Raw genomic sequence first — 139856 nt, forward strand, 5'->3', positions numbered from 1 at the left:
AGGCATGCTGGGATGTGTAGATCAACAACAGCTGGAGTGTCAAGATTAGCCATTACTGCTCTAGACAATTCACACCAGGAGCGATATCTTTTAACGATATCATTGGCGCTCCTGAGTCAACGATATAGCACATACACAACGATATTGTTAATGAAAGTGCAACAATAAATACTGGTCTTCTGCCCCATACACACTAGCCGTTATGCTCGATCAGTGTACACAATGAACAGTGGGGTAGATTTATTAAGCTCAGGAAGTGATAAAGTGTCTGGTTTTTATCACCGGCCAATCAGCTCCTACCTGTAATTTTTCAAACCAAGCCTGTAACTTCACAGTTAGCAGCTGATTGGACGGTGATAAAAAACAGACACTTTATCACTTCACTGAGCTTAATAAATGTGCCCCAGTATCGGTAAATGATATTGTCAGTGATGTCATGGGGACCTGCTGTACATGCATTGTAGCCAAACTGATCTGCATGTTCAGCAGATGAGGGGGTTGTTAATGATACGGAGTGTACACATTAGATGAGAATATATAAGATATGCAGTTAACAGGGATGGCAGCAGAGGACTGGGGCAGTGGCATAGATGTGGGCAATGTCTGCATGGATGTCTGAAGCTGGATTTGCCATCACTTTCCATGCGACTCAGAATACAGCCAGATGTTTTATAAGGATCTCTGATTTCTGGATGCATCCAGGATTTGCTTGAAGCGTGTCGCAGAATCAGGCCCTTTATATTTAATTTTGCACCTCAGTTATTCTAAATTCCTTTACTGTATTAAAGTCAAATTTGGGAGCCTGTCCCCATGGGGATATTATGGGCACAACATAGGTGTCAAGTCAAGCGAGGTAGACTACAAATGATAAATTGAGATATGTTTTTGGTGTTGGTGACCCCAGGTGACCTTTGCAGGTACATTTAAATGAAAAAGAAAATGCAGAGCATCAGTTCCCCCACCCACTCAGCTCGCAGCTCCGGAACCTGCTGAGCCAGCGTGTTACTGTGTTACCACGGAGACGCGCTTAATGCAGCGTTAAAAATATAAAGTACTTATTCCCCCCTCCCCAGCCACACACACCCGCACGCACACCCTCCTTCCTCCCCTGGACCGTGAAATGAGATTGGTCAAGATAAATAAAAAAGAGCAGTTATATTTTAACTGTGTGTGCAAGAGATGGATTTGTTCCCAACACCCAGTGATCTGCATGTCCGTACAAGCGCAGAGAGGACAAATCATCTCCTTATCCCCAAATAACACATCCTGTGCCCTTTTACTCCGAGTTACATCGCTTATTATAAATAATGTCAGAAACTATGCAATTGCTCTGTATTTTAGGTATAGCTTCGTCCCAGATAATGTATGTGTTGTTTGTGTGTTAATATTTGTATCAGATACCGGTATGTAGCTTTGGGGTCCTTGTGACAATAAGGGGGCTAGGAAAGGCAGGATAATCTCTGACAATATCCAGGCGATCATGCCAAGACACCACACATATGTTGTTAATGCTTATATTTCACATTAAGGGGGTTATTTATCAAAGTTTGGATAGAGAAAACATTGGGGCAGATATATTAAGAACTGTGAAGAGATAAAGTGGAGATAAACTAGAAGGAGATAATGCACTAGCCAATCAGCTGTGTTTGAAAAATTACAGTTGGGAGTTGATTGGCTGCTGCATTTTCACCTTCTACTTTATCTCTTCGCCAGGCTTAATACATCTGCCCATTGTGAGATAAAAAGTACTAACCAATACGCTCTTAATTTATATGTTAAAGGCTGTTGGAAAAATGACAGTTGATTGGTTAGTACTTACAGTTTTATCTCTTACCAAGCTTTGATTAATACGCCCTAAATATAAACATGCTGTTATTTTATAAATCATTACATAACCTGTAATACTGAGGCTTGCAGCGGTCAGCAAATGCCTGTATCATATATTACCTTTTATTAATCGTCAGTTTCAAATAATAACGTTTTATTGCAAATTTTCTTTTGTATTGGGATTGGACAATTAGCATAGATTGCTTATTAACAATTTAAATTTAAGATGTAATTGAAGCAATAAAATGCAGAGCAGTGCTAATGCCAGACACTATCCCCCTGAAACTGAGCCAGAACATCTTGTGGACAAAAGATTTCTCACATTCCGATCCACACAGAACCCTTGTTTGGTCTGTTACGTATAACGGGTAGCATTTCACATAGTCATTCACTCAGCATCCCCTACATCAGGGATGGGGAACCTTCGGCCCTCAAGCTGTTGTAGAACTACACATCCCAACATGCCCTGCAACAGTTTTGCCAAATAGCAAAACTGTAGCAAGGCATGCTGATATGTGTAGTTCAAAAACAGCTGGAGGACCAAAGGTTCCCCATCCCTGCCCTAAATACTGCACTTTATTAAACTAACCCCATAAACTAGGATGGGACAGACTCCTTGGTTAAGCAGCCATTTAATGAAATGATGGTAAGGTTATGGATCCATAGCAGGTCTGGAATCCATCTGATAATAGCTAGTATAGGTATAGCCGGACTGTAAATAAACTAGATAGAGGAACGTATATAAGCTGCCAGATCTGCGTAGCTGTAAGGTCACCGTTTACTCTGTGTAATAATTCCCAGCACACCGGCAGAGGGTCTGCACCAGCATGGCTGTATCTGTGCAGGCGGGTAAGGCGCTATGAGTGAGATATTAGCAGTGCAGATTCATAGCTCTGGTTAAGGTGAGATGTTCCCCCCCGCTGTGTCATTTGACCTGACAGTTCTTGTTTTCTCAGCAGGAAGCGATTACACTGGTAATGCATACAGCCACGGGGCCTACGCAGCGTACGGAGACAGTTGGCGGTTCCCCGGCTCCAGCCTTCTTAGTAAGTACATGAGAAAATGGGTTTTGCAGAGCATTCATTCACAAAAAAAAAATAATAATAATAAAAAAAAAAAAAATAATATATATATATATATATATATATATATATATATATATATATATATATATATATTCAAATTTTTCCCTGTACACCTCCCTTTCCCGGGGACATCCAAAGCACCTGGCCTGCTTCATGGAGCATCACTGGTTACATCTAGAGGCAGTAACTGATGAAGCAAAATTACAGATATGTCTCCTCTCAGCTTTGTTTGGGAGCAATGGCTTGATTGCTATATGCGCCCATATATTATCAGATTTTGTTTCCACCAGATAGATTGAGCAGATAAATCTTTAGGTGTGTACCCAGCATGTCATGTGTAATCAGGAATGATTTGAGAAGGGCTGAGTTCGCATTAGATGAGCTCATTTAGGATAACCAAGTCTCTATATGCAACTATAATTCCTTCAGTCCACTTTATTTACCCGTACACAATTCCATAACACATAGCTATAATTTATGCAGTGATATGCCATACCAATGACTCTCAACCCTGTTCCTAAAAGGTCAGACTCTGCCACTAAATATGTGCAAGAAAATGATTGCGTTGCCTTCAAATTCAGTGCCTGAGATAGTACACAAACCTTGTTACGTGTACAAAAAAAAGATATGTGTGTATTTCATGTGTTCACACATGGGTCCCATCCTCAAAATATCTCATTAAGGACCGGATGCACTAAGCTTGAAAAGTGATAAAATGGAGAGTGATAAACTACCAGCCAATCAGCTCCCATCTTTCATGTCACAGGCTGTGTTAGAAAAGTAATAGTCAGGAGTTGATTGGTTGGTGGTTTATCACTCTCCATTTTATCACTTTTCAAGGTTAAGTACATCTTGCCCTTAAATATAAAAATATTCAGAAATATGGAATAATTTATTTATTAACAGTTTCTTATATAGCGCACACATATTCCGCAGCGCTTTTCAGAGAATATTTGAACATTCACATCAGTCCCTGCCCCAGTGGAGCTTACAATCTATATTCCCTACCACATGTACACGCACACACAGACATTCGAAGGTTTATTTTGTTGGAAGCCAATTAACCTGCCTGTATATTTTTGGATTGTGGGAGGAAACCAGAGTACCCGGAGTAAACCCACGCAAGCACTGGGAGAATATACAAACTCTGCACAGTTAGGGCCATGGAGGGGATCGAACCCATGACCTCAGCGCTGTGAGGCAGTAATGCCAACCACTACACCATCTGTGAATAATCCGTTTTTTAAAATGCTTCTGGTTCTGAGGATTTTGGATAAAGGATATGTAACCTGTATTATCAGTGCACAAGCAGGGATTTCCCGAATACCTGGACTGTTGGGGGCCTTGAGGTCCGCATTTGGAAACCACTGTTCTATGCTTTATAAAGGCAAGGCAAGAAGTGTGGGCAACCTGTGGCTTTACATGTGCTGCATGCTGGGATTTGTAGTTCTGCAACTCCAGGTGAACCACAGGTTGCAGTCTGCTTTAAAGGCAACACACTGGCTCAAGACACAATAGTCAGCAAGTCCTTTCCCACACTGTTCAGAAAAAGTTGATGTGTGCTATTGTTGTGATATTAAATTGCTTTGTTATCAGTTGACTTATTAATGACATAATAGTTAACAGGTATCTCCCTCCTCTTCATTTCCCAGCTTCTCCCTACTACTACAGCTCCACTGCAAGGACTGCTCCCCCTCCAACAACTGCCGGGACATATGACCTTCTGTAGTTTCCATGGACACTGCCCTCCCAGCACCTTCCACAACACAGCCTAGCCCTGGAAAGGCAGCCGGACAGCTATATTTCTATGGAAACAGTCAATATGTCAGGGTGGAGTCATCAACTTTAATAACGTGGACTGTATATTAGCCATACATGAAAACTAGACCAAAACAAAAGGAGGGAACAGAAATTGATGTATGCTGTATTTTCCCTTTACTTCATAGATTGATGATGCTTAAATTATCATAAACATACTGTTATGGATGTTGAATACCCAGCAATACAACAGTATCAAGCAAGTTTTGGCATTGGATTTAGCCTTCCAAACCGCCGGAGTGAATACAGCACCAATGCACATATTACACATAGCATAAGGTGTTCCCCGATATAAAAGTTAATGAGGGTTTGCATTGCAAGTTCTTTTATGCAGGTTGCATAAACATGAGATAAATGGGTGTAGTTACTAAGTCTTGGTAGAGATAAAATGGACGGAGGTGAAATACCAACCAGATCCTGTCAATGTCCAAACACAGCCTGTAGCAGTTCAGTAAAGAGCTGATTGGCTGGGACCGTATCTCTGTCTACTTCATTATCTATGGTGCATACACACTTCACTAGCAGTCAACCACCGTGGAAAGTGGTTCACTCCGCTAGTAAAACAGGCCAATGGCGATGATGCGGGTGTGCACATACGTGCACTCCACATGGCCATACACAGATTTTGAGCTCAAAACGTGAAAAATTACTTTGAGCTCAAAATAAAGTGGAGAGAGATAAAATATCAACCAATCAGCTTCTGTCATTTTACAGGCTACATTTGAAAAATTGGAGCCATTGCTTAATAACTCTCCCCCACGGTGAGATTACTTGTGTATCTCTATAGACAAAATTTATACACTCATCTGCATTATATAAAAATTATCCCACTTACCAACAAATACGGTGTAATACCATGTGTACTCTGTGTATATGGATTACACACACACTGTTACTTACCTCACTAGGGTTGGACATAGTCTGTGCTTCACTCTACAATAAACATTGGATCCCAGAGTGGAGTTTAGTACTGAAGCGCTGTTGTGTCACCAACCTGACAGGATGCATGGACACGCCTGCAGGAGCACGGATATAGGCACAGCTGGACTTTTTCAACTGAAACCGTTGATGTAAATACCTGAGCTATAAACACAATGTACATAAATTATTTGTAAATTAAAGTATTTTAAATAAATAACCGTGACCCAATATGATTCTTGGACTTAGTGCATAAAGCGGCACACATGAGTCTTCAGGAGTACAGACCAATGGGATGCTTGCTTGTGTTACAGGGTTGTTTGGCCACAACAAGAAGTCTGGATGTAAGTGATAGGGATTATATGGTGTCCCAAGAAGGACAATGTGGTGTATTGCAACATGTTCCTGTTTCCTCCAGTGAACCCAGTTACTAACATCCTGTGCACGAGTACAGAGTATTCCCTGTAAGACAGGCAGCGGTATAGGTCCACATGCATTGGGTCCACCACTGAAGGATAACATGGCTTGGGTGGACATGGCTAAGGTGGCCAGGGTTGGAAGGTCGACATTGGCTAGGTCAACATGAGTTTTCCAAATATTTTTGAGCCGACAGGCGGTATTTCATGCCCTACCATCTACTAAGGCAGGTACGGGAAACCTTTGGCCCTCCAGCTGTTGTGGAACTACACCTCCCAGCATGCCTTGTTACAGTTTTGCTATGTGGCCATGCTACAGCTGTTGCAGGGCATGCTGGGAGGTGTAGATCAACAACAGCTGGAGGGCCGAAGGTTCCCCATCCCTGCACTAGGGCATGGAGGGAGAATAGCACAGTGTGCCTGAAGCATGGCGAGAGGACGCGGTACACTTTGACAGCGTCTATGTTGACATTCGGGACAAAAAAAAGTGTGAAAAAATCATGTCGACCTTTTGACTGTCGACCTAGCCATTGTTGCCCTAATACTTGTGTTGACCTTCCAACCCTGTCCATTTTAGCCATGTTGACCTTCTCTGGTCGACCCAATGACCCATACCCCATGCAGCAGCCATAGGAGGTTGTGCTGTCCATTGCTGGCAGTGTCTCGGACTAGGGTGTTACAGCACTTCTAGACACTGCAGGGTTTATTACTAAGATGGGAGTTCTATTGCAGATGGGATGTTGGTATGGGCAGCCAATCAGATTCTATCATCTTCTAGAAGGCGCTAAATAGAAAAGAATATGATTGGTTGCTATGAGCAACATCCCATCTTCATAAATAATCCCCTGCTTGTTATAGTCATTTATTGGCCAGCACCTTCACCAGCAGGGCGATGGCCTTTAGCTGGCCATACACTAGGGTGACTCCTCCCCTTGGAGAAGTCCCCTGCGATCCTGCTTAATCCACCCAGGAAGGATTGCATGCGACATATCGGATACGGTCCATTTGCATGCGATCCCAGCCAAGCCAATGCTGCAGATTGCTTCTGTAGCCGCCCCAACTCACAGGCTCCATGACGATGCGCACGGAACATGCATCGCACCAGACCTGCTGTGGAATACATGAAATTTGGATGCTTTTTATGTGTTTGTTCGCATAAAAAGTGTCCAAATTGCATGTATATCATCTGAGTCTATGGGCACCTCTATATATGAACTCCTTCCCTCAGCACATCCTGTGTCATCACCTGGAGAGCACTGGCCTTTAACCTCTTTTGCATTGGCAGCTTTCCTAACATCAGAGCAGACCATTAGCTGCTAATAATGAATAGGCTCTGGGTAATATACAAAACTAGTTAAAAGCCCATCAAAATGACGGCTCCTACCTCCAATCTCTGTCTTCACAGCTCCCTCTGTCCATATCCAGCAAGTGTGAAACAGATCATTTTGCTTTCACTTTCTGTTAAGGAGTAATTTGGTCTGTTGAGTGGCCCCTAGTGGTATTTCACCTCAGAGGTTAGTATTTAACACACACACACACACACACACACACACACACACACACACACACACACACACACACACACACACACACACACACACACACACATAAAATCTAGATAGATATACACACACACACAGAAATCTATATACACAGTAATATACTGTATAGAGTGGCTATGCTACCACCTCTCCTACAGCTTATGGGGCCCATTTATACAAACAATATTTTCGGGTATTTCCAGGATTTAGCCACCAATGATAAGTATTCAGTATCTTGCTTATTTTGAATTTCAAAGACTGAACATCAGCTACTGAGGATGGCAGTGGCCTATTGTAGTCTATGGGCAAGCTGCTACACATTGCGGATGTAGGACCAGAACCCTCTGCCAGAAATGGTCATTATGCGTGTGCGGTCTGCGGGACAGCACACACTCCCAGCAGCACACTGAACACATTATAGGGGATAGGCTTCAGGGGAAGCCAGTGTCCCTGCAGGTACACCATGATACATTGGCCCAGTAAAATTGCAAATTACACTGAAATCCTGGTTATTGTGCACAGATTGCATTACATATGTGATTTACAATAAAGGACCACACAAATGTTTTCTTTATTTAAGATAACAGGAAGTCCGGTGTGCACAGAAAAAAAAATGACCATAAGATAACGTACTGATGCAGGGGCCATGCTGCATTGAGCAGCATGGTCCCCGTTCCGAGATAGGAGAAATGGACCGTGCGGCACAATTTATTTCTACTTTTGATTCCGATGCCGCGCATAGGGATCGAATTGCAATCGGATTCAGAGTGTGAATGTAACTATTTGCTACGTGTCTACACAGCATTATAGTTGGGATGTACTAAAGAAAAAAATGCATCCACTGGCTGTCTCTGCATTTCCCATATATACTAAACATGGCAATACCAGGCTTCATTGCAGAGGGTTACTGTAATTAAGCTTATGGGCTTCTTTCTGCTTGCGCCCTCTAATCTGATCCCTCCCAGCACCCCTTGCGTCTCTTTCTGCATGCACAGGTAGTCTCCAAGGTCATCAACCCGGAAGTCCAGTGATCGTTCCTGATCGCAAAGGGCAGCGTTAATTGCGAGAACTATCATCTGTGCTAGTAGCAGAAGTGTATGCAGTGGTTGTACACATACACCAGACACAACATGTATAGGTCTTACACAAGCAGGAGACAGGAGTTTATTTTGGTGTTTGTTGCAGTGTGTATTTGTAGTACACTAGCAGTAGTATACAGTGTAATTGTGTGTTACCCAAACAGTAGGAGAATGTTATATATGATTTTGGTATGTGTGGTACACGAGCAGTAGGGTACATTGTGCATAGTTTTGGTGTTCATAGCAGTATGTGGTACACTAGCAGTAGAATACAGTGTATATAGTTTTGGTGTATGTTGCAGTGTGTGTATGTAGTACAGTAGCAGTAGGCCCAGTATACGCTGTATTGTGTGTCTGTGGCACACTAGGATACAGTGTGTACATTGTATAGTTTTGGTGTATGTTGCAGTGTGTGCATATGGTCCACTAGTAGTAGGGTACAGGGAGTATAGTCTTGGTGTATGGCAGGGCGTGTATGTAGTACACTAGCAGTAGGGCACAGTGTGTACGTTGCAGTGTGTACGTGCAGTGTGTGTATGTGGTACACTAGCAGTAGGGTACAGTGTGTACATGCAGTGTGTGTATGTGGTACTCTAGCAGTAGGGTACAGTGTGTACGTGCAGTGTGTGTATGTGGTACACTAGTAGTAGGTTACAGTGTGTACGTTGCAGTGTGTGTATGTGGTACTCTAGCAGTAGGGTACAGTGTGTGGTAAACTAGCAGTAGGGTACAGTGTGTACGTGCAGTGTGTGTATGTGGTACACTAGCAGTAGGTTACAGTGTGTACGTTGCAGTGTGTGTATGTGGTACTCTAGCAGTAGGGTACAGTGTGTGGTAAACTAGCAGTAGGGTACAGTGTGTACGTGCAGTGTGTGTGTGTGGTACACTAGCAGTAGGTTACAGTGTGTACGTTGCAGTGTGTGTATATGTATATTAGCAGTAGGGTACAGTGTGTACATTGCAGTGTATGTTGTACACTAGCAGTACAGTGTGTACGTTGCAGTGTGTGTATGTTTTACACTATGTACACTGCAGTGTGTGTATGTGGTACACTAGCATGCTAGCAGTAGGGTACAGTGTGTACACTGCAGTATGTGTGTATATTGTACACTAGCAGTACAGTGTGTACATTGCAGTGTGTGTATGTGGTATACTATGTACACTGCAGTGTGTGTATGTGGTACACTAGCAGGCTAGCAGAAGGGTACAGTGTGTACGTTGCAGTCAGGGCCGGATTATAATGGGGGCACAAGGGGTCAGTACCCCTTGGACCCCGTCTAGCTAGGGGCCCCCTGTGGTTGGCATGTACTGTATGTATTGTTTTTTTTTTTCTTAGCTAAAGATTTTGTGCATGGGAGTGGGGTAGTGCTGCAGCTTCACCTATCTGCCAATGATTAATGGTGCTGAGCATCGGGGGCCAAGGCACACTGATTGCACAAGTGTGCAGTGCATTACTGGGAGTTGACTAAGTCCCATGACACTTTGCACCAGAGGGCAGAGGTTGAGAATGTTGTGCTGAGCTCTGATTGGTGGAGCTCATTCATTACATGCTTTTCAAGCCCATGGCGAACAGCAGCAGCCTAGTCATGGGATGGTTTTTAATCAGAGGCAGCTCTGGGACTGTGAGGTCTCCTACAGAGTAAGGTGCAGAAGGACAAACATAGACTTTTCATGTGGTATGTATATCCCCTGCAGTTACCCATTGACCAAGTTTATACTGCCTTTACTCTGTGTTTTGACAGTGTTATATTCTCCCATGCAGTTTGCGGCCAGTAATGACAAGTGCAAGGGGGCCGCCCTGTCTAAAGTGCCCCGGGCCCCCCGAAGGCTTAATCTGGCACTGGTTGCAGTGTGTGTATGTGGTACACAAGCAGGCAAGCAGTAGGGTACAGTGTGTATGTTGCAGTGTGTGTATGTGGTACACTAGCAGTAGGGTACACGGTGTACATTGCAGTGTGTGTATGTGGTACACTAGCAGTAGGTTACAGTGTGTACACTGCAGTGTGAATGTGGTACACTAGCAGTAGGTTACAGTGTGTACGTGCAGTGTGTGTATATGGTACATTAGCAGTAGGGTACAGTGTGTACGTTGCAGTGTGTGTGTATATGGTACATTAGCAGTAAGGCACAGTGTCTACACTGCAGTGTGTGTATGTGGTGCACTAGCAGTAGGGTACAGTGTGTACGTTGCAGTGTGTGTATGTGGTGCACTAGCAGTAGGGTACAGTGTGTACGTTGCAGTGTATGTGGTGCACTAGCAGTAGGGTACAGTGTGTACGTTGCAGTGTGTGTATGTGGTGCACTAGCAGTAGGGTACAGTGTGTACGTTGCAGTGTGTGTATGTGGTGCACTAGCAGTAGGGTACAGTGTGTACGTTGCAGTGTGTGTATGTGGTGCACTAGCAGTAGGGTACAGTGTGTACGTTGCAGTGTGTGTATGTGGTGCACTAGCAGTAGGGTACAGTGTGTACGTTGCAGTGTGTGTATATGGTACATTAGCAGTAGGGTACAGTGTGTACGTTGCAGTGTATGTGGTGCACTAGCAGTAGGGTACAGTGTGTACGTTGCAGTGTGTGTATGTGGTGCACTAGCAGTAGGGTACAGTGTGTAAGTTGCAGTGTGTGTATGTGGTGCACTAGCAGTAGGGTACAGTGTGTGTATGTGGTGCACTAGCAGTAGGGTACAGTGTGTATGTTGCAGTGTGTGTATATGGTACATTAGCAGTAGGGTACAGTGTGTGTATATGGTACATTAGCAGTAGGGTACAGTGTGTACGTTGCAGTGTGTGTATATGGTACATTAGCAGTAGGGTACAGTGTGTACGTTGCAGTGTGTGTATGTGGTGCACTAGCAGTAGGGTACAGTGTGTACGTTGCAGTGTGTGTATGTGGTGCACTAGCAGTAGGGTACAGTGTGTACGTTGCAGTGTATGTGGTGCACTAGCAGTAGGGTACAGTGTGTACGTTGCAGTGTGTGTATATGGTACATTAGCAGTAGGGTACAGTGTGTACGTTGCAGTGTGTGTATATGGTACATTAGCAGTAGGGTACAGTGTGTACGTTGCAGTGTGTGTATGTGGTGCACTAGCAGTAGGGTACAGTGTGTACGTTGCAGTGTGTGTATGTGGTGCACTAGCAGTAGGGTACAGTGTGTACGTTGCAGTGTATGTGGTGCACTAGCAGTAGGGTACAGTGTGTACGTTGCAGTGTGTGTATGTGGTGCACTAGCAGTAGGGTACAGTGTGTACGTTGCAGTGTATGTGGTACACTAGCAGTAGGTTACAGTGTGTACGTGCAGTGTGTGTATATGGTACATTAGCAGTAGGGTACAGTGTGTGCGTTGCAGTGTGTGTGTATATGGTACATTAGCAGTAAGGCACAGTGTCTACACTGCAGTGTGTGTATGTGGTGCACTAGCAGTAGGGTACAGTGTGTACATTGCAGTGTGTGTATGTGGTGCACTAGCAGTAGGGTACAGTGTGTACGTTGCAGTGTATGTGGTGCACTAGCAGTAGGGTACAGTGTGTACGTTGCAGTGTGTGTATGTGGTACACTAGCAGTAAGACCTGTATACAGTGGAGCCAGCTCAGGGAGGTGTCTGTGAGCCTGAGGATGCTGCATTACTGGGCAGGCTCCTCGGAGAGCTGTGATCATTCATGTGCTGAGAACTCATTAGGGATAAATCAAACCAGTAACAGCAGGAAGCAGAAACATTACACCCACCATTCAGTAAAGTTCCCCCTCCCATACTTCTGTGCCCCCCACTTCTTATAAGACTCTGAATATTCTACCTCCTCCCAGATCATGATGGGAGGATGGATGCACACAAGCCAGATCGCTCCTTCTCATTGCCCCTCATTTGGAAAGAGACTGGTTAGGAAAAGAAGTGTCTATCTTTTAACACTGTAGATCCCAGGAGTTTCTGCTACATATTGGTGGCAGCCTTGCCAATTATAGAATTAGCACTAACCTGACACGCACAGCCCACATTACAGATCATCTCAGAGCCATCGGACGACTAGTCAGTGGCTGGGCACAAAGTCTCAGGAGGGAGAGATAATGGTAAAGGGGGGGGGGGGGGGGGGGGGCTGTACAAATGCCTCAGGAGGGCAAGATAATGGCAAGGGGGGAGGGGTGTCAAGGATTTGCAAATAAAAGTTCACGAAGCAGAAAATAAAAAAGCAAATCATACAGATGTGCCAATTTTCAGGATCATTGCTCTGCCTGCCCTCTCTCCGTGGTAAAGGGTGGGTCCCTTGGGACCCCTGGTACAAAAATAGGGAATATCCTGTCCCTCTGGTAGCTGTCAGACCTCCACAATACTGCAGCACTACAATCACTAACCACAGTCCTTTCTGTGCCATATGGTGATCATTACAGGACAATTGCCATGGACCAAACTCAGTGACCTCTCTGTGCCATGTGATCATTACAGGACAGGCCCCTGGTGCAGCCATTTAAACTAACAGGGTGAGGAAGGAACAACAATAGTTTGTGCTACAGCTAATTATTGTAGAGGTAGCCCCCTTACAGGGCACCATGTGACGCGGGCAGGTAAAGGGGGGCACTGGTGGGTATAATATATACAATGCCTTGGTTCAGGAGCCCCTACCTCATTTACACCACAACATCTCCCAGCAGCTCATTACAAATGCTTTCACCTACTGAAGCTGTGTAACCCGCTTCGCTGCTCAAAAACAAAGACGTCTTTTGTCTCCCAGACTTCTCCTCAGTCACTGTGCACAGAGCAATGATGGGACAGTGCCCTCTTATCAAGGCACTCGCATGGCATGGACTGCAAGTGTTCATTAATGAACAGATATTTATTAAACACGCTCATATTCTGCAGTGCTTTAAGGAGAATATATTCCCGTCCCTGCCCCAGAGTTTACAATCTATATTGCCTATCACATAGACATGCACAGTGTGTTACAGAGTATTAGAGTTAATTCTTTTTGGGGGGCAGAGATCACTGTAATAAGCTACCAGTATTATTTATTATTTATAAACAGTTTCTTATATAGCACATACATATTACGCAGCGCTTTACAGAGAATATTTTAATATTCACATCAGTCCCTGCCCTGGAGCTTACAATCTATATTCCCTACCACATGTACACGCACACAGACATTCTAGGGTTCATTTTGTTGGAAGCCAATTAACCTACCTTTATAGTTTTGGATTGTGGGAGGAAACCGGAGTACCCGGAGGAAACCCACGCAAGCACGGGGAGAATATACAAACTCCGCACAGTTAGAGCCATGGTGGGAATCGAACCCATGACCTCAGCGCTGTGAGGCAGTAATGCTAACCATTACACCATCCGTGCTGTCCCAAACATACCAGTATGTTTTTGGAGTCTGTGCAGAATCTGGTGTATCCTGGATAAATCCAAGCAATATAAGGGAGCACATACTGACTCTACACAGATAGTACCTTGGCAAGGAATTTAAATAATGTTGTCCAACCCCAATTTTATCTAGTTGACCTCGGGGCTGTGAGGCATTAATGCTAACTACTAGGCCAAATGATACCGTCCAAGAAGCAAATGAACGGAAATAAAAGCCGAGCCACCTGTGGTTTATATACATTTATTGAATTCTAAAGCTGGTGTACATTAGACGATCTGTGTACCCATATTATGATGTTCAGTCTGAATTGGCAAAGTCATACAAAATGTTGTTTAGTGTGAGAGATTTAGAGGCATATTTACGGATTATCAGATTTTAGACCCAATATAATACAGGTTGAGGTACCCTTATCCAAAATGCTTGAGACCAGAAGTATTTTGGAAAAAAAAGATTATTGTGTATCTTGGAATAATTTTGTATTTGAATGAAATCTTGCATTTATGTTGTATAAACACATCAAACACACAAATACATTTTATTTGCGCATGAAACAAAGTATGTGTACTATCTCAGACACTGATTTTTGAATGCCAAGCAATCATTTTCTTAAGGTGCCCATACACGGTGTGAAGATCGCACCTGTTATGGGCTGGATCGCATCGTATCGCATGCAATGCAATACGAGGGCAGTACAAAAAATATGTGCAGCACATACTTTTTGTACTGTGCGATGAAATGCCTGCGGGAGCGCGAATCGCATCACATGGTGAAAATACAGTGTATGGGCACCTTTACACATATTTAGTGCCAGTTACATATAATGTCCCCAGTAGTGCCAGTTACATATAATGTCCCCAGTAGTGCCAGTTACATATAATGTCCCAATAGTGCCAGTTACATATAATGTCCCAATAGTGCCAGTTACATATAATGTCCCCAGTAGTGCCAGTTACATATAATGTCCCCAGTAGTGCCAGTTACATATAATGTCCCCAGTAGTGCCAGTTACATATAATGTCCCCAGTAGTGCCAGTTACATATAATGTCCCCAGTAGTGCCAGTTACATATAATGTCCCCAGTAGTGCCAGTTACGGATGCCCCCAGTAGGTTTTTAAAACAAAACAAACAAAGTACATTTTGGAGACTGGTTTTCGGAATAATTTGGATAACGGATATTTGGATAATGGATACTCAACCTGTAATTCTTTTTATCACAGTTATTTGTAACAATAAGAAATGATAGATCCCCCACATGTATGACACTGCAGGGACAGGGGCTCTGTAAGCAGCCTGTCCCTAGGATGTGTACGAAGTGAATTAATCACAAACGTGATCATTCTTCTTCTCCTTTAGGAGCTGGGGCCAGTCTGTGGAATGCGGTCCATAGGCAGCTATCACCATCTTCAGACGGGTGACGGACTTGTCCTAAAGGGGCACATGGGGAGATTTTTGGCTATTTTCTAAGCGATGTGTCTAGATCAGTTAGAAATTAAGCACAAGTTACTTTGTGTATACACCCCATAGTGATGGCGAGGCGCGGCCCCGCGCATAGCCATAAGCGGCTCTGATCCTAAGTGCATGCAGTGAAAATCTAGTTAGATTGCCTAGCAAGTGCATACAAAGCACTGGTTAGCACAGATCGCTAAGTACATATCACAACATGTGTATGGGCGATCAAGACATTGGGAAGGTCATGGGAAATAGATTTCCCTAAATGACAGTGCACATCTCAAAGTGTGTATGCCCCTTAAGTTTGGTATGACTGCAAGGACAGTTACAAGATATGTATCCTGTAGCAGCACATAGCAGTATATCTTGGCTAAGGTTTCAACAATGTAGCACAGTAACATGGCTCAGTAAGTCATAGAAGAGAATGCTACAAGGGAGTATATTGTATCATAGCTCAATATGTAATGACACACAATGCTACAAGGCAGTAGATAGAACACACACACACACACACGTACTCTGGTTTCCTCCCACAATCCAAAAATATACTGGTAGGTTAATTGGCTCCTAACAAAATTAACCCTAGAATGTCTGTGTGTGCATGTATATGTGGAACTATAGATTGTAAATTCCACTGGGGCAGGGACTGATGTTAGAATATTCTCTGTAAAGTGCTGCGGAATATGTGTGTGCTATATAAGAAACTGTTAATAAAATAAATAAATAAAGGCAACTTATAGTATCAAATGACAGTAATATCAGTGTCAAGTTTTAATGATAAAATGCCCCATGAACTGTGTGTAATCTGCAATCTCTTACAAGGCTAATTAATGACTTGAAATATAAATAGAAGACTTGTTTTATAGAACTTGATAACATTAACATTCTTAGGAAAAAGATTGAATTACCACGATCATGGTACCATCACATTCGTATCAGAAGGAAAATATTCACAGATTTTGCTTCTCTATTGTACATCATCCTAGCCATATTACAGAGAGCTACTAGATCAAAAATTTATTGGGTTAAGTACCGCTCTGCACCAGTAGGTGGAGCCCTATGATTTAGTTTCTGGATTTTTTTTTCTATATTTAAAATTTTTACCTAAACAGAATAATACAGTTGCAATAAAACGTGGCTGCTTTACACTGCATGCATGTGTCAGTAAGCAGAGGTTTACATGTCAGCCCTCTCAGTGGTATCTGTAGGTTTACCAAAGTAGATGCACATAACCCAACTAAACATTTGTGCGCCACGGTCATTGTTATACTGGCACACACGGAATGTCCATAGCTATCACAATGCATCCATCATTAATGTGCATGCCAACTTATTATTAAGGGCTTTATGCAAGTGATTTACAGACAATATTCATCTTTTATGGTCGGGTTATCTGTTCATCACATGTGCTTACTCATACCATATGAGGAGACTGCACACTGCATTATTTTTGCTCCTGATGGGCAGAGCTAGGCAGATAGGGCGGTCCTTATTGAATGCAATGAATGGACAGCAATGGGCTTAATTCTGCGCTGCAATGCAAAAAGGATGTTTGGCTATATGCAAGGAGATATTCTAGAGTGCTCCAGTGGATTAAAACTGTGCATTATGGAAAACATTTCTTTTTTTTTTTTAACTACCAAATCTTAAGATACAGGCCAGAAATTGCACTTTTTGGTACAATTTTTTTTAAAATACAATTTGCCTGAATGATTATGTGGACACCACAGTTTTCATCCGGCATTTGTTTTCAAAGTAATCATTAAAAAATGCATAACAACCAAACTGGCTATCTCACAGCTAATTGGGTGATTATAAGTATTAGCCAAGAGCTTCTCTCAAATTCTAAAGAAAAGCACAGCAAATCAGTTGTATAACTGTTCAGTGGTCTGGGAACATAGAAAATGTTATTCATGATATATTTCGACGGTGTGGGAAAGTAAAATATTCATTTCCCTTCCTTTGTGGAGGCAATATTATCCTGTGTGTACAATTGTGCTCTATTGGCATGTCCCAGGTGTAGAATATATGCCTGACCTGCAATATGATAGAGGAGACAATAACTCCATATTCCATTTACTTTTCTATGGAAACCAAAATGTAGGTTCACAGAGAGAAACCAGTAAAAACTAATTGATGAGGAAGTCCGCAAGACATAAGAGAGGGTCCAAACCTGACCCGTCCTACACTGAACTATGCAATACCATTTACTCAATCGCCTCCTTTCAAATGTATTCAGTCATGTAAATTAAAATACCTATGCATTTCACAACAGACATCTTATAATGTTCTCTTCACAGTTCACATTAACATGCTGGATACATTCAGAACTGAAATATTAATCATTAAACTAATACATACAAATATCAGAATTGTGGGTCAGTATAATGGTTATTTGATAAGAACTAAGTTGTTCCTGGGTACAGCAATGGGCACCTCACTCTGCCCACACATGGATCACTAACCTACTGGATGTATCGCAGCTGGATGGGTGCAGCACCACCCACATGTTTCTGGAGCATAGCGAAGACCGCATTGAATATTTTGACATTATACTTTGGAAAATGTCAATTAAAGTTTGCCGTGTGCACTGGACAAAAAACAATGGTCTATTGGTTGTGTAGGCACTTGAGTTACCCATAAAGCCAGAGATTTAGACAATAAAATGGCAGTGGGTGGTGACATTCATTGGAATACAGGTAATATGGTGATAAATTATACTTAATCCTATTATTTTAGCACGCTATACATTAAGAATTATTTTACGTACTTCTGATGAGGGCTAGCAAAGAATCAGGGGGTTCATTTTAAAAATAAAAATATCTAGGGCTCGATCATGCCACAGCCAAGTGTTAAGAAATGTGAGATCAGGTTGCACTTACAGAAGCCAAGTGCTTCACATGACTCAGCCACTTCACCCAGTGGCACTTCTCTGTGCTTTTCAACTGCTTAAGAGCTTTACAAGGGCTCAGGTACGTCAAACAGTATATGTCGGAACAGTGAAGGATTGTGCAAAGATTATAATCTACTTGTATTATTCAGGACGCACTATCCTTCTAAATTCTAATTCAGCCTTTCCCAACAACCGCAGTGCAAATAAAAGCATCACTACTATAGTAATGCCATTTTGTCCCACTGTTTTTATGACCAACCCATTTGGTACAACTATAGCGATTAAGTTAAAATCCCTTTTTAATCTTGAAATGCTGGAAGGTCCTGTAAGCAGCCCGATAGTATAAAAACGTGCATACAGTACCTGGCTGATCAGACAAAAGAGAGCACTCACTTAAGGTCCATACGCACTGGGTGATTTTGCCCAGCATATATGGACAGTAATGATGGGGAAAATCACTGGGCTGAAAACCGTTTAAGTATTTTTCCCTGGGGTGGACGATTTTCCATAGCAGGACGCTATGGAAAGCTGTCCATCCTGTCGCTCATCTCATGAGCGCCTGCTGCCGGCGATGATGCAGGAGCGCTTACCGCTGGCCCGTACACACCGGGTGGCTTTTGAGTTGAAAGCAGCTCAAAACAACAAAACTGAGCTGCTTTCAGCTCAAAATCACCCAGTGTATATGAGCCTTCAAGGTGCGATGATGATTTGCGAGGTCATTGACGTTCCCGCGCATCGCAAAGAACAAAAAGTGCTGCAGGTAGTTTTTGAACTAGAGTGCATCCCATCTAGTTGAAAAAACACGCTGCTTTAGCACATCACATGCGTTATGAACTAGATACGATCTAGTTAAAAACGCATGGTGCGCATTGCACCGTATATGGGCACCTTTGCTGTAAAAGCAACATTGGTTCTGCAGCAGAGATTCCGAAGAACTGTCCAGTAGTGGAAAATTGTGCTGAGAAGGTCAATTGTATTTCTCATAATTTCCCATTCCTAATGATCACTCAACGCAGCACATCCAGTATTAACAGAACTCTTTTCTAAAGGTGCCCCTACACTGTGCGTTATGGGCTGGATCGCATCGCATGTGTTTTGCGTGCGATGCGATCCGCGGGCAGTACAAAAAGTATGTGCAGCACATACTTTTTGTACTGTGCGATGAGATACCCGCGGGAGCGCGCATCGCATTGCACGGTGCTATCGCAACGTGTATGGGCACCTTTAGCTATAAACAAAATCCGCTAACATCAAGGTAGTTACAGTTTTCCAATTTCCAAGAGGTATCAGCAGGGGACTCAGCATATCTTGAAGAGATTTCACATTTCCCTTTTCCTGGTGGGCTTATAGAAACACAGAGGTTACTAGCAAGCAACGCTTCATGTGAAATCAGTTGAAGTAAAATAGGATAGTAAGCAGAAAGTAACATTGTAACGTATTCAGCCCATCTAGCCCTAGAAATGATGTATTGTATACTCTATATAACACTTGCTGACAGATCACGCTGATTCATTAGAATTTTGTGGTGTGAAAGTGATAATGGGGCATATGCAGGGCCAGATTGACAATGGGGCGGATGGAGATCCAGGCCGCCACATAAAAATAGGCCCACTATCATGACAACATAATGATCACCTGACAGACCCCAGCTGGCCCCATGGTCTGCCATAAGTATTAAAATGTACACATTTATGCTAAGTGTTGTACTTTGTTTAGGGAGACACTGTGAGTATAGTGTATGGAATCTACCTGCCTACATGGCATTGGCCTCACCTCCTCCACTTCTCATAATAGGCCCTTGAGGAACACCGACTGGCTGTGGGGTAGAAGGAGAGGAGGAGCTCGGAGTGGAGACGGAGCGATCGGAGAGGTATGAAGTGAACCAGCCGAAGACCGTGCCAGTGATGCCAAAGGAGCGGAGGGTGTTGAGCAGGAGAGGGTGGTCAAGTGTCAAAGGCAGCCGACAGATCAAGCTGGATGAGGATAGAGAAGAGGCCTTTGGATCGTAGATCGTTAGTGACTTTGGTCAGGGCAGTTTCAGTGGAATGTAAAGGGCGGAACCCTGATTGGAGGGGATCTAGAATGGTCTTCTAGGCCAGACGTTCTAGGAGCTTGGAGGCAAAAGGGAGGAGGGAGTTGGATGAGAGTTGGGGTCCAGATTTGATTTGAGAGTTGGGGAGACAAGAGCGTGTTTGAAGGAGGAGGGGAAGATCCCAGAGGATAGGGAAATATTAAAGAGGTGAGCCAAGTGAGGGCAGACCGACTGACAGACGACGGATAATATTGGAAGGGATAGGATCGAGCGGGCAGGTGGAAGGAGAAGCAGATTGAAGGAAAGAATGGACTTCAGCGGCAGTGGTGGGGTAAAATGAGGACAGGGGTGGGAAGGAGGGGAGTGGAGATGTAGGAGGGGAGGATGGAGAGAGTGAGGTCATGGCAGCAGTGATGGCAGTCCTGAGAGAGGAGATTTTGGTTGAAAAGTAGGTAGCAAAATCAGCGGCTATGATGGAGGATGGAAGAGCAAGGAGTTGAAGGTGGCGAAGAGCCTGCGGGGGTTGGATGATTGGGAAAGGATGAGGGACTTAAAGTAGGATTCCTTGGCCAGGGCAAGGGCAGAGCTGAAGGAGGAAAGAATGAATTTGAAATTGAGATAATCCGCGAGGGAGCGTGATTTCTTCCAGAAGCACTCAGCAGTGCGAGAGTCCTCCTCCCTGTTCTCACTTGCATATGCCAGTGGTTCCCAAACTGGGTGCAGCAAGGCGCTAGCTGGGGTGCCCCAGGTTGGTGGTTTAGAATCAAATCAAATTATTTATGGTCAAAGTGATTGGCAAAACCAGTGCTCGTGCCTGTGGATCATAACACATGGACATTCATGGTCTTAAGACCCACTTCTTCACCAAACCCTCCTTCTAACCTTCTGTACCTCGCCCTGTCTACCCCTCCGGTGTCACCCCTGTCTGTCTGCCCGCCCCTCTTTAGAATGTAAGCTCTCACGAGCAGGGACCTCTTACCTCATGTGCTTATCCTTTATTACTTCAGCAGTCTTCCACTGCACCAAAGCACGCCGTTTGCTGCCACCTTGATACTTATGTTGCAGCAATCGGTTGATGTTCCTATAATCCTTTACCCTGTATTGTCTTCAACTGTAAGTTAATGTTTTCCAGATTTATTATGTGTACTCTGTAACTGGGCGCAGCGGTACCCTTATTGCGCCATATAAATAAAAGGATAATAATAATAATTCAGGAGACAGATTGGCATAATTTAATATTTTCTCCAAATTGACCAATAAAATACTTTAAGCCTAGGGGTGCAATGAAAATGCTGATCCTTTAGCTCAGTGATTCAAAATAGTTTGGGAACCATTGGTGTATGCTCATATATGTCCCTTGAGAAGTCTCAAAATGTGCACCCCCGAAGGTCAAGATTCTCACTACACTGACACAGGACCTATATAGGTGTTTGAGGTTGCTCAGGCTAATTCTGTGCACTCTCTTACTGTAGACACCATCCCGTTGGATATCTGCATCAGTGAACAGTTTCCAATGCCTCCATTTTGAATTTCCTTACTGGAATGGATTTGCACAGCTTTATTACATCCAGAACAGTCTGAGACAACTTGATAGTTTTTCAATAGAAAGATTGATTAGTAGAATGCTTGAAATGTTTCTGTTTTACCAGAACGGTCGCCTGTTGTTGCAGAAAATTGCCTACGTATTGAAGCCGGATTATTTTCTTCTCTCTGGAAGAGTTAGCAGACGTGTGCCAAGTTGTTCTTTTCTCTGCTTAGGATACTTATTTCTTGCACAAGCAGACAAAACGGCTTGTAAACATAAATGTGTCACAGATACAGCCCATCTTATAGGTACTGGAGTGTCGATGCAGACAGTCTATTGAGATCATGACCATAATCAGCATCACTACTTGCTCTTTGATCTCTACAACCGTTGGTGCTTGATTCATTAGCATCACGGCTATATTCTACTATATTCGGCTAGAAGTCACAAATAGCTGTTTGCATGATCTATTTCATTTAGATTGCAAAACTGCAAAATAGGAGGATTTCAAAATGTGTCAGACGACATTTGTATTTAATGAAATTTTAAATAATAAATATGACAACACATATACATATATATATATATATATATATATATATATATATATATATATATATATATATATATATATATATATATATATATATGTTAACACTTATCAGTTGTGTGTATGACACTTATTTACATCATTAGATTGCATACAAAAAGGGTAATGTGACTAGCACATACTACTAGCAATGTCATGCCGCATCTCTGCCATCGTTGGAGATAAACCCCCCTCCCCTGCCCCTTTCACACACACACACACACACACACACACACCTTCCTACAGCCTGAATATGTATACATGCAAGGCTTTTTGTGTACATTTTTTTCTCCATACATTCACGGAGCAGAATCTTCCAACAGTACAAGAGGAACCTATGAGTTATGTCGATACGCAGTACACTTTATTACTGCATATGTGTGTAAGGACAATGAGGTATGATGGATGAGATAAGGCTGCGGGAATTCACATAAAGACTTCTCTATACTTAGCACACGGTTTTATTAACATATTTGTAAGTTACTCACCAAGTATTTGGTCACATTTGGACAACCTGATTGAGGGAAAAACAGATTTATTCAAAAGTTGCTAAGGGAGAGAAAGAGAACATTACTCACCGTTCTGGCAATAAATAACTGGGAATTATTTGTCTGGTGTCTGTAGTACACATCGCCTCCTTGACAATAAAAACAAAACAAACATGTAAACATCATGGCTCCATCTCGTTAATCATGGACATCTGTCCACTTCATAACAGATTCTGTGCCATCATCTTATTGACCCTCCTATAGGTAGGAATAGTCTCCAGTGATCAACCAAACTTTCACCATTATCTATGACTCTCCTATTGCTCACTGAGCGCCCTGCAAAGCAGCCATTAGAGAAGTCCTATGGTCTGGCCTCAGGACAGAAAAAATGGAATGGGTACCTTGACCTCTAGAACCAACTGTCTGAGTCTGGAGCAGGTATCATACCTGCTTCAAACTCAGAGACAGCTGGTTCTAGCCCATTATTTTATTTCATATACCTTCTTGAGCACTAAGCGGCACTATATATACACATTTGTCATCATCCTAGAATGCGGCCACTTATAAACATCTCTCTTCTTCTTGTGAAAAATGATTGAAGAATGCGTTGACAGGTGCAAGTTCACATCTAAGAACTTTTTAATAAAACTCTTTGGATAAGACTTTTTGCTTGATGTCTCAAATCCTGAGAAAACTACATCTCTGCTAAAAGCTGAAATACCCAATTTATGGGCCCCAACAATAGCGCCGATTCACTATTGTTGTGTGTGTGTATACATACACACACACACACACACACACACACACACACACACACTGGCGACAGGACAGGTCTAGACAGTGGAATATAGTAACATTTTGGGGTCATGACTCATTAGTAAAAGGACATACATCCCTACTGTGGGGGAGCAAAAAAATGTGTTAAAGTGGGTCCCTCTTGCTCTCCATAGATCACCAATCCCCCTTCTCCCTGCTGGTGGATATAACCGTACTGACTGTGCACGTTCACTAGTACCTAGAATTGCATCGCCTTCATTCACAAACATTTGCCATATGACTGATGCCCTGGATTCACCACACAATGACACATTGTAACACTTTAAAAAGGTTTTATTGTTTTTTCCAGTGCAAAATACAAGTAGCAATAAGGCCATGACCCACTGCAGATATTACAACCTCCATATAGTACCAGACGGCTGTAGACCATCATTCCGGAGCAGGGTCAGACATTAATTGACTTCTTCTCCAGCACAAGAAGAATCCCCCAATATACATCCTTGGATTGCTTGTCTGCGAGAGCTGGAACGAGTCAGACATGGCTGCTTGTTGCCACATTACAAGTAGTGAGGCCAAAGAGACCTCGCTGTACACAGATTCAGGACAGTAACCAGCCCAAGCTAACTGTGCGGACATGGAAGCTGGAGATAATAACCATGTATATGGAATGAAACAAATCCAGGATAAAAACTCTTGCAACACAAAATACAGCATATGGTACTTTAACATAATATTTAGGCCTAGCGGTGCATCGACCCCCAGCTTGGTAATGCTCTACAGACCGTGCACGGTTTCTCACAGTATAGGCCAAAAAAATTTAAAATACAAAATACTAAGTTCTCAATGACTGACAAAAACATAAACGTGAGATGTTCAGCTCCTAAAGAGTCAGTTTATACTATGAATGCCCCAATAAGAATATCATTGGGCATGACTTGGATCAGGCTTAAGCAAGCTGTAATTCACCAGTTGCTGTGGAACTAGAAGTCTCAGCATGACTGCTAAGCATGTCAGCCTTCTGTGACCGCAAACGAGAAACAGCTTGCCAAACCATAAGCAAGTAAACACACTGGTCTTTAGCAGCATCTGACACGTTATACTGAAGACATAAGAAGGAAGCAAGTTTGTAAACATAAATTACATATAAAAAATAGTTATCGTTCCATAGAAATAGTACCAAATATACATCTTAGCCAGCATGTTCACTTTACCCATTCACATAGGGGGGGCAAGGTACATTGCCTCACCCATCCAGCCTCAGCAATGTTTATGAACTAACCTGGGTTATAAGTGACTGGCACTGCCCCAACCCCCACACACAAGACTGGGCTCTCATTACACAGCGTCCCTTCGGAGTGTCACTGCACCCGGTGTCTATGCCCGTCTTCACTTCTTGCCATCACTCCTGTACACATTATCCTATAAATGTCCCTGTCATTCTGGAGGGTGAGCAGTAGAACATTACTAACATTCATACCATGGTCAACAGTCTGTAGTCTACAAACTTATAAATGGACATCAGAGGTCCTGGATAATAATCTATGTAGTCTGTGCTCTAGTACTTTACTTTCTCTTTGGGAAAGGACTGAGACATAAACCTGAAAACATAGCTTGGTCCTTGACATTCTTCATTTGCAGGTGAAAATTCCACAGCAAAATTACCAAAACTCTACGCCAGCTCTTATGCTTGATGGTACACCAGTGCCAGCTAGTGGAAAAAATGAAAACTGCAGCCTGAGAATAAGAAGTAACCGGGTTCTAGGAACCAATAAAGGAGTTTTTAAATAAACAATCTTACATACCTAAAAGGTAATAGTAAGAATAAAGTTATAATACTCATCTAAGAAGATCTATTCTCTAATTTACTAGGGAACATTGTTCCTTGCTCAATGATTTAGAATCCCATAGGGTTCTAATTAGGTCTGAAAGGAATTTAGAATTCCTTTTATATATGGACGGACACTTGCAGAACATCCTTTGAAAGGGTTCCACAAACTTCCTCGCAGAAAAAAGGCACATGGTGAAGTACCGTAAAAAGTGCTCAACTTGTGCTGGGTAATAAGGTGGTCTGGTCACACCAGGTTTTTATTGCGTTTGGGGATAATCCTGCGGTAAGTGCGGCGTTCAGAGATGTTGCGTTTGACCTTCACTGCTACAGGAAAAATGTCAGGGTTGAGCGAAGGGCTTGAGTATGACCTCTTTAATCCACCACCATCTTCCAGCCCACCATCAGATTCTGTTAGATGACACTCAAAGGTTTGAAGGTCCTCACAGCCGCTCTCCATCCGTAAGGCGAGAATTTTCACATAGGTTTCGTACCTCAATTTCTGGGGAGTAAAAAAAAAAAAGAAAAAAAAAAAAACTTAGACAACCTGAACTCTGCATTAGGACAAACTGTCTGGTGCCAACAAATGTTACTTCTCAGCTGACCCCGAAGAAAGGCCACTGGACATATACAAAGGCCGCTCCTCACCTCATAGCGTAAATACTCCTCCCGCATGTGATACTCCTCCCAATCTCGTGTTTTGCTTTTTGAGTCTGGAAGGTTTCGCTGATGCTCCGTCAGGTCATCTGTAAAACTGTCCATCAAACACTCGTGGGACTGAAGCTGCTCCTCCTAAGTGGACACCAGGTAACATTATAATAACAGTACAAGGCAAATCTATTGTGCTCAATATCCATTTGCCACGTGGAAAATAGGGCAAAACACACGCAGTAAAAAAATAAATGGCTCTTGTGGCTGCAGCAAAGCAGGTAGTTCATTTTTAGATATGTACATGTGACAAGAGTAGAATCAGCAGGATTCGTCTCCTGTCACATGTCTGTTTTCTCCAGTACCAAAGTGATAAAGCTTTTGCTTAGCCAAGAAAAAAAAAAAAGTACATTTATGATGAAAAATAAAAAAATTTGAGTGCCGACGTTGCTGTAAGAGATTCTCAAAATAGCCGTTAAAAATTCCAGCGCCACTCACAGCGACTGTTCTTTCTTTGGGTGCAATATGTAACTAAGCTTCAATTAATTAACTTGGCTGTATTTGTATTTATTTATACTAAAAGAATAGTTGCCAGGAGCGATGGTGGCATTTTTAGCAGATATTTTGAGTAACGCTCACAGCAGCGTTGGCACTTAAAGGGTTAAAAAGTATGTGAGTATACTGTATGTTGGTAGCCATTCAAACATATTGACGAACCAACATAGTTCAATCGCCCAGGTAATTAAGACTAAACGGGGACCCTGTATATAGAGTGGGGGCAGCCATTTTTTTGGCATATTAAAACACTCACTGAAGCACTTTTTGGGGGGGATGTGATGACTACTAATGACCAGGATGCTGTATAAGGAATTTTAGGTCTCCAAGGTTTCTGAACACCATTATTTACCTGGAATTAGCGAGAGTTTTTCCTCAGCACCACTACTTAGATTCTGTGAAAGAAGTGGGCTGTACACAAAGAAAGCCGTAAAGTAGAACAATTGTTTTTATACAGAACACATACCAGGTCCAGCTTGCACTGAGCAGTGGGGAGGATCGGCCTGTAAAACCGCTTCTGAGAGCCCACAGCAGCGGGGAATGGTGGTGACGAAAACATGGCAGTTACCAAGTTAATTCGGGAAATCCATGAGTTCATTTCCTCAGATGTCCTAAGGAAAATAAAAAGGACAGGGATATTTTAGTTTTTACACCCTGTACCATGTATCGCACCCTGTCCTTTTTCATTGTACACATTTCTTATATACCCTAGAGTGACCACCAAGATGAGAATGGCAGGCATTAATCTGGCATACTTTATATTATGGTAATATCCCGAGAGATAGAATGGATAATGGTTATGGTGATGTTCTATTTCTTAGAACATTAGCAAAACCCTCCTACATGCTCTCCATCAGAACATTACCAAAACCCTTACCGATTTTGTCCTACATTAACTACTGCAACATCTTTCTATCTAGCCTTCCCCATCAACAATCCATCTAAAGTTCCATGGCCAGACTGTTCATCTTCTGTTGCTGCACCACTCCGCAAATTCCTACACTCCTCATTTGCTTCATAATTCAATTAAAACCTATTTACCTCACACACAAGCCCTCACCAACTCCTCCCTTCGGAAAGCTCTGGTCACAAGATTAAGTCTATCACACTTTGACACTGGAGAGCGAGAGAATTTAATCCGCACAGTCTTATATATGTTTCAATCAGTCACCCTATTAATTCTATGACCCAGACGGACAGCTCTATTTTAATATTTTTGATCACCTTAATACACTTTTTTTCACTTTATTTTAATATTTCGCAGTTTTTAACAATAGAATAAATAAAAGTTAAGTTTTAAAATTTTCTTGGGACACTGGAAACACAAAATATGGAACATATGTTGAATAAATTCACATATGTCAGTCCAGAGTGCCCCTTGTAGGAATTCTTGTTTCTTTCGCTGTTTGTACACTTTGACACTGACCCACAAACCTTTTATATTTTTGGTTACTACCGCTTACGCCCTTCTCTGCCGCTGCTGCTCAACCTAACCTCAGATTCTCCTCCAACAATCAAACCTTGAAGCTTTCTCTAAAAACTCATCTCTACACTGTTGGGTACAGGTACCGGCAGAGAAGTCCTTCTGGGGACAGAATGTTGAGAAGTATGTTTACACCTACCCCATGACAGGCGCAAGCTATGCTACTGGATTTGGCATCCACAATGCAGATGCATGACCCAGAATGGCAAATAATTCTACATGTTACATGCCCACCGCACACCCCTGAATCAGTTCTCTTGGTTATGTCTGCAGTGGTGCTGCCCACAAATGCCTATTTAGAAGCTACTGTACACGGAAGCAGCAGAAATGCTTAGGACACTATATTTTGTATATGTTCACAAAGATGTGCAGACAAAAAGCACTCGCTGTAAGCAACAAAATAAATGGCTAGATTTGGACTTGATTACGACTCATCATTACATTAGTTGCATCATTACACCACAGGCCAAACCTGGACAAATAGAGATATATATATATATATATATCAGGGTTGGATACTCAAATAAAGGGCACTCACCAAAATTATGAAGAATTTATTCAAGGTACATTACCAATCAGACAAGTGTAGGTCTACGTTTCGGCCACCAGGTGGCCTTTATCAAGACAGGTCAGCATTGACGTCCGCACAGCACAAGAGTCAGGATACGTATCATGACTCTTGTGCTGTGAGGACGTCAATGCTGACCTGTCTTGATAAAGGCCACCTGGTGGCCGAAACGTAGACCTACAATTGTCTGATTGGTAATGTACCTTGAATAAATTCTTCATAATTTTGGTGAGTGCCCTTATTGGAGTATCCAACCCTGCTATAAATTGGGACACACTGTGTCACCTTAAAGGAGCACCCCTGTTTTTCTCATTGTTGGCTGGGAGTGCGGAACTACAAAAACTAATTATATATATATATATATATGTACATATAGACAGAGAGATGAGTCCGGCACTCCACCGATATGTAAAAACACAGCTTGCTCCGGTGCCTTCCCAGGTGTGTTGGACCAAATGCAGGTAACTTGGCAAAAAGGCGTCACTCGGAGGCTTGATAGAAATTCAAAATGCTTTATTGCGTTGTTACAACGCAATAAAGCATTTTGAATTTCTATCAAGCCTCCGAGTGACGCCTTTTTGCCAAGTTACATATATATATATATATATATATATATATATATATATATATATATATATATATATTCTATTATATTACAATACTAGAGATATATAAATGCAGGGGTTCTCAAACTATTTTGCTCGGGGACCCCGTCAGACAATAAAATTACAGGACCCCAGCAAGTTACCACAGAATGTCCGCCACACATGTGTGGTCAGTGAAGTGAACGCTATTGTTATAGGGAGGCAGTGGGTAATGAGGGGGTGTAAAAGGGGGAAAGGGGGATGGAAGAGGGAAGCAGAGGGTGTTTACTTGATGAGTTATCCCCTGACCCCCCTCCACAGACACATTAATCTGATGGTCATCAACATAGAGTCGTGACCCCATGCTGAGGTGGTCGGGACCCACAGTTTGAGAACCGCTGTATAAATGGTTACTCACTGAGCTTGAAAAAGGAAGACGCGCCAATCAGCAGTCTGCAGCCGGAAGACGTGGGGTCTCTTGGTGTATTCTCTTGCCTTCTCAGCTAGAGCATGGTGTACACTGATCACTTCCTCCGGGGACTGGAAGTCAGACCTGTACTCATCCTGCAACAGTGTGTGCAAAACAGGTCAGTTCAGAGTCTTGCACATGCAACAGAAATGTATGTTTTTATATTCATTGAACATGGTAACAATCTTAGCGTCATAATCATAAATGTGATCAATAAGGGAAAGGGCTGTTCCGTGCCAGATAATGTATAACTGTATTGTATAATAGGTTATAATGTGTCTGTGAGAAGTGTACACTACAGTCCTAATATTCCCCAGAGTGATAGATCTTTGTTCTATGGAAGTGGTCATACCTTTAGGAAGAAGAGCAGCATTCCCTTCAGCACAGTATGGAACGCCTTCCAGCCTCGCTTTCCCCATGGAGCTTTGGTAATAAAGAGGAAAGGTTAGCAGAGAATAGGAAGCAGTATGAAGATTTAGTACATATATGGTTTGTTTAAGAAAATCTAGAGTTCATAAGTAAACTCTGCTCTGGTGAAGGCCGTTAAGCCTCTGATGAAATTGCTCAGCAGCAATGAAACGCATCATCCTTTCAGAACTCTTCTGAAGAAACACTACCTATAGGTGAAGCTGGGGACTTTCTCGGAGCAGTGAGACCACAGTCAGCAGCTGAACGGCTTATCATAAGGTACGTACAAGCCCTGACACTATGATTTGTATTCACATGCTTCACATCTGTGGATGAGATCTCAGACGCAAGAATTATTCAATAAATAATCCAACACATTGTTGTTAATTTGGGATTATTTGCAGCAATATGGCTAATGAATGATTCACTGAATGTCTCTGGTCTAGAGGGTACAGGATAAGGATCCATTAGATACAGACCTACTTTATGCCATCACGGACTTCCTTTGACAGTAAGGCATTTTCCGCAACAAGTTTTTTTTTTCCCTGCACTGTTTATGGGACTTCATTGGTTTCAATGATACCCCTTTCAGACATACTGCAAAATTCTGGGAGCAGAGATTTTGTTTTTGTCTGAAATTTGCTAACCAGAGACTCTGTTCCCGGGTCCCCGGCCCTGCAATTGACCTGGGTTCTTTCCTGGTCTTTCTTCCGGGGTTGGTGTCCTGGGATTAGTGTGAATGAATTGACCTGGGAATTTGCTCTCTGGCTGCTTGAAAACGTTTTTAATTGGCAAGGAAGTGCCACATGATACCTGCTGATATCATCAGTGGTAGTTGAAGAGGGACTGATGCCACACATGAGAGGAACACAGTGCAGGGAAGAGCGCCAGTGCCAGAGGGTGCCAGTGAAGAGTCTTGTTTACAAGATGTATGTTAAAGACTGTCACGCATGTTTTACTACTAGAACAAAAAAACTTTCAGTTTTCAAATGAAAAGTGATTTAAAAAATGAAAAACTGATATGGTATTTTTATTGGTATATGATACATGGAATGTAAAGCAGACTCAGTCCATTTAGGGCCATCTCCACCTTTGCATGAACTCATTATTGTGTGCCTAAAAACTGGCCCCTTATGATGACACTGCCTTAAAACCTAGAAAAACCATATTATGTCTTAAAAGGAGCCAACCCAGGAATTTCCTGAGTCCGAAGTAGTGTGAAAGGGTATCCCCTCCGCAATTCATCTCTATGTATTCCTGGTATGCTGCACGCGCATACATACATACATACATACATACATACATACACACTCACTTTTCTTGCCATCGATGTATGCATGTACTTTGCGACAAAGCGTTCCTCGCTTGTAAATTGGAGCCTGCGGGTCAGGAGCGGGAACATCCAAGAAGGGGGAACTTTTCTTCCGAACGGAGAGAAGACTTTCTGGCCTTGATCCCAGGACATGTGTCATCTGCTCCTCACTCCTGATGTGGAGAACACAACATGATCACTGGGAGTGGTAAAAGGAACTGGGCTTCGAAGGTGAGTTTCCAGAATAATAGGGCAGGAAGTAGACAATAATGTCCTAAAACTACTTACACAGCCCACTCCAGCTTCTCCATACGGATCGCCTGGTACAATCCCTACAAAAGAGGAAAATGAAATGGTATAGGGCCATACAACAATACAATTGATCAGATACAAGCAATACAATAGAACACGCACAACACACATTTCTGGTGTACCTACACAGTGCTTCCATTACACTTCACTATACATGTCTACACTCCACTATCGGTGGCCGTCATTGTAAACTACAACTATGTCTGCAATGCTTGTCCAACACATGGCTGAGTCCATGCACACTCCCCTATCAGTGTATTCCTCCACAAACTACAAGTACCCCAAGGTTTCCAGCAAGGCTGAGAGGTTCTAGGAGGTTACTATGTGCCTCAAGTGTCACAACCTCTGTAAATATTACAGAAAGAGCCATTATAGAAAAAGTCTTGTTTTTGATAAAATGCAGTTCAGTTTAACATCCCCTACATTTTAAATAAGTGGTGTAAGTGGGAAATTAGGGATGCTTCTATGATTTGGTCCTTGTTTCAGTATTTTCTTTAAATGTTTCTTTCATTGGGCAAAGTGAACACAGAAATCTATTTCTCTGGATTCAATCTGTCAAATCAAAGCTGGTTTAAAACAAAAATGAAATAATTCTTCAGAGAATAGATGGAAGTGTGGCCTCTTGCATAACAACTAAATACTCTACACCAGTGGTTCCCAAACTGTGCTCCGTGGGACCCTGGGGTGCCTGTTGGTGGTCCAGGACCAATTCAAATTATTTATGGTCAATCTAATAGGCAAAACCAATGCTGCTGGCTTCAAATCATAAAATATGGGGATAAACAGAAGCAAATCTGGTCTCTAATATTTATTTCTAATTGTGTCAATAAAACGTTAGGCCTAGGTGTGCCGCAAAAGAAAATTCTGGAATTGAAGTGCAAGAGAAGAGGAGGGAAGAGGGCCCTGCTCCAAAGATCTTACAATTTAGACAAAAGGGGGAGACAGACAGGTGGCATGAGGTGCAGGCAAGGTAGGCATTGAGCAGGGCAAAGATGGGCAAGACATGAGGTGGCAAGTTGGGAGAGTGGCCTCAGAAATAGGTTATGGGGAAGGGTACACTTTGATGAACAAGTGGGATTTCAGTCTCTTTTGAAGCTTTGCAAGGTCGGGGAGAGTCTAATGGTGTCTAAACATGACAGAGCTTGTTCAGGTGAAGGGGCAGTGTGGGCACAATCTTGGCTGCATGCAGGGTACAGGAGAGGTGATGGTCATGAGCCTGCCTACTGTACAATGCAGTACATACAGTCCATACTGTGCAGGAACAGCATCACTCTCCCCACCTCAATGCAGTACATACAGTCCATACTGTGCAGGAACAGCATTGCTCTTCCCACCTCCTGATTATGTACTGCATACAATGCAGTACATACAGTCCACACTGTGCAGGAACAGCATCGCTCTCCCCACCTCCTGATAGTGTACAATGCAGTACATACAGTCCACACTGTGCAGGAACAGCCTCACTCTCCCCACCTCCTGATAGTGTACAATGCATTAGATACAGTCCATACTGTGCAGGAACAGCATTGCTCTCCCCACATCCTGATAGTGTACAATGCAGTACATACAGTCCACACTGTGCAGGAACAGCATTGCTCTTCCCACCTCCTGATAGTGTACAATGCAGTAGATACAGTCCATACTGTGCAGGAACAGCATTGCTCTTCCCACCTCCTGATAGTGTATGAGGTACATGTTGCGATGCGGTAAATGCATTCTGTACCACGCAGGGTCGGCATCGCTCTTCCTATTGCATCCTATTTGGCAATGAGGCACAAGCCATCGCTCTCCTATTTTTCAAAGCGCCGCAAACATGTAATCCTTAGTGAATGACTCCCATTTCTTCTACTACTGTCCTGCCCAATGTACTAACACATCAAACATTGGAAACACAGAACTACATAAAATAGTAATGTACCTTCAGAAGCTCACGGGGAAAATTGTCACCGTCATTCATACCATCAAGGTTATTAATGAACTCCTGTGCGGTCATGCTCTTTCCTATATTCTGCAGGAGGAAGGTGCAAATAAAAAAAATAAAAAACAACAAAACAGAAAATAAGAATACAGGAAACATAGGAGACAATTCTCAGTTGTAAGGAGTAGTAGCAGGGCGTAAATTAGTAACAGAAAGTCACTTTAGGGGCATAGTTGTGTGCAGGGTTTTCCATATGGGTGTGCATGGTGTAGTGGTACCCTTACAGGTGGGATAGAGGGCCATTACCATCATACTACAAGAAGAATACAACAAAGACACGCGATAGGTTACCTGTCCGTGTAGGTCTGAATTAAGCAGCATGAGGGCGCAGGTCAGAGTGTGAACGGCATCTGAAACAGGCACAATATTCTGGTTTGAGTTCTACTCCTATGCAGGCTAACAAATAACGTAATAAAACGGCACATCAGGCATGACCAATAGATAGAGAACAATCGCTCACCGGCAGATCTGAAGTCCTTGGGGTTGCAGCTGTGGAAACGCTTGGAGAAATGGAACAGGACCCGCTCTCGTTCCTGAGTTTCCCCCGTCAGCACCAGCTCTTGTAACAGAGACCTGAAACATTGCAGATTGCTGCATTACACCTAGAAAGCCTCAAGCAACAGTGGTCTACAGGGCTTAAAGATCACCTGCTGTCTAGACACGGTGGAGGGAGCCAATGTGTAGGGTGAACCAATATGAATATACAGCATATGTATTCACATAGAACTAAGGTGCCATAAATATCAGTCATGAAGTGCCATAGTGTCTCCAGTAATTAGTATTAATTATAATAGAATTAATAATACGCTACTTCCTCATGAGCACCAGTTTAATTCCCAAAGTAGCTGGCCATGTAATTTCAATTTCCCATTAAGATATCCTCTGCTAAGTGCCAGTGGCTATAGTATGCAAATAAACTATAACAGCAAATAAGGGGGAAGGAGACCGATTCCAGAACGTAGCGGAAACCTAGGAAAGAATATAGTCCTCCCAATTATGACTGGTGAAGAAAATAAAAACAGTAAATGCCACTGGTTTGTATTTGATCTCACAAATGATCATGGAAATACTGTCATATTAAGATATTTCAGAATTAGAAAAGAATAAAGGACCGAGACAGCCCATCACTTTGGGCCAGCACTAGAGGTGAATATTTGCTATTGCAATTATTTTCCAGATTCACAGCTGTGGTGAAAATTCAAGTTAAGCCTTTCCCCTTGTGTTCTTACATGAGACAGCACATACAAGCCCCATAACGCTCACTTTCACTGGCCATGGATGGCAAGTCTGCCAGCAGTTGGAAATGCGACATATTGCGTGTGTCATCCCTCTCACTACTGACACTTGCACCAGCCTGTGTTTTTCATACTTAAGTACTCTGAGTCAGAGCACGCAGCTGCTTGCACTGACAAGCCCATGTGACTGGCTTTATTGCATCCACTTCAGGCCACCTCTCAGTGACCATGTACAAGTGCCCATAGTTTTGCCTTGGCACCCCCTTAAAGCCCCAGAGTTCCAATACATAACAACGTACAGAATCATGTACTCAGAGGAACTCCTACATCCTAGATTTATTCAGGACTTTTTGCGAATGTACAGTAGCGAAGAATAGCTCAGCTGTACAAACATCGGCATCGCTTCCACCTCTGAATAAGGCCCTGTTTGGTTACATGAAACATTCGCTCAGTGCATGGACTATGAATACTGTTCTTGCTTGCTTACCTGAGCGCCACATCCAAGTTCTTCCCTGTGAAGTCAAAGAGAGTCAGGTACTCCTCTGCCACCATGGCGCTGAAATCATTACTGAAAGAAAACAGACACACAAGTCAACAGCTGGACCACAGTAACAATGACACACACACACACTTATCAAGTCTAGGAAATAGATAAACTTATCAGTTGCCCAATGCAGCCAATCAGCTTCTGTCATTTATAGGGTTGGGATCATTGGGTGGACCAAATGTTGGTCGACAGTCCTTAGGTCGACATTGGACAAAGTTGATACATGCGTTAGGTCGACAGTCAAAAGGTAGACATGGTTTTTTTTACCCGAATGTTGACACAGTCGACATGGACACAGTTTTAAGGGCACCACGTCCCCTCGCTGCGCTCGACACACTATGTTATTCACCCACCACGCCCTAGTGCAGGGGTGGAGAACCTTTTTTGTGCCAGGGGCCGTTTGCATGGGGTATAAAATCCTTAGGGGGGCATATGTAAAAATGTATCTTACAAATTCCCCTGCTGCAGCCGCCCCACACTCCTGCGGCTGCCGCTGAATAGGACTGACAGTCAACAGCAGCCGGAGACCAAGAGAAATCTCGTGAGAACTACCGACCTCTCGCGGGAATTCCCCTGTACTTGACTCCCGGCAAAGCCGCCGGGCAGGACACTCCGACTGGCTACGGGGGCCGCATACGGCCCCTGGGCCTGAGGTTCCCCACCCCTGCCCTAGTGGATGGTAGGGCATGAAATACCGCCTGTCGGCACATGTTGGCTCAAAAACCACATGTCGACCTAACGCACCTGTCGACCTAGACCCCTGTTGACCTTCCAGTATGTCCCATTTATCTAGTCTGTGAAACGGTTATAAACTCACTGGTTGCTTGGGGCAACTACTCTATTTTATCTCTCTCTCTCTCCAATGTTTGGTACATCTTCCCTATAGCGCCCAGCCTTCATTGCAGTTCGCTGTACAACAGGTGACAAGTCAACATCAGTGAGTGAACGCAAGTTACAGAAATTCTGATTAAAAAAAGAAAAAATAGCCTCAGGAGAAAAAAACTTTTTGCCACCATGCAAACATAATGGTTTATGTTCACTACACAGGAAGTCCCACTCATTTCCACTCAGTATGTAGCAATTTCCAGCTGTGAACATCTGACCACATACCTATTTGTACCCTGACCATGGTGTAAGAGCCTATTTGTTGAGAATACACTACATGCACTGAACATGGTTTTGCAATGCAGGAAACAGTCTTATTAGTTATTTTATCAGTGTATTATAGGGCAGATTTATTAAGCTTGGTGAAGTGATAAACTGTCTGGTTTTTATCACCAGCCAATTAGCTAGGAGCTAATATAACTGTGAAGTTAATAGGCTTGGTTTGAAGAATGACAGGTAGGAGCTGATTGGCCGGTGATAAAAACTAGACACTTTATCACTTCACCAAGCTTAATAAATCTACCCGTTAGTGATATTCTATTACTGACTCCTGGAAGGATTCAGCTACGCAGTGTTTGGATAATTTTCTATTAAAGAGTGCCTAATGCAGTTGCAGGTAAGAATGAGATGAATGGAGCAGCGTTAGAACAATGGGTCAGATTTTGGCCCCGTTTTCGATGGTGGGGGCCTGCGCAAGCACACATATGCAGACCCCTGTGTGAACGCATTCAGCGAGTATCACACACGCCGAGGCATTCACAAGGGCAGGGGGCAACATCAGGGGAACTCCCAGTGTTTTATGGGCACCCCACGAAAACACTGGGAGTTCCCCCTGACGTCACATGGCATCAGGGCCCCCCACGTCTTCGGCGATCAGCAGTGGAAATAAAAGTCAGTTTAGACGGACTTATTTCCAGATGGGAGGAAAATGATTGAATGTTTTCTCTCCGCTCCGGTCGCATGCGTAGGGAAGGGTTCTCGCATGCCAGCATTCAGAGGGGAGGCAGGTGGAGCTGACCTGTTCGCTAGCAAACAGATCTGAATCAGGCCCAATGTGTAGCTAATCAGAGCATTAGAATGTTAACAGGAACACAGAGTATTTCAGCTCAGAAATTCCAGTCCGTCCATGTGCTGGTAAGTGTGGAGTGGGAAAGTCTAGGGCTCTAGGCCAACATGCAGATTACCTAAATGTTCTAGCAGTACAGTTCAGTGATGTAAGGAACAAAGCGCCATAATGATTAATTAAAGCGAGACCAGGATATCAGGAAACTCCTTACAGCGATAAGAGCTGATGCAAAACCCAAGTAATACATAAGCTTCACGTAGCTCGGTCGTGTCTCAGTTGCGCAATACTTACTTTTTCTGAAGATATGCCGCAACCTGCGACCTTTTAAAGCCATCCAGATGGAACAGTTTCACTGCCAGACAGCGAGCTGCTTCGGCATCCTGAGTGATGGCCACAGTGTCCACGTAGGTCACCTCTTCTGAGCTGTGGAGTGAATATAGATTTCCATAGCGTTACATTTTGCAATGGTCAGCGAGTATACGTACATGGTCACCCTGGTGTCATTTATCTCACCCAGAAGTCTCAAAATCCGTGGACACGTCATCACTCTGGTCTATGACAATTTCCGGGATGCTCTGCTGTGACCTCATAGGCAGCTCTTCTGTTCTGCTCTCAGACTCATCTGTGATTATCTCCCAGGAATCCCCAAGTGATCTCATATGCAATTCCTCAGTCCCGTCCTCCGATGGGAACCGTCTGGCCACATGTTCTTTGCCTTGGCAACCCTGGCAGAACAGATGTGTTCCTTCATCATGGGCAGAGCAAAGCCCAAGATGTAGGTCTTGGTCATGGCATAATAGGAGTAGGCTTCCGTCACCTGGCTGCTCCTGTATTTGGGAAGAGTATGAATCGTCTTTGGAAGTCGGGGAAAGTGGGAGTTTGTGCTCAGATTCCTCATCTGCTAGTAACAATGTCCATAAATGAGGTTCTGAAAACAGTAACCCTTCATCTTCCACAGCTGCCTCCTGGCACGGAGCTATAAAGAGAGACAGAAACCTCACATTACCATTTAACTGTAACACGATCTACACAAGAGGCCTACTCATGTCATTCCCTCTACAGTCCAGGACCCTCCGCGGGCCAACAACTCTGCTCCGACCTGGGCCCAGATTCACCGAGCACCAAACATTGATACAGTGGAGAGTGATAAACAACCAACCATGCAGCCCCTAACTGTCATGTTAGTATGGGTTTACAGTGACAGTAAGGAGCTGGTAGGCTGGTTGTTTATCACTCGCCACTTTATCACTTTGAAGCTTGGTGCATCTGGCCCCTGGAATTACAGGAATAACAGAATTTAGTGTTCATTCTAGCACCCGCTATATTTGAAAACCCATGCAGTTCATCTTCCCTGCCTGGGGTGTCGCTGTCTGCTGTGGTGTTTCTAGCACAGGTCTGGTTTGCATATCAGTGCTGATATACAGACCACACTGTGCTAGAACCTCTACAGCAGACAGCGACACCCCAGGCAGGGAAGATGAACTGCATGGGTTTACAGATATAGCGGGTGCTAGAATGAACACTAGAATTGCTCCGGAGTGGCAGATACAGCAATGTGATATATTTATACAATCGCTCTATAGTTAATAGTAATTTAATTTTACAATTTATATACAATTATGAGGAAATCACTATTATATTGTCAGAAAAGAGTCTCCCTGACCCCAAATGGCCACAGCCTGTCAATCAGGCTGCGGATTAGGGGGCACGGCGTGCAGTCCTTCCGCTATTGGGTTTATACACAAACCATTCCTGAATCAGGCCCTATTCTAAGAAATGCTTGTGTGCTGTTTATTTATAATACAAGAATATTCCCCCAAACGGTATACGGTTGTTAGGTCGACACATAGAATTTTGACATGCATTGGATCGACCACAGAAGGTCGATACATGAAACAGGTCGGTGTCTAAGGTTGACAGGGTTGGAAAATCGACACAAGCATTAGGTTGACAATGGATAGGTTGACCATCAAAATGTTGACATGTGCTGACAGGTGGTATTTCACGCCCTACCATCCACTAGGGCGTGGAGGCAGAACAGAATAATGTGCCGAGCGTATTGAGGCACCGTGCGTGAAGCGTGGCTCCCTGCACTCGCCATGCTAATACCCACGGTGCACTGTGTCGACCATGTCAACATTCCAGACAAAAAAAGAGTGAAAAACGCATGTCGACCTAGTCATTGTCAACCTAAGGCGTGTGTCGGCCTTCCAGCCATAAAGAGCACATGCAGATGAATCATACACAAAACATTTCCAGGCTTTAAAAAAAATATCTTTTAAGAGCACCAATAACTGTTCCTACAATGAGTGACAGGAATGCAGCCCAGAACGCGTACAGCAGGACACACCCATATCATTCCTCACTATGAGCAATGGCCGATGAATCTAAGAGGAAGCACATTTCCAGGAAGATAATGCTCAGCGCCTGCAATTACTGTGCGATTATATTTCTGAGGTAACTACAAGGTCAGGGCAGGCTGTCCAGCTACTTCTACTGTAAAGAAGCAGCAATTCCACCTACACAGTATGTGCCTCTTAGCAGAGGCAGATTTAGACCTCATTGGGCCCTAGACAAGATACCAGTTTGGGGCCCTCCTTAAACAATCCATAGCACTATATTTTGGTTGCATATTGCAAACAACACAGTCTACAGATAAATGCACAGTTGCTACGAGTAATTTCTACTCTTGTACAAGGTTTGATAAATCTCCCCCACAGTGACTGTACTTGATTAGAGCGGTGGTTTCTCTGTTTTATGCATTTGCTCTACCCATGGTCCTTTTTAAAAGCAAACCATTGGTTGCTGTTTTATTACTAAGGGGGTATTCAACTCTGTCAGTTTTGTTTTGGTTTGTGCAAAGTTTCACCCAAACACAGCTCTATATGCCGAAGGATAAATGAGGCAATTGCGATGGGCATTTTCTGGAAGATCTAGTTTTACAGTGCAGTGAATGAGAACACAGTGCAAGCAGCTGCGTTCTCTGACTCAGAGTACTTAAGTATGAAAAACACAGGCTGGTGCAAGTGTCAGTGGTGAGAGGGATGATACACGCAATATGGCACATTTCCAACTGCTGGCAGACTTGCCATCCAATACTGACCCTGCTTGCTGTCACAGCTCGCAAAAGTCATTGAATACACCCCAATATAGTAGAAATTGAATCACAGTGTTACATCTGGCATTCAATTTGATATGCCGTTCGATTCGATTTCTACTATATAGTCTTGCCTGACAAGACTATTTTTCTTTTCGATTTCCACGATATGTGAACGCACATTGGGATCGAATCTGCATCGAATGCTGCTAAATTTGTAATCGAAATTTGATTTCAATTCGACTTCTATTCAATATTGCTTCTATAAGCAAAATCGAATAGAAAACTAGTGCATATCTCACCGTGTTGTACCCTCAATAAGGAAAGTCTCACTTACAGATATCAGGCACTTCCGGAGACACGATGCAGGCAGTCACGTTGCTCGAAGCATCTTCTGCACAAGCGAAGGCCTGAAAGAGGTGGATTGAGGACATTACTTCAACAGTAAACAATCATTATTTATTAACAGTTTTTTATACAACACAGCAGGTTCCGTTGTGCTTCACAATAAGATGATAGGGATAAAACAAACTGGGTAGTTACAGACAGTCAAATGGCCCTGCTATTGCATAATGGTCCACCAGATTGCAAACGATGCTTGGTGGGCTTAAACAGAAACCTTGATGTGATTATTTAAAGCTGCTGACCCCTAGTGGTGGAGGTTTATCAAGCAACATCTGATTCACTCCCTTCCAAAAAGAAACCACTTGATAACTTTATGTTTATTATATTGTTGCAGAGTTTTCTACACATTGGTTCGGTTTACCATTGTTTTGCCATCTTGGAATACTACCGTATCAAGAGGATCTGTCTGAAACCCTGTGCAAAATTTCAATCTCCAAGGAAGCAACAATTGTAGCGCTTGTTTTCTGTCAATATTCTGTCTTTTTTTTTTTTTGTAAATATGGTGACCCAGCATAGTAAGCCAGGGGGTCAGGTGGAAAATAAGAGCGCAAATAAGTGAGCAAGTTTGTGCTGTACAGTAAAGGGGCATACACACATGGGGGGTTATTCTAGTCCATTCTTTCTGACAAAATCCTTCTTAGATGGACAAAACCATGTGCACTGCGGGTGGGGCAGATGTAACATGTGCAGAGAGAATTAGATTTGGGTGGGGTTTTTCTTCAAAGTGAGATCTATATTGAAGTGTAAAATCATGCAGTCAGTATTTTCCCTGCACAGAAACAAAATAACTCACCCAAATCTAATTCTCTCTGCACATGTTACATCTGCCCCCCTGCAGTGCACATGGTTTTGTCCATCTAAGAAGGATTTTGTCAGAAAGAATGAACTAGAATAAACCCCATAGAGATGTGTGCTAAGCTATTTTGCTAAGCTATTTAGAGTAGGCGATTTCCCTGTGCCCAGATCTCCCATGGGGAGCACATACACACACAGAGATTTGTGCTAAGCGATTTTGCTAAGCAATTTTACTTAAGCAAAAAAAAGCCGGGTAGTGGTTCAGAATGAGACATTGCGATCAGTATCTCTCATTCTGCACACACAGAGATTTTACAGTCACTTGCTAATCAATTTGACTAGATTTTGACTGCATGCACTGACTCGAGAGAATTAATCTCTCTGGGCATACACATGGAGAGATCTGTGCTTACTTTCTAAGCAACCTAGTCAGATTGATTAGAAAATAGCACAAAATCACTCCAGTTGTATGCCCCTTAGGATGTAATTGTATGGGAAAGGTTTATGAAGGTAATGTGGGCAGTTCTGGAATCTGATAAACTTGCATTAAGAGGTGAGTTTTCAGGGAACGCTTGAAGGATTGGAGAATGTAGGAAATGCTTATCGTGCATGGGAGGGCATTCCAAAGAATGGGTGCAGCCCAAAGAAGGTCCTGCAATCATAAATGGGAGCAGATAATGCGTGCAGATGAGATTATTTTGGTTTCAGTGCATGCTGCCCGAGAGAGAGAGATGATATTTAGCCATTGCGCAGGCCATGATCGTGTACTGTACATAGTATTGCTCCAGAACTCTGTGGGATCTTCTGTTTGGATGCGCGTAATGCGACCCCCTCTCTTGCGACCCCAGTTAAATCATCCTAGCCTACTGCTGATGTCTCCCCCTTGACCAGCTCCACTGGGAATGCTATTATTGAAAGATCTCCCTTGCAGCCCGGAGCCCCCCTTGCAGAGGGCTCCACAGCAAATATCCCTGCTGTGCTGTATCGGTATGGGCACCTCCACAAACAGCTATCGAAATCAATAGCTGCAGGTGTTGAAAAGGGTCAGTGTTATGGACCGTTCATACATTACTCATGCATATTGGAGTGCTAGATTGTAGATATGAGCGCTGATAATGAGCATCACTGCAATTTTTCACATAAAGTGGTATCCGCGCAGATAATGCGGAAACCACTTCTCTCCCACACTTTCTTTATGTACTAAGCCTTGGAAAGTAATAAAGTGGAGGCTGACAAAGTACCAACCAACTGGCTCCTAACTGCCATGGCACATGCAGTCTTAGAAAAAATGAGAGGAACAGGTTGGTAGTTCCTCTCCTCCGCTTAGTACATATACCCCTAGACACCAAAGTACAGGCCAATGAGCTCCTAACTGCCATGTTACAGGCTGCACTTGAAAAATGATAACTAATACCATGTTCTCATTGCCAGGTTTTTGGCTCTACAGACCCCATCCATACTGCACCTTAGACCTGGGAATTCCCGTGTCTGCCCCATTCACACTGCTTCCCCTGGTCTGCCTGCCATCAAGTGTGTGCAATCTAAGAGCAGCTTTGGTTGGCTGTTGAAAAAGCAGCTTTGAGCAATGCACGGAGATTGCTTTTTTGCATCTTGTGAGTAAAACTCGGGTCTAGCCTTTTCACACTGCAATACACCCGTGTATTACCCATAAAAAACCTGCGTGTAATTCCCGGGGCATTACACCTGGGAATTTCACTCACACTGAGACAGGACACAGGAAATTACTGCTTGTCCTGGCAAAAACTTGCGGCAGTGAGAATGAGGTAGAAGAATGGCTGGTAGTTTCTCTGCACACTGCATTTCTCTCCAAGGCTGAAGCTGGATACACTGGAGCGATGTCAGACCGATTTGCCATTTTGGTAATGACAAATAGTCTACATTGCTCAGTGTGTGCGGGCGACGGAGTGCTCCGGCAGGGACTAGCGACAGATGCTTGGTTTGATGCACATCGCTAGCACCCTTATTTATGCTAATGTAGGGCGGAACATGATCATTCTGTCCTTCATTTACTTGTCCCAGTGTGTAAGCTCTATCTGGGCTCAAGGGCATTTGTTCCGATGTTGGAATGAATACCCATTACTCCAGTGAATACCCAAACTTAGTCCAAGGGAGCTGTGTCTGCCACCGTAATGGCTTATGCCCAGATTATTTTATATACAGTCATCCCCTTATATTTATATTATACAAATACAAAAGTAAATCCATTTTACACAATTGTACATTATAACTATCCTTGGCAGAATGGACTGTGCACAGCCCTGGCCACTGGTTTGTACAATATAGAATGTCAGTATAGACACTGGACACAGTTACCATACTTATTATTTTGCTAAGATACCTGGGGTGCAGTCAGCGTCCGAGTGTGCGGGACGGGATAGGCGAAATGGGATATTTGGTCTACAGCAAGTTGGTCGACACCATTAGGTCGACATGGGGATAGGTCTACATGGTTCTAGGTTGACAGGTCATAAGGTCGCAACAAGCATTAGGTCGACATGGGGTTTTTCACTGTTTTTTAACCTGAATGTCGACAAAGTGGACACAGTTTGAAGTGCAAACTCGCTGCGCTCGCAATGCTGCACTTGGCACACTATTTTAATCTCCCACCACGCCCTAGTGGATAGTAGGGCATGAAATACCGCCTGTTGGCACATGTCGCCTAAAAAAAACCAGTGAAAAACCCCATGTCGACCTTTTGACTGTCGACCTAAAGCCATGTTGACCAACATGCTGTAGAGACAATGACCGTATCCCGGATAGGCTGCGTGAAGGGTGAGTTTTGGGTTAGGCTGCAGGAGGTGGGTTTAGTTTTATTTATTTATGTACAGATTCTTATATAGTGCAGCAGATTCCGTTGCGCTTTACAATTGTAGACAGTGATACAACAAACTGGGTAACAGACAGACTTGGAGGTAGGAGAGCCCTGCTGCAAGCTTACAATGCACAGAAGGGGGGTGGGGGGGGTTAGGTTTAGGTGGTGGGGTGCAGGGCTTAGGCAGTAGCAGGGAAGGTTAAGGTCAGGCTGCTAGAAGGGAGGGTTAGGGGCTAGGTAAGTATACTTACCTGACCCATCTGCATCCCCTCTTCAGGGGTCATCCATATGTACCCAATGACACTTGTATACTGTGTGTGATGGAGTCTGATGCCCCTTTCCCACTGCAGGCTTTACACGGTAAAATGCCATTTTTTTAGCCTTTTTAAACGGCTAGAGCTGCAGTGGGAAAGCTCCAGGTTGCTTTACCCGGGTAACAAATACCGGTATTTGTTAACCGGGTAAAAAGCAGTGTTTTACCCGTGTAAGAGCCGTTTTTTTGGCAATGGGAAAGGGTTTTAAAAACGGTATTTAGAAATAATAATAAAGGTTAAGAACATGATTGGTGCATGTGATGTTTTTAATGACAGGCAAGGTTTACTAGAGAGTTTAAACGTGTTGCTTTGTGGTTTACACAGGTAAGTGTGAATGGGACATTTACTGCTTTTAAACGGTAAATTACCGTTTAAAAGCTGCAGTGGGAAAGGGTCTTTGTGGCTCTTACCCGGGTAAAGACCCATTTAAAAAAAACGGGTCTTTACCCGGGTAGGCAGTGGGAAAGCAGCATGACACGGGGCAGAACAGAACTTGTATTGGAAAAAATCTGTGACTGCTACATTGTAGCACTTCCTGTACGGATTCAGAGACGCCATAGCACACAGATATAAAAAGCTCTTATACACATTTATCAGCACCGACTACTTCTGTGTCCTATGCGCATTTTTGGCAAACAAACTAGCAAGACCCTCACTCAGCCTGGCGTGCCAACAGCGGCTATGTGTGTAGGTCCTCTCTCCTACCTGTGCATATATTATATGAATTAATCAGAGTATTATAGCTACAGTACAGGCTTTTCCCAGCTTCATTCTATCAAACCTAATGGCAAATGCATAAGGTTTACAGACTGTGGGTATAAGATTGCGCATTTGTGGGTCAGATATAAACCAGCCCCATAGGCTGCTGGTGGGACTGTACACAGCTCGCGTATTGCTACATGTATTAGCATTATTGTAAAGCTCATTTTTGGGTATACAATTTTGGATGCACACAATTCTCATTGGCTCGATAAGCACCGAAAATCGCTGCAACGCCGTCCCCCGGCCCGGCCGAATGCGTGCCCGCCCCTGCATCACCTCAGTACCATGCGACCAACACATCCCCCCGCATGCGGTCACTAGCAGGAGAAATCATTCGATGGTCGCCGACCATCGAATGATTTCTCCTGCCTTTGGAAAGAAGTCAGTCTGAACTGACTTTTATTCAGGGTTGCCGACTTTAAGATTCTCCTCTCCGGGAGAAGCCCGGAGAGGAGAGTTTCAGCAGCCGCTCAGGGGCGGGGCTTACGAGTGACATCACTAAGCCCCGCCCATGCTGGTAAAGCAGGGAATTCACGGATCTCCGTGGGGGGGGGGGGGGGGGGCCTAAAATTACGCAATTGTGTCGTTTTAGCTCCGCCCCCTCCTCTGAGACCCGAGGATTGCGGCATTTTAATGCCACGATCCGGGGGACAGCGGGGGTCCCCCCTGAATCCGGGAGGGTTGCCCACCCTTCCGGGGGGGGGGCCGGGATGGGGTCCCGATTTTCCTCCCAAAATCTCTGAAAACGGGGCAGGTGCCAACCGCCCCGGCAGGCATCCGCCCAGCTGCATGCCCATGGGAACGCCCAATCGTTTTCTTTCATGGGGACACCCATAAAATGCCCATGGTCCAGCCCTGTTCCTGCCCCCCCCCCCGCATACGCAGACCAAATTCGGCCACATCCGATCATTATAGAACCGCCCCCTAAATCCCAGCATCAGCCCCTGTGTGATTAGATGGGCAGCTTAGGCACTAGATGGATGAAGCAGTGACAAGGGAGAAGTGAGCCAGAGGAGAAGTGGCCCATGGCAACCAATCAGCTGCTCTGTATAATCTTATGTTATGCAAATTATTCTCCTCCATTATCAGCGCTTCATACATCTACCCCTAAATGACAGGATGTGCAGAAAAACCACGAGACAATATATTTATTCTGCTTGGGGATTAGTCACGAGTCTCATTTATACAGTTCAGAGATCAGGTCCGTTATAAACTAGAATTACCAACACAACAAAACAAGTTACACTTTCCCCTCTGTCCAAACAATGCAAAGGTCAGGGATGAGCAGAGAGCGTCCCTTAATTAATTAATTAATTAATTAACAGTTTCTTATATAGTGTACACATATTCCAAAGGGATTTACAGAGAATATTTGAACACACCAGAAGCCAACTCTTTCCTTCCCGTGGGTATGGATCATTGGATAGCAGCAACTAGGTCGACAAGCATTAGGTCGACATGGCTGAATGTCGACATTGGGTAGGTTGACAGGGTCATTAGGTTGACACAAGCATTAGGCCGACATTGGGAATGTCAACAGTCAAAAGGTGGACATGGACACTGAAACATAGCACCGCGTCCCCTTGCATGGCTCGCTGTTGGCACATGTGGACTCAAAAAAAAAAAAAAAAAGAGCGAAAAACCCCATATCGACCTTTTGACTGTTGACCTTCCCCGTGTTGAACTAATGCTTGTGTTGACCTAATGACACTGTCGACATAACCCATGTCAACCCTTTCTTTTTTAGCCGACAGCAGTATTTCATGCCCTACATCAACTAGGGTGTGTTGGGAGAATAAAATAGTGTGCCGAGCGTAGGATGGCACTGTGCCCGAAGCATGGCGAGTGCAGCGAGCCATGCGAGGGGACGCGGTACACTTAGGTGTCCATGTCCACATTCGGGACAAAACCTTGTCGACCTTTTGACTGTCTACCTTCCCTTGTGTCGACATCCTCTTGTTGACATTCAGACCTTGGGTGTGTCGACCATTGATAGGCATAGGCCTAGACATTGTAGATCTAATATATCATAACATTTGCAGCCTAACCCTCTCTCTCGTGCCAATACCTAGCCCTCCCCTCTCCCGCAGCTTAACCCTAACCCTGCCCTGCATACTTCCCATCAAGATGCCAACACTCTGGATCCTGGTGCCAATCACATGACCAGTGTTGGGGTTCCGGCACCTCTATTTCGACTCCTGGCATACCGACCGCCAGTATGCAACTGCATCCCCTCTGAGTGCAATGTGTAAACATTTCGGGGTACGCAAGTCTGAAGGACAGAGTCTGTGCAGAACCCATCTTACCATCATGAGTGGTTGCACCAACAAATTAATGTGGATTACATTTCACAGCAAAGCCGGACAACTGGATATAAAATACATTCAAATCAATCTAAATCAAGGCCAAAGTGCGTTAATGGCTACTGAAGGGCAGCTGCATGCAGGAATTAGAAGCATATACAGCCGGGCACTGCTTCCATACATTTACAGTAAGTAAATGGTGACCTCCGTCAGTCAACATGGAAGCAAGGCATTGTCTATTCAACAATAGCATTAACAACAGGCTGACCTACTTCAATTGCTGCATAAATTATATGAAACTACCCATTAGTTAATGCTAATGAATGCCAGCAACAAAAAAAAGAATGCATATTTATAACCATTTCCTGTGTATTACACCCAATCACTAACTGTATACAAGTGTGCCACGTACCTCCTGGGTATACTGCAGACTGTCAGTAAGATGCCACTTCCTGGTCCTGGCAGACATTGCCCTTTTCTCCTCCCACTCATCCTCGTATATCTGGAGCTCTTCCAGCGATTCTTCACGTGTCATCTGATGCCAAACAACTTTTCCTGTACCGGTTCTATTGCTATCCCAGATACTATGTGGTAACAGCGGCTCATTATCCGGAGTCTCTATCCTGTGACTAGTGCAAAGTCCATCTACACTGACCAGTGCAGGATCAGATGGCTGCATGCGGTCATCCATAAGGTATGAAGGTTTGGAGTTATTAAATAAAGGATTATCACAGAATAAGCGCTCATCTTCCACCTCCGAGTAAAAAGTGTCATCACTCTCCTGGTCCTCTTCCTGCTCTTGATGTTGATTTTCCCTTAAAGCATCATTAAATACAACGTAAGGCGGGCTTGTCTCAGACTGGGGCTCTCTGGTTCTGGCGCGACCGGTGTCGGATATATCGATCTGATCCTGAAGGTCCAGAACACACAGCTGAACCTGGAGTAAACTGCCTAAGAAAACATCCTGGGCTGAGTTGCCCTTTGCCATGGGATTGACCGGGTGTCTGGAATTGGGGGCTTTGGGTAACGACCTCTCGAAGTCAGGGAATATTTTGTTTTGTAGGCTGGAATAAGCTTTGTCCGTGCAATAGGCCTCCCCATTAGTACCTGAAATAAAACCAACTTTTTTGGTCCCTTCTTGATCTCTATGGCCATGAGTAAAGAACCTGAACCTCTCGGGGTTCGAAGGACCTGCGGCTAAACGGCCATGATCCAACGGTGGCGACAGATTAAGATGTGAAGAAGAGGAGGAAAACTCACGTTCCTCCCAAACCCTAGAAAACGTACCATGTCCTCTATCAGGACTAACATAATATATAGGCAAGAGGTCATCATCCACCGAGAGCTGCTGCTTTTCCATTTCACCCCTTTCATTTGTCTTTGGGGGTTTCTGGTCTTGTAAAGAAAACACTGAATCCTAAAGGTCCTCCCCTGGGAAACTCCATGTTACCAAAGGCTCAGTAAAACCAGTGCTTCATAGAGAGGATCATATTCCTTAACATCTGCCCTGGAAAATACAGGAGAGTAGGTATACTTTAATTGTTGATTTTTTGGATATCAAAACACATCAAGCCGTTCAGTTATACCCCTTTCACACTTGCAAACATATCCCGGGTTTTTGCACATGAACACGCATCAACCCGGGATTTAGCTCAGTGTGAAAGGGTCTTGTCACCCTGACCTGGGTAGATTCTGGAATAGACACGGGATGCGGTGAGTGTGAACGGGTATTCAGGGTCAGCGTGACCCAGATCCCGTTCACTGCAGTGAAAATGCGCCACTGGGAGGTGCTGACATCTCCCAGCGCCGCCCCGGCCAAGCCTCCAGATGACGCCACCCGCCCGACTTCATTCTGGGTCGGGTGGCCAGTGTGATAGCACTTGCAAACCGGGTCGCACCCGGAACTTAGAACCCGGTTTGCAAGTGTGAAAGGAATATAAGATTTCCCGGCATTCAAAATGCCTACAAGCATTGGCAGACAGTCAATATACCCATGAAGTCTACTATGGGTAAATCAAATGGATGTAATGAGATGAAGGAAGGTGCATAAAGAATTTATTAATAAAATAAGTGCATGCAAAACAAACTTGATTGTCCCGGCAAATACATGTATGTGTTATGCCCCAAATGGCATATCTTAGTCCATAAACTGCAGATGTTGTAAGGGGATACTGTGGTGAGAGGGGCTGGCGTCCCGTCCCCTCTCAGTGCACAATTCCCTCTCAGCACTCACGGTTTTGGGGTCAAGTTTTTCATACAGGTCCCACGTAGCTTATCGGTCCCACGATGCCACTCTTGTGGTTGAGTGGGGTGTCTCTGGGCGTATGCTTGTATTTCAGCGGGGTGGGTGAGTTTCACTGGGGTTTGCGCACGGAGTGGGTTTCACCTTCAAGGCTGTTAACTACCACGGCGGACGACTCGCAGGGCTCCTGGTGGGGAGTTCCTCCGTTCGCCGCTCGTTATAGCCCAGACCTTTCTTGCTAGTGTCCCCAGATCCGGCCTCCCAGACGACTGTTGGTGACGTCATCCATCGGCGCCCCGCAGACGGAGCGAGAAGGCCGGAGAACGCCGGGACACAGTCGTCTGGGAGGCCGGATCTGGGGACACTAGCAAGAAAGGTCTGGGCTATAACGAGCGGCGAACGGAGGAACTCCCCACCAGGAGCCCTGCGAGTCGTCCGCCGTGGTAGTTAACAGCCTTGAAGGTGAAACCCACTCCGTGCGCAAACCCCAGTGAAACTCACCCACCCCGCTGAAATACAAGCATACGCCCAGAGACACCCCACTCAACCACAAGAGTGGCATCGTGGGACCGATAAGCTACGTGGGACCTGTATGAAAAACTTGACCCCAAAACCGTGAGTGCTGAGAGGGAATTGTGCACTGAGAGGGGACGGGACGCCAGCCCCTCTCACCACAGTATCCCCTTACAACATCTGCAGTTTATGGACTAAGATATGCCATTTGGGGCATAACACATACATGTATTTGCCGGGACAATCAAGTTTGTTTTGCATGCACTTATTTTATTAATAAATTCTTTATGCACCTTCCTTCATCTCATTACATCCATTTGATTTACCCATAGTAGACTTCAGGCAGGCAGCGCCAGAATTTGCAAACTATTTCAGTATACCCAGGGGGCTGGGGAATCCCCCCTCTTTTTGGCAGCGCCTCAAAGCACAGGTTGAGCGCAATAACCATCCTCGAACCTAGTCAATATACCCATGTTTAAAATACTGCATTCATTATCCCGACATGGTCAAACTGCCGGCATTTAAAATGTCCACATGTCAAAAAATCAACATGCTGTTATTTTATTTGGGTGTCTCTGTTGACATGGAAACCATATAAGTGTCTTGGTTCCCGTCGTGTGGCGCACTGCATTCCTCAAGCTTCAGGCATGGTGCCCACTTGGATCATGAAGTAAGATCAAGAGCGGTTTCAAAAGAAAAAAAAATCACGAAAAACCCATGTCAACAGTGTAAATGTCGGCATTTGGACCATGTCTGCATAGTGAATGTCGGTATTTTGAACATGTTGACTTTTTTTGACTGCCTGACTATTGTTGTTGCCTGACTATTGTTGTTGGTCTTTTGTAAACGGACTGCACCCGGTTCATATTTTGCCATTGAATGTTTATTTTGTGCATACATATCTCAATAAAGTTTAAGAAATAAACAAACGAACTAAACAAAAAAACATAAACACACAAAATAACCAGAGAAACCTTAAAAGTAAAGCCACTACGTGATAAAAATGTACATTAAAGTCTAAAATACAAATATGAAATAAATGCTATCATTATGCTTAAGTAAAAACCAGAAAACACTACAGCAAATGGATAGAATAAGTACTAGGCCACTTCCCTTTGGACTTCTGTAAATATGACAAGACCCACACACTGTGTGCAACAGACTCACCACAGAAGAGAGTCTGCTCTTAGCTTGTATCCCTAGGCACCTGTCACTTCTGCCTAAACTTGTTGCCGCTGCTCCCGCACCCTGGATGATGGGAGCACTTGCTAAACTGGAAACCCCTGCCATGTAAAAGCATGGTTTATTTCTTGTGTTGAGACCTACAGCCTTGGAGCCATGTTAGTGGGGAGTGACTATTGCCTGTCATGGAGAATATTATATTTTATAAGCATTATGCGGCACATGTATATCAACACTTCTTACACAATCAGACAAAGATTCAGTGCTGAAGGGGCAGACAAACAGCAGATGGCTGGGAAGCAATGATGAGCAGAACAGCTGGCAACATAGAGAATGTCTGAACTGCTGCATACATACATACATACACACACACACACACACACACACACACACACACACACACACACACACATCACCCTGACAGTGCAAAAACCATCAAGCACAAAATACAAATACAATTTAGGACTACAACTCTCATTGGAATTGATGCAAAGATAAAGGCAGTGGGGTTGGACCTGCCTTTTATACATGTTCACAGCCATATTCACTCAGGACAAAAATACTTGCATTTTACAACTTGTCAGAGCTGGGTGTTCATGTTTTGGGGATGAAAGCAACATAAAAGTTTTCACACAAAACATTACAGATCTAATAAAAGAGTCCTGGTCCCTTCATTCTCGTGACTTGTTCCAACCATGAATGAAGCTACACCATATGGTAGTGTAAGTAAGAGACCGGAGGAAGAGTTTTATTTAATGAAAGCAATACTATTACATTGATAGGAGCGGTCTATCATGGAATATTTTCTATGCACACAAATTAATCTGTATTTCATATTGTGATTCTGTGTGTAGCAACTCAGTTTATGGAGAAACAACAAGGCAACCATGGAGCATGGGCAACTCTACTGGAAGACAAAAAGTCTTTCCTTATCACTGCAGACAACACTTACCAGACATCTGTGTCCAAGTGACAACCTTAGGCCAAAAGAGAATGTATTCCGCAAGAGACAATAAAAGGGTTTACGCATGCCTGTACATAATGGAGGCTCTCACTGTTGCATGGGGAAAGAAGTATGACATAGAATTATTTGCCTCACAGAGGGAGGGCCAGATGTACTAAACTCGAAAAGTGATAAAATGGAAAGTGATAAACCACCAGCTCCTACCTGCCATGTCACAGGCTGTGTTTGAAAAATGACAGGTAGGAGCTGATTGGTTGGTGGCTTATCACTCCCCATTTTATCATTTTTCAGGGCTTTTTCAGTTACGCTTCACTTTATAACTTTTGGAATGAACAGCCAATCAGCTTCTAACTGCCATGCTACAGGCTGTGTTTGGAAAATGACAGTTCAGAGCTGACTGGCTTAGTTTATCGCTCTCCACTTTTTGAACTTTAGTACATCTGGCCCAAACCGTTTAATTACAGCTCCCTACCTAACCGTTCACAGCCCCCAAGCCACAACACTGCATCGGTCCCTCTCCTCAATCTCCCATCTGCCAAGAACATGAACCGAGTGTGCTCAAACATATCCAAAAGTTAGGAGGAAGAGGCACCAATTTGTTTTTTTTTAAGGTTGGGCCAACAAGGAAATCATGACCATCAATGAACAAATCAATCACTGATCAAAATGTTACAGAGCAAATATATTACCACCAGCTTATGCCCCTGAGATGAGTTGCCCACTGGCTGTTTGTGCCATACCCACCCATCCCTACTGCCACACAAGGATACAGCCTATCCACTTGTGCTACCACAAGATTACCGTACAGCAATATGACCTTTATATCTTTTGGTCTCAGAATCTCTCATAGCTATGCAGAGATGCATATATGTTAGCTGCAGTAGCAGCGCAGTATGCAGAGATGCGTATGTTAGGTGCAGTGGCAGCGCAGTATGCAGAGATGTGTATGTTAGGTGCAGTGGCAGCGCAGTATGCAGAGATGCGTATGTTAGCTGCAGTGGCAGCGCAGTATGCAGAGATGTGTATGTTAGGTGCAGTGGCAGCGCAGTATGCAGAGATGTGTATGTTAGGTGCAGTGGCAGCACAGTATGCAGAGATGCTTATGTTAGGTGCAGTGGCAGCGCAGTATGCAGAGATGCGTATGTTAGCTGCAGTGGCAGCGCAGTGTGCAGAGATGTGTATGTTAGGTGCAGTGGCAGCACAGTATGCAGAGATGCGTATATGTTAGCTGCAGTGGCAGCGCAGTTTGCAGAGATGCGTATGTTAGCTGCAGTGGCAGTGCAGTATGCAGAGATGTGTATGTTAGGTGCAGTGGCAGCACAGTATGCAGAGATGCTTATGTTAGGTGCAGTGGCAGCACAGTATGCAGAGATGCATGTTAGCTGCAGTCGCAGCGCAGTATGCAGAGATGCATATATGTTAGCTGCAGTGGCAGCACAGTATGCAGAGATGTATCTGATCGCGACCCGTACCCACTTCAATGGTCATTTACAGATCCTACCTGCTGCAGGTAGGATCTGCAAAATTACCTAACGACCCGTGCATCGGATCGGGTTCTGATCTGAAATGTCCCAAAATATGCCCAAATACAATCGGTCCAGATTATATCTAACTTGGGTCCTTTTGTGCCAAATCGTTCTGGTGTGTACCCTACATTAGAATCAGGCGCACACTGTTCCAATGATGTGAAGTGAAGCTGATCACCAGCAAGAGAAAAAGTAAGCTAGCAGCGACCTCACACTATATAAACCCTAATAAAAATAATAATAATAATAAAGAAAGACAGAACCTTCACAAAAGAAAAAAGGTGTCAAACTTCCGGTTTGGCAGGTGGACAGATAAAAGGTTCAGAAATGCAGCTTTCATCTATGCAACACAGAGCTGTCCTGCCCAGACTGACAGGAAAGCCTCAGCAGACCTCATGTTTTAAATACTGTATCTATCATTACCCATGCAAATCCGCAACGCCAGCGTGCAGGTGTGCACCAATAGAAACTGGTATGCTGTACTGTATGCCAGCTTTCCTTCGCACCAAACACAGTGAACCACGATCATTCGTGACAGGCGGCTTCAACCATCTCATGGAGAGGGTGGTGCAGCATGCTGGGAATTGTAGTTTTACCAAAAAAATGTACTATGAGATAATGTAGTTTGACACCCTTGCCCTCATTTGTGGGTATTTTTAGGGTGATATTTGGCAGAATTTGAACTTCGATAATCATATTTTACTGGTGGTTCTAGTAAATTGGTACATCGAAAAAGGCAACGATAAGGCAATCACACCATCTTGGCTCTGAATCATTTGTTTCTGAATAAACATTTAGGTACTTGTTTCCTAGCACGGCCACAATCGGTGGGATCGTGTACCTTTAAGTTAAGGTACACGATCCCAACAATGGACCCGATTTCCTTTGAAATCAGGTCCACTTTGCCGGCAAAGGTAAAAAAATCGGGGGCATCGCGTCGGTCGGGACCATTAACATTGGTCCCGACGCGACCGACGCGATGCCCCCAATTTTGCCATAGGCTTCAATGTTAAAATATTTTTTAACATTGAAATCGTGAGCATCGCGTCGGTCTTGTGCCATTATAATGGCACAAGATGAGATGGACTTGATTAAGTCCATCTCACATTGAAAAAATTTGAAAAATGTGAAATGGGACAATAAGACCCATTTCACATTATATATGGCCCCGTCGTCACCCCACGATAGACGCCAACCCAAAGCGTGGCGAGCGCAGCGAGCCCGCGAGGGGCGGCGGTGCGCATCCTCCGACCTTTTCATTCCCCTACTATCCACGTCGGCATGGAGTTGAGAATATATAGTGTGGCGAGCGCAGCGAGCCACCGAGCCCGAAGCGTGGCGAGCGCAGCGTGCCCCGCGAGGGGACGCGTATACCTGTGAAGTTATACGCGTGCGCTCGCCACGCTTCGGGCTCGGTGGCTTGCTGCGCTCGCCACACTATATATTCTCAACTCCATGCCGACAAGGATAGTAGGGGAATGAAAAGGTCGGAGGACGCGCACCGCCGCCGCTCGCCACGCTTCGTGTTGTAAATCGGTGTGGCCGTGCTAGGAAACAAGTACCAACATTTAAAACAAAGCTGTATCATTCAGGTCTCTAAAACAGCAGTTGTCACATATGTGTAAAATACAATTAAACAAGCAGCAACCCACCCACATGTTGCCCTCTACAAACCAAGGGCCAGATGCACTAAGCTTCAAAAGTGATCAAATGAAGAGTGATAAACATCCAGCCAATCAGCTACACCTGCAGGATAGGATGGCAGGACCTCCACCACCAACATAGCATAAAGCAGGCAGCAAGCAATACAGCGTGCGAAAGCTGGTTCTATACACACGCGGGGGAGATGCAGCTTACCTCAGGAAATGTCACTGCCTGAAGGAAGGTGGCCTCAGAGTCCAGCGCTGGTATCTAAACATTAACACACACACACAAACACACATGGAACCCACCAGTGACAGTTCTGTTGCACACTTCCTTCCTGTAAGAACGTGCAGCAAGTGCAGACAGTGGGAGGAAAGCCCACACCTCTAATACTCTTGTCCCCACACACCCTGCTGAAGCGTCTGTGGCTTTGCAGTCAGCATAAGTTGCATTTCTACAGCTGTGGAAGGAGTGTAACTTCCACAGCTGGTATAAAAAAAGAACGTGGTCATTGTGAAGGAGCCAGAAAAACAGTCTACAGCCTGTGTCACAGTCTATCCCAGTTACACATGACCTGCTAATGGGACAGAAGCATAGAGGATCAGATCTGTCATCATCACACTGACAGGAAAACAGATCACCTCAAGGGAAGTGCGTCAGGAGACGACGCACACTCTCCTGCCAGGTACAGGAAGTCTATGAAGTTACACAAAGCGCACAGCGCAACCGACATCACATTTCCACACAGCCTCTCTACTGCCAGTATACTCAGTGACACGACAAAACATAAGACCTTTCCCGGAAAATCCACTCACCCTGGAAAATATGAAATTGGCAGTATTAAGGACAAGGTTTGCAATGGAAGCAACATTTTAGCCGACTGTATCCACTTGTTACCAATATACATATCTACTATAAAATAAGAGAAATACAAAATTGTTACTTTATAAAAAAAAAAATTCAATATAAATATATATATTTTTTACACATACACACAAACAGTTAAGCCAGGGATTTTCACATGTGATATAAAATACTATGAAAGAGTACGCACAACTTTTTACTCTGAAACTTGCAAAACGCCAAAATACCACATATCACGCGTGAACATTTGGGAGACTAAAACAACCTAAAAAAAAAAAAAAAAAACTAAAACCACAACCCCACCAAAACGGTGCACCCACAGCGCAAATAAATATATCAATTTATAAAAAAATAAAAAGTTTTTTTTTCAATGTTCCCCAAAAATAAAGCTTGCACAGGTCTGAAGTGAGCTTTCATCTTAAGCAGCACACAGCGCTAATAAAGCAATAAAAGAACAATGCCGTACTCCCCATATGAAGTCATCACCCTTCACAAGATAGTACTTAAGTGCAGGTGTTGAAGGAATTTTAATTCCTGCACCCATCCATCATCAAAGCATGTTCTGGAGAGCAGCATAATAGCAAATAAAACACTTTGCAGTCAGATTTTACGAATGTGCAGTTTTCGGCCTCTGAAGTACCACTACATCTGAGGTGCATTGTCTTGGTAGGACAGTAGTCACACCTGTCAAGCTATGGGAGTGTCTATACATACACGTGTGTGTTACGGTTACAAGAGCTCCTTTCATACTGGATCAGGTTAAGCCTTTCCTTTAAAGAAGTGACAATTATCATGTTGTAAAGTCTGAGTCAGATCCTGGCTCTCATGCACATTCCTAACCTGTAGGAGCTTCTGTCAGCGGCTTTGACTCACTCTGTAATTTCAAATAAGCAAATAGGCTGAAAATAGCAGTGTCCTCCTACCTCAGAGATCACTCAGCCATTGTTCTTGTCCAGTACTTTCCCTGAATGGAGGAATGCTGATGCAGCAGTGGGAGGCTTAGAAAGTCCAAAGATGTGAGGCCAGGGGTGAGAGAGTGACGTGGACAGCTGGGACGCAGGTGGTGAGAGGTTGTTCTGCACAGGCTTGTGGGCAGGAAGCTAGCACACGCTCTGCGGATCTTGACAAACAGGCTCCAGTCCAGGCACAATCTTCAGGGTAAAAGGGAAGTAGCATGTGGCTTTTCTATTAGATGTCAAAATAATGAGATCCTATGTGGGCTGCTAAGTACACGGTTTTAAAACAGAATACGGTTATTAGGTCGCCCTAATAAGTTTGACATGCATTGCGCCGACCACTGAAGGTCGACAGGCCATAGGTTGACATGATTTTTTCCTTTTTTTTTTTGAGCTGACAGGCGGTATTAGAGAAACATAGAATGTGATGGCAGATAAGAACCACTTGGCCCATCTAGTCTGCCCCCTTTTTATACATGTTACCTCAAACCATATTTGATCCTTTTTTTTGTAAGGATATCAATATGCCTATCCCAACAATGTTTAAATTGTACTACTGTATTTGCCTCTACCACCTCTGATGGGAGGCTATTCCACTTATCTACTACTCTTTCTGTGAAGTAATTCTTCCTCACATTTCCCCTGAATCTTCCTCCCTCTAGTGTCAGTGCATGGCCTCGTGTTCTGTTGCTCCTCTTCCTGTGAAGAATGTCTCCCACCTGCACCTTGTTACAGCCCTTGATATATTTGAAAGTTTCTATCATGTCCCCCCTTTCCCTTCTCTGCTCTAAAGTATACATATTAAGATCTTTTAGTCTTTCCTGGTATGTTTTGTGGGAAGCGGTACATCTGTCAGAACAGACTTAGGTCTACAGTTATTAGGTCGACCCCGAGGTCGACATGGCTCAAGGTCAACATGAGTTTTTCACTGTTTTTTTTACCCGAATGTCGACACAGTCGACATGGACACAGTTGGAGTCAAACCTCAGCCCCTCGCTTCGCTTGCTATGCTTTGGGCACGGTGCCTCGCTGCGCTCGGCACACTATTTTATTCTCCCCCCATGCCCTAGTGGATGGTAGGGCATGAAATACCGCCTGTCGGCACATGTCGGCTCAAAAAAACAGTGAAAAACTAATGTCGACCTAAAACCATGTCGACCTTGAGTCATGTCGACCTTCCGGGTCGACCTAAGTCTGGTCTGACAGATGACCGTTTCCCGTTTTGTGATGTAGGCCATGCACCATTTTAGTTGCCCTTCTTTGTACAGTCTCTAATGTATTTATATCCTTCTGGAGATATGGCCTCCAGAACTGAACTCAGTACTCTAGATGAGGCCGTACCAATGACCTATACAGTGGCATTATTCTGTCTTTCTACTGCTGATACCTCTCCCTATGCAACCAAGCATCTGACTTGCCTTCTTCATTGCTTTGTTACATTGCCACCCTGCCTTTAAGTCCCCTGAAATAGTGACACCTATAGTGACAATATTTCATGCCCTACCATCCACTACGGAGTGGCGGGAGAAGAAAATAGTGTGCCAACGATGGGAGGCGGTACACTTACTTAGACGTGTCCATGTTGACTGTGTTGAAAAAAGGTGAAAACTCATGTTCACCTTTGCCCGTCAGCCTTCCCATTGTCGCCCTAATGCTTGTGCCGACCATTTGAGCCAGTCAACCTTACCCATGCGGACCTATTTACCTTTAGTGGTTGACCCAATGCATGTCGACCCAATGACCCATAGCCTTTAAGACAGAACTTTCAAAGAGCAAGTAATACACTAGCACACACTACTCAATACAAAGCAAATCTGTTTATTATACAGATATAAATATACACTGGAAACAGCCACAGCACATATCTATAACAGAACATGTAGTTTCCCCTTTTGTCCAGTGCTGTAGTGGGAAGGTGACAATAGGTCATCACACAGGCATAGAACAGGGTCTGGAGAACAAGAATCTATTTGTATGATAAACACAAAATTTTCACATCCTGAAATTAAAAGTGAATACAAATATCTTATTTTTCCTGTTTAAAGCCCTTTTCTGCTGCAGGTGCGAGTAGCAGGCTGCAACTTTATATAGTCCGGCTGGAGAGGTCAATCTGCATTGACCCAATGAAAAGTGGCTACTGATCATCATGGAAACAATGCCGGACCAGCAATGCACCTCCAATTCTACCTTTACCCCATTGCCACGGTCAGACTGCAAGACGCTTATCAGCGGTTTATTTTATTTAATTCTAAACAATGCTGGCACCAAACTGTTACCAGAAATAGGACTTACACTGGAAAGTCTGAAGGTGAACAGAGATAAATCTTTACTGAATAAAATCCACTAAATCAACTAAATAGGGTCCAATTCAGACCCATTCGCTCGGCTGCTAACTAGCAGCACGAGAGATTATGGAATGGCCGTGCATGGTCCACAGAGCGAATGCGCGCCATGCATGCGAACAAAGCCAGTGATGGATAGCCAAAGCTGGCTGTTCTTAATGTGATTGACAGCTGGGGGGCATTTGTAGGCGGCACCCCAGCGTTTATTGAGAGTGTCGCCTATAAACGCAGGTGGGCCTGGCCGTGGGGAGGTAGGGCTGCTGAGGTCAGCAGTTGACTCTATCCAGCATTTTGCCTATTAGCATAGGAAAACATTGGTCTATACGGATCGCTTTGTCGCACTTACAGCGATTTTGTTTCGCTGGGACAATGTAAGGACCTTGATGTATGCTATGTGCCACCAGAGTGAGCAAGCACAGGTAAAATGTAATAATGAAAATGTCCTTTCACTGATAATAATTTGGTATGAGGGAAAAGTTTTATGTAGAGATGGTAACAAACGGACAGCAATGGCTAAGGACAATTGGACATAAAGAAGTTAATCACATTCTTAACATAGAAACAGAATTTGAGGGCAGGTGATAACCTCTTGGCCTATCTAGTCTGCCCTTTTTTTTTTATCCATTTAGTTACATTGATTTGTAAGGAAATTATTACGCCTATCCCAAGCATGTTTAAATGGCACTATTGTCTGCTTATACTCTACCACCTCTGATGGGAAGCTACTCCACCAAACCTCTACCATTTCTGTAACGGGCAGAACTGAATTGCTTCCTTGATCATACACACACCAATGAAGGTCCGGCGCCTAAATGGTGGTCTGTTCAATGACATGCAATAACGATACCTGGCTTCTGTGGTTAGTCCAACTCTGGATTAAAATTACATTAATGCTGGCCACACATCAGACCAACTTTCCTCCAACCATCCAACGAGATGCTTGGATGGAATAAAAATATGGTACTGAATGGTAGCAAAGGACAATCAGAAGTGTGCTCACAAACCCAGGAAAATGGATAAAAACTTTCAGTCAAATTGTTTAAAACAAACAGGTTCAACTACAGGACCGTGTCTGAGTGACAGTTTTTGTCCTTTTCCAGATTTTGGGAGCAAATTTCTGAAGTAAATATTACATTTGCACCCATCCAGTACCATATTTTATTCCATCCAAGCAACTAGTTGGATGGTTGGAGGAAAGTTGGTCTGATGTGTGGCCAGCATAAGGAACAGCAATGAACAATGATTTACGGAATCTCAGGACACTACTGCATGCTGGGCCATCATGACTAGCCTCTGTAATCTGTACACAATACACACTAATGGTGAGTTTTGGACAACTTTTGCATGTTACAATCATACAGCTGTAGGCCCTCACGTGAATAGCCAAGCATATCAAATGTAACATTTACATACTATTTATTATTTATTTTTTATTTACTTACAGTTTTTTATATAGTGCACACTATATTCTGCCGCACTTTACAGAGAATATTTGAACATTCACATCAGTCTCTGCCCCAGTGGAGCTTACAATCTATATTCCCTACAACATGTACATGCACAAAGACATTCTAGGGTTAATTTGTTGTGAGTCAATTAGCCTACCAGTATATTTTGGGGGACGGACGACAGCATTGCATTGCGCAGCGCTATGCAAAGCCGTCCTGAAAGCCGCTCATCTGCTGGTATTACCAGCAGATGAGCGGCTTTCCCGGCGATGTTTCGGGAGCGTGCAGCAGCGCTCACCGCTCATCGCTGGGGCATACAGACTAGGCGGCTTTGAGCTGAAAGCCGATCAAACCTGCTGTTTTTAGCTCAAAGTTGCCCAGTGTGTACGGGCCTTTACACCATCCGTACTGCCCTAAATTAGCATCAATACACTTACATTTCTCCCCAAGCCCAGCGCATTTAAGGGCCACATGTTCAGCTTGGACAAAATAACTTCCTGTTTTGTTACAGACACAAGTTTGAAAAAAAAAAAAAATATTATAATATGTCAAGTCAAATATATATTATACCCACACATTAACACATTGTAACTTCCGGTGTGTACAGAGCTTTAATGTGCCAAGAAACCAGAGCTTACACTGCCTGCTATTTGCATGGCATTATAGTTAATTAAAAGTTAATTATAGTTATAATCCAATGAAATTATAGCATTGGGTTTCGCAAAGCTACAATACACAGGCACACAAAATAATTGATCGGACACTTCTATAATAAAATCGAACTATATTTAGATGTACAAGAAAAAAAAACTTTTTTAGAGGGTGAACGAAGCTTCACAGCTGATTGGATCAGCTTCTATTCTAAGCTTTGAAAATGACTTAATAACAGTTCTACTTTCCCCTATTGTAACCACCAGAAGCACACAGTACAGAGACAGCCAGCGGGCAGTCCACTCCCTCCCCGCACCAAGATCAGCTTCCTGTCAGTGCAGTTTCCTGTTTGTGTCTCACAATATAACTGTACAGTAAAAATAATAAGCCTACTCACACTTTGCGTTATAAGCCTCGATGGCATTTATTTAATAATTGTTTTTGACCGCTTTAATAGGTTTCATAGTAAATATCAATAAAATGATGTTAGACAAGGGCAACAGTTGTCAAAACTGCAAGTTTCATACATGAAGCACACAGGCAAAATACATAAAATACTAGAAGGTGCATTGGGACAGGTAAGGTATTGGAGAGGGTAAAACATCCGCTGACAGGCCGTCTTTCAGGTAACCTATGACTTCTAGATCGTGCAATATTCTGAGCACACAGCTACGCATAAGAACCCCATTTCTTCTTGCATATTACATAGACAAGTACACATATACCTTCATGGTCAAAACAAAATCATGGGAGCTGCTAATATTTAAGAGATACGGCCAATCAATCAATTCACCAAGATCCAGAACCTCTCTCAGACACCAACATTTATGACAATATAGTTGTTAGTGGGCTGACTGGCTGTATTCTCATAGCTATTGGCTCACCCTATACAGGTTGAGTATCCCTTATCCAAAATGCTCGGGACCAGGAGAATTTTGGATAACGGATTATTCCGTATTTTGGAATATTTTAATATTTCAATGATGTATTTTGAAGTATCTTGCATTTATGCTGTATAAACACATAATATACACACAAATATATTTTATTACTACATAAAATACACACAAATATATTTTAATTGTTCAAAAAACAAGGTTTCAAAACGTGAAACAAAATGTGTGTACTATCTCAGCACTGAATTTGAATGCCAAGCAATCATTGTCTTGCACATATATAGTGCCAGTTACATATCATGTCCCCAGTAGTGCTGTTACATATGTCCCCAGTGAGTTTTTAGCAAAAAAAAAATTTTTTTTCACTTTCTGGAATGTCCGTATTTCGGAATAATTCGGATAACGGATATTCGGATACGGGATACTCGACCTGTACCAGGGATTCCCAAACTCGGTTCTCAAGGCACCCGAATAATGCAAGTTTTATGGATATTACCCATGCTTCTGCACAGATGGCATGATCAATCTGACTGAGGTACTAATTAAGCCACCTGTGTTTAAGCACGGATATCCTTCAAATCTGGACTCTCAAGGAGCTGCAGGGAGAGTTCAAGGGAAATCACAGGTCCATTTGGAATTGACCCCTTGTCGCTAAAAAAGGTTAATCCAAAAACCCCTGTAGTCAATGCATGGGTCATCTCATGCATTGTGCTGCACATCAGATGGTCTGATCCCACTTGTGACAGCATACAGGTGAATGTGGTGGGTATAACATGCTGCTGCACACAGGATCGACCGAAATATCATACCATCGGTCCTCGGGTCACCTGGGATACACATCATCCTGATGTGCGTCCAATCTAAGACATCTCAGGGCTTTCCTTGTTTGCTTTGTATTTCTGCGCAGTTATCCCCTGCTGCCTGATCCGCTGATGCTGCTTTCCCACTGCAGACCCGTTTTAAGTTACAGGTAATCTTAAACGGTATTTAGCATTCCCACTGCAGCAGATTACAGTTTTTAATGCCATTTAAGTACCATTCCCATTGCAGGTAAAACGTTTTAGCTCTTCAAAACGTTTTTACAGCACAAATGAGTGCCTGTGACTTTAATGGGCTTTTCAGGGTTAAAAAGGTGCACACCTACAGTTGTTTTCACATAATAAAAGGAGGGGGAGGGGCCAGTGGTGCGTACAAATCCCGCAGCCGTCAACATTTGTGCTATGTGTCGGCTCAATTTAACCCATGGTGGACAGTAAAATATACATTGCTGGCCAGTGCCAGCTATGTATATATTACTGCCTAATAACTAAATCATTGGTGCCCAGTGGTGCCTGTAATAAATAGATTGCTGGCATGTGCCAGCAATCTATATATTACTGGCTTAGGATTCTCATTGGTGCCCAGTGGTGTCTGTAATATATAGATTGCTGGCATGTGCCAGCAATCTATATATTACTGGCTTAGGATTCTCATTGGTGCCCAGTGGTTCCAGAAATATATAGATTGCTGGCATGTGCCAGTAATCTATATATTACTGGCTTAGGATTCTCATTGGTGCCCAGTGGTTCCAGAAATATATAGATTGCTGGCATGTGCCAGCAATCTATATATTACTGGCTTACAAAATAAAACATTGGTGGCCAGCGCTGCTCCGTGTGGAGCAGGACGGAGGGAGGCGGGGCATGTGGCCGGACCCGGCCAGCGTTGCTAACGGCATCCAGCCGCAGCAGCAGTCAGCCGGACACAGTGGGGCAGCGTGGACAAGTGAGTATAACAGGAGGGGGGGGGGGGGCGGGGGGTGGCAGCGGGGCGTACCGCCGGGCTGAAAGTGGTTAATCTTTCAGCCCGGCAGCGTACACACACGGAGATGATGGCTGAAAAAATCAGCCATCATCTCTACCGTTTAAGATGCATTCCCATTGCCTCTTAAACGGTAGATTACCGTGTAAAACCCTGCTCTGAAAACGGGTTGAAATACCGTTTAACTTTAAACGGTATTTCAAATCTGGCGCTTTCCCACTGCAGCCTTAAACGGTATTTTGCCCTCAAAAATCGGCAAAATACCGTTTTAAGGCTGCAGTGGGAAAGGGGCATCAGTCTGTCTTGGTATATATTTTGACAACAACTCTTCTGTTCTGTTGTAATATTCTTTCAAAAAAAAAAAAAAAAAAGGGTAAAACCGAGCAATTTAGTAAGTATGCCCTTAAGACGTGCTGCTGTGACACAATTGTGTGTTACTGTAAGGATTACAGGGCCTCAGTGACATGATTAATACAATGGCACTGTCTAACGCTACAGCCTGCAGCGCGACTTTGCAGTTCTTTACAGGGGTTACCAGCGTCATAGGCTTATACATACATTAAACCATCTTTCTTTGTGTTTCAGTGAAATCTTGTGACAACTGTTTGTTTTTCATACTTTAAATACCAGAACGTAGCATTCAACCTTGTTTGACATTGTCTCAGCAATGCTCCAAGGATTTCTCTGTTATGTAACGCTATCAGGAGGTTACTGCATTAAACATTTTCGCAAAGTAAGCTGATACAACATTACATGTTACATGGAACACGATACAACATTACACCTGTCAGGGGTGTAACTAGAATCTAAAATCTATAAACTAAATTCTGACTGACGGACGTGGCATTATACAAGCACAATCAGTGCGCATCCGACAGCTGCAACACTGATTGCGCTACAGCAGGTGCAGCCACACGTCCGGATACTTCTGGCGCCGATACAGCAGGTGCAGCCACACTTCCAGATTTTCTAGAACAATTAGATCCACCTCCCTTCCATTAAGTAAACAGCCGGGCCCCAAACCCAGGGTGGCAGCAGTTATTTTTAAAGAGTTAAGAAAAAAAAAATTGCATTTGTGGACCCCACCACCCTTTATAGTTATGCCTCAAGAAACCCCAACTGTCCAAGTTTTAAGAATATCCATGACTGAGCACAGGTGAATTAATCAGTCATTGAGGTTGATTCTATTGAAAAGGTTTCTAATCAGTGCGCTGCTATCGGCTAGTAGAATTCTGCTCGCATTCATCCTGGGTTATGAGCAGCAATCCAGCAAAACTAGGGCGACGATGCTGTTTTGAGCCCTAGCGCGTTGCAAACAGCATCATTGCGCAGCACTTAGTCTGAAAATGACTAAACACCTGTGAGTATCAGCGTTCTCCAACTTAGCAGAATGCTGCTTAAAATAGCGCTGGGAGCTCCCTCCAGGTGCTATTCACATCGTATCGAGTAGAATCAACCCCCATAGGGATTTGTCCACCTGTGCTCATCCACTGAGCCTTAAATCCTGGACTGTTATTAGGGTGCCTTGAGGACCAAGTTTGGGAACCACTGCCTAAACTGTACACTGACTATACTACACACAAATAATTTGTTTAACTTTATTTAAATCGTCTTCTATGCTTTCTTTTGCACATGACAAGCAAGGAAAAAAGTAGCAAGACAAATAGGTAATTTGCATACACTACTTGTGTGTAATATCTTTTTCCTCTATATGATCGGCTGTAGAACGCACACATTATTTGTCAGCAAGAATGTGTATGAGAAATGTCAGACTTTCTGGATATATGCCTTAATAGTGTTCACTCTAGGTTTTTGGGCGGGCAGGGCCGACGTCACACTTGTGGGCGGTCCGTGCCCGAGCCGCGCCGTCATGAAAAGGGGCGGGGCCGGCCGCCGGGGGCACTAAAGGGCGTCTAAGGCGGCGCTGGGCTTCCCCGTGCAAGCAGTCGGGGCAGGCACCAGGCTGTTTTAGCGGGGCAGGGCACATTTTACCCTTTAAAAATTGGGCAGGGCGCAGCCCCCGCTAAAACAGCCTAGCGGGAACACTACCTTAAGGCTCAGTCATAGGCTGCAGTGTAAAAATTAAAAGGTTATCAACTCAGTTTCCCAACACTATTATTTATTTGTACTTATCCCTCAGCACATCTTTAAGAAAACAAAAGAAAAAAACCCTTCCTTATTAACTTTCAATCTTCTTCCCTGCATATTACTCCGGTTACACCGGCAATTGTGCAATGTAACCACTATCGCTAGTAATCTCTTGGCACTCTACCTGCACTTTGCAAACAAATCTCTTGAGACCGGCAACACAAGCATTTTATAAAATGTACTACACAATAAAAAATAAAAACTTTGCCAAAAATAGCGCAAAACTTTTTTTTTTTTTTTTAACTAGACTAAATTTACAGCTGCATTTGTACAGTACTGTATGTTATGGTTTTCCTACCTTGTGGTGCATCTATATAGAGTTATAGTTTGGGATACCAATATTGTGCATGGCTGAAACTGGCTTCATTTAGTACTTCTGGACGATCTGCTTATGAAATGAACAGTTACCCTGACCGGAACACAAATAATCAGAATCTTTGTGACTGCAATCCACTTACACTATGGGGTATATTCAAATGCATGTTAAAACTGCCATCTGGCCGAAAAGACTGCAGTTTTCGACATAAATAGATCAGAAGGGTTTCTGAACTATTCAATGCTAGCTGTTTTTGTTTTTTGGCAGGCCGAAAACCAGGAGGATTGACGGAATAGCCTTTAATCCACCTGCTTTTGACGGAAACACAGCCAAAACCGAAACATTTTGCCCATGTTTCCGGCAATCTCAATCCGACATGAAAAGATGCCAGATTGATGCTCACTCGGCCGGCGCCGGGTGAGCAGCAGGCACCATCCTCATGTCCGCCACCGCCCATACCCAACTGCCCCACCACTCGGGAGCAGCTTACCCGGCCCCGTCCCGGCTCCCTCTGCCTCCCGCCACCGCGCTCACTTGGTCCACACGCCGGCCGAGTGAGCATCAATCAGCAGCCAAATCAGTCATCTGGATTTGCCCGCTACATTGAATAATGGATGCCGGATCCATTCCGGCAAAAATAATTTCATAATGGATCCGGCATCAATTGAATAAACCCCTACGTATACAAAAGTGATCGGGGACCCATGCACTGGCAAAATGGTGTGCTTCTGCAGCAGACACGTGTTTGTGAATGTATAAAACGGGTAGAGGGGCTAATGAAATGGCTTGCTGGAAGGAGAGATCAAAGTCTTAAAAGTGGATCATCATAGGCTGCTCAATCGGAGGAATGTGTTTGATAGCAGTGCCGATGTTAGGAAGTTCCTTAAATCCTATATGTCTGTCATTAATGCATGGTAGAAGAATGGTCATTACAGGAATGCACATTGCACTGGAAGTCTCCCAAAACTATAACTCAGGGACTGGAGAGTGCCTACTATGGAGCTGCAATTGTTGTCCCATGCATACCACTGCACACAAGTTCCAAATAGCCAATAATGCGTTGGTTATGACAAGAACACTGCATAGGGAGGCCCAAGCACTTGTATATTATGGGTGAGCAGCTGCTCGTAAACCTTTAATCACAAAGAAAAACGTAGCCCAGAGCTCACCATGCTGTAAAGAGCAAAAAAAATGGACGGTGGAACAATGGCGGGGAACATTATGAAGTGACCAATTACGATTTACACTTTTCAGATCAGTTGGGCGTGTTTTGGAAGTGTGCCATCACCATCTGAAGAGGACATTCGTTTGCGGAGCTTGATAAGAAGCACAATCATGTTCCCACACATTGTACAGCGACAGCTGCATGCATCAATGCAATGCAGGGAGGACAGAAACCTCCCGCGGAGCAGATGGGCAAAAGCTAGTAGTAGCTAGCACAGTAGTTATCGGTTATGTTTCCTACATTAAAACAACGGATAGTAAAGGAACTTGGATTTGTGGAAAATGTTGTTTCCACGTGATATTCTGGGATGAGAAGCCTTGATTTTGTGCACAGTGAGGTAGGTGTATGACCTGCAGTTTCACCATGGTCTTACCCCATATCACAGGGGTCACGTGCAGAACACAGAGAACTGGGGCATGGATAATTAATCACAGTGCATCTCTGTCATTCAAATACTTCCTTTTGTTTATACCACTGCACCGGGAACACTGCAGGCACTGATGCTCTGTGCAAATCACAGAGAAGGATTGAGTTCTGAATGCTGTCATTTATAAAACAATTTCACTGTATGTGAATAGATGCTGTATGCATGGGCATGGCATCTAATCACACGGCGTTGGCACGGACAGGCTGTTTTAGCAGGGCAATGCTAAGGGAGCAGGTGAATTCGGCCCTTTAAACATTAGGCAGGGTGTGGCCTAGCGTGAACACTATATAGAGTGCAAGCTCTTTGGGTAAAATACCAGCACAACTCCTGAAACAATGGTAATCTCCTGGTGTCTGTGCATTCAGCTCAATCTAACTATGTAGTGACCGCATGCACAGGAGGGGACCCGGTGTTGCCACTGAACGATATTGATAACCAATCTCATTTGACCAGCGAGTTTACTATATTGCCGGTGCCGCTAGCCTTCTAGAGCAGTGGTCAGAAAACAGGGGTAAATTACCCCAAATGGGGGTAATGGACGGTCGTGCTGCCGAGATAAGGCCGCGCATGCGTATGAATCTATGTTCATGCCCGGCTGTGTCTCAGCAGCGCGACTGTCCATTACCCCCAGGAGTTTAATTTCATATATAATCTATACACTGTACATGCCCATCTGTGTGTTACAGTACTGTGCAGTGCATCAGGCCCTTGTGTATAACACGCTTCCCTGCGTGATGCCCTGGGCCCCGCCTCAGAGTCCACCTGCTTCTTCAGTAGAATCAACTAGTTGCAGCTCTGCAGTGCCTGGTTATAGGCTCCTGTCAAGGTATACCCATCTCTAGTCTAGGGAATAAAATTTGTACAGACTGCCACTAGATCAGGCATGTCCAAACTATGGCCCTCCAGCTGTTGTGAAACTACATATCCCAGCATGCCTTGCCACAGTTTTAGCATTCCCTAATAGTAAAACTGTGGCAAGGCATGCTGGGACTTGTAGTTTCACAACAGCTGGAGGGCCAAAGTTTGGACATGCCTGCACTAGATCATCTTGAAATTATGACACTAATAGTTGCCTGGACGTCACATTGTCAATGGCTGTACCACACACCCTGGCAGCCATTGGTACCACACACAGCCATACATGGTAATCATCATCATCGGCTGCCAGGCTGTGTACCGTACTAGCAGGATGTATCTTCAATTTCTGGGGGTATAGCGTGTATTACAATTATATGATTTTCTTCCTTTCAAATTAAGGGGGTAACATTGGCGTATCTAAATATATTTTGGGGTAAAAAAAAACTATTCTGACCCCTATTCTAGAGTGTACTGGGCTTGCTGCTATGTCTACCAACAAAGGACACATACCAAGGATTAAGATTGTTGGTTGGTGCAGCATTGCTCGTTTCAAGGATTACAGTATGGTCACTTAAGGAAACAAGTCAATTCTGCTGGAGGGGTCTCAACCTGACAACATCCATTGCTTATGTACAGAAAAATGTGTCACTAGAACATAAATTGCATCAGCCTATAGAGTCTCAGAATGTCTCAACTAAGACACCGGTGTCAGTCCAGTCCAACTGCATACCAATCCACAATGGCTGATAGAAATTGCCATGACATATCTGCGTTGTTGACACCACCCCAGTACCTTCCCCAAATGCTCAATACCCCTCACTCACTTATAATAATTCTGTATTCTACAAATAATTCTTTACTGAATGCACCGTCCACTAATCAGCGTATGTACACAGCACAGCTAAGACAAATGTGCAGTGGCACAGCAAAAGAAAATGCCAGACTGCGTCCACCTCTACATCAGGCCTCCTTATGAGGCAAGGTACTCTCCTAAGCCATAGGTCCTCAAACTATTTTGCTCTGAGACCCCATCAGACAATATAAATAATGACAGGACCCCAGCAAGTTACTGCAGAAGATCATCACATCACATGTGTAGTCAGCAGACAGTACATACATGGCAGCATTGTGGAGGCACAAAATGATGGGAGGAGTCTAAAATGACAGACAATTCAATTCAATTATTGACTGAGATTAGAAAAATCATCAGCCTGATGGTCAGCAACACGGGGTCGCGACCCTATAGAACAGGCATGTCCAAACTATGGCCCTCCAGATGTTGTGAAACTACAAGTCCCATCATGCCTTGCCACAGTTTTGCTATTAAGAAATGCTAAAACTATTGCAAGGCATACTGGGATATGTAGTTTTGCAACAGCAGGAGGGCCACAGTTTGGACATGCCTGCTATAAAAGGTCTAAGCTATATATCGCTTATATAGTAATTTGTAATATGCTGCTGGCTTACAAAAATATGAAAATTTTTGTAAGCCAGCAGCATATTACAAATTACTTTTGATTCTGAGCATGTTTTTCTGAATTGTGAAGTTTATATTGATCAGTACCTGTTAAAATATAATATAATATTTGATTCAAAAATTGTCACTAAGTGCACACATGGAAAAAATACTATAGAAATGATTTCATGCTGTAACAGGAAGTTATGGTGTCTTTGGTATTGGAAGGTTTTGGAACTCTCACACTGGCATCACTGGGTACAAGTAATTCTTTGTTCCACTGTCCATGCTGGTATGGTTACAGAACACATCATACACAGCAATCACTGCCAATTACAGAGAGCATCTAAGTGCATGGAGGTTAACCTTTTATAACCACCAGTATATCTGTACAAAATACCTTATTTTATTCTACTTTATTCAGTATGTACCACTTGTAACATGGTTCCATTACAAAGATCTAAACGCTTGAGGTACAGCAGACATCTAATTTAGTGAACAAGGTTTGAAAGGCCATATATATTCAGCAGAAATCTGTCCCTTATATTGATATCTGGAACAGTAGAGCTGTATATTTTCTTTTTCACTGCAAAAAAAAAAATCTATACACCAAATGCCAAGGGAGTTTGTTGTAGATACTACAATGCTGATTTATTATTCATTAACAGGTATTTATATAGCGCACACATATTCCGCAGCGCTTTACAGAGAATAAACATTCACATCAGTCCCTGCCCCAGTAGAGCTTACAATCTATATTCCCTACTGGTGCCCACACACTGTGCGATTATTGCATGCATTTTGAATGTTTACATTCAAATCGCATTCCGTGTAGATCACATTGCAAGTCACAAATATATGTGCAGCCTGTACTTTCTGTATTAGATTGCACCAAATCTAGTTTAAATAACACACTGTTGTAGCACAACTAGATGCGATACGATCTACTACAGAACGCATGCACTCCCAAATTTACCGTGTATGGGCAACTTACCACATGTGCACACATTCATTCTAGGGTTAATTTTGTTGGGAGCCAAATTTAACCTACCATTATATTTTTTGATAGTGGGAGTAAATACACACAAGCACGGAGAGAATATACAAACACCCCCCCATACAACCAGACACATTTTACCTGTGTCCTTGTGCAGGGGCGGATTTAGGGAGGAGGGCGCCCCTAGGCACAACAATAATGTTTACTAAGTAGGACAGTTTATAGGGGCAGTATCTGCATGTCCTATCCATTTACACTCTATTTAAGATGGAATATAGTACAGTACAGTGGATATTTTGCAGTTATTGGTACATTTTGGGCTGACAGTACTATCACAGGCATCCAAGTGCCGCCCCCAAACATGTGCCGCCCCTAGGCCGGTGCCTCACGTGCCTAATGGGAAATTCGGCTCTGCCCTTGTGTACAGGTGATGACAGCCTCATACCTACAAGCAAGTCAATCAGTCCAGAGAGCACCCTTAAAGCAACAGGATACCTCATACCATGGTTGAAGGACATATATGCTGGTAAATGGAAGCAGCAACTGTAATAACCAATAGGTGCCAGCTCTGTGAGGACTTCAGTACCCCCAGTGTTTGTCCTGCCGCTAAGCATGTCTATGCATGCCATTTATTCGTAATATGGGAGAAAAAATAATAGAAGTATCATAGTACAAAACATAGCTGAATATGTGTCACCCACTTCCTGAGCTGTGTACAGACTGTCAGTGCTGGCATAGACATACACCTGCACAGAAAGCAAATAGATGGATCTTCCTAATGACCCCCATTTGCAGAGGGACAGCAGGGTCTTCCACCCCAATACCATGTAGCAGTGTCCTTCATACATATAGTATGTCCCAAATAACACCACTGTATCTCAGCAGCAGCACTTGCCCTCCTGCTACTGCTGTGAGCCGCACTAGGGAACACGCTGTCTGCACTCAGCACTCAGTACTTAGGGCATGGTAGATGCTAAATTATAGTGGGCTAAAGGACCTGTGATTACGTCACACCCACGTGACCCGTGGTCATCAGTGGGCGGAGTCGGTACACTGAGCTCCATTTCCTCCTTCCTTTCCAACTGCAGGCAGGAGCTCTGAGCAGCATGTGCTGCAGACTGGGTGTGAGACATCCCACGTATCAGGTACGCCCAGCGGCACCCCCTCCACTCTCACCCGCCCAGTGGGCATCCCCCACGACCCCCGTTCTTACCACCACTGACCCCACACTGTCCCCCCTGCGCATACTGACCCCACACTGTCCCCTCTGCGCATACTGCCCCCACACTGTCCCCTCTGCGCATACTGCCCCCACACTGTCCCCTCTGCGCATACTGCCCCCACACTGTCCCCTCTGCCCATACTGCCCCCACACTGTCCCCTCTGCGCATACTGCCCCCACACTGTCCCCTCTGCGCATACTGCCCCCACACTGTCCCCTCTGCGCATAATACCCCACACTGTCCCCTCTGCGCATACTGCCCCCACACTGTCCCCTCTGCGCATAATACCCCACACTGTCCCCTCTGCGCATAATACCCCACACTGTTCCCCCCTGCGCATAATACCCCACACTGTCCCCTCTGCGCATAATGACCCCACACTGTCCCCTCTGCGCATAATGACCCCACACTGTCCCCTCTGCCCATACTGCCCCCACACTGTCCCCTCTGCGCATACTGCCCCCACACTGTCCCCTCTGCGCATACTGCCCCCACACTGTCCCCCCTGCGCATAATACCCCACACTGGTCCCCCCTGCGCATAATACCCCACACTGTTCCCCCCTGCACATAATACCCCACACTGTCCCCTCTGCGCATAATGACCCCACACTGTCCCCTCTGCGCATAATGACCCCACACTGTCCCCTCTGCGCATAATGACCCCACACTGTCCCCTCTGCCCATACTGCCCCCACACTGTCCCCTCTGCGCATACTGCCCCCACACTGTCCCCTCTGTGCATAATACCCCACACTGTCCCCTCTGCGCATAATACCCCACACTGTTCCCCCCTGCGCATAATACCCCACACTGTCCCCTCTGCGCATAATGACCCCACACTGTCCCCTCTGCGCATAATGACCCCACACTGTCCCCTCTGCGCATAATGACCCCACACTGTCCCCTCTGCGCATAATGACCCCACACTGTCCCCTCTGCGCATAATGACCCCACACTGTCCCCTCTGCGCATAATGACCCTACACTGTCCCCTCTGCGCATACTGACCCCACACTGTCCCCTCTGCGCATACTGCCCCCACACTGTCCCCTCTGCGCATACTGCCCCCACACTGTCCCCTCTGCGCATACTGCCCCCACACTGTCCCCTCTGCGCATACTGCCCCCACACTGTCCCCTCTGCGCATACTGCCCCCACACTGTCCCCTCTGCGCATAATACCCCACACTGTTCCCCCCTGCGCATAATACCCCACACTGTCCCCTATGCGCATAATGACCCCCACACTGTCCCCTCTGCGCATACTGACCCCACACTGTCCCCTCTGCGCATACTGACCCCACACTGTCCCCTCTGCGCATACTGACCCCACACTGTCCCCTCTGCGCATACTGACCCCACACTGTCCCCTCTGCGCATACTGACCCCACACTGTCCCCTCTGCGCATACTGACCCCACACTGTCCCCTCTGCGCATACTGCCCCCACACTGTCCCCTCTGCGCATACTGCCCCCACACTGTCCCCTCTGCGCATAATACCCCACACTGTCCCCTCTGCGCATACTGCCCCCACACTGTCCCCTCTGCGCATACTGCCCCCACACTGTCCCCTCTGCGCATACTGACCCCACACTGTCCCCTCTGCGCATACTGACCCCACACTGTCCCCTCTGCGCATACTGACCCCACACTGTCCCCTCTGCGCATACTGCCCCCACACTGTCCCCTCTGCGCATACTGCCCCCACACTGTCCCCTCTGCGCATACTGCCCCCACACTGTCCCCTCTGCGCATACTGCCCCCACACTGTCCCCTCTGCGCATACTGCCCCCACACTGTCCCCTCTGCGCATACTGCCCCCACACTGTCCCCTCTGCGCATACTGCCCCCACACTGTCCCCTCTGCGCATACTGCCCCCACACTGTCCCCTCTGCGCATACTGCCCCCACACTGTTCCCTCTGCGCATAATACCCCACACTGTCCCCTCTGCGCATACTGCCCCCACACTGTCCCCTCTGCGCATACTGCCCCCACACTGTTCCCTCTGCGCATAATACCCCACACTGTCCCCTCTGCGCATACTGCCCCCACACTGTCCCCTCTGCGCATACTGCCCCCACACTGTCCCCTCTGCGCATACTGCCCCCACACTGTCCCCTCTGCGCATACTGACCCCACACTGTCCCCTCTGCGCATACTGACCCCACACTGTCCCCTCTGCGCATACTGACCCCACACTGTCCCCTCTGCGCATACTGACCCCACACTGTCCCCTCTGCGCATACTGACCCCACACTGTCCCCTCTGCCCATAATACCCCACACTGTCCCCTCTGCCCATAATACCCCACACTGTCTCCTCTGCGCATAATACCCCACACTGTCCCCTCTGCGCAAAATACCCCACACTGTCCCCTCTGCGCAAAATACCCCACACTGTCCCCTCTGCGCAAAATACCCCACACTGTCCCCTCTGCGCAAAATACCCCACACTGTCCCCTCTGCGCAAAATACCCCACACTGTCCCCTCTGCGCATAATACCCCACACTGTCCCCTCTGCGCAGAATACCCCACACTGTCCCCTCTGCGCAGAATACCCCACACTGTCCCCTCTGCGCATAATACCCCACACTGTCCCCTCTGCGCATAATACCCCACACTGTCCCCTCTGCGCATAATACCCCACACTGTCCCCTCTGCGCATAATACCCCACACTGTCCCCTCTGCGCATAATACCCCACACTGTCCCCTCTGCGCATAATACCCCACACTGTCCCCTCTGCGCATAATACCCCACACTGTCCCCTCTGCGCATAATACCCCACACTGTCCCCTCTGCGCATAATACCCCACACTGTCCCCTCTGCGCATAATACCCCACACTGTCCCCTCTGCGCATAATACCCCACACTGTCCCCTCTGCGCATACTGACCCCACACTGTCCCCTCTGCGCATACTGACCCCACACTGTCCCCTCTGCGCATACTGACCCCACACTGTCCCCTCTGCGCATACTGACCCCACACTGTCCCCTCTGCGCATACTGACCCCACACTGTCCCCTCTGCGCATACTGACCCCACACTGTCCCCTCTGCGCATACTGACCCCACACTGTCCCCTCTGCGCATACTGACCCCACACTGTCCCCTCTGCGCATACTGACCCCACACTGTCCCCTCTGCGCATACTGACCCCACACTGTCCCCTCTGCGCATACTGACCCCACACTGTCCCCTCTGCGCATACTGACCCCACACTGTCCCCTCTGCGCATACTGACCCCACACTGTCCCCTCTGCGCATACTGACCCCACACTGTCCCCTCTGCGCATACTGACCCCACACTGTCCCCTCTGCGCATACTGACCCCCCCACTGTCCCCTCTGCGCATACTGCCCCCCCCCACTGTCCCCTCTGCGCATACTGCCCCCCCCCACTGTCCCCTCTGCGCATACTGCCCCCCCCACTGTCCCCTCTGCGCATACTGCCCCCCCACACTGTCCCCTCTGCGCATAATACCCCACACTGTCCCCTCTGCGCATAATACCCCACACTGTCCCCTCTGCGCATAATACCCCACACTGTCCCCTCTGCGCATACTGACCCCACAATGTCCCCTCTGCGCATACTGCCCCCACACTGTTCCCTCTGCGCATACTGCCCCCCCACTGTCCCCTCTGCGCATGATACCCCACACTGTCCCCCTTGCACGCACTGTCCCCCTTGCACATACTGCCCTCTCCTGCACAAAATACCCCCATACTGCCCCCCTTGCGCATACTACACCCACTGCTCAAAATGCCCCCACAATTCTCAAAACACCCCTGATGGGGCTACTCCCATGCGCTTCTCACCCCCTGTGCCCCCCCCCCCCCTTTAACCTCTCTCCTGTCTGGTTGGCACCCCACCAGCTTCTCGCCCATGTGGCGGCACCCCCCCCCCCCCCCCCTTTACTTACCCAGGCACCCCACAAATCCTCTGCTTCTTTCCCATCTGACAGCATCCCCACTAGCACCTCACCTGGCAGCACACATCCCCCTTCTTACCCTGTGGCGACCCCTTCTTCCCGCCTGACGCCCCCCGCACACCACCCCCCACTGTCCCCTCTGCACATACTGCCCTCCCCCCCCCCCCACACTGTCCCCTCTGCGCATACTGCTCCCCCACTGTCCCCTCTGCGCATACTGCCCCCCCCCCCACTGTCCCCTCTGCGCATGATACCCCACACTGTCCCTTCTGCGCATGATACCCCACACTGTCCCCTCTGCGCATGATACCCCACACTGTCCCCTCTGCGCATGATACCCCACACTGTCCCCTCTGCGCATGATACCCCACACTGTCCCCTCTGCTCATAATACCCCACACTGTCCCCCTTGCACGCACTGTCCCCCTTGCACATACTGCCCTCTCCTGCACAAAATACCCCCATACTGCCCCCCACACGCTTCTCACCCATCCGGCAACACCCCCCGCGCTTGCCTGGCAGCACACTCCCCCTACTTACCCAGCCACCCCAAACCCCCTGCTTCTCGCCCATCCAGTGGCATCCCCTCACTGCTTCTACCTTACTTACCCAGGTGCTCCCTCCTCCTTGCTTCTCACCCGCCCGGTGGGCACTCCCCCCCCCCCCCCCCCCCCCCCCAACGGGTCATCCTCCCTGCTTCTCACCCACCTGGTGGGCATCGCACGGGGGCTCCAACGTGGCCTCCATACTGTCCGGCTGGCAGCACCCCACCAGCTTTTAACCCAGCAGCATACCCCCTTTTTACCCTGTGGAACCCCCTTCTTCCCGCCCGAAGGGCACCCCCCCCCCTTTCTTACCTGGCATGGCCCCTTCCTGCTTCTTGCCCAACGGTACCCCCCGCGCTTCTCAACGCTCCCGGATGGCACCCCGCCCTTCTCACCCCGCCACCCCCTGCACTTATCAAAACACCCCTGGCGGGACTACCTCTACGCTTTAACCCCCCTCCACGCGCTTCTCACCCCCTGCGACACCCCCCTTACCCTGTCATCCTCCCTGCTTCTCAGCCAGGGGCTCCCCCCCCCCCTTTCCTCTCTTCTGTCCGGTTGGCACCCCACCAGCTTCTCCCCGGGCAGCACCCCCCACGCCCCCCCATTCTTATCCTATGGCACCCTCTTCTTCCGACCCGACGGGCACCCCCTCCCTTCTTCTTACCTGGCATACCAACTCCCCTCTTCTCGCCATACAGCATCTCCTAGCCCGCGGCTACCCCCCGCGATTCTCACCCATATGACGGCAACCCCTCCCTTCTTACCCAGGCACCCCAAACCCCCTGCTTATCTCCCCTTACAGTGGCATCCCCCCTCTGCTTCTACCGTACTTACCCAGGCATCCCTCTTGCCTCTCACCTGCACGGTGACACCCCCCGCACCCTGTTCTTACCCTGTGGCACCTCTTGCTTCTCACCACCCACATCCCCCCCCCCCCCCTGCTTTTCACCTGTCTGGCGGTCACCCCACCACCCTCCCGTGCTTCACCCGCTCCCGCCCGGCGGGCATCTCAAACCCCCTGCCTGCTTACCTACTCGGCGGCATACCCCCTAGTGTTCCCGCTAGGCTGTTTTAGCGGGGCGCTGCGCCCTGCCCGATTTTTACAGGGCAAAATGCGCCCTGCCCTGCTAGCAGCGCCCCGCTAAAACAGCGTGGTGCCTGCCCTGGCTGTGTGCACGGGGAAGCGCAGCGCCGCCTTAGACAGCGATTCCCAGCGCTTCCCCGGCAGCACGGTAACTTCGGTGGTGCCAGCCCCGCCTCCTTTAGTGACGGCGCCGGCCGGGCCCGCCCCTTTTCGCGACGTCGCGGCCGGGCACGGCCCTTTTCGCGATGTCGCTGCCCGGGACCGCCCACAATTGTGACGTCGACGAGCCCGGTCTGCCCCCCTTGCGCTGCGGCGCCCTGCCCGCCCTCATTTCTAGAGGGAACACTACCCCCCTTGCACTCCCTGCTTCCCACCAACCCCCACTTCTCACCTGTCTGGCTGGCACCCCCCAGCTTCTCAACCGGTGGGCACCCCCCACCACTTCTTGCTTCCTGTTTCTCACCCCATGGTCCTCACCCGGTGGCAAGCTTCTCCCCAAACCGCCTGGTTCTTGCCCTGTGTGGCACTCCCGTTCTCACCCGGCGGCACACCCCCATCCGCTTCTCACTCTCCCTGGACACCCAACAGCTCCTCCTCCATCCAACACCCGGCGCCTGCACCCTGCCCGCCCCCTCCATGCATCTCCCACCTGGTGCTAGCAGCCTGCACACACAGCGTCCTCCCCATATTTCACACCCAGCACCAGCAGCCTTCCTCCTTCCATTTCACACCCGGTGCCAGCAGCCTTCACACCCACAAAGAGTGCTGGGACTCACTTTTACAAAATTGGTGGGTCCCCGGGATGCGCTGTTCTATTGCACAGCAGGAGAGCCAGGGGCCAGCTGTGCACATTGTTCTATCCAGCCGCAAAGCAGGAGAGCCCAGGGGACAGCGCTGGTGAAAGGGAACCCCACCCACCAATGCTGGTGAGAATAGGACCTGCCTTCTCTCCCTATTTTGCCTTGCCCCCTCTTGCATTCTTCACCCTTCTTTTTCTCCCCGCCCACCCCGTCTTTCCTTTTTCCCTCTTCCCTGCTGCTGACTTTTTTTCTCTCTCTCCTCTGCTCTCTTCCCCCCTGCCCCCTCTTTCTCAACCCTCACTCTGCCACAGTCTTTCTCTCTCCTCCCCATCTTTCACCACGCTTCCTCTCTCTCCCTGGCACTGTCTCTTTCGTTCTCTACTTGACACCATCTCTTACTTCATCTGTAACCCCTTTCTCTCTTTGACACTCTCGTTTTCTTTCCCAGGCACCTTTTTTCCCCCATTCTCTCCCTGACACGCTCACTCTTGCTCCCATCTCTCTCTCTCTCCCCCTGATGTTCTTACTCCTGCTTGTAACTCCATCCCTCTTTTACTCTTCTCCCTTTCTCTGAGACCCTACCCCTCGCACCTCTTTTTCCAAGAAGCCATGTCCCTCTTTCTCGCACCCCTTGCCCTTTCTTGCTCCTTTCTTTTTTGCTGTGTTTCCCCAACCCCTCTTTGACATCACTCCACTCACTCTTTCTTCTGACCCCCTGAGAGACTGCACCCTCTCACAACCGACCACAGTGTTTCATTCCCCTTCCCACTGGCTTCACACCCAGTTGCATTGTCCTCCCATTCTCATAACTATACCCCACCTCCGGTCTCCCACTCGGCAGCAGTGTCGCCCCCCTCTCTCCTAGTCACAGTAATCACACTCAGTGAAAAATAAAGTGTGTGTCCCCGGGACCACTCTTTGTTAAGTTGAGGTCCTACTCCACAGTTTTTGAGTCCCATCACATAACGCTTTTGAGCAGTGGCGTAACTTCAGAGGGTACAGGGGGATGGCACTGCTATGGGTCACGGCCGCTTGGGGGTCCCCATGGCCCTCGCAGGCAATCCCCTGCACCCTTTTTATTCTCCAGGCATTTTTTATATTAATATTGCCGATCGGGCATGGCTGCTCTGCCAACCGACCGCCCAACCCCCCATTAATTACCTGCCCCCTCCCTTCAGTGGCTGCACAAGAGACCCTGCACTACCAGTGAGGATGATGGCACATGAGACCGGTGCCTGGGCAGAGGAGACTGCAGGTGAGGAGATCTGCTACACTACTGCTTGTACGGGGGGGGGGACACTACTGCTTGTACGGGGGGGGGGGGGCTCCCCACGAAACACAAACACCTGCTCTTCCTCACCACCCTTCTTGCCTCTCCTTTTCCTCCCCAACACTGCCTCTCTCCCCTCTGTCTCACCTGCCTCTGTCAACCCTCCCCTCTTTTTTTGCTGACTCCTCAACCCCTTTTCTCTCTTTTTTTTCCCCCTTCTCTTCCGTGCTCTCGCTTGTTGCTCCCCTACTGCCTCTCTCTCCTCTCTTTCTGTCAGCAATATCTCTCATCTCCTCTTTATTTCTCTCTCTGCCCCTAGTCTTTCTCCTTTTTCTCCTTCCCGCTTTTTCGCTTTCCTCCCTCTCTGATACTCACAAAACACTGCTGCCTCTCCCTCTTATTCCTCTCCCACTGCTGGCTGTGAGTGGGGCACTGCTGCCTCTGCCAACTGAACTAATGGGCCCTACACACGTAGCGATATTCAGACACTTTTTGAACTTTACTAAACCGCTCAGAAAGTGGCTGAATATCCCTGTGTGTGTAACCCACACAGCGATATGGATGCGCAGCCCCGCGGAACCCCAATGAATAACAGCCCTGCCTGTAAATTTAAACTGATCGCTGAAGGGGTCAGCCCGGCCGGTCACACAGCCACCTCGTCCCTATAATGCCTCAGGTACCTGGCCGCCCGGCTCTCACTGTCTGCCTGCAGCAGGAAGCTCTGACCAGTGGAAATTTCCTGTCTGGACTCTGCAGCATGTTTCAGACGGCTGGTGGGTGGCATGCAGCGGTCTCTGGCAGCACAGGGTTAGGCCGGGTAGCGCTGGTGGGCAGGGGGTCCCTGCGGCGTATGTGAGATTATTGGCGGTGTCCCTGCAGAGGATTGGAATTACTAGTTCCCATCTGCCGCAGGGACCCCGCCGCTGACTTCACATACGCTGTAGCGACCCCCTGCCCTCCAGCGCTACCCGACCCTGTGCTGCCAGACCCCGCTGCATGCCACCCACCAGCCGTCTGAAACATGCTGCAGAGTCCAGACAGCTTATGTGAGATCAGCAGCGGGGTTCCTGCGGCGGATGGGAACTACTAGTTCCCATCTGCCGCAGGGACCCCGTGCTGACTTCTCATACGCAACAGGGATCCCCTGCCCGCTAGCGCTAACCGCTAGAAGCACCCCTCTACCTCTAAGATGCCCTGTGCACCTCTTCCAAGATGCCCAGCTCCCTCCTCACCCTTAGATGCCCAGATGCAGCACCCGGACCCCGCCCCCACTCGCAGCTTTGGACCCTCCCCCACTCGTGGCACTTCCGAACCCCTCCCCACCCTCACCCTAAATAAACTGACCCTTGTGGTGGCCTTGTCTCAGCGGCGGTCTTGGTCCCCCTCATCCAGCGGCCCGGCAGAAATAAAGATTCAAAGTGGCCGCAGCCAGACAATCATGGCTTGTCATTGCCCCACCCCCTGGAGCTGGCTATATTAGCCAGTTGAAGATGGGGCAGCCAGTCTGATGGCGGAGGAGGAGCAGAGTGAACACCAAATGCAGTTTAATAAAATATAAAAAAAACCTCCTTTTGTGTTTTTATTAAATTATTTAAAAACCTGTGTTTTTTTTATATTTCCTTTTACAGGGGGACTATAGGTACTGGCAAGGGCGTAACTACCATTGGTGCAGGGGGTGCAGCTGCTATGGGCAGTATCATGTGCTGTATACATTTTTCAGCATTAGATGATAAATAGGGGCCCTTACAAACTTTTGCTATGGGGCCCACATGTATCTAGTTACGCCAATGGGTACCGGCGGGCCATTAATGCCCCACATGCTGGTACCTGTGGTTTTCCCAAGTACCAGCATGTGAGGCAGGCTTGTGGAATACTGGGAATCGTCTTAAGACTTTGCGGATACCCTCTAATACCCAAGGTCTTAAGACGATGCCCAGTATCCCATAAGGACTTTGTTAAAAGGAATTACCGGTAGGTATTAAATTCCTATTTTTACGGTTTAAACAAACTATTGACCCTGCACCCACCGCTCAGGGGTGCAGGGGATAGTCTCGGACTTCAGCCCAGGCCTGGGGTGCCCTGGAGAGGGGGTCTGGGTTGATTAGTTAGGGTGGGTAATGTTTTGGCCATCGGACCCCATCAAGAGTGTCCCCTGGCTACGGCATTACACTCCCTGCTAGTGGAGCCTGGTGCTGGTCCCGAAAATACGGGGGACCCATATTCATTTTGTCCCCTGTATTTTGGAAACCAGGGCCAGCTCAAGAGCCTGGTGCTGATCCCCAAAATATGGGGGACCACCCTCACCTTGTCCTCCATATCTTGAGAATCAGGACCACTTCAAGCTCGGGGCTGGTCATGTGGGGGGGATAATACCCACAAATGTTCCACTACATAGGGGCAGAATTATTAATGTGGCTATAAAAGTTTAAAATAACCGGTCTCACTTCTGCATAACGAAGAGAAGTGGGCACTCTTATCACCCTGATGTATGATACAGGGGGCTGCCGATAAAGAGAGATGTTATTTCCTGTCTCCTCAGCTCTCCTTATTGGCGGCCCGGCAGCACTGCGCATGTGCATTGTAAAATAAAAAACCTGCACAAGATCTTGTTATTATCGCAAGACTCCAGTGCAGTCCAGAGCCAGCAGCAGGGCTAGTGCTGTCCCCACAGTGGGGAAAGGACAACGCTAGCCCTAAGCTGGAGAAGCAGCTGTTACTACATCGCCCCGGCCGCTAATTGCTGGGGGGGATTACAGAGGACAGCCGCGCCGAGCGTTACTCTTCAGGCTGTCCCTAGAGCCCATTAGGCGTGCTGTTAATACATATAAAAAACCGTAATCCCCCCAGTTAACCAGCATTAAATGCAGATATGCACCTAACATTGGTTGATACTTCTGCCCTATAGCAACGCTCCTGCTCCCCTCTTAGCAGACATTGCAAATGTGGTCACTGCCAGACATTAGAGATAGAAAAAGGAAAGGTGAAAAGAGTAAAGAGATGGGGGGGGGGGGGGGGGAGTGGAGGCGAAGGCAGGTCTTGCTTCTGCCCCACCTAAAGAGGCATTGTAGTGACTGTAAAGGGGGTAGATCAAAAGCAGACTATGTAATGGAACCTGTAAACAGTGGAGTGGGGCCCCAACTTTATAAAGTGAGGGGTATCTGGGACCCACGCATTTTTGCACCTAGCACGATCACTGGTTGTGTAAGGGGCGTTACGGTGTTTGGCATAATGTGTAAGGGGCATTACTTTGTGTGTGGCATATTGTTCAAGGGTCATTAATAATAATAAACTAACGAGGGGAGCATGAATCAGGAATGGAAATATAGAGCTATGGATTGTTTGGTTAATCCCCCAAACCGGTTTCTTGCCTAGGGCCCCATTTAGCCTAAATCCGTCTCTGCCTCCTTCCCACCACCCCTTCCTGCTCTCACAATCAAAGGCATGTCCCTCAAAACCTGCACATCCTACCTGCTATAGCATGTATTTGACCCTAAATTGTGGCCTGGCAACTCATTTTAAAAAGAAAATTAGGGTCCCCGGGGACGAGCTCTTCTGACCCTGACATGAGCTGGCAATGGCGGGCAGGGGGACATGCAGGAGCGGTTAGGGAGATGGGAAGCAGCGGAGCCAGGCAGATGGTGACATATATGTCCCTCGTTACATTACCACATCCCATCGCCCTCTTCAAATCACCACCCCTCTCCCCCCCATCTTCTTGATCTTTCTCGCTCTCTAACACTTCCTTTTTCTCTAGCCTATGCTCTCTCTCTCCAACACTCCGTCACCCTCTCGCCCCTTCTGTCCATCCTCTTTTGCTCGCCCCTCTCTCCCTCTCTGACAGGCTCTCTCTTTCCCCTCTCTACCTGGTGCAGCCTCTCTCCCTGAAAAACCACTTACTCCATCTTTAACCATCAATTGTGCACTGAAAATCTTCATTGCATTCTACTTTTTGTAAAAAAAAAAAGACTAATAAAAATTATTGTATGGACTTCGTTTTTATACATCATTTGAAATAACAGTTAAAGGAGGGTTGAAAAGATCACGTAACCCCACAAAGTGCCCAGGCCAGGCGCCACCACTAGGCAACTTTAGGCATTTGTCTGGGGCACCGCCAACTGGAGTGTGGCACTTGGGCACTGGACCCCCCCTGGATCAAGGTAAACAGTGCAACTCCCCCGCCCCCTGCTACCCCCATGGATTAACACAGCTGCCCTCGCCGCATCACCTGCCAGCCCCTTTCCCCCATGGAGCGATGCATCGCCAGCCCCTTCCCTCCCATGGAGCAATGCGGCAGCTGCAAGACACACACCCCCACGCGATTGCATAACACCCCCCTGTGGAGCGACGTGGCGGTGGCTGCATCACCCCCTCCTGGGCCACTCTGGTGCCTTGCACCATCCCTGAAGGTGCCATCCCACAACTGATAGATGTCTGATTCAAACCTCTGGGTATAGGCACACTTGGATTTATACCATTCTTATTTAGAAATATATATATCTGTGAAGTGACCCATTTACAACTTTTAAGTAATTTATTGTGCCACCTAAACCAATCCGTTACACAATTTGTGTCCCATAGTTCCTTTTGTATCCGTCCCCCATTCTGCCTCCTTGTGCCTCTAAAATCCAAGTCTGACCTGATTACCCTGGCAGCTCCTCGGGAGAGCTCACATACTATAAATCCCTGGAAGCTGCAGGCGGAGGTTTTTTTTATTTCATTCATCCGCCTGGCTCTTAGTGCCCCCCTCCCCCTACATTGGATGTGATACATCGCGGGTGCTGAGAAGCACCCTCGATGTGCCGCTGATGGCTGCACGTAACATTTATCTTATGTGCACCACGTATGCTGTCCAGCTCTGATCTGAACGCACGGGACCACGCATCGGCTCAGATGTCATTCACGTGCAATTTGGGCCGATTTCACATGATCTCTTGGCCTGATTCACAAGATTCGAGTGAAATCGGGCCCAAATCACATAGGTTATGGGGGCCTTGAATGTGCCCTGTTATGACTATCTGTTCCTCTTCTGCTTCTCAGAGCCTTTGTCTGTGCCCCTTCTACCTAAATGTGCCAATATATGTGTCCTTTCTGCCAGTTTTCCTTTCCGTATCCTCTCCTCCTGTTTTTTGTACTATCCTGTCTTTATTTTACTCCCTCTCTTCATGTTCCATCCCTTGCCCCCACCACTTGTATGCAACCTCACCTGTTTCAGTAGCACCCACAGCTTGTTCAATTCCCTGTGGTGCTTCAGTCAGTGCATCCCAATTGCCCGCTATTCAGTGTCCCACTGGTTCCCCATGAGTACAGCTGATACGCTTCTCATCTGTGCTAACCAAGCTAGTCACATAACCGGTTCACTGCTGGCAGTGGCACCTGGCGGTAACTAACCTTCCTCCCACCCCCTGACACCACTGGCCCAAGAGATCCAACTATGCCCATAAGCTCTCCACCTAGAGGAGTGTGGCTGATAGCTTCACCCCGCACTTCTCTTCTGCAAGTCCGATGTATTCACATTAGAAAAGAAAACACGGTTTGTGCGTGGGGGTGTCAGACATTTATGGCGTGCCTGGGCACACAACACACCCTCCCTTTGCCCACTAGGATTTAGCCTAGCTATGTCTAAATGGGCTACAAACTTGTGGTCTAAAGGACCTGGTTCTTTACGCAAGTGTCTTGTAAAATGTGATGTCCTTTTGCCCACTTGGATTTAGCCTGCTTATATAAAATGGGCTATAATCAAGTGGGCTGAAGGACCTGGTGGTTTACACCAGATGCTCATAAAATATCAGGTCCCTTTGCCCACTTGGATTTAGCCTACTTATATAAAATGGGCTATAATCAAGTGGGCTGAAGGACCTGGTGGTTTACACCAGATGCTCATAAAATATCAGGTCCCTTTGCCCACTTGGATTTAGCCTACTTATATAAAATGGGCTATAATCAAGTGGGCTGAAGGACCTGGTCCTTTACACCAGATGCTCATAAAATATCAGGTCCCTTTGCCCACTTGGATTTAGCCTACTTATATAAAATGGGCTATAATCAAGTGGGCTGAAGGACCTGGTCCTTTACACCAGATGCTCATAAAATATCAGGTCCCTTTGCCCACTAGGATTCAGTCTACTTATATAAAATGGGCTATAATCAAGTGGGCTGAAGGACCTGGTCCTTTACACCAGATGCTCATAAAATATCAGGTCCCTTTGCCCACTAGGATTCAGTCTACTTATATAAAATAGGCTATAATCAAGTGGGCTGAAGGACCTGGTCCTTTACACCAGATGCTCATAAAATATCAGGTCCCTTTGCCCACTTGGATTTAGCCTACTTATATAAAATGGGCTAAAATCAAGTGGGCTGAAGGACCTGGTGGTTTACACCAGATGCTCATAAAATATCAGGTCCCTTTGCCCACTAGGATTCAGTCTACTTTTATAAAATGGGCTATAATCAAGTGGGCTGAAGGACCTGGTCCTTTACACCAGATGCTCATAAAATATCAGGTCCCTTTGCCCACTTGGATTTAGACTACTTATATAAAATGGGCTATAATCAAGTGGGCTGAAGGACCTGGTCCTTTACACCAGATGCTCATAAAATATCAGGTCCCTTTGCCCACTTGGATTTAGCCTACTTATATAAAATGGGCTATAATCAAGTGGGCTGAAGGACCTGGTCCTTTACACCAGATGCTCATAAAATATCAGGTCCCTTTGCCCACTAGGATTCAGTCTACTTATATAAAATGGGCTATAATCAAGTGGGCTGAAGGACCTGGTCCTTTACACCAGATGCTCATAAAATATCAGGTCCCTTTGCCCACTTGGATTTAGCCTACTTATATAAAATGGGCTATAATCAAGTGGGCTGAAGGACCTGGTCCTTTACACCAGATGCTCATAAAATATCAGGTCCCTCTGCCCACTTGGATTTAGCCTACTTATATAAAATGGGCTATAATCAAGTGGGCTGAAGGACCTGGTCCTTTACACCAGATGCTCATAAAATATCAGGTCCCTCTGCCCACTTGGATTTAGCCTACTTTTATAAAATGGCTGGAATCAAGTGGCCTAAAGGACCTGGTCCTTTACACCAGATGCTCATAAAATATCAGGTCCCTTTGCCCACTTGGATTTAGCCTACTTATATAAAATGGGCTATAATCAAGTGGGCTGAAGGACCTGGTTCTTGAAGTGAGTCTTTTAGACCACTAGGAAATAGCCTCATTTTATTGAATAGGCTAAATCAAAGTGGATAGAGGGACCGGTCCTTTATCCCACTAGGAAATAGCCTAACTTTTATGAATAGGCTAAATCAAAGTGGATAGAGGGACCAGGTCCTTTATCCCACTAGGAAATAGCCTAGTTTTGTTGAGTAGGCTAAATCAGTGTGATTAGAAGGACCTGTCCTTTAGCCCACTAGGATATAGCCTATTTGTATTGAGTGGGCTAAATCATAGTGCCTGGAGGGACAAGGTCCTTTAGCCCAATATGAAATAGACTCAACCCTTAGGGCATATGCCCCGGTCCTGCTTATTATCAGGGGACACAGCGGTTAGTGATGGGCTGCAATGTGCCAGTGCACACACATAGGCAGGGAGCTTAGGACACTTACCCGCTCTGATGCGTCCACTCCAGTCTGAGCTGCTGCTACTCCACCACCAGGACGCTGCTGCGCTTTTACACAGGCGCATTTCCCCCTCCCTCCTGTGAACAGCGCTCTTCGCACTATCTATCCAGGAGTGGGGGTCAGGGTGCTCCCGGTCACTGTGCACACTGCACACTCAGCAGAAACTTGAAAGTGACCTGGTGCGCACAGTAGTGAGTTATGGCTGGCTGGTGCACATACAATGACAGTGACTGGCTGCTGCTGGCTCCCAGTACAGCAGCTGGAGTCTCTGGGCTGCTGCGCTTACCGGACAGAACAGACAGAGTAGCACACTGCTGCCGGCCTTCACATGTCAGCTGCTCTCTCAGGCAGCAGCAAGTCACTGCTCTCAGAACCTCGGAAAGTGGGAGTGACCCCGACCTTCCGCTAATGGCGGGCCTGCCTGGGACTCAGTGTGTGCGAGGTCATGAAAATAAAGGCAGGGAAGTAGCAGCAAGTAACATGCCTGTCTCTCCTCCTCCCTCCCAGCCCCTGTCTATACCTGCTGTGCTGACTTTCATAGCTTCTTACCACAGTCACTGTTTCCTTACACAACTCATTACATGCAAGTTTCATCATATTCCCCTGCTGTGTACACTGACTATTATTTCAGTTTATTTCCTATATGTAACTGTAGCCAATCAGCTCCTCGTTGCCGTGTTACAGGCTGTTTTCGAAAAATGACGGGCAATTACTTTATAGGTGCCCGTACAGGTGCGTTGATCGCACCCTTTATGGGCTGGATTGCAGCGCATACTTTTTTTAATGTGCGATGAAATGCCCGCAGGAGCACACCCGGGACTAAGTAAAAACCGGACCCGGATAAGACACCGGAACGCCGGACCAGACATCAAACTCTGCATTCCGGAGCTTATAGTGTCTGGTCCGAGGGGTGTCCCATGCGGGGGGTGTCTTGTCCGGGGGTATGCCTGTGATTGCTCACACCAGGGACATGGGGAAGGGGAGATTACAGCCTCCCCGTGTGGTCTGGACCGTTCCAGTTTTTATTACACCCCCGGACCATGCGGTGAGGCTGTATTCTCCCCCCTCTCCTCTCCCAGGTGACAGGTGCGAGAGCAGCCTCATCAGATGGAGCACCCCCGGACGGGACACCCCCGGACCGGATACTACAAGCTCCGGAATGCAGAGTTTGATGTCCAGTCCGGCATTCCGGTGTCTTATCCGATTCCGGATTTTACCCATACCCAGCACACCCTGTATGTCCACCTTTTTCCATTATATTTCTCGGTACTTGTTTCTTCGCATGACATCGGGTCAGAAAAATCGGTCGCATCGCATGCGATGCGATGTGACCGATTCGACCCGATTTTTAATTGTACAGCCACCCTGATGGCTGATTACAATGTTAAATGGCCCCCCAGACCCCAATTTTTAATTGTATACCCACCCTGATGGGTAATTACTATGTCAAATGCCCCCCCCCCATTGTTAACGCCACGCCACGATCAACGCCAACCCGAAGCGTGGCGAGCGCAGCGGTACGCGTCCTCCGACCTTTTCATACCCCCACTATCCACGTCGGCGTGGAGTTGATTTCATATAGTGTGGCGAGCGGACGCGCATTACTTCACACGTATTCCGCGTCCGCTCACCACGGTTCGGGCTCGGTGGCTCGCTACGCTCGCCACACTATATAAAATCAGCTCCACGCCGACGTGGATAGTGGGGGTATGAAAAGGTCAGAGGGCACGTACCGCCGCCGCTCGACACGCTTCGGGTTTACGTTGATCGTGGCGTTGCGTTAACAACGGGGGGGGGGGGGCATTTGACATAATAATTAACCATCAGGGTGGGTATACAATTAAAAATCGGGTCTGGGGGGCATTTAACATTGGGTCCAATGTAAAATCGGATCGGTCGCATCGCATGCCATTGTAATGGCATGCGATGCGACCGATTTTTAAAACGTCTTTTAACCCCGAAAATCGGTCCGGTCTGATCGGGTCCCATCAAATACCTTAAGTGATGGTATGCAATGGGACCCGACGGGCGCCGTGCTAGGAAACAAGTACCTTTTTCTCTCCGAGGTTTAAGTACATAGACCCCACATGTGCCTATTATCAGCGTAATATAAAAGCTTAAAAGCAAGTAGTGTTACTGTAGCGATGGAAGTGTTCACAACAGGGTGGCTTAATGGAATGAATGCATTTTAAAGTACTGTGGTAGGTATTATTGGACGTTATTCAGATCTGATCACTGTTGTGTGAATGTGCACAGGCCTGCAATCAGATAGTCACCACCTAGAGTGTCCACCCGGCCTGTGCAAGTCTGCAAATGACTTGCAAAAATATCCCCGATTGTCATACGGCTGCAAATCCATTCACAAGCTTACACTCTGCATCGAATGACCTAATCGGTCTGTGCAAGTGTGCGTAACTCTGACCCTTCCACAAGTCTGCATCAGACACAGTCTGATGTCACATGGCCTCACTGAAAACACCTGGGCCCGTCTGCCGTCTTCCTGACACCCCCAGAAAATGGCCGGATGACACACCCCAAATGCCAGCTTCCTGTTAGTCAAGTTGCGAGGGGATTGCGAAAAAAGTAATTGCTTATTTTTTTGTCGCTGTTTGGCCTTGCGCAAATTTTCATCAATCATCAATCAGGTTTGAATAATCCCCATAGATTGTAATCTCCACTGGGGCAGGGACTTTGGCCAAATATTCTCTTTAAAGCGCTTCAGAATATGGTCCTAATTCTGGTCCACGCGCAACGCTGCGAATTTTGCATCATGGCGTGTGGATTAAATGCCGTTAGACGCTCGCACAGCCGCTGCCCCCCCCCCCCCCCCCCCGCTCGGCGAGTTCCCTGCATGGTTGCAAATAGATGTTTTCGCGTAAACATCCATTCGTAGCCTTGGGTGCGGGGGACAAATCACTCAACCATCAAATGATTTGGAAGGTGCACGCAAAAAAACACTCTCTGGTGTCTTAGCTTTACGTGCTGCCAGTACAGGAAGAGGGCGGGCAGCTGACATCCAGTGATGTAGCAGCTATACTAATGGGGGCCAGATGCAACCAACCCTGAAAAGCAGGGGTAGAGTGACAACCTTTTCGTGGCGGGGGAATTTTTATAGTTATACTACTGTGCATACTAAATTATGTCGGGCAGGGGTGTCCGTGCCGCGGGGTACCTGCGGCGCTGTCACTGTGTATAAAGCTGGCGGTGGCGGCGGCGGGATCCCTGCAGTGAATAGAGAATAACTAGCGCTATGTGGCGGGAAGCGCTTCTGGGTTTGAAAACACTTGCCGCATGCTGATTGGCTGAGATTCAGCCAATCAGCGTGCGGCAAGTGTTTTCAAAATCAAAAGCGCTTCCTGCGCCGCCGCATAGCGCTAGTTATTCTCTATTCACTGCAGGGATCCCGCCACCGCCAGCAGCAGCTTTATACACAGTGACAGCGCCGCAGGTACCCCCACGGCACGGACACCCCTGCCCGCTCCAGCACTGCAGGGAAGCCGACAGTTTTATAATACAGGTCCCACCCCCCGGGCGCCGGGGCGCCCCCACCCCGACTCGCCTGGGGCGCCCTGGTGCCTTGCACCGGCCCTGCATGGACCTGGCTGTCTTATTGGGATCGTAAACTACACAGCAATCACTTCATTTTTTGTTATTTCTTCTAAAAGTAACCTATTTCACCCAGGATAATCCTATGCAATGCACCTAAGATGGCTGCCTCATCTGGTACCTTGTTAGGGTGGAATACACAACTTGTGGAAGTTATTATCCAAAATGCTTGCACCAACACTACAACCAGTGCTATTTTTGTAGGAAAATAGGTTCAGGAACTGTGGGCGGGGGCAGAAAGTGGGCGGTGATATGGGAGGAGCTACAAAAGGGGCGGGGCATTACATAAAAAAAAAAAAAAAAGAAAAACATAATTCCTCAATCCGTCACGATTATTATGCATATGCCACACACAGAGATTCCCATTATACATATGCCCCACACCGTGATGCTCCATTATAAATATGCCACACACCGTGATGCCCATTATACATATGCCACACACCATGATGGCCATTATACATATGCCACACACAGATGCCCATTATACATATGGCCCACACCGAGATGCCCATTATACATATGCCACACACAGATGCCCATTATACATATGGCCCACACCGAGATGCCCATTATACATATGCCACACACCGTGATGGCCATTATACATATGCCCCACTCTGTGATGCCAATTATTCATATGCCCCACTCCGTGATGCCCATTATACATAAGGCCCACACAGAAATGCCCATTATACATAAGGCCCACACAGAGATGCCCATTATACATAAGGCCCACACAGAGATGCCCATTATACATAAGGCCCACACAGAGATGCCCATTATACATAAGGCCCACACAGAGATGCCCATTATACATAAGGCCCACACAGAGATGCCCATTATACATATGCCCCACTCCGTGATGCCCATTATACATATGCCCCACTCCGTGATGCCCATTATACATATTCCACACACTGAGATGCCCATTATACATAAGGACCACACAGAGATGCCCATTATACTTAAGGCCCACACAGAGATGCCCATTATACCCAAGGCCCACACAGTGATGCTGCCCATTAAACATAACACCAAGATTCCCATTATACAGTAACCGTAGTGAGAAAAAATAAAATTGCATTACAAATTTGTAGAACATTCTTTCTCCATACCAGACAATTGCAGCCAGGATCAGAATCCAGTGTAACTGGTCTCACTGCTCAGGCAGATGGAGGAAGAAGGCACTCCACAGGTCAGGGCAGCAGGTGGGGGAGCGTCCTCTGTTAGGCAGGCTGGCAGGTGGGAGAATGCGTCGCAGGTCCGCGGACGGGAGAGCGCGCGTCCCTGCCACAAAACGAGATGCCCATTATACATATGCCATACAACGTGATGCCCATTATACATATTCCACACACAGAGATGCCCATTATACATATGCCCCACTCCGTGATGCCCATTATACATATGCCATACACCGTGATGCCCATTATACATATGCCATACACCGTGATGCCCATTATACATATGCCCCACTCCGTGATGCCCATTATACATATTCCACACACAGAGATGTCCATTACACATATGCCCCACTCCGTGATGCCCATTATACATATGCCACACACCGTGATGCCCATTATACATATGGCCCACTCCGTGATGCCCATTATACATATTCCACACACAGAGATGTCCATTATACATGTGCCCCACTCCGTGATGCCCATTATACATATGGCCGACTCCGTGATGCCCATTATACATGTGCCCCACTCCGTGATGCCCATTATACATATGGCCCACTCCGTGATGCCCATTATACATATGGCCCACTCCGTGATGCCCATTATACATATGGCCCACTCCGTGATGCCCATTATACATATGGCCCACTCCGTGATGCCCATTATACATATGGCCCACTCCGTGATGCCCATTATACATATGGCCCACTCCGTGATGCCCATTATACATATGGCCCACTCCGTGATGCCCATTATACATATGGCCCACTCCGTGATGCCCATTATACATATGGCCCACTCCGTGATGCCCATTATATATGTGCCCCACTCCGTGATGCCCATTATACATGTGCCCCACTCCGTGATGCCCATTATACATATTCCACACACAGAGATGTCCATTATACATGTGCCCCACTCTGTGATGCCCATTATACATATGCCCCACTCCGTGATGCCCATTATACATATGGCCCACTCTGTGATGCCCATTATACATATGGCCCACTCTGTGATGCCCATTATACATATTCCACACACAGCGATGCCCATTATACATATGCCCCACTACGTGATGCCCATTATACATATGGCCCACTCCGTGATGCCCATTATACATATGGCCCACTCCGTGATGCCCATTATATATGTGCCCCACTCCGTGATGCCCATTATACATGTGCCCCACTCCGTGATGCCCATTATACATATTCCACACACAGAGATGTCCATTATACATGTGCCCCACTCTGTGATGCCCATTATACATATGCCCCACTCCGTGATGCCCATTATACATATGGCCCACTCTGTGATGCCCATTATACATATGGCCCACTCTGTGATGCCCATTATACATATTCCACACACAGCGATGCCCATTATACATATGCCCCACTACGTGATGCCCATTATACATATGCCATACAACCTGATGCCCATTATACCATATGCCACACACAGAGATGCCCATTATACAAAAGGCCCACAAAGAGATGCCCATTATGCATAACACCAAGATGCCCATTATACACCTTTATTTCTACATACCAGTGAATTGCAGATCCAGAAAAGCACAGGTTAGGGCAGGCAGTCTCAGCAGGGGTCTTGGAGTTTCTGTGTCCCGTCCAGCAGAGTCCCATCTGGCTGGTACTGCAGTGGGAGATCAGGGAGGAAACAGGCTGTGCACGGTGCGCAGACCTGTTACAGGCGCCGGGTGTCCAGCAGGTCCGCAGGCGGGAGAGAACGCGTCCCTGCAGAAGTCACGCGGGCGTGAGGGCGGGAGTCTCGGCGTCCCGGGAGTTAGGCACTGCGGGCGGGACTGAGGCACCATGGATGCGCGCCATGGACGTCATGTGCGTGCATCCATGGTGTCGGAGGGCAGGGGGCGGAACTCACTAAGCCGCTGCGCATCAACCAGGCCGCTGCGGCGGGGATACATACATTTTTGCTGGACAGCTGAGGCGGCCATAATTGAACCTCCGGAACGCCGTTCCTGCTGGGGACATATTTGAACAGAACTGCAGGAACGGCGTTCCGGTGCGTTCCGGCCCAAAAATACCCCTGACTACAACACTATGGGGCACATTTATCAATGATCGCATTTACAATGTGATCTGGGCAGAATATTACCGCCCAGGATCGCATTGTAAAATGCGATCACATCACCTAAATGTATTATTCTGCTAGGCGCCCGGGCAGTGCGATGTGTAGCCATAGGCTACAATGGGCTATCGCCATCTCAGAATGGCGATAGCCCAGGGGTGCGAAGCCGGGCTGCCCGATGTTGATACATCGGGCAGCTTCGCATCCCCCATAGAAACCTATGGGGGATGCGGCCGGCGGCACTGCAGGGGGGATCGCAGCAGGGATCGGAGATTTTTCAGCTCTTTACCTCTGATCGGTTGGCCACCCCTGCACTAGGGCATGGAGGGAGAATATAATAGTGTGCCCATAGCATGGCGAGTTCAGTGTGCCATTCGACGGGGCGCGGTACATTCTGACGGTGCCCATGTCGACTGTTGGCATTCGAGATAAAAACGTAAAAAAACTCATGTTGACCTTTAACTGTCAAACTTCCCATTGTGTACCTAATGCTTGTGTCAACCTTCCAACCCTGACAACCTTAGCCATGTCAACCTATTTCATACGTTGACCCACTGCATGTTGACCTAATGTGGGTCGATCCAATGACCCATACCCAATGCACAGGGATCCGATCCCACAATGTTTGGCCCACACATAACTCAGGTCATGCTCTGTTTACAATGCAGTGAAGACAAATGTTGATCACATGGCGAGCAATGATACCCATGGAGATTACTGTAGGAATGGCAGGGGCGGATTTGTCGTGCAAGCCTCTGTGCTGTGCATATCTGTGCTCGGTTCCGGCATGCTAGGCCATGGTCCCCATTGCAGGGAAAGGGATCTCTTGTATTGCAGAAGCATTCATTTCTAAGCTCATGTCAGCATAACTGCGGTTCCACCTAGCAGCATTATTGTATTAAGGGTTTCACTATATTAACATTGCAAATGAATTGCTTACCATTACTGTTTACTTTTGAACACATGTATGTATTCTCTATTTACACAGGATGGTTAATTATACTGCGCTCCTATTTATCTAAGATAAGAGTAATCTTGTTAAACCTTAGCAAAATACAGCTTATTGTTATGAGCAGACAGTGGCAATAACCGGATCTAGAAAATGGATGATTTCTGTGGACATAAAACCTTGTGTGACGGAGATGTCCTGTATGTTTGTAATCTGTGTCACAGCATAACTAATACATTTAGTATGAGTGTGAGTGCTCCAGATAACACAACAAACACCCTGTTCTGAGGATTAACTCACCTTTCAAAATTACAGAGGGGGAGATTTATCAAAGCTTGGAGTTTAAGTACTAACCATTTTTCAAACACATCCTGTAACATGAAAATAGCAGATTAGTTGCAACTTTATCCTTGTCCACTTTATCTCTCCAATTTTTGATAAATCTCCCCCAGAGTGTGGTAGTGGAAAATAATGAGCACGTAGACTCGCATCAGCAATTAAACATCTTTAGAGTTTTATAGAAGGGAGAAGGTTTGGCAGCAATTTAGGGCATGCAGGTGACTGTACTCCAAAATGTTCTCTATTAACATAACCGGCTGCATGACGGTGAACTGGCTGCTCATCAACCCATTGGTCCTTATGGTCAGTGGCGTAACAATAGCCCCGCAGACCACGCGGTCGCGGGGAGATGCTGATTAAGTGTGGGCGCCTTGCTGTTCGCCGGCGGAACCGCAGATCTACTTGTCTCTTGTCTGCGGTCCCCGCTGCCTTCCTTTCAGGCTTCTGTTAATGAAAATGAACTTCACAGAATGGCCGCCCCCTAACAGCAGACCGTTTTTGAAGATGCTAGAGGAGGCCACCTCCTCTAGCATCCTCAAAAAGTGTCTGCTGTCAAGGGGCGGTCATTTTGTGAGGTCCATAGCAAAAGTTTGTAAGGGCCCCTTATTTAGCAACGGATGGTGATAAATGTATGTAAAGCCATATTAGTTAGACAGCAAAGATGGGCCCCCTTCAGCTCTGGGCCCCATAGCAGCTGCACTCCTTGCACCTATGGTAGTTACACCCTTGGTACCTAGACTGTTCATAGCTTAAGTCTTCTGCTGGTATATGTCTCTATAACTATATAACCTACAGTATTTAACTCAGAAACAATCTGTAAAAACAATTAAGTCAATGGTCAATTAATTACAAATCTTCAACATGGAGACCCATTTTTGCTAAATTGACGATTATGGACTTGGCTCACTTTAACTCTGAACCCTCCATATTCTCAATGATTAGACCTGATTTGTACAGTAAATATTATATAGCATAGTGCACTCTCCTATACAGCGCATCAAAATGGTATTTATACTAGTGATTGCAATAAGCTGGAAATGTAGGTTAGTTGTTTTTTTTTTATGTTAATGACTGGATTTTATAGTTTAAGGATTGCATATCTTAAATACTTATAATGTAGGATGATTTCCAATGGCAATTAAAATAGTTTTGGGCTTGCTTGTTCTGTCTGTTTATGTGTCTGTAAAGGAAACTCCTCCCATTCACCCGTGACAGCTAAATCCAGGTTACACACACTTCTTAAGCATCTGCTGCATTTGCCAATTAAGTTGTAGTCACCAAAACAGTACAGATACCTTTGATGCAGCAATTTCTGTTGCAGTAGTGATTAATCCTAAAAGAGTTTGAAAGTGTGTTAGTAAGGGCCATTAGTGGTACTGTACATTACTTTAAAAAGATGTTACAAAGAAAACCCTCCAATAACTAAATAGCTGTAGTATGCTTAATAATAACTAGCTACCATATATATCTCTGATACCTTAACGCTTCATCTCTATGTGTGCAGAACTGATATTTCAATTTTGTAGTCATATTCTGGTGTTGATAAAGGAGGCTGTTTTTAAAGAAGACTGATTATAAAATAGGTATTTAATACGTTGGCCATTATTAAATTCCAGGTGTAAACAAAATATGCTATTAATAAAAGGAGCTATTAAGGAAATGGGCTATCACTGCAGGAGACTTTCTTTATTGTAAGCACTGATCAGTAGTTGGGTCAGGGTCACAAGCCATCCCTGTATAGATGTTCCGCTCTGTATCTGGTAATGCCACCATTACATACTTAGTGTTCATTCTAGTGCTGCCGGACGGGGTCCCGACAGTCGGGATCCCGACAGTCATTAACCCGACGTCGGGATCCCGACTGTTAAAACACTGACGGCCGGGTTCCCGAAGGCCGTCAGCTATTTTCCTCGTGGGGGTCCACGACCCCCATAGAGGGAGAATAGAATAGGTGGCGAGCGTAGCTCACCACCGTGCACGCAGCGTGGCGAGCGCAGCGAGCCCGCAAGGGCCTTTGTTGCGCTGGCCACGGTGTCTGAGACCAGGCAGTCAGGATAATGACTGTCGGGATCCCGACTGTCGGTGAATCATACCACACCCCATTCTAGCACCCGCCTGTTAGGAACCATTAGTATGGTTCTGGTCTGTTTTGTGTTCTGTTCTGTTTGTGATTGGCATTTGACTCTTTGGTGGCCTCCGGTGGTCAGTTTGTGCTATTGCAGCTCTAATCTTCTGGAGACTTGATTATTCACTAGGCTGATTGATAATGAGCTCATTATTCCTGCTGGCAGGTTGGCTGGAGATGTCACAGGCGTGCTAATCACCTGAGTCCTTCTTATGGCATATTTCCCAGCAATGCAGAGCCGGTGATAGCTTCCTGTTTCCTGGTTTTCAATTTCCTGGTCTGGATTGTCTTGTTCTGTCAAGTCTCTTGTCCTGCTGCAGTCTGGGTCCAGTCATCCTGTGCCTTGTACAGGATTGTCCTGGGACGTGCTGTTGATTCCTTTCTGCCTGAGTCTGCTGCACTTGCTGACATCTTGGGACTTCCATCTTCCATCTTATATCCGGTGTCGTGAGTACTCTGAGTGTCGTGAGTACTCCGAGTACCCACGGAGGGCGTATACATCTGAAATTTCACTGTTCTGATACATATGCACATGTCACATATCACAATGTGGATTTGACAGAATGTGTTGACACAGTATTAGAGTGCTTGTACTACGTTCTTGGCACCCTGTATCTGGTGCCAGTGTTTTAACACATTCTAAATGTAATATTCAGCAGAGCAAAAATATATACTTTAAGCAGTTGTGAATAGCAGTTGTGAATAGCAGTTGTGAATAGCAGTTGTGAATAGGTTCTGGGTGAGTGGCCACTCACCCAGAACCTATCCCTAAAGTACTACCCTGCACTGGAGATTCTCTAAACAGGGGGACATAGGGATAATACTGGGCAGCAGTACCCCCATCTACCGGCTCCAAACATAGGAATCCCCTTTCTGTGCACACAGGCCCGCTCTCCCGCAATACCCAAAGGGCCCACCTAAACCAATCTGGTGGTAGCCTGTCAGAGGTGTTGAAAACATCTTTTGAAGAAGGGCGACCTCTTCAAAAACGTATGTATTAATTCCACCCTGACCAGAAGGTATATAAAGCTGGGCAGCAGCCGCCTGTCACTCAAGGGCCCCCAGAGCTTTCTATATTTTGCTGCTGAATATTAAATTTAGAATGTGTTAAAACACTGGCACCAGATACAGGGTGCCAAGAACGTAGTACAAGCACTCTAATACTGTGTCAACACATTCTGTCAACTCCACATTGTGATATGTGACATGTGCATATGTATCAGAACAGTGAAATTTCATATGTATACGCCCTCCGTGGCAGGAAAAGGACTGCAAGTGTGAATGAAGGCTCATATTATACACATATGACTCATACATGCTTTTCCTACCAAGGAATAATTGTATCAGAATAAATGTTGCAAGATATTGACATCAAACTCTGAATGTGTAAAAACCAACAGATACAATATCTATTTGTAACAGGTTTCTAGGCTTTCTAGATTCCTTTGGCAGACTAGCTGCCTGGACAGATTGTGAGTGTGTGTAATTAAATCAGGAAAGGTAAAACCCATTCGATACATTGCTCTCCTCTCAATCTGCCCCCAGGACTTGCCAGATCTCTCCCCTCTCTCCTTTCTGCCCAAATTAGCGAGAGCACACGCTCCGACTATACCCCTGGGCAAAATTGGGAGAAGTGGGATTAATAACCGGAAGAGATCAATACCGGCCAATACAGACCATTTCCTCGGAATCCATAGAGGATTGTTTGAAATTTCGCCACACACATGGAGATACACACGTATATTGCCGTTTATATGTTTGTCTATATGTATGTGTGTCCACGTTTTGTAATAATGTTTGTCTAGCCAATTTTTTATATGTATTGATTAAAAGTTATATTTTAAGAATCCAATAATACCCAATCCATGGAAATTTGGGAACTCCGTTTAAGGTTTCCCCTTTCTTTTCCCCATTACATTGTTTACTAGCAATCTACCAGTAGCTCAACACTGACACACTTTTCTCACATGAGAAGTATCTACCGGCCAACCTGGCATTACAGGGACAAGTGAAGAGTGTGGTCAACTCATTTCATGCCTACATGATATTCAAATACAATTTACTGAACGCACAGATTACCACGCGTAATCTGAGTAAAAGACTGCCCCAAATAAAGAGAGTCTTTTTCTCTGTCTTCCTGTAACCTTAATCACTCTCCTGGGTGCACATCCACTAAAAAAAAAAAAGGTAGTATGCTTTATCCTTGAAATTAATTGTTATTGTGGAATTCAACATTTCTGTACTTAATCTTATCCTTGTGACATCAACCTGTGCACCGGTCACCACCCCCTTTCCCCCTTTCCCTTGAATAAGTGAATTTTATTACAGGACCTGCTGTCAGCACAGCACATGCTGTAGAAGTGTGAGCTGCTGTTGCTACCCAGGGGGGACAGAGGGGGAAGGGAGGGGTCGGACCAGGGCACCTGCGGGGCCCCTCCAGCAAGCCTGGGCCAGTGTAATTAGTACCCGCCCCATCCCCCTCTCGGCTGCCCTGACAATAGTCTAGCAAAGGTCCATGCTCAGAGCTGATATACTGTTTAAATAGGCATTGGTGGCCATACTCTGATAGATTGTGGAGGTAAGCAGAGACAGTGACAGTATCAGAGGGGAGTGGCTATTGGAGGTAAGAAGACAAGACAGTGACAGTATCCGAGGGGTGTGGCTATTGGAGGTAAGCAGAGACAGTGACAGTATCAGAGGGATGTGGCTATTGGAGGTAAGCAGACAAGACAGTGACAGTATCAGAGGGGTGTGGCTATTGGAGGTAAGCAGAGACAGTGACAGTATCAGAGGGATGTGGCTATTGGAGGTAAGCAGACAAGACAGTGACAGTATCAGAGGGGTGTGGCTATTGGAGGTAAGCAGACAAGACCGTGACAGTATCAGAGGGGTGTGGCTATTGGAGGTAAGCAGACAAGACAGTGACAGTATCAGAGGGATGTGGTTATTGGAGGTAAGCAGACAAGACAGTGACAGTATCAGAGGGGTGTGGCTATTGGAGGTAAGCAGAGACAGTGACAGTATCAGAGGGATGTGGCTATTGGAGGTAAGCAGAGACAGTGACAATATTGAAGGGAAGTGGTTATTGGAGATAAGCAGAGACTCTTCTTTTCACAAGTCTCATTTCCTGCTGTTCCGGACAGCAGACCTTATTATGCAACAGAGATATTTCTCAGAGCCTTTCGCAGTTCATGAAAAACATGAATTTAGCATCAATCAGCATTTTACAACCATGCAAGAAGCACATGTGAATGCGCTAATGCAGATATTTATAGTGTCATTTTAAAATTTGGAATGGAAAAATTCCAAACCTAAAGTGTTGTGTTTAAAAAACCCTCATTTTGCATTGCATTAAACTGTCAAATTTTCTTAAAATGTGATAATAATAATAATAATAATAATAATAATAATAATAATAAAAAATGTGCACGTTACAGTCACATATATTTACAAAATACATATTTTAAATACATATCTTAAAAACAGTGACCGATTTTACCTATCGACTGCTCCCCACTCTGCACAGCGTCATCCAGATGCAGCCCGTGAGGATTCACTGGGACTGGCAGTGATTTCCTACCTGCCAGTCACCTGCAGTAAAGACAGTCTCATTGGAAGGTGTTTCCTACCCCTGGGCAGGGCAGCCAAGAGGTAAGCCGGGCCCCGGTAAATTTTTTGGGGCATGGCCTAATCGCGGGAGGCGTGGCCACCTCCCTCAATTAGGCAATGCACCAAAAACATTTAGGGGGTGAAAACACACTGTTTGAAGACACTCATGCTGAACCACATGCTGTAGGTGTGTGCTGCCCGGGAGGGACGGAGGGGGAAGAGGGGGTAGGACCAGGGCCCCTGCTGGGCCCTTCCAGCAAGTCTCGGCCTGAGTAATTAGTACCTGCTCCCCCCCCCCCTCTCGGCTGCCCTGCTCCTGGGACTGCCAGTCCGGGCTGCTATAAGAAGAGAGCTGGCTTCCTATCGGAAGCCTCTTCCTGCCTTTAGCATGCTTCTATGGGCTGCAGCCAAAGCAGCCCATAGAAGCCAGGATTTTGCGCGTGAGCAGTACCATCGCTGCTACTGTGCATGAGCCGAGTAGGGCAACAGTACATGTGCCAGAACCCTCCGATGCCAAAGTAGGAGCCGCTGCTGCTTGAAGAACATGTATTGGGGCGGACAGATTATTTAAATTTTCAGTTGTCTCATATTTCCCAACTGTCACAATTTTGACAGGACCATACCTTTTTGTTTTAGATTGTTCCGCGTTCCACATGCAGCCCACAGTGTACTGCGGGGGGGGGGGGGGGGGGGCAGTGCTCTATCAAAGCAACAGGGAATAGATTTTATTGCAGCAATTTTACTTTAATTTGCACTGGCAATGCTCAAGCTGTTCATACACTTGTGTGACTTCTCCCCTCGGAGACGTCGCACACGTTCCCCCACCTTGAGCCGCCTGGGACCTTCCTGGACGGCAGCATTGCATACGATGAATCGTATGCCTTCCTTTTTCGTACGATATATATTGCATGCAGTCCCAGCCAAGCCTTCCTGGTATGGCTGCGATCCGACAGATCTCTCCTGCAGCCAGTGCGGCCCACAGGCTCCGATGCGATACACACGGGACCGCGCATAACATTGGATCTGCGATTGGGATCCATCCATGCTGGACATGGTGTGCTGAGGGTGAACATGTTGAGCCTTTCCACTGCTGCCCAGTGAGTAGCAAAGTCAAGATGGCACCGCTGATGGCTGCCTAGGATATATGCCACCCAGCCAAATATGTCCTGTCGTGATCCTTATCTGTACTGTTTCTTAATGTTTACCTAGCTGGCTGTTCCAAAGGACCAATTGGCACCACTGAATGCCTGCCTGGGTGCTGTGCAGCTCAGCAAATATATGTTGCCCATATCCGTGCCCCTCATCAGGATTCATCTAGTGCACATCTGTACGTGTGATATATATCTGTACTGTCACTGTTTACTTGTTCCTACCCTGGCTGCTGCACAGCAATGCAAATCTAATTCCTGGCATATGCATGTCTACCTGGCCAATAGAGCTGATTCTGATTTGGATGCTTTTCATACAATTTATATGAATCGACCTAGTGTATGAGCACCTTCATCACCCTATTTCTTCTGGGGGTTTTTTTAGCTTAAAAATGAAATGCAGAAAAATTAGGTAACCCTGGAGTTCAATATTGTTTCTGTTGCAGTACATATTTTATGACAGTAGGTGTCTCTTTAGCAAACCAGTTTAGTGACTGATTATGCACACAATACAAATAGGCGTAGTTAGCAATTTTGGACACTAGATGGAGATCTTTCCCTTTTATTCTATTTTCATAAAAAAATGTTTTCTAGTTCTAATGGAGCCCATACACGCTGCGATGCGGGCTGTGTGATGCGTGCTTTGAGGTGCGCGCTCCCGTGGCACCTCATCGCACAGTACAAAAAGTATTTGCTTATTTACATATTTTTTGTACTTAGCTGTCATCGCATCACATCGCATGGCATGCACAGGGCATGCAATGCGATGTGATGCGTGCTAGTTAAGCACGGAACACACGCCTGTATCGGGACGTGTATGGGCGGCATTACTGCCGAATGAAAATAAAGCTAGATATTTGTAGGCCCCATAGCAAAAGTTTGTAAGGGCCCCCATTTAGCGACTGATGGTGATGAATGTATGTAAAACATATTACTAAGACAGTAAAGATGGGCCCCCTTCAGCTCTGGGCCCCATAGAAGCTGCACCCATTACACCTGGGGTAGTTATGCCCTTGCCCACATAACAACAATATATATATATATTTAGTTTGAAGTACAAACCCCACCCAAATCGAATTCTCTCTGCACATGTTACATCTGCCCCACGTGCAGTGCGTATGGTTTTGTCCATTAGAATGTGATAGTGCCATTCCGAGTGAACCAGAATAACCCCCATAGTGCATGATTCAGGTCGGACTATTAATTACCTGAAAATCGGTAATCGACAACATTACTGTGCACTGGCATGAGGGGGCGGCGACGCACTGTTGCAGGGGCATCGTCATAGCATTGAGGGGGTTTGTAGGGCCGACCACTGCGGCTCCATGACATTACATGCAGCCTCTGGGATTCAAAAGATGGCGGTCCGGTGACTGGTTTCCCAGGCTGGCTGTGCAGTAAGGGGGCTACCCATAATATGGGAGTGCTTTGCTGTGTAGTGAAGCACTATACTATTAGCAATGCCATGCTGCTGTTTGTAATACAGTGTGAAAGGGGCAGCAGCCGGCATCATCAGCAGGGTGCAGAACAGAGAACGCCCTTGCAGCCTGGTGCCGCCATGCTCTGCATTCTCTGCTGAGTGACTATCACTGGCCCTGAATGCACGAATGCTGGAAGAGCTTTATAGCAGGTAATTATCAGGTCTCTCATAGGAGCTAAATGACTCTGTCCTCCACCAGAGGCAGAGCTGAGTCATGGTTTTGAATAAAATTTTACTCAGGCATCAAATTTGACAGAGCTCCATAATTCTTATAGATAGCCCTGGTTGTTGCTCCAAATAGCTACTATTTTGTCCATTTTGACACTTGGGACTTAGGGCCTTATTTTGGTTCATTCTTTCTGACAAAATCCTTCTTAGATGGGCAAAACCATGTGCACTGCAGGTGGGGCAGGTGTTACTTGTGCAGAGAGAATTAGATTTGGGTGGGGTTTTACTTCAAAGTGAGATCTATATTGCAGTGTAAAAATAAAGCAGTCAGTATTTTCCCTGCACAGAAACAAAATTACTCACCCAAATCTAATTCTCTCTGCACATGTTACATCTGCCCCCCCTGCAGTGCACATGGTTTTGTTCATCTAAGAAGGATTTTGTCAGAAAGAATGAACCAAAATAAGGCCCTTAGTCTGGGTCTCAATACCACTATTCAAGTGTTTTCAACATGCGCATTTGTCTCAGTAGCTCAGTGCATGTGTGCCATGGTGTGTACACACAGTCACAGTAGTGCTTGAGATATAATTGTATGAAAAATGTTTGGGGTGATGAGGTGAAAGCAGTTATGTAGATGAACAGAAATATGCACCATACTTGCTGACTTTTGTTTTCTCGTCTCCGGGAGAAGCCCGGAGAGGAGACCCGATAGTAGCATGTCAGGGGGGCGGGGTGGGCAGATGTAATCAAGCCCTGCCCCCATGGCAGTCAAACAACGTAATTCGTGGGTCCGCGAATTGGGGAGGGGCTAAAATGCCACAAAATGTCGCAATATGCATCATTTTAGCCCCGCCGCTCGTCACAGACCCACAAAAACTGGTAATTTTGTGCAGCATGGAAGGGAGCCTCCAAGCAATTTCGGGAGGGTAGGCAAGCCTGATGTGCACAGATGCGTCACATAAATGGTTGTATTCTCAGATGCTTAATCTCTGAGGCCATACTCTGACATGGAATCTATATCTAGCATCAGGGGCGTTTTAAGAGAGGAGCGGACCGGCTGTTCAGGGCCAGAGCTGATGTCACATGACCTTCAAATGCTTTAGCACACCTGTGTTTTCTCTGACACTCCCAGAAAATGGCTGGTTACCACCCACAAATGCCGGGTTTGTGTCAATTAACTTGGGTCTATTCGTTATCGCCTGGCCTGCCGAATTGACAGCTGTGCCATCCGGTCTGAATAATCCCCATAGACATGAGATACATTTAGGTATAGTTATAGGGAAGAGTCAGAGATTGGACGGTAGTGTGACGTCAACCATGAAATAATAGTCACAGAGACCAAAACTGGAGAGTTTGAAACTAGGAGAGAGTGAGAGTATCCAAGGTAGTGGATAGGTTGAGAAGCAGGGGTAGATTAAGAGAGTAGAGGTCTTGAGTGCAGTCCCTGTGTTGACCACCCATCTATCCCCGCTGCATGTGGTTAGTAGACTAATGGCCCATACACACTAGGCAATTTTGAGTACAAAGTAGCTCATTTTTGGCATTTTGAGTTTAAAATCACCTAGTGTGTATGGACGGGCGGTGAGCACTGATGCGCACTCATGTATCTTCGCCGGTCGCTGCTGTCCATTGGCCGGTTTTACTAGCAGAGTGATCCACTTTCCACAGTCTCCTACTGTGGAAAGTGGTTCACCCCCCCATGAAAATCGCTTAGTGCGTATGCACTGAGCGATTTTCCTGCCAGCGATTGTCACATGATCGCCCGGCATACACACTGGACAAAAACACAGAGGAGGAAATCTACTAAGATGGGAGTGCTATTTCACCTGGGATGTTGCTATGGGCAACAAATTGGAATCTACTTATTTAGCACCTCTAGAAGATAATAGAAATGATCTGATTGGTTGCACAGATCTCCATGCAGATGTAACACTTGTCTGAATAGATAAGTATAGAGGTCATGGCTGTCAGGTGTGGGTCCCCCCAGGAGCCCATGTGCAAGCACACCCTGCATCCATTAAACTATGCCAATGACATTGAGGATGAGTATTGACCCTTGGATACTGTGGAAAACCTGTCTGATTGCAAATTAGTAGTCCATTGGCTTCTATGGGGTAACATTATCTGGAGATAGTGTTCTTGCAATGTAACCTCCAACCCCCTGTCAGCAGCCTAACCCTAACTCTCCCTTGTTGCAGCTAAATCCCAACCTCTCCTCTACAGCCAAACCCAACCCACCCACCCCCCTCCCCTCCCCTCCCCTAACACTCCCTGGCATACTTATGTTCAGATATTGGGGGAGATTCTCTATGCAAGAAATGCGGTAAAAACCCCGTTATCTGGGTTTTTACCGCATTTTGGGATGCTGTAAGCATCCCCCGCCGGGTTAACGCGGCGGGGGGCATAGCCAGAAAAATCTGGCGATGCCCAATAGAAGCCAATGGGCTTCTACCGCATCCCACCGCCTCCCCGCAACGACCCTCGCCGCCCCGCACGGACCCACGCCGCCCCGCATCGCCCCCTCCTCCCTTACCTGTGTGCAGTGCTGCCCGGACCTTTGACCTCCTCCCTGCACTGATCCTCTTCCGGGTGCAGGGAGGAGGAGAGCCCGGCGCAGCAGCAGCAGCGCCGGGTGTAGGAGGGAGGGGGGAGCCGCCGGGACCTGCTGGGACCCGGCGACTCTCACCACAAAGGACAGCTCTTAACGCAAGAGCTGTCCTTTGCTATCAACATATGCGATAATTATAAATGCGATGGGCGGCGAAGGGGGGCAGAGATTCTTAGAGAATCTCCCCCATTGACTGTTGGGATCCCAGTGGCGGTTATCTTACCACCAGCATTGTAGGTGGTGTAGGGGTGATATTATCTAGGCCCCACCGTATATAAATCAGTACCCCTGTAATATGCTGTATTAAGATACAAAAAGGTTGCTCGGTTTGTTGGACACTTAAACTACATGTTTAAGCTGTTAGTTTCACTTCCCATAAGATATTTTTCTGGGATCATTTATTTTTTTCTTAGTAATGTGTATTACAACACTTATTGGTTATTTCCCCAATTTAATAATCAAATGTGGAAGAGGAGAGAGCATTTCCTGAATGTCATATTTATGTCAGTTCACATCTTCGGTAATGGGTTTTGTCTTATGGAATAATGCAATTAAGGAATTATCTGATAAACCAACACCCAAAATTCTTCCTGTGTGAAGTTCTTGTGATACAGGCTAGCAATAGAGGACTATTATCAGTGACAGTGACAGGGGGAGGGAGACACCACACTGTGCGTTACATGACTCAAATGACGCCGGTACTTGTGACACACCTACAAACAGTGCGATGCGATTGAAAGTTGCCAGAGCTCCGGAAGTAGTGATGCCTCAAGCTGAGACCCACTCATGTGACCAATGTAATCACATGATCCTGTGACTATTGGTCCTCCAAACAATTAGGTGACAACTACATACCAGGTGACCAACAGGGACCAATCATGACATCAGGTAGATTGAATGAATGAATATGTGTTTGTTTAAGGTATGTTCCTTAAGAATTTTTATGAATTTTTGGTAAGCACTTGTTTAGCTCAATATATATTTAAGTAACACTGCCTCCTCTTCAAATATATACAAATTTTATCTGTATTAATTCAATTGGATGATCTAAGCACATCAGTTGCATTCTATTGACCCTATTACCAGGTTATGGGCCAGATTCTCTAAGCTTCAAAAGTGATAAAATGGAGAGTGATAAACAGCCAGCCAATCAGCTCCTGTCTGACATTTTTCAAACACAGTCTGTGACATGGCAGGCAGGAGCTGAATGGCTGGCTGTTTATCACTCTCCATTTTATCACTTTTGAAGCTTAGAGAATCTGGCCCTATAAATGGTCAGCATGATAGCCAATATTTTATCATTGATAGAGTAGAGTTGAATTTGGGAGAGCAGTGAAACATGTAGGAGACCCGCTACCTGCACTGATTTTCACTTGCATATATCCTGTGGAGTCTGAACCAGCCCTCCTTATATTCTGAGACACACCCTTTTTTCCATCACCTGTGTTGCCTGTAAGTGTCTCTCCACATCACCATTCACCTGTGGAGACTTATACCAAGAGTCATTTCCAGTGACCACTGGGCAATTGTGCACCCCACACTGGCCACACCAATAGTGAGGACTCACTGACACCATCGTCCACATTGAGCTTCATAGTGTACTCCGACAACCATGGCAGAGGCGCAGCTAGAGGACAGGTGGTAATGAAGGCTGAATGAGCTTACGAGCACGCCCAGGAAAGTGGTATATAGGGGGAAGAGAATGTGGCCTTGGACAGGACCAGACATGGTGGATGGAAGGTGGTGAGGTGGAGCCAGAGAGAGACACCGAGAAGGAGTGGTTAGTGAGGTAAGACATGAACCAGGCCAGAACAGTGCTAGAGAGACCAATGGTCTGGAGGGTGTGGAGGAGGAGAGAATGATCCCCAATGTCAAAGGCAGCAGAGAGTTCCAGTAGAGAGAGAGCCCCAACACTGCTTTTATTGGCCCTGTGGTCACCTAAAGAATAGGCTACATCAGAGTATTTACCCTACAAATATGCCATCAATGTAAACTGTAGCTTGGATTTCATTGTATGTGGCTGGGAAAAATGCATGAAAAATACCCTTTGACCTAAATGATACTATAAATCCTTTCATCCAATCTAGAAAAACAGTGTGTACAGTATCTTCCACCATTTGGTTTAATACTCCAACTAGCCAACCGGCAGCAATTTATCTCATACTGAGATGTGTACAAGTCAGACACAGAAGTGCACATAAGTCTGATAATAGCGGTGTTTGAGCCCTACAGCAGTTGGCAGTCAGTAACAGATGTATCAGTGCATTAACATTCAGTATATTCTTGCTACATGCATCTCTGGAGAAAAAACATTACAGGGTTGTCATGTGTCTGGCAGGTTTCAGACTATCAGCATATTACATGCACATGTGGAGTCTGAGAAACCTCCATCAAAGGGCTCTATGTGATAAAATTATTCATGGGTACTACATGATTGTGAAATGAAATACATGAATTACTACATGATTGTGAAATTAATTACTTTCCACAAATAACAATCTTAAATAATCCTTTGCTTTGTGTCACCATTAAAAACAGGAAGGAAAAATGAAATGATATGTATACAACATACCTCCCAACATCGGCCAGGAGTGAAAAGGCCCAAATATTTGGGGTGTGGCCTAGCAACACAGGGGAGTGGCCTCATTTTTGCCATTGTGGGGGCATGGCTAGCAGCTTTTTAAACTGCTGGCTATGTCCTCAGCCCCTCTGGCTGTTGAATATGTAAAACATACCACTTTCAAATTGTTGAATGACCATGGACATAAATAAAACATTAAGATTAGGCCTCACTATCAGGTAATGAAACATCCAGGTATAGGAGATTAATAGGTGGATAGGTAAGTGCACTTTACCATATATTGCTGTATTGCTCTGTTTTTAGATTAGTGTAGTTAGAACCCCTGTATGTCTGTCTCACTACCAGGACCAGGCTATGTATACAAGGAGCAGTAATATCCAGCTGTATTGCCTATTGGAGAACTCCTGTTGCCACGACCAGTTGGTCTTGATTATTTGGCACCCCCTTCATTGGATACCCTCCGGCGGCCAAATTCTTCTACAGCCACCCTTGAGAGAGGACGTCTTATTCCAATATTGGGGTACACCAGCACATCTTCCTCCAGCGGTTCATTATTGGACACCGTATTACTAGAGATGACTCTGGCACCTTCCTGGGGGTTTCAATCACCTTTTTCTACCTTCCTACAGCGGTTTATGGGCCAGATGCACTAAGCTTCAAAAAGTGCTAAAATGGAGAGTGATAAACAGCCAGCCAATCAGTTTCAACCTGCCATGTCACAGACTGTGTTTGAAAAACTTCAGACAGGAGCTGATTGGTTGTTTGTTTATCACACTCCATTTTATCACTTTTAAAGCTCAGTGCATCTGGCCTAATAAACGGACACTGTATTACTAGAGAGGATTCTGGCGCAATATATGGTAAAGTGCACTTACCTATCCACCTATTAATCTCCTATACCTGGATGTTTCATTACTTGATAGTGAGGCCTAATCTTAATGTTTTATTTATGTCCATGTTTATTTAACAATTTTAAAGTGGTATGTTTTACGTATAACCATTATAAGTGCAGAACTCTGTAAAATAAATAGAAAAGGAATCTCCAGAAATAATTTAGATCTGGAGACGCTCGATCAGTCGGACCATTGAGAAACTTTGGGAAAAAATATATAAAAAAACATTGTCATCCTTAGGGTCATTTATGTGTTTGTTCACATAGTTTATGATAGGAAGCCACAAGCTTTGGTTTAGCGCTGTAAATTCACTGACGGCTGCAGTCCCTGTAGACCAGCCAAGCATGTTATCTATATAATTCAAATATTAAGAAAACACTAAAAGGACGCAGAAGAGATAGGTTGCGGTGTGAGGGCACCTACATCCAGCCTGCTCCCATCGAGCAAGCCGCCAACCCCCACTCCCCACCAGGGCATGTGACGCGCATGCGCATTCATAATTGCTGGCACGCCAGCCGCCAAATTCCGGTGACTGGCGATCAATCGACAACAATAAAAAAGGACCCACCTGTACACATCTGGTGGACTTGCCCTAAAATTGCTAGTTTCCCACATACTTTCCGAGGTTCTCCATATACACAGTCAAATCACCCTGGTCTTTTCTGCTGGGCTGTCCTGCAGAGGGGCTCGATAAGGCTGCTGACAAATTATCTATGCACATTCTGAACACAGCCCGTTGTTTAATTGTCAAACAATGGAAATGCCCTGATACTCTCTCTCGACAGCAACTTATAAATAAATTTGGCACGTGGCAGCCATGGAGAAAATACCAACTTATATTCACAATATGTCCCATAAATTCTTAACAGTTTGGTGTGCTTGGTTCCTGTATAATGGCGCTGCCTCCCATGATGCCCTCCCATCTGGTTTTTCAGACCTTTTGCTATAGAGTACACCCTTGCTATAGAGTACACCCCTGAATATTGGGGTACACCAGCACATCTTCCTCCAGCGGTTCATTATTGGACACCGTATTACTAGAGAGGACTCTGGTACCTCCCTGGGGGTTTCAATCACCTTTTTCTACCTTCCTTCAGCGGTTTATGGGCCAGATGCACTAAGCTTCAAAAAGTGATAAAATGGAGAGTGATAAACAGCCAGCCAATCCGCTCCAACCTGCCATGTCACAGACTGTGTTTGAAAAACGTCAGACAGGAGCTGATTGGTTGTTTGTTTATCACTCTCCATTTTATCACTTTTAAAGCTTAGTGTATCTGGCCTAATAAACGGACACCGTATTCCTAGAGCGGACTCTGGCGCAATACAACAATATATGGTAAAGTGCACTTACCTATCCACCTATCTCCACCAATGTTCCCTCTAATTTTCCGAAGGCTGTGTGCGGATAAAGATTTTGGCTGTGCAACTTTGGAATGAAATTAAAAATTTTGTGCGTCACTTATATAGAACTGGAAAATGACATTCAGCATTTGTGTTTACTTTACTTCAAAATTATATTAAACATTTAAACATTCAAAATACAGTACACAATGTAGTTAATAAGTAAAACACACATTAATTGAGTCCACAACTGCAAAAAGGGACCAGTGCTGCTTTGTGCGCTCAGTTGTAATGTCTGTGCGCACGCTCCTCAAGGTGTGTGCGCGCGCACGTGCGCACAGCTTAGAGGGAACACTGATCTCCACCCTGATTTATGTATTTATTTCAGTCTTTCACTTCCTCTATCTCCTCTTATACCCATTTCACACCAGAAAATGCAGGGACCCACCTAAGAATTTGGCCCAGGAATCATGCCGGTCCATTCCCGGGTTGGCCCCTTTCACACCAGAAGTCCCTGAATTTTCTGGTTTTTGAAGGGGGCGGGAGGGAGGTGGGCAGGAGGCAGGAGGAGGCGGGATGGCAGCGAGTACTCCCCCCGGTTGCTGGTCCTCGGTGCAGGCCGGGGATACACACAGGCGGTGGGCGCAGATGTCAGGTCAGACGGTAGGTGCAGATGACACAGCTCTCTGGCGGCAGTGAGGGCATCGGAGAGCTGCTTCATCTTCATCCGCCGCTGTCATGTAATTTACACCTCCACCTGTGTGGATCCCTGGCCTGTCAGCACACGAGGACCGTCAACGCGGGTAAGTACCCCCTAGCCCTTTCACACCAGCCAGGTTCCCGGGTTGAACCCAGGAACGACCCTGCTCCATAGCAGGTTTGAAATCCCGGCAATTTTTGCCGACATTTTGGCCCGGGAACCTTTCACACCAGCCCAACCCTGCTAATTTGGCTGGTGTGAAAGGGGTATTATACTGTACCTCCCTCTTTATCCACCTAACTTTCTTTCCTCCTTATCTCGACTCTTCTTTAATATTTTTTTCATTCACTTTAGATCTCCATATTTGCTTTTATTTTTGTTTTGCTTTAAAAATAGTTATATTGCACTCTTGCTTTTCCATTATTTTTTTTACCATGATATCCCAGACTTATTTTGCTTCGGTTAATGTATTTTGGACCTCTTAGGAGTGCAGTTGTGGAACTCTCTATAACAGGTATGTCCAACCTTGGCCCACCAGCTGTTGTGAAACTACAAGTCCCATCATGCCTTGCCACAGGTTTGATATTAGGGAATGCAAAAACTATTGCAAGGCATGCTATTGCAATGATGGGTAGTTTCACAACACCTAGTGGGCCAAGGTTGTGCCTGCTCTATATTGTATGTATATATTTTTTACACCTATTTTACATGTACCATTTGCATACGTGTTTTTCTCTATTTGTTTCTGATGCAAAACCAAAAATAAGGTTGTTTAAAAAAATAAAAATGGAGGTGGAAGAGAATTATAGATCACAATGAGTTTTATTTTTATGGAAGACAGACACTCTGACTTGCCTCTGGGCAACTGGGATTAATTTACGCCCCTGTTTTCTGGTACGTCCTCATAATTGTATTTCTTTTTACACTCCCCAGACCTGTTGAACAACATAATGGCCTTGTAGTGCAATCATACAAGGAAAATGTGAGAGACTTCCAGAATGTGAGTCACCCCTTGTGCTCTTGGGTAATCTCAGAAGGAGTGCAGTGCAGCTTTTGGAAGTGCAGAATGGTCAGACAAGTAATGACAGCATAGGATGATCACACTCACACTTAATTTGTCAGTCCTTTATGAATCATTTTAACGAATTACACAAAACAGAAAACTAGTAGTTTCAAAGGGGAAAACACGTTTACCTATGATTTTTCATTATTTATTTGTCATTGGTGGTATTTTTCTAATATAAGATAGCAGTAGTAATCAAGGCCCATCTAACATATAGGTGGCCATTTTATTCTCGTCAATGTGCAGTCACCACGTTGTGGCTGCGCACATCGCTCACAATAACGGTAACCCAATACCACAGATTTTCCTTTATACCGAGGGTGTGAGAAATACTGTTATGTTTTTGGGGCAGTTATTTGATTGGAACACTAATAACTTGTTAATATTTGCATTGGATTGCCTCATAGTAGCATCTAGCCTTCAGGGCTTCCAGAGACCGAGCGCAAACATCGGTCTCCAGTGTGAATATGCAGGGGACCGATCAATTGAGAATTAAGCCCCATATGCACTGCAGGTGGGGCAGGTGTAAAATGTGCAAAGAGAGTTAGTTTGTGGGGAATTGTGTTTCTGTGCAGGGAAAATACTGGCTGCTTTAGTTGTAAACTATTTTTTAGATTTCAGTTTGAACACTTCCCACCCAAATCTAAAGGCCCCCATACACTATGTGACTTCGCATCCAATACCCTCGTGAGCTGCCCGGCAGCTTCTCGGGAGGCTCACTTGTGATTTAGCACTTGATGTGTCATTTTTTTACATGCAATAAGTCACATACTAAATTGTTTGGGCTTCTCATTACCCTAAGTCAGGGGTGTCCAAACTTTTTTTGGTGAGGTGTAAATGTGTGGGGGCCGACCATTCAGCCTGACATTCTTTGAATCATTAATCACATCAGAATGGTCCCCCACCCTGCCCCCATTCACTCTATGTTCCCCAGTCTGCCCCTTCACTGTATTTCCCCCAGCCTGCCCCCATTCATTGTATGTCCCCAAGCCTGACCCTCCTTCATTGTATGACCCCCATTCACTATGTACCCCACTCTGCCCCCATTCACTGTATGTCCCTGCTCCCCCTTCTCTGAATGGCCATCACTGCCTCCATTCACTGTATGTCCCCCAGCCTGACCCTCCTTCACTGTATGTCCCCCACTCTGCCCCCTCCCTTCTCTGTCTGTTTCCCAGCCCCTTGTGTGAGCCAGAGGAAGGAGAAGCAAAGCAGGCACTGCAAGGACAGGAGATGCTTGGGCTCCTGCTGCGGCCCTCCTCCACTCTGCATGTTACGGAAGCAAGCTTCCCCCTTGCTGCTCCTCAAACACTGCTGTCACTGTGATTGTGGAGTAGGGTGATTATACGATTGCAGCAGCAGGGGTAGGACGCCAAACACATCTGACTGTGGCGGCCAGCACCTCCTCACTGCAGCAGACAGCAAGGTAAAGGCCTGCTCGCCAGGGCCCCGCCTTTAGAGTCCTGTTCTGTGCTTCCCACATCTGATGCTCTGCCCGCTTCCAGCTGGAGGCTGCGGGCCACTTGAAATGACAGCACGGGCCGCAATTGGCCCCCGGGCCTGACTTTGGACATGCCTGCCCTAAGGAATACATTTTTGGATGACAAATTACAGGATAAAAAAAGTTTCAAAACCAGTTCAGCGGATAAGGGAGGAGGAGTAGTGATAATGAAGAAGGATAAATACATAATAGAAGCAAACAAACTACTGGAAGATACCACCACCTATGAAGACCTAAAAGCAAACCCAATGTCTGAATTTCAGAGAATAATGGAGGACATGATGGAAGAAGAATTAAGGAATGGGGATTATCAATAACAAAATAAATATGAATTAATTGTGGAAAAGAACCCACATATTCCCACATTTTACTTTTTGCCAAAAGTCTACAAAGACCCCATAACCCCCCCGGGAAGACCAATTCTATCGGGGATTAAATCAATTACATCAAAGTTGTCTAAATGACTGTTTCTTTCAGCTATTGGTTGCACAACAAAGAAGTTTCCTGAATACCCTGCAAATTATGGAAAGAAGGATACATCCTGTGAACAGGGGACGTTAAGTCCCTGTACATGTGGATCTCCCATACGACAGGATGTGAAAACAACCAGCATTTTCTATGCTCTGCAACGTAAATAATAATTAAGCAAATTAACTTCATAATGTCAAGCATGGATTTCATTTTATTCTACAATTACTTCTGGTATGAAGGAAAGTTTTACCGCAAGAATTGTGGAACTGCAATGGGGACAGCTTTTGCACCAAGTTATGTAAATTTGTTTGTCGTGAAATGGGAGGATGACAAAATTTGGAAGAACAATCAGTATAGAGAAAACCTAATACTGTTATTCTGGCTAAGATATATAGACAATGTCCTCTTTGTATTGAACAGCTCAGAAGAAGAAATAAGTAACTTCATCTCATACATAGACAATAACTAAATAAATCTGGAATTTACCACAGAAACAAGTAAAACAGATGTTAAATTTCTAGACCTGGAGATTTTCAATGAAAACATTAAATTACAAAAAAAGAATCATACAAAAAAAAGTGCATCCGACCACAAGCAATCATCACAACAACTGGATTGCAAACATTCCAACCGGGCAGTTTATGTGAATCAAACCCAAGTTCACATCACACAATTTAAACAAGTAGAAGCATTGATCAAAAAACATTGGCACAAACTGCGATTGGACACAAAATTTAAACCATTCATTCCTGAAAATCCCTTCATCATTTATAAGAAAGCAATGATAATTCAGAAGATACAAAAGAACTGTCGAGGAGGAGACATTAGTATCGATCTTAGTCAAAACAAAACCAAATGGATTTTTGAGCTGAATACCCTACAGTACATCAGGCTTAAATATTGAAATATAACTCAACACATTTAATGAATAAATGCACATAACCTAAAAATGATTTGAGGAATTTTAACATATAATCAAAAAATGTTTTTGTTTTTTTAAATTCATGTCTTTTCTGATGATCATGTGCGTGCCACCAAAGCCCACAGAAAATCCTGGGACCTGACTTCCAGTTCCTCCCAATAAAAGGAAGAAAATGTTTTCCTTGACAAGGTGCAATTACCACACGAAACACGTTGGAGCCATAATGCGGGTGAACCAGAGCACACACTGCACCAGCAGTCACTTAGGAACACTCCCCAGAAATGTCGGCACCACATCATCAGAGTCGCCCGATTTACTAGCAGAGAGCATCATTATTTAACAGTGTACACTTAGCGCTCGTTTTATTCTTTAATCACATAGTTTTAGTTTCCCTGATCTGGCCTCTACGTTCCTCAGTTTTAGAATATGCAATTTCTAATTCTGTGTATAGCTGCAGTATCAGTTCTTCTCCTAGCACACGCAGGTTTACATCCTTGGAGTAGCCATAGAGTTGTAAAGGGTCCTCCTAGACTTTGGGGTACAAAATTACAATGGCAGCAGTGCCATTGTTACATAGGCCCTTTTTCAGATCTGATCGTAGTACAAATTTGTTGTCAAAATGGGCAAAACCATGTGCACTGCAGGTGGGGCAGATGTAACATGTGCAGAGAGAGTTAATTTGGGTGGGGTGTGTTGAAACTGAAATCTAAATTGCAGTGTAAAAATAATGCAGCCAGTATTTACCCTGCACAGAAACAAAATAACTCACACAAATCTAACTCTCTCTTTACATGTTACATCTGCCCCACCTGCAGTGCACATGGTTTTACCCATTTTGACAACAAATCTGTACTGCGATCAGATCTGAATAAGGGTCATAGTCACCTGCCAACAGTCCAGGATAAGTCACAATTTGCTTGGTGGTGGAACTGGTGTACCAAACTTAGGGACTCATTTAGCATGTATCACTAATAAGAGAATTTACATGTGTAAGGGAAAATAGTGACTTAAAATGCATATGGATTGTAAACACAATGTGGCAGGAACTTGACGGACAGGAGAGAGTGGAAACTGCCGTTTTCTGGGTGTGGCGAAAACAATGCAGATGTGCCCAGGCATTTTTGTGTAGGGTCTGTGACTTCAGTGTGACTACAGTGTGACTTCCACCCTGTGTCAGTCGCAGATTAATGGAAGCCTCTGACCTACTCACAATTGTATAGACAACAAAAATTCTTTAATGGTTCAGGAATTGCGAATGGATTTGTGAATGGATTGCGATTAGCAGCTGAAAGACAGTGACTTTCTCCCCGCAGTCCAATCCTACCTCAGAGTAGGAGGGAGGCTGCTGCTGGCCGCGATGATGGCCCTTCCCTCGTTGCCGACACTGGTGGTCCCCGCCGCAACTGTTTTTACCCCCACTGGTCCCTGCCAGTCATGGGACTGGTGCATGTGCAGTAGCGTCCTCAGTACTGCACTTGCTCTGGCCCCCAGCTTCTATGGGCTGCTTCGGCAGCAGCCCATAGAAGCAAATATACAGTCCCATTGGAATTGGTGCATACACAGTATCAGCCTCAGTACTGCACATGTGCAGACCCCGTAGCAGCCCATAGAGGCATCCTGGAGGGAGGGAACACCTCCCAATGGGACTGCCTTGGGTGACTGGCAGGTCGGCCTTCCAATAGGAAGTCACTGCCAGTCACAGTGAAGCCAGTGCAGTCTCACAGACAGAGCACAGTGTCGGATTTTACCTGGAGGGGCTGCAGTCCTGCAGCACATAGGAAAAACCGTCACTAGGTCCAATCTGAATTATTACATGCTGAATTATTTATTTATGTTTTGTAGTCTTGAATTTTGCAACATGAAATGTTGGAAGGTATTTACTAAAATGGGAGATAGTATTGAAGATGGGATGTTGCCCATAGCAACCAATCAGATTCTTCCAGAAGGTCCTAAGTAAATAAGAAGTAGAATCTGATTGGATTCTATTGTTAACATCCCATCTTAGTAAATTACCCCTCTGAATCTTATCATTTAAATGCTGCAACAATATTTTACACATATACTAATAACCACATATATGAATAAACATAAAGAATTGTATTTGGTAAAAATATCCCCAGTTATTTATAAATAAATTGGAAATGTGGCAACACTCAAAAGCGTCCTTCTGTCAGATGCACTGAAAAGTGATCATAAAAGACATGCTGCACCTTGTTAGCAGTAGTTCCTGTACCCCTCTGGTCGACCCCACTGTAGATCAACATGCCTTAGGTCGACACACTCAAAAGGTCCACAGGGTAATTTGGTCAACACAATCATTAGATCAGCATGGGGAAGGGGGACAGTCAAAAGGTCGACATGGGTTTTTTCACTTTTTTTTGAGCCGACATGTGTCGCCAGGCAGTATTTTATGCCTTACCATCTGTTAGGGCAGGGGAATCTTATTGGGGCCAAGGGCAGTTTGTATTGTGTGAAAATGCCCCAGGGGCCAAATATTAACAAAAACTCACAAATTGCCCTGCGGCAGACGTCCCATGCTCCAGCGGCTGCCGCAGTTAAAGACTCGCCGGTAGGTCTCGCGAGATTTCCCCTGTACTTGACTCCCTTCACTGCCCCTAGGCGGGTGGGCGGGCCACACAGACCGGCTACCGGGGCCGTATACGGCCCGTGGACCGGAGGTTCCTCACCGCTGTATTAGGGCATGAAGTGAGAATAGAATAGTGTGCCCAAAGCATGGCGAGCGTACGCGGTGCACCGATACATTTTCCATGTCGACATTCGGGACAAAAAAAGTGAAAAACCCACGTCTAGCTAGTACAGTCTTAAATCACAACCTTCAGTTACAGTTATTTTTCACATTACAATTTCACACACTACACAAGTTATTTGTATCAAGCTGGACATCTTTTTTCTTGCTTTATCAGTTAAATTCAGTTAAAGCCCCATACACACTAGGTGACCCTCCCAAAGCCAATATTGGTGACGGTGAGGACCTAGCAGGGGAATGCCGGCTCCTAAGCGAGCAACGGTGGGGTGGCTGTGGGGGGAGCAACGGCCGTGCTGCAGCATGGCTGTCCTCAACGAGGTCCTCCCTATCCCAAACATGCTGGACGAGGGAGGGAGTCATTTATGATGCACAGGAGTGCGTATCGTTAATGATATTGAGTGTACACACTAGAAGATAAAGTGAAAGATATCTTTCACTTTATCTCCTAGTGTGTATGGGGCCTTATCAAGGATTTTCAGCCCCCAAAGAAAATTGAATAGGCCACGTCGTAGAAATTTAATACCTGACATTTGCATTAAGTTCAACAAGTATGCCTCTATCAGAGTCATCCTTAATTTTTTGACACACCTAGGGACGTCCTCCGAATTCTGTAGCCCTTGGAAGCTGCCGAATGCTGGGTAATGGTAGAGCTGGCAACTTGTTGAGTCAGAAATACACAACCATTGGCAATAATGCTTTTGCACCCAAACAAAAATCAACCACATCAGTCAAAGAACCATTATCACACTAACCAGCTACCAACAAGGGGAGGGAAAGTGCTACTGCATCAGGGTATAAGAGGAAGTAAGAGAATCCACACATTACATACAGTATAGGGGCACTCGGGGCTCAGACTCTAATCTGCATGATCAGATCTCCAGAAAAATGCAGTGGCTGCCATTTTTATAGTAATGTTGCTACTATGGGGGTTATTCTTGTTCCCTCGGAAAGGCACAAACACTCTCTAATGAACAAACCATGCCGCACTGCAGGTGGGGCAGATGTAACTTGTGCAGAGAGAGAGTTAGATTTGGGTGGGGTGTGTACCTCAAACTGATATCTTTATTGCAGTGTAAAAATACAGCAGTCAGTATTTACCCTGCACAGAAACAATACAACACCCAAATCTAACTCTCTCTGCACATGTTACATCTGCCCCACCTTCAGTGCACATGGGGCCTTATTTTGGTTCATTCTTTCTGACAAAATCCTTCTTAGATGGGCAAAACCATGTGCACTGCAGGTGGGGCAGGTGTTACTTGTGCAGAGAGAATTAGATTTGGGTGGGGTTTTACTTCAAAGTGAGATCTATATTGCAGTGTAAAAATAAAGCAGTCAGTATTTTCCCTGCACAGAAACAAAATTACTCACCCAAATCTAATTCTCTCTGCACATGTTACATCTGCCCCCCCTGCAGTGCACATGGTTTTGTCCATCTAAGAAGGATTTTGTCAGAAAGAATGAACCAAAATAAGGCCCATGGTTTTGTCCATTAGAGAGTGATTGTGCCTTTGCGAGTGAACCAGAATAACCCCCTATGTCTGCACAAAACCCTTGGAAAATGTCCACTGGAACATTTTCCTGGTGATGATTTGTGCTCTGGTTGCTGCTGACAGGGGACTCCAGGTGCAGTGTGGGACCCGCTTGCAGCACACACTGCACCAATTATAAATACTCCAGTGCTTATTCGGTACTTATGAGTTATCTGGGCGCCCGATTTTTTGATTGTATGCCTTAAGTTAAGGCATACAATCAGATGCGATGCGATGCGATATCGCATCGCATCGCATGCGACCATCGGATGCGATGACCCGATTTTTCCATAGGAATCAATGTTAAAATGGACTGAGTCCATTTTAACATGGAATTCAATGGGAAAAGGGGTCCTTTTCATACCCCTACTATCCAAGTGGGCACGGAGTTGGATATAAACCTGTGGCGAGCGTAGCGAGCCACCGAGCCCGAAGCGTGGCGAGCGAAGCGAGCCCCGCGAGGGGACGGTATTCTGTGTCCCCTCGCGGGGCTCGCTACGCTCGCCACGCTTCGGGCTCGGTGGCTCGCTACGCTCGCCACAGGTTTATATCCAGCTCCGTGCCCACTTGGATAGTAGGGGTATGAAAAGGACCCCTTTTCCCATTGAATTCCATGTTAAAATGGACTCAGTCCATTTTAACATTGATTCCTATGGAAAAATCGGGTCATCGCATCGCATCGCATCCGATGGTCGCATGCGATGCGATGCGATGTGCCCGATCCGACCCGATTTAGAAATCGGGCGCCCAGTTAACTCACAAGTACCGCTTATTCTGTTGTGAGATTACCATCAGCTAATTTAAGGCCTATAAGTACGTCTCTAAGCAGAAGCCACACCGCCACTTATTTTATGAGAACTACCACAATTGTCATCATCATCCCTATGTAGATGCAAGTGATCTGTCAGAAATAGACTTCCCTTCCTCATACACATGGCTTAAAATAGCATGCAGCCTCTAATACAAGCTCACAAAACTCCAGCATGTCAGGTTTCAGTTCCCTCCCTGAAATTCCCAATTTTGTGGAAACACAGATCCAGCCAAGTTCTGCTGAGTCAGAGTAGGATGGGTGTATGACAGGGCTTAAAGAAGAGGTGGAACTCCTTTCCCTTTGCCACCTAATTCCCCCCTCTCCTCTCCCCATTAGGCAGATCCAGGGCCAGTGGTAGGGTTTTTGAAAAACTGACAAAAAAAAGTTCCATAGAGCAATAATGCAAACAAAATAGGTGCAAGATGGAATTGTCCTTGGGCCCTCCCACCCACACTTATGTTGCGTAAATAGGACATGCACACTGTCTTTATCAAACCAATCATTTTAGCGACAAGGTCTGCCACGCGACTGTGGCTTAAATGATTGGTTTGTTTGGGCCCCCACAACTAAATCATCTCTCCCTGTACAAACCAGCTCTCCAGAGGCAAGATGTCTTTGTCATCCTCATCCTCTGATTCCTCACCCCCTTCAGTACTTACATCCTCATTCTCACACATTATCAATTTGTGGTACTTATGTAGTAGCCGGGCGCCCACTAAGCAATTTGCTTAGTCGGCTATTCTGCGTAGGAAAATGATGCAATGCAATTTTCCTATGTAATTTATTCACTGCTCTCTTTGCCCCGGGGGATCGCATCGCACATCCCGCAAAATCGCATTGCATCGCATGCGATTTTATAGGGTGTGCGATGCCATTACATTAGCTATTCAATAATATCATTGTATGACATATAATGAGGATTTAGGCACCCCCCACTATCCACGCCACCCCGAAGCGTGGCAAGCGCTGCGATCCCTGTGTGGGGCGGCGGAACGCGTCCTCCGACCTTTTCATACCCCCACTATCCACGTCGGCATGGAGTTGATTTTATATAGTGTGGCGAGTGCAGCGAGCCACTGAGCCCGAAGCGTGGCGAGCGCAGCCGGATTACTTTACATGTATTCTGCATCCCCTTGCGGGGTTCGCTGCGCGCGCCACGCATTAGGCTCGGTGGCTCGCTGCGCTCGCCACACTATATAAAGTCAACTCCGCGCCAACATGGATAGTGGGGGTATGAAAAGGTCAGAGGACGCGTTCCACTGCTCGGCTCAGGGTAGCCTGGTGTCTAAACAACAGAGTACATTTTAAATAGTTCCACAGCAGGCGATAAGCAGCTGAGTGAGGCCTTGGACAGGTTGAAAGAGTGCACCTTTCTCTCTGCAGCTTCATTTTGCTTCTGTGCATACGACGTCATCGTGTTGGCGCAGTCATCGTGCATGCGCAGTACACATCGAGGAAGCAAATCGGCAGCTGCAGGAGAAAGGGGTCCTCTTCCAGGAGTCCGTGAGATGTCCCAGAATTCTGGGAGTCTCTCGGACATTCCGGGAGAGTCGGTAACTCTGACCTTCATGCATGTCGACCTTCAGTAGTCAACCCAATGCATGTCGACCTTCCCTTTTTGACTAAGTAACCGTGTCCCCTGACAAATCTGCTGATCATGCTCAGTTTTGTGACCCTGCCATCATCTTCTTCTACGCTGCTGACAATGCATCAGGTATGTCACATCAACAAATGGCAAAATGTCCTGGCTGTGAAAAACTGCGATGACTGTAGAAGGCAAGAGAAAGGTATTTCTGTGCTTAATGGCCTTTTATAGGCAACACACTTGAGCACAGATGATTGTTCAAGTTGGTTCAGATTGGAAAATGAATGTAAGGTAGAGGGTGGTGGGACCCTATGGTTACAGCCACTCTCTAATAACCCAGGTGTTGTTCAGGGATCAATTAACTATAATCAGTGTCTTAAGTTTCATTCAACCCAGTTGCTGCATGTGTAGAAAGAGCCAGCCACAGCTATAAAAAAAAGGGGTACTTGTTTCTTAGCACGGCGCCACCGATTATAATTGCATGCCATCGGGTTGGATGCGATGCGACACGACCGACCCGATTTTTACATTGGAACCAATGTTAAATGGTCCCTGAGAGTACAATTAAAAATCGGGTCTGGGGGGCATTTAACATTGGGTCCAATGTAAAATTGGGTCTAAGGGGCCCTTTTTACATTGGGTCCAATGTAAAAATCGGGTCGGTCGCATCGCATGCCATTATAATGGCATGCGATGTGACCGATTTTCAAAGTGCGTTAAAAACATCTTTAAAGCCCGAAAATCGGGATGGTCGGGTCCCATCGCATACCTTAAGTCAAGGTATGCGATGGGACCCGATGGGCGCCGTGCTAGGAAACAAGTACCAAAAAAGGTTTTCTGAAAAACCAAAAGAGGGGGGTTACACTGCGCTGATGGGTTGATATGTATTTGATTGGCACCACACACTGATCACAAGGATACGGGTCACACTGTATAGTTAAAAATAACAGTTTTATAAATTCATACAACAGTTCACATAAAGAGATAACATATAGAAATGCAAACAATAATTTGTAACAAATTAGCTAAATCAGCCAGAGTTTTAAATGACATTAGTTATATAGCTTTGGCTGAATCAGCAATGAATAAATGCAGTGAGCTGTTTCGGGAATAGTTAATAAATCATCCACTTTACATTTAGCAGGAGGTTATTATCCTATGCCAGTATCATCATGTAAGTAAGCAGTGGCAACGTGCCCAATTAGCATGTACACTGACACGCCATAATGTCCTGATGAGATTTGTAGTTAGTATTGTTAGGCATAAGCAAGACCACAAGCAATATGTAGTTTATACCAACCTTTGTTGTTGCAACTTCGGGGAAGTAATCCACACCTCACTCAGTGGTGTCAGAGGCATGCTGTGAATGGACGGTGGCTTAAGATGGCTTTGGTGGTGCTCACGGGCGGCTCCCTGCTTGCAGGCGCTGTGAGGGGGAGCGCTGGTCTGCTGGAGAGCGGAGGTTCAGCGGGAGTCTGGCGGCAGCTGCACTACGGTGACCAACTCATCCCTTTAATCCGGGACACATATTAATTACACAGGTTCTGTGGCTGGCTTTCACCTGGTTTTAAACTGCAACACCTCAAGATTCCATTTCACCTTGTTTTAAACTGCCACAGAACCTGTGTAATTAATATGTGTCCCGGATTAAAGGGATGAGTTGGTCACCCTAAGCTGCACTGCACTTAACCGGTAATCAGGCTGAGAAGTAGGCGGAAGTGACTTATCAACGTGTTTCGTCTCCTTGGCAACAGAAAACTAGATGGATTGTGACTGCATACAGGGGCAGTATTTGTAGCTCACAAGTCGTCAATCACAATTAAACAATTAGATATCATTATTATAAAATAATGCTGATAATCAGAAACAATGTATCGAAGTTTAAAAAACGTACTAAACAATATACAGATGGTAAATCAATTCACATCTATCTAGCTTCAGAATGATCTTAGTAAACTAGATGATTGGGCAAACAAGTGGAGAATGAGGTTCAATGTAGATAAATGCAAGGTGATGCACCTTGGGAGACATAACCAATGTGCTATTTACCATCTAAGCGGGGAGGCATTGGGTAATTCAGAACTTGAAAAGGATTTAGGAGTTCAAATAGATAACAAATTGGGGTGCAGTGCCCAATGTCATATAGCAACTAACAAGGCAAACAGAATACTAGCATGTATAAAATGGGGCATGGAAACTAGGGATTCAAAAGTGATTATGCCACTGTACAAAGCGTTAGTTAGACCACATCTTGAATATGGAGTACAATTCTGGGCCCCGCACTATAAAAAGGACATCCTAGAACTGGAAAGAATCCAAAGAAGAGCAACAAAGCTAATAGAGGGAATGGAGAATTTAAGCTACGAGGACAGATTGGACAAATTGGGATTGTTTACGCTAGAGTAGAGACGTTTAAGGGGGGACATGCTTAACATGTACAAATATATCAGGGGACAATATAAAGAACTGTCCAGCGCAATCTTTACTACAAGGAAGGACTCTAGGACAAGTGGGCACAAGTTTAGATTAGAAGAGAAAAGATTTTGTTCCCTTAGAAGGAATTTATTTTTCACGGTCAGGGCAACTAAACTTTGGAACTCTCTTCCTGGTGAGGTGGTGTCTGTTTTCTTGCGACCATTCGACCGACCATAGACGTGACAGACCATCCACAAACAACAGCCGATAAAAACAATCTTTAAATTTTAAAATAAAATATCATTATTCAGTACATAAAAACAAGGGTTAAGCTAATAAACCAAGGTTGAACTAGATGGACGCAAGTCTTTTTTCAGCTTCAAATACTATGTAACTATGGACCCTATTCTGGTTACGGCGGCCGTGCGTACGTACGTTCCATATTAGCGTAGGTTTTCCTACGCGGCCGTTGAGCGAAAGTCCACCCACAAAACAGCCGCATACGTACGGGCACAAACACCGACAAAGGGGAGTGGCGTACAATTGAGCGTACGCCAACGTACATGGACGGATCACCCCATAGACTCCGACAACTGGCGTACAACAGAGCGTACGCCACCGTTTACGGATGTCTCTCGTCCGTCTTCCCACCGACTTCTTGCGGCTATCTGAGCGTACGCCACCGTGCACAGACGGGTCTCTATTGTTTTTAATGGAAAACTCAGCGTATGTCACCGCTCGTGAGAGTGAGCGTACGTCCGTGCACGCTGGCATACCCTTCACATATATGGCCCTCATAATCTACCCTTTCAACTATGATTAAGACAATTAAAAGAATTATTCTATTTGTTAATCAATTATTGTTTTCTATTACCTCAATTGTCTACCTTCATGAACAGCCTAAAAATAATACATTTTTATCCTCCTTACATGTATATATTTTATGTTCTAAGGTTGCATTTTAATCACTATCGATGTGTCCCCACATTGCAATTTTCTTTTAAATAAAGTTATGGTAGTGTTTGTGTGTATGTACTAAATTATGTTCATAATTAGTGTTTTCCGAATTTTTATTCATGCATTTTCACTATGTGTTATTTAACTATAAAACACACACATTCACACATCAATCGTTACCCCTCACCTCAAATTACAAATATAAGTGACATTACATATCTGTATGTACCTGCCCTTACAAACCCTCAAATATATTTATGAATAACAACACAGGAAACTTCTAACTGTAAAAAAACTTTAATTTTTTTAAACAACAATTTAAAACTAAAAAAATGATTAAATGAGGGCCTCCAGTTGTCCCAAAAAAATGGAGAGATATAGGAGGGTCAGGAAGATTTCCCTCATTATCCGGTCCACCTCCTCCTGGTGCTGTTCAGTGTCTGTAGTGAAGGGAAAAAAACATTATATTTAATATATAATATACACAAATGTTTGTTGTATTTGTACATACTAAGAAGTTGTGAGTTAAGTGTGAAGGCCACATACATTTTTAAACTACATTGAAGATGGGTCTGCTGTAAACACTGTACTAAAAAATAATATGTTAACACACACATACTGTACATAGTAAATAACATTAATTAAATAACTCCTTCTTGGATGAATGTATGCTGTATCCCAATTGGTAGTTTTGTTTTGGAGGACTCACCTCTAACCTCACAATTAGGCTGAGCTATTTAAGGGTTATGACATTGTTGCGGCTTAAGCACTACTTACTATTTTAAATTTAGGACATTGCTGTTCAAATTATAGGCCTAAAGCTATGTTTGTAAAGCATGCATCCGCATGGCCTCCCACACTATTAACAAAACAATCTATAAATTAATGTTGCACATCATGCTGGGAAGTGGAGTTACACAACACCTGGACCCACATAACTACAACACCACTAATGTCGGATATCTTATTGGATGTACTGTTATGTCAATTATTTAAGGGGTGAGGCATGGCCACACTCAAGAAAACCACCAAGGGGACCCTTGTTCCTGGAGAAGAACAGGCCACACCTCATGGTCGACCTGCAGTGATATGTTGCAAATAATGATGATGTTGGATACACATATGTGGTTGTTGTGATTGTTTATGTGTAGAAATGTGTAGGTAAACATTAGGCACATTATTTACTTACGGCTAGTTGAGCCATCCTGCTCGCCGCTGGTTGGGTGTCCGGTGGTTGGGGGGGTCAGGAGCAAGGGGGATGGGATAGGAGTTGGGATAGAGGTAGTGGGTTGGAGTGGGGATTGTAAAGGTTTGGGGGTGGGTGGTGGGGAGGTGTAGGGGGGTTGGAAATGGGGTGGGGAGGGGGTGGGGATAGGTGTGTGGGTGGGGGTAGGGGAGTGGCTGGTGGAAGGGGAGGTTGATATTGGGTGGGCTCCAGCAGGCCCCAATGTTTCCTCCTCATCATCTTCCTCCTCAGTGCCTTCCTCTGCCTTCTCTTCCTCCTCAGGCCCTTCCTCCGCCTCCACTTCCTCCTCAGGCCCTTCCTCTGCCTCCACTTCCTCCTCAGGCCCTTCCTCTGCCTCCACTTCCTCCTCAGGCCCTTCCTCCGCCTCCACTTCCTCCTCAGGCCCTTCCTCCGCCTCCACTTCCTCGTCACGGGTTCCCCCCTCCCGGGCTGCCTCCTCCCGGGCTTCCATGCGTGCCCTTGCGCGTGCTGAAATGTTCATGTTGATGGCATAGCAATCGAAGGTTGGGTTTCATAAATTTGGGGGATAGAAAAACTCACATTAGTCATGCTCATAACCTTACCAATTATCATTGCAGCTATATTTAATAAATTTAACAAGCTAACTAAGGGCCTTATTTTGGTTCATTCTTTCTGACAAAATCCTTCTTAGATGGACAAAACCATGTGCACTGCAGGTGGAGCAGATGTAACATGTGCAGAGAGAATTAGATTTGGGTGGGGTTTTACTTCAAAGTGAGATCTATATTGCAGTGTAAAAATAAAGCAGTCAGTATTTTCCCTGCACAGAAACAAAATTACTCACCCAAATCTAATTCTCTCTGCACATGTTACATCTGCCCCCCCTGCAGTGCACATGGTTTTGTCCATCTAAGAAGGATTTTGTCAGAAAGAATGAACCAAAATAAGGCCCTAAATGATATGCTACACCCAAAAACAGAGGGATTACATATACCCCCCATATACCCCCCATATACACCCCTATACCCCCCATATACACCCCTATACCCCCATATACACCCCTATACCCCCCATATACCCCCCATATAGACCCCTATACCCCCATATACACCCCATATACACCCCATATACCCCCCATATACACCCCTATACCCCCCATATACACCCCTATACCCCCCATATACACCCCATATACACCCCATATACCCCCCATATACACCCCCACATACTCATGTACATATTTTCAAACTACAGAACTCATTGCTACAAAACGCGAAAATATGTGTAAATTATATACTTACAGCGGGCAATATGGCGCCGTATGCTACATAGCAGGTTTGGCTGCCTCCGCCGCAAGTCTGACCAGCGCCGCTCCACCTGGCCCAGGCTTCTGCAGACGCCGGTCCGGGCGTAGATTAAGCGGCGGGCAGCATTATATGCCCGCTGCTTCTCCCTGTTGGAGACATATGGGCCCCTGGGCCCCAGGCACCGGTCCATCACCTCAACCAAGGCCACCAGCTCCTGGATGAAAAAGGAGTTAGCCCTGGTTGAAGACATATTGGCAATGGCGCAGTTATTAATTGCAGGTACATATATAACTTTTGGTGGTTGCTGATTGGTCTAAAAACTTGTTTGTTTATTATTAACTTTATTAATCCTTCTAACATTAACAATATATATGCGAATAGAAACTTACGCGGACCGTTCCGATATACACACACCATAACAAACAGTATGCTTTCAATTTATAGAGAGACGTACTGTATATATAGTGTGCAAAAAATAATACACGCAACCATCTACTAATACATACGCTGATAACAAGGCACATACAACATGCTTTCAATGTAGAGACGTACTGTATATACAGTGTGCGAAAAATAATACACGCAACCATCTACTAATACATACGCTGATAACAAGGCACATACAACATGTTGGTTATTGACACATTTATCCTCATAACAAATGTAGGGAAAGCATTGTTATGTTGGTATGTTTATACATTTGTGTTAAAAAGCATACATGTACTCCCAACAGAGACCACCTGAAAACACTCATCATTGAAATAACATGTGCACACATTTCCCCATGTAGCACACAATGGTCAACAACCTGTGCATGTGCATGTACAGGTGAATGCTCAGGTGCGTTGAGACCAGCGTAATTTCCGCGGTCATAAACGCGGGAAATATCGGCGGGAAAAACGGCGAAAATTAGCTACTACATTGCGGTAAAAATATACGCCCCCTTGATCCAGGCGGGAAATTACCATATAAATATCCAGTCAGATGCTGGCCATAATTGCTGCAAACATGTCTGATTCAGATGATTCCACAGCTGAGGACGCCCTACGAAGAGCACAAGCAGAATCCCTGCTTGAAAGTTTGAGGCAGAGGGAGCAGGAGCGGAGAAGGAGGGCCCAAGACCAAGGGGGCCCCTCACTAACAACGCCACCTGCTCCACAATGGCCAAGCAACCAGCCACAACAACAGGTAGCATCTCTCCAAACATGTGAGACCCAGCAGGTGCATGGTGAGAGAACTGGGGCCACCAGAAAACGACCTGCACCATCTAGGCCGAGTACTGAGCAGGATACCACCACCAAAAAAAGAAACCCTGCATTTCTAGAGGCAGAATTTAGCATTTTAGTTCCCAGGGCACGAGAATGGATAGAATTGCCAACCAGGAAGCCGGGTGCCAGTGCATGAAAAAACCTTTGGGAGAAGATCACAGAGGAAGTGAACCAGGTGTCAACAGTGGTCAGAGATATCAGTGAAGAAAAGGCAAGTGTGTTGCTCCACCTGATAATGTCATATGTGTGTACATATGTTACATGTATGTTTTGATAGTAAAAGGAAGGTGTGTTTGTAGATATTGCTACACTTCAATGTCACATGTGAACACAACGATGTCTAATAACCCACATTTATATATGAAACATGCACCATTGGTGTGATGTGAGGTCATGGGCACACTTCTGCTCATGTGAAGTATGTGATGGAACAACAGAAAGTGTGTAGTTGTTAAAGAGTTGTAATAACAAGTTCCAGATGATGCTACTGAAACAATGATGTTAAAACTGTGCACATGTAGCTGGTGTGAAACTACACATCCCAGCATGTCTTCCCATAGTTAAATAACTCCATATTATCCACACTGTCAAGCTATGGTGGGATGTGTAGTTTCACTACAGGTGGAGGTGCATAATTTGTCCAGGGATGATGTCATTTCTGCATAGTGATATATGTATGTTCATTTAGTGGGCTAATGAATTAGATGAGACACTGAAATGCCTCATAATGGAGACATTAATGTGTGTGTGGGAAACATAAGCACCAAAAACATAAGGTCACCCACACTAGGAAATGTAACGTAGTCATGATGTTCACTAGCACATATCTCATGGTGATATTTGTATGTTTTAAATTGTAGGTGGTCAGACTTTAAAACAACACTGAAGAGGAAGATGACTGACTGGTACAACCACAGCATGTCCACCGGGAGGGGGCCTATCCCAGACAACTTGGAATATACCCCCCTGGAGGAGGAGGCCTTGGATGTAATTGATGTTGCCGAGGTCAGGGGGATATCCAATATGGATAGTGAGCTCCCGGTGCAGGTTTTTGCTTCTTTTGTTGGTAAGTCACAGTAATGCATTGTATTTGGTTAGTGAGATTTTTTTGTGTATGTGATGGTGACATTGTTTAAAATTATTATCCTAGATGAAGCAGAACCAGCTGATCAACCGGCAGCATCTTCCTCTTTAGAGCCACAGGTGGAGCAAGTGGTCCAGCCTCCACCAACACGCCACCTCCCGCCACAGGCCACATCTGATGCCAGGTGGATCGAGATGCTGGACCAGATCCAGCAGCAAGGGTTGGAGGTTGCAGGCCGTCACCAGCAGTGTGTGCAATTCATGGAGGATTGGAAGGAGAGCAACACCCAGCATATTGAGGCCATGCAACGCCAGACTGACATTCTGACGGCTGGCATGCAAAGCATTGCCCAACAACTCAGCCGCCAGAATGACATTCTGGCTGAGCTGCTGACCACCGCCAGGTCCCTAAGGGACAATCCCCCATCTGCTGGGCCACCCCAAGCTGCTACCCAATCTTCCACCTCTGCTGACCCTCCTGTGTCCACTAGGGGAAGAGGCCGCAAGCCTTCAGTGCCAAAGGCCCCTGTCCCCAAGGCCCCATTCAAAAAGGGGAAAAAAGGGCCAAAAGAATGACACCTGGTTCACTTCCTTTGTGTTTGGACCCCAAATTTTTAAATTGCATTGGACATCCACTTCCTGAGTTGGCCATCTATCCATTTTCGTGCCATGGGCATTAAAGTCCTTATTTTGACCTCTAGAAATGCAGGTTTTATTTTTGGTGGTGTGTATCATGCTTAGTATTCTCCCTGGTTGTTGCAGGTCGTATTCTGGTGACCACATTTCTCTCACCATTGCATTTGCAGGGTAACACATGTTTGGAGATATGCAACCTGTTGTTGTTGTTGATTGTTATTTTTGACAATATGTTATATTTAATTTTTCGTTCTGATTTTAAATTGTGAACTAAGCTGTGATGCTGAACAGCAAATAAATTTATTTTAAGAATTAAAACACAATTGTTGTATGTGTAATTTCATGTGTGAAACAAATAATACATTTATGTGTACTTACTAGGGTATTTTTGTGCATTTATTGAAGTATTGTAGAAGTTTCCCATGTGTAACCCTCTCCATGGCCATTCACATGTTCATATCCAACTTTTCCCAGCTAATTAGTTTGTGTCAGCACATGTGCAGAGCAACTTAATAGGTGAGAAAGCAGTTTCTGTGCAGGTGAGGGAACTCCAACATTAGTAGGTAAAAGCAGGTCCAGAACAATGATCTCGTCATGGAGTGGGTGAGGTAGGCAAACAGGGATCAAAATGTACATTTGTGTAGGAATGCAGATGTGTCCTCCCTAAAAAAACAGTAATGTCTTGGTACAGGTATGTTAAAGATGTGTGAGTCGAACAAACATGATGAAATTGCTTGTGAACAAACATGTTAACACATTTTCATAAAAATGATTTCTCAGTGTCATAAGCAGATGTAGGAATCCTTTGTTAAAGAGATGTGATTGCAATAATGTGATTGGTGACATTTTACATCCAGAGTGTAGTAAAATTAAATTCATAGCAGAGCAGAAAGTGGTACAGTAATGTATTTTGGGTGCTATACAAAGATTGTGTGAAAAATAGTGGGCATGGGCTGAAAACATTGCAGAAACATCCTTTGTAGGTGTTATATGTAGGTGTATTTGTATCATAAATACAAAACATATGTTTGTATTAGAGTGAAAAGGTTGACACATGTCGACTTGTGTAGATTGAGTGTGCTGCTGTTTAAAGTATATGAAAACACTTTCTGAATGTGTGTAAATGGTTTCCAAATAACTACCTTGGCATATATAAGCACGTCTTAAAAAGAATCTTAACTAAAATGAAACCAACCTTTACATGTAGAGAAGTGTAGAAAGATATGCTTCCAATGTGTTTGAGGGCTGTGTGTGGCTTGCAGGTAGTGAAATAATGGTTTGGACTTAATAGACTGCAGCATTGCTTATTACATTCAGGTGTATGTGTTTGAGTAGTAATCAGAGTTAATTAGCAGACACAGGCGTCCGCTCTCATGAGGTATCTGTAGGGGTGGTCTGAGGTGGCGGTTGGCGTCCGCCTGTTTTGTGTCCGAAATGAACGGTGCTTTCTCCGATCGAGCGGTAGTAGCAGCGTACATTTTTTGTGCACACCCCCGTGTACACCCATGTTTACGCCCAGTTTCCCTCATTATTTTGGCCTATGCCGCCCACAGTGACCGTACTCTTACGGACAGGTTTTTCCGCACGGAAAGACCCGTCCGTGAGCGTTGTGGAGTCGTCGCGCCTGCGCATTGAGGAAGGTACGCATGCGCAGATCAAAAAAAAACCAGGAACGTACACTTACGGCCCAGCCGCCCGAACCAGAATAACCTCCTATGTAACTAGCAGTGTGTCCTGTGTAATTATATAAATGGAAGAGATATTTTATTAAAATTTTATTAAAATTAGTCAGATAATTGGTTTAACCAGAAATGCCAGAATTCTTATATAAATCGCACAAGGGGGGGTCGCGGGGGGGTTCTTTTTGCCGCGAATCGCGGGAGGGGGGGTCGCGCGGGGGTGGTGTTTTTGCCGCAAATCGCGGAAGGGGCGGGGGGTGGGGGTGGTGTGCGGCGGGGGGCACTCACCTGGTGGCTGTGGAGTAGCAGTGCTGGGCAACATGGGGAGGCAGAGGGTGTCTTGCAGCGTGGGCTCACTGGGCTGGTTCTCTGTCATGTGAGTCAGAGGCTCCACCCAGCGTTATACACACATTCACACACTTTGAGTGACAGATGTAGCCAAATATATAAGATATATATATATTAACCCTTGTGATCCGGCACTCCAAAACCAAATGTGCAGCTGCCCGGGTGCCCTGGTAAGCAATTGAATAGGATGGCTGGGGTGGGAATAAACACACTCCACTCGGCACTCCTGGGACTGATGAACGGTGACAAAAGTTTAATGCGACGTTTCGGAGCACACAGCTCCTTTTTCAAGCATATAGGGCCTTATTCTGGTTGGTGCGGGCGGGCCGTACGCGTACGTTCCGAGGTTTTTAATGATCTGCGCATGCGTACCATCTCCAATGCGCAGGCGCGAACACTCCACAACGCTTACGGACGGGTCTCTCCGTGCGAAAAAACCTGTACGCAAGAGTACGGGCATTGGGGGCGGCATAGGGGCGTGTTGAGGGGAGCGGCCGAAATAATGAGGGAAAATGGGCGTAAACATGGGCGTACACGGGGGTGTGCACCCAAAATGAACGGTGCTACTACCGCTCGATCGGCTAAAGCACCGTTCATTTCGGACACAAAACAGGCGGCCGCCAACCGCCACCTCAGACCACCCCTACAGATACCGCATGACAGCGTGCGCCTGGGTTTGCTAATTTACGCTGATTACTACTCAAACACATACACCTGAATATAATAAGCAATGCTGCAGTCTATTAAGTCCAAACCATGATTTCACTACCTGCAAGCCACACACAGCACTCAAACACCAACATAAATTTATTTAAAAGTAAAAGCAATGTGGGGACACATAGATAGTGATTAAAATGCCACATTAGAACATAACAAATATACATGTAATGAGGGTTAAAATGTTGTGTTATTAGGGTCTTTATTAAGGTAGACAATTGAGTTAATAGAAAACAATAATTGAATAACAATTCGAATAATTAATTAATTGTCTTAATTATAGTTGAAAGGCAAGATTTGCAGGTCCATATATGTGAAGGGTATGCCAGCGTGCACGGACGTACGCTCACTCTCATGAGCGGTGACATACGCTGAGTTTTCCATTGAAAACAATAGAGACCCATCCGTGCACGGTGGCGTACGCTCAGATAGCCGCAAGAAGTCGGTGGGAAGACGGACGAGAGTCGTCCGTAAACGGTGGCGTACGCTCTGTTGTACGCCAGTTGTCGGAGTCTAAGGGCTGATCCGTCCGTGTACGTTGGCGTACGCTCAATTGTACGCCACTCCCCTTCGACGTTGTTTCTGGCCGTACGTATGCGGCTGATTTGTGGGTGGACTTAACCTCAACGGCCGTGTACGGAGAGCGTACGCTAATATGGAACGTACGCACGTTTGGCCGCACCGATCAGAATAACCCCCATAGTGAACAACATGACATTGTGAAACATACCTCTTTTAATAGATTCCCTCATGCATGGCTTCCCGCTTTGGGGATGACGTCAGCCTGCGACTGTTCTCACCCGTTGCCAAGCAACATAGAGACGCTGGACTACAGCCGTGTCTCCCCTGTGCCTAGTGACTCCGGTGTTAGCGGCGCTTGCAAGCCTATGCATTCTGGGGATCACAAAATAACAACAATAATCAAAGCGTGAATAAGAAAGAGCATTAATAGAATGCATTTGGATAGTGTGGTGAACGTTAAAAATATCATTAAAAAGCAGGGGGAAATAACAGCTGATAATAAGTTGTATTGTTGGGTGCAACTATACACACCAGGCAATTTAGTAAATATAATGAAGCTTTCACCTGGTTACATAACAGGTGGATTGATGTGCAATGACTAACTGTCCATTGCACTTAAAAGTCAGGAACTAAGACGCCAGCAAGACAGAAGATAGAATACATAATTTCAGCTAGATAGTCAATGGCTGTTTTTATTCGGTGCAAGCTCATATTAAGGTGTTCCAAGAGATGCGCTCGTTTAGCCCCTTAGGATTGACCGTATCTAGATTATAAATCCACATAGCCTCCAATCTGAGCAGGGCTGATGCTTGGTTTCCTCCTCTTCTTCTTTCCGGTACCTGATCGATTATAATATATTTTAAGAATGACATCTGATGTGCATGTTCCTTAAAATGTGCTGCCACCGGTTGATCGCTGGATTTTCCTTGGAGAGCACCTTTAATGAGGAACGGTGCATCGCCATCCGCTCCTGGAACTGTCAGGTGGTCTTGCCGATGTAATATAGGCCACATGGGCAGATTATGGTGTACACCACAAACCTGGAGCTACATGTAACTGTGTGTTTGATCTTGTACATCTTCTTTAAATGTGGATGTTTAAAAGTGGAACCATTGATGAGATATTTGCACATTGTACAATTAGGGCAGTGGTAGCATCCGGGTGCTTTCTTGTGTACGGAGGTTATATCAAAGTCTGTGATGTCCGTATGGACAAGGGCATTCCTCAGGTTCCGTCCTCTTCGAAAACAGGCCATTGGTCTTACCTGTGCCATGCATGGGAGGTCTCTATCTGTTTTAATAATTGGCCAAAGAGCCTTGCTGGCTACTAAGGGGACCGGACTGCCAGTGTCATAATTGCTGATCCATGGGAATACATCTGTTTTTTGTTTGACTTTATTTTGTTCCAGTAGCACTTGTCGATCTAACCGCAGAGCCTTACTCCTTTGTTGCTGCAGTTCTCTTAATTTATAACCTCTTTGATTAAATTTTTCAACTATTTTGTCAAGTTGTTCTGGTAGCTTGCTGTTGTTGCTACAGATACGTACCACCCTGAGCATTTGGCTATAGGGCAAGCCCCGTTTCAGGGAGGGAGGATGGTGGCTGCTGGCTCTCAGTAAGGTATTGCGGTCGAAATCCTTGGAATATAAGTTTGTAGAGATGTTACCGTCCTTCAAGGTCACTTCCACATCCAGAAAATGTAGTTGCTCACGGCTACATGTATATGTGAACTTTTATAGGGCTGTTGTATTGGTTGATGTCCTTCATCATTTTTATGAACTCTCCGGGACTACCTGCCCATAACAGAAAGAGATCATCTATGTATCTGCATAGCATCAAGATGTTGTTACTGGACGGATGGCTGTACAGTAGAAAGCGCTCTTGTTGGATCATGTACACATTCACGTACGATGGGGCCACAGCCGACCCCATCGCACATCCCACTAGGTGCAGGTAGATATTTCCATCAAATAGGAAATAATTCCTTGTAAGGACTTTTTCCAGTAATGTGAGGAACAGTGTAATGTCAAAGCCAAAATCATCTCGTAGATTAGACAAGAAGGACTGCATAGCCTCCAGGCCCTGTCCATGTGGAATGGATCTATATAATGCAGTCACATCCATCATGCAGAGAACAGTGTCTTTAGTGACTAGCGGGCATTGGGTTAGTTTGTTTAGGAAACTTGTAGTATCCTTAAGGTGCGTTGGGGATGACATGCTGTGTGGCTGTAGAATATTGTCCAGCATTTGGGACACCGGTTGGTATAGGCTATCTCTGGCTGAGATAATAGGTCGGCCGGGTGGTGCTTCTTTGTTCTCGTGAATCTTAGGCACACTATACAGAGCAGGGATCACTGGATTCATAGTGATGAGAGACTGTTGCACTTTCGGACTGATGTGTTTGTTGTCCATTGCTGTTTTCAAGATGGCATTCAACTCTTTCTGGTATTGCACAGTGGGGTCCCTGGGTAATTTCATGTACACCTTAGAGTCCACCAACTTTCTTTCAAGTTCTCTTCTATAGTCACTGACGTCCTGGATCACGATGGCGCCCCCTTTGTCCACCGGTCGAATGGTGATACTTCTGTCTTCACTGAGATTTTTAAGATCCTGAAATTCCTTCCTGTTAAGATTGGGATGTTTAGTGGTGGATGCTGCATTGTATCGCTTCATGGATGCGTCCATCAATCTAGTATAAGCTTTAATTGAGGAATTCTGGAATGGGGGGTCAAATCTGGAGCGACTTTTGCTTCGTACAAAATTGGCAAGGGGATCAACCTCAGGGTTTATAGGTTTGTTTGTAAAATAAAAAACGTCCGCATAAGAGGACCCGCCGCGGCGGACAACATGAGAGAGCCTACAAGAAGCTCCAGCCGCAACCGCAAGCCATCCTCAATTTGTCGAATCGACCACTAACAGTAGATGAACAGTCGCTCCTCAATAAAGGCCTCTCGTTCATACCCACCCAACAGCATAATGAATTTCAGTGGCAGGTGGACCTACACCGTATGAATCATTCCAGATTTGACCCCCCATCCCAGAATTCCTCAGTGAGTGAGTGAACATGTCTGAATGTTATGTGTGTGTGAATGTGTTCAAGGGGTTAA

The 139856-nt window shown here is 45.6% G+C and overlaps 2 protein-coding genes across 11 annotated transcripts in view; one reads left to right on the top strand and one right to left on the bottom strand.

The window, feature by feature from the left end:
• The window catches only part of PAX8 (paired box 8), a 30743-nt gene extending 24936 nt beyond the window's left edge, over nt 1-5807 (top strand). For 2 of the 4 annotated variants that reach the window (XM_083179810.1, XM_083179812.1), the window contains 2 exons: nt 2784-2873; nt 4565-5807. In XM_083179810.1, coding sequence (XP_083035936.1) covers nt 2784-2873; nt 4565-4641 — 167 coding nt within the window. In that variant the 3' untranslated portion in view covers nt 4642-5807. The remainder of the gene's footprint in view (nt 1-2783; nt 2874-4564) is intronic. The other 2 variants (XM_083179811.1, XM_083179813.1) reach the window with 1 other exon arrangement.
• An 18304-nt stretch (nt 5808-24111) lies between these two features.
• On the bottom strand, nt 24112-89574 carry PSD4 (pleckstrin and Sec7 domain containing 4). Of its 7 annotated transcripts, none has more exons than XM_083184660.1 (16): nt 89403-89574; nt 48587-49681; nt 41100-41172; nt 38179-38641; nt 37957-38088; nt 35655-35735; nt 34393-34505; nt 34224-34282; nt 33873-33962; nt 31931-31974; nt 31646-31815; nt 30275-30345; nt 29872-30017; nt 27285-27429; nt 26264-26407; nt 24112-26117 (listed from the first exon to the last, which is right to left on the bottom strand). In XM_083184660.1, exons 2-16 carry the CDS (start codon nt 49532-49534, stop codon nt 25863-25865), a joined length of 2934 nt encoding a protein of 977 aa, XP_083040786.1. In that variant the 5' UTR covers nt 49535-49681; nt 89403-89574; the 3' UTR covers nt 24112-25862. The 7 variants fall into 7 exon arrangements, with proteins under 7 accessions (XP_083040786.1, XP_083040782.1, XP_083040787.1 ...); XM_083184656.1 differs by having other exon boundaries at nt 89102-89574; XM_083184661.1 differs by lacking the exon at nt 89403-89574 and adding an exon at nt 64212-64232.
• Nucleotides 89575-139856: the final 50282 nt, after the last annotated feature.

The sequence above is a fragment of the Crinia signifera genome, chromosome 4, assembly GCF_055691185.1.
Source record: "Crinia signifera chromosome 4, ASM5569118v1, whole genome shotgun sequence".
Lineage (NCBI taxonomy): Eukaryota > Metazoa > Chordata > Amphibia > Anura > Myobatrachidae > Crinia > Crinia signifera.

Coding starts and splice junctions, on each gene's coding strand:
- PSD4 (XM_083184660.1), bottom strand. CDS start 49,534: ATGGAAAAGCAGCAGCTCTCGGTGGATGATGACCTCTTGCCTATATAT. Junction 30,346..31,645: donor ATACATCGATGGCAAGAAAA/GTGAGTGTGTAT, acceptor TTATTACCAAAG/CTCCATGGGGAAAGCGAGGC. Junction 27,430..29,871: donor GTCTTCCTTTTTCAAGCTCA/GTGAGTAACCAT, acceptor TATTTTCCTTAG/GACATCTGAGGAAATGAACT.